General features: G+C 45.5%; 1 protein-coding gene across 1 annotated transcript; it reads left to right on the top strand.

Annotated features, from left to right (window-relative positions):
• The first annotated feature begins 44,286 nt into the window (after nt 1–44,286).
• Nucleotides 44,287–139,307, top strand: TFAP2E (transcription factor AP-2 epsilon). The gene is made up of 7 exons (XM_085647984.1): nt 44,287–44,944; nt 48,450–48,893; nt 52,677–52,731; nt 116,071–116,299; nt 116,923–117,041; nt 134,165–134,306; nt 136,806–139,307. Exons 1-7 carry the CDS (start codon nt 44,918–44,920, stop codon nt 137,086–137,088), a joined length of 1,299 nt encoding a protein of 432 aa, XP_085504110.1. The 5' UTR covers nt 44,287–44,917; the 3' UTR covers nt 137,089–139,307.
• The last annotated feature ends 4,872 nt before the right edge of the window (nt 139,308–144,179 follow it).

Raw genomic sequence — 144,179 nt, 5'->3', positions numbered from 1 at the left:
CAGTAATGCATCTAGTATTATTACAATATTTCCCTCTACCTATATAGGCCATAGTTTCTAACTGTCCTGTGGGCAGTTCTAATTCTTCCTCGTCTTCTGCTTGTTCAGGTTCGTCTACTGCTAATCTTTCCTCGTGTATTCGTTCTATTTCTTTGCGGATCTTTCGGCACATAGCTACTATACATGATCGTTTATCATGTCTCCCCTCTGATATATTCTGACTCCATGTGGTAAGAATTTGCATTTCTTTCGGATTTACCCCTGGTCGGTCTTGATTTCTGATCACACAATTTATGAGGAAACGTAACAGTTCCCCCTGTATCTCCACTTTCTGGTACTCCAAGGCTCTATTAATACTTTCGGAATCTCGTCCTGACTGGACAAAGTGATATATATTTTCTAAGTGCGTAGTCATTCCTGGTAGCTTCCCTAAATATATAGCAGCTCGTCGGATACGTAATGATGCTAGCATCATTTCGTCCCCTTTTCCGGGCACCGGATCATATCTACAATCTATTAGAAGTTCCTTGAGCGTGTTGGGAGTTACTAGTTTGGGCGTACGTTGGTGAGCTAATTCTTGAAAGGAAAGTTTATTTACTCTGGGTGGCGTGGAAAAAATGTTTGATGCACCTCCGGTAGCCCCACCTGGGGTGCTGGATGTGAAAGGATTCGTCGAACGTGATATGGCAACTATAGGTGTGGATACAGATGTCGAAGCAGATGTGCTTGCCTGAACTTGTGTCGGAGTTTGCTGTTGCGGAGGTACAGACGGAAGAGGGTCTTGGCGTTGAACCCCCTCTGCAGGCGGTCTATGTGGCGCAGCATTAGCATACTCGGGAGCTGCGTCGTCTAAATAAGAGGAAAGAAAAACATCTTCTGCGGTTCTGGGATGCCCTTTGGGATGTACCTTTATCGGAAACAATGGGGGTGGCAGGTCTTTTGGTATCTCCGGAGTAGCCTTAGGTAATCCTTCGGCTAGGAGAGGATACATACCATTCATAAGAGTATTTCGTTGTCTGTCTACTTGTTCTGATTTTACTCGAATACCTTCTTCAATTAATATATTTTCTCGAACTTTATTTGAATTCTCCTTACTCTTCTCTTCCTGTCTACGTGCTTTTTCTGTACGTCTATACGATTCTTTACGCCATAATTCAATGGCGTCTTTCTGTGATTGTCTAGCTTTCTTTTTCCATAATTCTTCCTCTACTTTCACGATGCACTCTGCATCCCAGGTCCCAGCTGCGGGCCACCTCTGACTTTCTGGTAATTCCTTGGTGTAGTCTACCCATAAATCAAGAAATAATATGGCGTCTAGGCCATGTTTATGATACATAAAGTACCCTGGAGTGTCCCTAGGAGGAATGGGAACGGCTTCTTCGAGTAACCCTTTTCTAGTTTTGATCTGTCTTAATTTTGAAAAAAGCGGCATTTTGAGAACTGATCTGATCTGATACCTAATTTTGAACACGTTTAATACAACGAAACACAATAATGAACAGTCATTCATACCACAATATGCAGAACGTATTTAAAACATTTAACATTTAACATTTAACGAACAACAATGATGGCCGTTCACTAAGCATAATACTCGATATTTAACTAGATAATTCTGACTTCATATACTAGACATACTTGATATACTGCTAAACAGTACAGATACACTGCTGAAACAGTGCAGACCGGATTTGTGTACCCAAACCCGTCTTGACCGGCACAACCTATGTGCACGTCAGAACGCCTCCCCGACAATGGTACTCACCGGGTAGCTCGGAACGGAAGGCCTCGGAACTGAACTGAACTGGACTCGGACCGGACTCGACTCGACTCGATACTTCGGAACTTCGGAACTTCGGAACTGGTGGGCCTCTGTATACCTCGGATCTTGCTCTCTCAGCTAGGCTCTGGTCAGGATACTTCGCACTTCTCACCGCCTCGTCTGGGTGTTGATCGCAGCCTCAGTTACCCCCGCTCGGCAGGAGGGAGATACAGGAAATCCTGTGGGTACGCGTTGTTGTCCGTCCCGCTGTGACAGGAGACCGGGCCTGCAACGCACCTCCGGCGCGTGAGATGAGAAAGTGTCCCTGTTCGGGCGCCATTTATGTGGTAAATAATTTAATTACCGGGACTTAATTTGATGCGGAAAATCTATAACAATAGCTCAGTAAAATAAGAGGCAGAATCCGTGGTATTAGAGGTTCGGAACGGGCTTTATTCCAGAATCAATTTAAATTGAGGAGCTCCACATTCCATCACCACGAAGGTTCAGGAAGTGAAGGGCCCCCTTTATTGACAGATAATCATTTTTTATACAATATGCATTACAGTGAAACAAATGCAGGAGGCGTAACAGTTGATAGTAAAGATAAGAACATACATGCGTCACTAAAGTAGGTGTAACTGGGCGTAGCTTAAAGAACGTCATTGGATATGACGTCATAAATGGGTGGTTCCATGAAAGAATTTCGCAATGTCAGCAGAAATACTTGGCAGAGATGCGCGCGCAGCAGTATGACGTGTGATTGACGTGTAACTAGGGGTTGAAGGGGACTTGACATTTAGCTCTACATGTGGAGACAGAAGTCTGGGGTTATGTCAACCTAATCCCAAATCATATCTAACATCCTATGTTTAAAGAACTGTGTTATCCAAAAAGAAAGGTCTTCTTAGGATAGAATCTTATTCTATACTGACTATACTGACTGTTAGTGCGTGTACAAGCGTCTAAGTGTCTACACTAGATGCGAGGGCAAAAATCTTCCATAGTAATAGGGCTATGAATTACTTGCATAAAGACAGAGAAGCCGGGCCTTTTGCTCGGTAGCTGAAAGAATGTTTACTTAAACTACTAGACAGGAATGCATTGGATAGGGAGCGGAGCAAAGCAGATAATCTTGAAGGTGAAATACAGTTTTTGGCAGGCAACAGGCTGGAGTCAGGCACCGTTAGCCGCGCAGGGAGTAGGACAAAGTTCATGGATACAGATGCGAGCTCAGACTGGAGCTTTCAGAGGCAGAAGGCAGAAAAGACTTGATGGCAGAATCAGGGCCTACTCGCCTGAACTGTAAAATGGGATAAGTGAACCATATAAAGGCCGGTGGCCTTTCATACTTAGAAATAGAATATCCGGCCCATTCATGGCGGATCTGAAAGAGGACATGTTGACGGTGGACGCACATGTGTTTGCGTCTTCATAACTGGAACTGGAGGGAACATACATGTACTTGTGATTTATACATGAAACCGTTGGGGTCCAAGATAGGGGACATAACTGACCAGAAAAATCTATATTTCCACACATGGACTGACATATTTTGTCTGCTTAACAATGACACAGCAATCAGACTGCGGACTGTACTCTTCCTCTTCCAATGTACCTGTCAATCCGTAAATGACTCTGGCTGGCCCTCCACTGGGCTACAATGTAATGTGGGGTTTGCATGGCCATGTACTGCTCCTGCTCTGACACTCCACCAAATGTGAATAAAAAAAATTCAAAAACACATAGATGTGTCATGTCCATAATCGATCAAGTATGAAAGTAAAGATGAATGTGAGGACATTGGTTGCAAAAAAAGGTACACCCTGGGGAATGAAAGCAGTGCGCATTTGTGACCGTGACGCACAGAGGCAGTGAGATGATTGGGAATGTGTGCACTAGCTGTGACCTCAGTGCTCTGATACAACAATCATGCAATTTCACAACTTTGCCCCATGCAATGTTAGAAATAGTGCTGTGTGTGGAATGTCAAAGTAGTTGGCAGGCCTACAGTAGTGTTCCCATCACATTTTACAACAGAACATTTCTTTGCATACCTACACACACCCAACTGGGTGGACACAGCCTGTAGTGATGGATCACATTGATCCACATGGCAAGATGTTGGACACCATACTCACATTGCTGAAGACACGTAAGAGCACAGGTCTATCAGCAACTATCCCAACCACTATGTCTGGCTCACAGAGGTGGGGTTGGCAATAGGGACCCACCCCTCAGTGAAATGCATCAGTCAGTCCCTCACTGTGTACTGACAATGCTCATTGAGGCACACGATTTTTCATTCTAATCAACACTCTTCACAGTTGAACACTAGTGAAGTTGCGTAGACTTAATTAGCATGTGTGTGTCAGTAAGGGCAAGACAAGGGCCACAACATGCAGACCAATGCATCAGAAACTAACTGGCAGCATTCGGACACGGTACAGTTCCACGTGACAGGTGTTGTGCATGTGCCTGGGATGTTCTGCCCTTGCGTTGGTGGCTCACGTAGAAAAGGCATTCTTCTGACCTGCGGCAGTTATGTGGATGATATGCCACAGCTTAGACCAATGAGTCGTATGTGTGTGCAACGTCTGTATGTGTGTGGGGTGTGGATACTTTGGTCTTTCATTAGCGCTGTGCGTGGTGTGGGAGTCGTGTGGGAATCATCTGCCATAGTTTCTCTCTCAGGGGATACCTGCCGCATGCAAGACCAAGGTCGGAGGTGCAGATGTCCTACCACCTTGTGTTTTGAGACAAAGGTGCTTTAATCCCTAATGTTAGTCTGACTACTGCTTGCTTTCTGGAAATGTGATGTGGCTTTCGCGCTGCAATTGAGCTAGGCCTTAGGCTTATGGTGCACCAATAGCGATACCCACACAACAGTTGGCATGTATGAGCCAAGACTCTGAGCAGTCTTGCGCTCCCTGTACAGCCCCTTCGTGCGCGGCCGCCCTCCGTGTGCATGCGACATTGTCGATTACGGGCCATGTGGCGCCGACACTGCGACAGGGACACACGCATCAGTTGGTTTCCTGTCCAGCCCAGAAATGAACCACGCCCAGGGATAATTATTCACAGCCTTAAGCTGGCCTGGCATATGCCGAGCCAGCCCACTCAGCTTACGTATAAAGGGGTGTGGGGGGTGACGCTACGTATGCCTGTTCTTCCCCAATGCCGGAGGTGACATGGCTGCGTCCGCCTGGCATATCACGAGACTCAATCATAGAGGGTCCATGACTTGCGTTGCACAGACTTGGTGGCAACGGATACACTGCGGCCGGCAGGGGCCTACCGCCACAGGACAGTGACTTTCTGTGCACTGAGTTAGGGGCACCTTAAGTGCTGAGTGGGTGTGCAGCCTGCGATGATGTGCCGTCCGGGCGGCCCGGACTGGTGAGGATTAGTGTGAGCCCTGCTGGACTGCAGTGTAGGCCTGAGCCAGCGGGCAGTGTGGGCCTACCGCCACGTGGTGTTGCCTCGCGGTTCACAGAGTTAGTGGCACCTTAAGAGCTGGGCGTGCAGCCTGTGATGATGCCGTGTGCACTGATATGATCTCTGCCTTTGCCCAGAATCACGTGTGTGACCTTGTGGCCCGCGGTGCGGGGCTGCATGATGTGGAGGCTGCCATGGTCGGGGGCCCCGGGCTTGGAGCTTGCACCGGCACGTGGTGGGCCCTCTTGGAGACACGCCAGTGGTGGAAGGTTAGCAGTGAGGCATGGGTGCGCAGGGGCGGGGAATCACCGCTGGGCGGCGGGAGGGGCTGGGGTGCAGCAGCCTGTGTGCGCAGGGGCGGGCAAGCGATGATGGCGTATGCAATGATATGAACTCAACTGCCATTTATTAATCTGGACTCTGTTGCAGATAAGGGACCTGGTGGACTGCAGTGTATACCGGCACGTGGGTGGAGACTCGTGAAGGGAGGTCTGTACGAAGATCGTATGGAGCAGCGGGAAGCACCATACCACATGATTCACAATATAGTGTTTTGACGAAACGAACTGATATTGCCAGAGAGACCTGGGGTCCAGGACATCTTACATACTATCGGGAAAAAAAACATTATCTATATCAAAGAAAAGAAAAGCAATAAGATTGCAGTTCCTGCTTGCCCCCACGTCGGAATGATCGGAACTTATCGCGCTGATGTGTGAAATCAGAACCCTACAAACACAATAAAAATTATGCGCACAGAGATTAAAATTTGTTTGTGACTGCAGATACCCCAAGTAACTTTCAAGGGCTTAGGGGCTGTTATTTCCGGCTGGAGTGTAACTATAATACAGCAAGAAGCAACAGAATCCCCACGGTTCACCAGCAAAAGAAAAAATATTAATATAAAAAACAATAGGTCCTGATGAAGATGGAGACAAAGTGTCATGTCCATTGAAACGTATGTTGCCCCAGCCATCAGCATAGCAACTGAGGGTTGATGTTTTCGCCCCAAGTTGTTTTCATCTGTGTATGCAATGCTGTACTGGGGAGTATGGATGTGTGTGGTATGTGTCAGTTATATGAGTGTTGAATATGTGAATGAGGTGTAAGTGTGGGATAGATAATTTTGTCTAGTAAAGTTTATGTTAGTTTCTTGAGGAGAAAGACCTAAAGAATTTGTGTACGGATTATGAAATTTCTGCACAGATTATGATATTTATAAGAAAATGTACTATTGAAACTTGTTGATACATTGTAAAGAAATAACAGTGTTAAAAAATAATGTGACAATATAAACTAAGATTGTTATGTGATTGCTTTTAAATAAGTGAACAATGAAGTGAAATAAAAAAAGTTTTTAACGAAACTTAAATCCTTGTGTGGAGAAATCATGAGTCAATGACCCGTTGCTATGCTACATATTAGCAAGTATTAAAGTATTTAAGGTCACGTGGGAGGTTGCTCATTATAAACTGGAGACACACCGGTGGTAGCAGGTGAGCAGTGAGGCCTGGGTGTGCAGTGTCGGCAATCTCTCTCCCTCTCCCTCCCTTCCTTTCACTGTCTCTCTCTCTCTCTCCCTCTCTCTCCCTCTCTCTCTCTTTCTATCTCTCTCTCTTTCTCTCTCTCTCTTTCTCTCTCTCTCACTCCCTCTCTCTCTCTCTCTTTCTCTCTCTCTCTTTCTCTCTTTCTCTCTCTCTCTCTCTCTCTCTCTTTCTCTCTCATACCAACTCTCTCCCTCTCTTCCTTTCCCTCTCTCTCTCTCTCTCTCTCTCTCCCTTCCCTCTCTCTCTCTCTCTCTCTCTCTCTCCCTTTCTTGCTCTCTCTCTTTCTCTCTCTCTCTCCCTGTCCTTTGATGAGCGCATGACACACCTTCTTACTTTGAATTTTGTCTTGCAGGCTGTGACTTACAGATTGTCCAGAGAAAACCTGCCGTGAGTTTAATTTGAATAAAGATTTGTTTGAAAATCCAAAGATGAATGGACGATTCTCTTTTTTCTGACCACATATGAATCTTAATTGTTGTAATTGTGTGACATCGGGCAAATTATTTTGTTCATGATTTCATCAATTTGATGTGAAATGTCTTTGTCTGGGGGGATGGGGCCCGGGGTGGGGCTGGCGGGCCTGGGGGGGAGAGGGGGTGGCGGTGGGTGTTTTGGCCCTCTTGGATGTCCGAGCTACATGATCAGTAGCTCCATGGCATCTGTTGTTCTTCAGGTGTGGCTCAGGGCTGGGCTCCCGTTCATACTGCAGGTAGTTGTCCGACTTAACACCAGGTTGGAGCAGGTGTGAAATCTCTGCTGCTAATGCACATTATCGCATGTTTTGTGATCTTATCGCCGATCTGGCTGGTCGTTGAGAATGTTGCGAAGTGGTGTTGTCGTGGCTTTTTGCACGGGAACGCCTACTCTGCATCTCATTAGCGTTAGCTGCCGGTGTCATCTGTGGCAATGTTTTTTGTGGCTTCTATCGCAAGAAAACTTGTGATATGGGCTGTTAGCACCAGCTTGTGAATAGAACGATAAATTTAGCGCCACTTTGGCTGCGATAAAGTGCTGATAACTCAGCAATAAGTCCTCGAGAATATGCCCCTTTAGTTTTATTTAATGAAGTTTAAATGAGATATGTGATATTTGAAGCCCCGGCTTCAGAATACCTGAATTTTCCTTTCCACATCCTTTCAGCTCTCAACCACCACTATTCAAATACAAGCATTATCCAGGAGTGGCACATTGTAGTGTACTCCAACACCCAGACAGGCACACAAAACAGCCACGCACACACAGCATTTGAGACAATTTTTTAATGTAATACTTGGTATATCGTCCTAATTTCTGTCTGGGTCACCTCAGCCGGGATTTTCAGCATGTGCAGAACAAGGCTGGGCAGGCGTAGTGTCACACCAATGTTATTGTCCCTGCGCTGTCAATCACAGTGTGATGAGGGGTCTCCAACCTGGGTGGCTCTGATGGAATCTTAACACAGAAAGACAGTGCTGCTGGGATCTCAGAGTGGTGGCAGCCTCATTCTCAGCAAAACCCATGTTTTCAGCTCTTTTGTTCAAAGCCCGTGAGTATCAGTACTCTCCTGGTCAAGGAAAAGTGCAGGGATGCTACGGAAACAAAATAAGAAGCGTCAGTACTTAGTACCGTTGAGTATATTACCTTGGGGACTGTGGTACTTAGTAATTTGAACAATATTGTTATTTAATTCTAATGAGTGATGTCAGTAATGATGCCATTTATCATGTCATGAGTGATGTACTATGAGAGGTCATATGCATTAAATGACGGGGCACAAGTTGTAGTTAATTGACTAAATTATAACTGGTGTTTTTCAGTGTTTTTTTTAGGTTTTTAAACATTAGTTCTTGTCTTATTTCTACACCTAATTATAAATGTCAGTTTAACTTTTGTTTTTTCCAGTGAATTCCTGGGGCTTTGTGAATCTTATTCTAAATTGGCCTGTGTGTAAACCCACACTGCATTGTGTAAACCCACACTGCACATGCCTTTGGCCATGTGCAGCGATGGGTTGGCCATATGCAGGGTCTGACCTCACGGTCAGGCACTGTGCTCAACCCTCTGCTGGCACGAACCTGTGCTGCGCATGGCATTTTATCATACAAGGCGGAGGCTGGCATCATGGCCAGGCCATGCACCCAATTGTCAGCAGGCAGACAACCCCCGCAGAGCACTGCCTCTGACCATGCGCAGCAACGGTTCGCATCTGGTCCTGCACCCAGCCCTATGCGAACACCCACACACCATTGTGGGAAAGGGATGCTGTACGTGTGCAGACATCTCCCTCTTTAACTGTTTGTAGCCCATTTAAAAATACATATCCCTCAAATTACTACCCTCACACATACCTCCCCTCACATTTTCACCCTTGGTTTCACGCCTGCATTAACATTTCAGTGCTCATTTACTTCAACCTGCTCCTGAGAAAAGGCTTTAAATTCAACAGCTCCTATTCCAACAAATGGAACGGGGGAGTACTTCATTTTTGTCTTAAATACAAAATGTTAGCACTCTAGCTGTTCTTTAGAACTGTATGTGGATGTTGCAGTTGATCACTAGGGAGTTAACTGACTGACTGCTGCTGGTTGTGGAAGTACATGTTTCACTATGCATAGCAGAATGCTTTACTGGCATTGATGAGGAAAATAGTTGAGAAAACATAGAAAAGTATCTTGATTTTAGCTTTCTACAACACTAACTATAATTTATATGACAAAAAGTGTCATACAGTTCCTAAGAATTAAGTGGGACTGTGTTCCTGGGCAAGCCTACATCAGGCCCTATGTCTCCTAAAGAAGGCTTTCAAAGAGACCCCCAGGGATAGAGATAGGGTGATTGATTGTTGAACCAACTACAAGGTGGTCCTTAAGGACCGGAGGCGAACACTACAGGGGCAGGCATGTGAAAGATTAATCCAAGCGAGTGATCAGCGGGATAGCACTTTATATTGGCAAGTAATAAACAGACCCTGTTTTTCTGACCCACTGAAACCTGCCTTATGCCAACACATCACCCCGGAAGAATGGATTGGCCATTGTGAAGGGGTATATAATTATGGACAATGCAACGGATTTGACCTTGAGATAGGGTCATCCCAGTCGGACATTCCTATAATTTTCACCCTGGATTAGGTACGGGTGGGTATTGAGGGACTGGCCCGGAGTAAGGCCCCAGGTCCTGACGGAGTTCCCCCAGATCTTTTCCGGTATAATTCTGATGTATGGGCCCCGGTTTTGACGAGAGTGTAAAATGCTGCGGTAAGGAACAGGTTGCCACCATCATGCTCTACTGCCACGAGTGTGCCGATCTTTATGAAGGGGATAAGAATAATCTCCATCGTTACCGCCCTATCTCTCTCATTGACTCTACAGTCAAGGTCCTGGGGCGGGTCTTACTTAATAGGCTTTCTGATTGGGCCGAGTTCAATAATTTCATCTCTGATGCGCAGTATGGCTTCTGAATGGGAAAATCAACCACGCTGCAATGCTTGAATCTTTATTTAATAATTGCTAAATTTACGGTTGCTCAACCTGGTGCTCTCTTAGTGGGTTTCACTGATCTCATCATGGCCTTCGACCTGCTGAACCGCAAATAAATTATGGGCCCTACTTGATTCCCTTGGGGGGGTCAAGCCTGCTATTGTAAATCTATTAAGGACTCTCAATGCCCACACTACAGCCGCAGTTAGACACTCACAGGGGGCGGACCTACTGATCATTTTAATTGTACAAGGGGGTACGCCAGGGGTGCATTTAAGCCCCTTTTTTACTTACCTTATATATTAACGGCCTCGAGGAGGTCTTGACATCTTTGCAGACAGACTGTCCACGAGTGCGTAGGAAAGCAATTCCAGTTCTTTTATATGCCGATGACGCGGTGATTGATGGATTTGTTGCCTTTATGAGCAGGTTGGACCTGTCGGCCAACTTCACAAAGTCATAGGTTTTGGAAGTTGGCCATCGGGGACCCGCTCTAAGACACTCAAAGCAGGTGCCCATACTTTAGCTAAGGTCCCAGCTTTCTATTATTTGGGGATCTTATTCGATGAAGAATTGAATTGGAAATAGTTGCTAGAGGGGAAGGTAGGCGATATGAACACATCAATGGGAGCCATTGCTAGCTATGCCCATAGACTAGGTACATGGACCCCGGGTGTGATTATAAAGCTTTACCAGTCATTTAGTATTTCCAAGGTTCTGTACGGAAGCGAGGTTTGGGGCTATATTGCAACCAATAAACTTCAGATCACAGAAAATAAGGTCCTGAAATGTATTTTGAAGGTCCCACAGGGTACTCCATCGTTCTCCATGCATGAGGAACAAGGGTTAAATTATATAGCGGACATGGTGGCAGTAAAACCCCTGACCTGCTGGGTGAAAATCTGGTCTAATAATGAGCTGGCTCTTAACCGTCCAATTGTTTCAGATTGTTTATCACTAGATCATGCGCTGAAAATCCCCTGGCTACGTTTTATCAAAGAGACGTTTTTTGCTTTGGGCAGGGTAGATATTTTCTTAAAGCCTGACTCAGTGAAGCCTCGGGACCTGAGCATAGAGAAGGAGCTATTTTTTAAACATACCACGGCCTCCCCTAGACAATACCGAGCTAACTAAGCCAGCGATTAGAGGACATGTTCTTTTAAAATCAGCACAGGGCATGGAGAACTTTCTATGCAGTTTAAAAATGCCTCGGATAGCTTTTTAATAGCTCGTTTTAGATTTAATCAGCTCCACCACCTTTTAGCCTGGCCGGCTGGTTTTGTTTTACACAATGAGACGAGAGGCCCCTGTGGCTGCGACAATAGGTCTTCACAGGATGCATTTTGTACTTTCATGTAAATATTTTACTCACCCTAGGAGAATATATCTTAAACCCCTTTTAAAGGTGATGAGTTTTAGTCAAGACTGTGTTTCCTTAACCCCTTGAGTGCCCCGCCCTTTCCACGCCCTGTGCCGGGCGTTTCATTAGCGGGCGGGGCTCATGACGAGATAGTCTCGTCATGGGCACAGCGCAACCGCGGCCCATGACGAGACTATCTCGTCATGGGCACTCAAGGGGTTAATATATCTGCAGCTGCTGCCTAATGATTATACGCTCTTTGCAGTTTTGAATTTTTTAAGAGCAGCACTTAGATCTAGAAATACCAGATGTATCAATGGTTGAATGGATTTTGCGTTTTTTGCACATTACCTAGACTGTTTCTCAGCTGTATTGATGATGTGTATCTTTTATGGATGTGACTACCTCCGAATAAAGATTATTATTATTATTTATTATTACAACAAGAGAAACCCATCATTTGTGATCTTTTACTTCAGTGACCTTTGTGGGAAATGCTTTCAATTTTAAAGCTTTATTTCCATCAAGAGGGTGTTCTGGAGTGCCACACTTTTGTCATAAATACAGATGTTAGTGCTCTAGTTCTTCATTGGAACACCATGGTAAAGCTGCGGTAGAACACTGGGAATCAAATAATGTGCTGCTGCTGCTCTTGGAAGTACTTTTTACTCAGAATATCAGACTTCTCACATCGCTGAGGAAGATAATTTAGAGGCATATCTACAAGGCGGCGATAAAAAATTATCGCCGCTTTTGCGGCCGTTTTCTGCCAAAAACCGGCGATAATTTTATCGCTATATCAGCACGGTCACGCTATCGCGTGAATCCTTGCCTAAGCGCCTATTTACTGACCGCCCAGCTTTACATCTCTAATGAGATGCAAAGTGGGCGTTCCTTCCCGAAATAACTGGAGAAATGTCGCTAACCGACATTTCTCCAATTATCAAGGGAATCGCTAACAAGCATAGCGATAAGAAAAGTAGCGCTAACCATGGTTATCGCTACTTTCCTTATGCCTGCTTTAGTTCTGACTTAGCCATGTAATCCAATGGGAGGTGGATTACATGGATAAGACCACCCTGCCCTAGCAGTAAGGTATCGCCAGTCACAGTGCGATTATCGCTGGATTTCCAGTGATAATCACAGTGTGTTCCAGCTAACGCTTGCATTTCTATCACTTTGGAGATAAGCGTTGCTGATAGCACGCTATCGCCAGGATAGAAAGCAGCGATAGCCGGCGATAATTATCCTAGGGCTAAGTGCGCTTAGCGATAATTATCGCCGGTCCTTGCTGATACGCCCCTTGGTCTTGTAGAAAATGTGTTCTCATTTTTGCTTCTGGAACACGCTCCATAACACCTATGAGAAAATCATGAGAAAAAGCTGTTTTCTACATTGTTCGTAACACTCCAGCAGAGGATTAGCATTTTTGCAAGTGTAAGACCACCTTAGAACACACCCTAATTCCTAAAATTAATAAAGTACAACCAACAAACAATTTACATTGTGACATTGTGTGATCACGCTTCCTAAGTGTTTCCTATTGTGACTCTCAAATTCAGTTTTCACTATAAAGCATTTCAGTTGGGCTTATGTCCTCAAGTCCTGTAATGGCTGCAACAACATGATGTCTATGTTGTGGCCAGACAATCAGGATTGACCAATCCCTTTTAAATTGACCAGTCACAGCATATTTAGACACCAAAGGTCCTGATAGCCCTGATACCAATCCCACACTGTATAGGGCCTAAGGCTGTGCACAACGGTGGGTTGGCTGGCTGCTCTGGTTGGAGAGAGGACCTGGTTGGCCTAAGGCTGTGCACAACAGTGGGTTGGCTGGCTGCTGAGGTTGGAGAGAGGTCCTGATTGTTCATATGTAAGATAATAAAATATTTCAAAAAGCCCTAGAAATTCAGGGGGAAAACAAAGGTTAAAGTGATGTTATAGTTAGGTGAAAATGTCAGTTTAAATGTAACATTTTAAACTAAATAAAAATGTAATTCAATGGTTATAGTTATTTCAAGCAACTATAACTCATGCGCTTGTCAAGCTCTACTTATGGGCTCACATATTACAACACATATGCCAAACACTCATGACGTTCTGTGACATCATTGATAACATTACTGATGACTTCAGAACTGACATCATTGACGACAACACTGCATTGTGGGGGCAGGAGTTATAGTTACCTGAAATAACTATAAATGTTCACTTTTTGTGTTTTTTTTGTTTAAAAAGTTACGTTTAACTTTAAACTTACATTTTCCACTAACTGTGATGTCACTATAACCTTTGTTTTTTTCACTGAATTTCTAGGGTTTTTTGTCATATTTTGTTTTCATATGTATATGAATATATATATATATATGTATATTCACTCAAAAAACCATAGGTTTCAGGGGCGTTATAGTTAGTTGGACTTTTCACTTGTACAAAACCATTGAAATTCCCCCGTTATAGTTAGTTCAGCTAACTATAACTCGCGCGCCCGCAATGCACTGCTGATGACGTCACATATTACATCACTCATGACATGGTCAGTGACATCACTCATGACATCACTGATGACATCTCAAATGATATCACTGATGACATCACTGATGACATCACTGATGACATCATCCAGTGAATGTTTGTTTTTCTGAAAATTACATATGTTTTATATATGTATATCTCGAGGTCGATGGAAGAATAAATGGGTATATAAGTGTCTAAATGGATGATTTGTTTTTGAAAAATTGATTGTATAACTGACTGATTAAGTGTATCTTAGTGAATACATGGCTTAGTGAGTAATGTTTAAATATGTAAATATCTGTATCAGTCTCTCACTTTGTGTATAAGTGCCTGCATGGGTTGGTGAGTAGCTACATGAGTGTCTATATAGGTTATTAGTTGGTTTTTTGAGTATCAGTATGAGTGTCTGTATGGTTCAGTGGGGGGTATTACATAGTGCATAGGTGCATGAATGAGTGACTCACTGTTTGTATGTGTTGAAGACAGCATGTGTACAGGACTGTATGGGTGGATGAGTGTGTGCATGGGTGTGTTAGTGAGTGAATGACTGTCTCAATGGTGTCTTTATGAGTAACTACATATGTTTTAAACTAGTATATGTGACTATTGGTGTATATAAGTGAGTATATGTGAGAGTGAGAGATTGGAAGAGTTCCTGTATGAATAAGTATGTGTTTCTGTAAGTGATTGTTTAAAAGACTAAGTATGTGTAAGTTTCTGTAGAAGTAAGTGTGGTGGTGTGTGTATAACTGTATATGCAAGTAAATGGATGTTTGATTCTTTATTAGCATGAGTGACTATATGTGTGAGTAACTCTATGGGTGAGTGGCGTTGTATAACAGGATGTATAGGTGTATGAGTACATATAATGAGTGAGTACATGTATGAGTGACTGTATAGGACTGTTGGTGAATGAGTGGATGTGTATGTGGATCTTAGAATTACTGAATAGGTTGTTGTAACTGGTATTGGTATGTCCATTGTTTTGAAAATGTTAGTTTCTATTTTTGAATGTGTGTATCAAAGGTTATATTAGGGGGAGAGGAGGTCTGCCACTCTATCACAAGGATGATGTCATCAGTGATGTCATTTGAGATGTCACTGACCATGTCATGAGTGATGTAATATGTGATGTCATCAGCAGTGCATTGCGGGCGCGCGAGTTATAGTTAGCTGAACTAACTATAACGGGGGAATTTCAATTGTTTTGTACAAGTGAAAAGTCCAGCTAACTATAACGCCCCTGAAACCTATGGTTTTTTCAGTGAATTTTTAAGGTTTTTTAAATGCTAATTTCTATCTATGCCTACAGAGATAGGACATGTGAAGAAAGAAGAAAAAACGCACAGAAAGAAAAAGAAGAAATGTAGAAAGAAGCAACAGAAGTCCTCAAAGATGAAGAAAAGTGCAGGAAGAAGGATAACGTGCAGAAAGAACAAAAAGAAGAGCAGAAAGAAGCCTTGTTGCAAAATCATCCTGTACCCTCAACTTTTTCAGACGGCTACTGGTGGTAACTGAGTCTGACTAACCAGTCCTAGAGCCAGTGCTATGGTAAAAGACACTCAGAATACAGTGCAAACACCTACATACACTAGGGAACACTATGCATTGGGGTCCCCCTGTGATTAGCATGACCTCCTCTGTAAGCCCCTAGTATATAATAGGGCAGGGGATTAAAACTACCTCTTAAAACGCGCCACAGGGCGTGTTTGCACACGTCACCTCAGGCCCCGTCCTCTCCCTTCCCCACTGTGTAAACACGCCCTGTGGCCATTTTAAGTTGGGAGATTAAGTCCCTTTGAATCCTGAGGGTCCCTAGGGTCCAACTAGACCACTAGGTACCTCCAGTAAGCGCCACAGAGCTGCGTTGCAGAGAGATGTAAAAAGGGGCTCGGCCTAGACCACCTTTCTGCAACGCAGCGCAGTGGAGCTTACTGGAAGCACCTGGTGGGCTAGTTGGCCCCCAGGGTCCCTCAGGATTGAAGGGGAATTATTTCCCCAACTTAAAACGCGCCACAAGGCGTGTTTGCACACGTTAACTCAGGCCCCGTCCCCTCCCTTCACCACTGTTTAAACGCGCCTGTGGCCGTTTTAAGTTGGGAGATTAAGTCCCCTTGAATCCTGAGGGTCCCTAGGGGCAAAAGAGCCCACTAGGTACGTCCAGTGAGCGCCATTGCAGAGAGGTGTAAAAAGGGGCACGGCCTGCACCACCTCTCTGCAACGCAGAGCAGTGGCGCTTACTGGAAGCACCTGGTGGGCTAGTTGGCCCCCAGGGTCCCTCAGGATTGAAAGGGAATTATTTCCCCAACTTAAAACGCGCCACAGGGCTTGTTTGCACACGTCACCTCAGGCCCCGTCCCCTCCCTTCACCACTGTTTAAACGCGCCCTGTGGCCGTTCTAAATTGAGAGATTAAGTCCCCTTGAATCCTAAGGGTCCCTAGGGTCAAACTAGCCCACTAGGTACCTCCAGTAAGCGCCACAGAGCTGCGTTGCATAGAGGTGTAAAAAGGGGTGTGGCCTCAGAACACCTGTCTGCAACGCAGCTCCCTGGCGCATGGAGATACCTGTTGGGCTAGTTGGCCCTCAGGGACCCTCAGTATTGAAGGGGAATTAATTCCCCAACTTACAACTGGCCAGGGGGCGCGTTTGCAGAGTGCTACAAGGAGGGGGCGTGGCCTCCGGCGCGATGCCAGTCTTTTATCTATTTTATTTTTTTAAGAAGGAGGGCTGTGTGACCCCCCTTCTTTTTCTAATTTATTGGCCCTGGGGACCCCATCCCCCAGGGCCTGCACCCTAATTTTTTGTTGTTGAAAAAAATACATTTGGAAGGGGGCCACGTGGCCCCCCTCCCAAGGCCGTAATCGGCCCTGGGGACCCCAACCCCTGGGTCATGGCCTTTTTTTTTTTATTATTCTTTAGGAGGGGGGCTGCGTTGCCCCTCTCCTCAGGCCACTTATGGCCCCAGGGACCCCATCCCCCGGAGCCGGCCTTTGTTTTTTATTTTTATTTTTTTTAATATATTTATAGAAACACCTAGGACATGCTGGACAAACCGTATGTACCTATCACCATGACGATTTGCGTGATATTCATTAAAAGGCGACTATGCATACAATGAATCCACGTGGAATGTATTTACACCGCTAGTGAAGCTCTGACGTGTCTGACGCCCTACCGTGCCTAATCCCGGTGCCCCCGCCGGTGGGTACTCTCCAAGTAGACACCCTTGTTGTTTATTTATATAAACATGGGTAGCTATTGACGGGCACATTTAATACACACGCACACCAAGCCATTCAAAGGGGATTCGACAAAAATTCAACCAAATTCAACCAAACTATGCAAGAAACCCCCCTCACGGTTAATAAAACACACATCCACCGCCGGATGTGTAATACTTTTTATTTTACTCTCTGGAAAGGAGACGAACCTCACTTGAGAGTCACAGCATGCTCCTGGCTGAGCCCAATGCTGTGTTACACCCACCAGTGCCCGCCGAGTGCCACACACCTCTGTGTTGTATTCCACCAGCTAGTGCGTATGCTATGACACTCTCTAGCCCATGTGCACTGTAACACCACCCCGTGAATATGTCATGCCACACTTGCCTTCGCACGGGTTATATTGCCCCATCTAACGTGCCTTCCTCGATGCCTATGTTATAATGCACAGCGCTATGCCATACATATTACAATCTGGGATCCATATCTTTGTCACAGTGCATATGCAACGTTACACTCCCCAGCACATATTTTATATTACAACTTTAGAGACTAGTTAGGTTACACAACACTGCCCTGTGCATATTACACTCCAAGGCGCATATCGCATAGCACGCGCTAGTGCCTGTCCTATTTCACGCTCTCCAATGAATCTGTCATTGCGCACAATGTATTGCAAATTATATTTCATGCCCCAGTTCATTTTATATCACACTTTTTGGTGCATAGTTTATACCATATACTATATCTAGTTTTCATTTTCAATCGTGCTCTCAGGACTATGTTCTATATAACACTGCGTCCACCTACCCTTTTCACGGGAATTACATTTTGCGATGGGGGTGGAGGGTCAGGGGGTGTTTCTGCCAAGTGAGCCTGGAGTCACAGTTACAAACGTCTTCTTCTTCCTGAATAAAAGTGAGATTATGCTGCATACTTGTTCATATTTTAAGTACTTCGCACAGACACACATTTTAAAAACAATAAAGTTCCTAATACCCACCTTCTCTGAACAGTTAGCTTGCTGCCCCATCCACCTCCTCCCTATCCTCTGTTGTCTGAATCCATGGACTAGCCCCCTCCCTCCTGCCATGCATGTTCTGATGTGCTGCCACTGCCCTACATTTTTTTTTTAACACTTTATTTTTCCAATAGCGCATGAGAGTTACATAGCATTGCAAAGAAGTACCAAATAGGACATCCAAGCAGTTCCTGACAGTGATAATACAATGAAAGAAAATTATGATCCAAACGGCCAAGTCATTGTGCACATCCAATAAGAGAGTCAGCACCCAAAAGTTGCCGTGCTTAGACAGCGAATACGAATAAGCATGCCAGTTTTTCCTGAGAATGATAATACAATGAAAGGAATAGTGCTCCGAACAGTCAGAACAGTTGTGGCATTCAGCACACCCGCCTACCCCACGGCCCGTCCACTCCCGCCCGCTCTCCCCACATCCCACCACTGGATTATCCTGCCGACAGTGCCCCACCCCGACCGCCCGACCCCCCACCTCACTCCCCCCATCTGGAATGTCTATAAACGAAAGTTAGTTTCAATTGAAATATCCCTTGTGTACTAGTACAAGAAACAATCTTATCTACACATATTATGCTATACTTTATTAAAAAATTCTTATTCGCACAACCAACAATTAGATCGTATATATTTTATTGAATTTTTTCTGTTAAAAAACTAATCACATTGAACATGTGATACAGTTCTCTTTAAAACAAAAATTAATTTTTTGTTAAAACATTACATCAATAGTATAAAAACAATACAACATTATATTATAACACAATTTTAACAGAGAGAAAAAAACCTATATCTAAAGACATTACAATTTGTCATCAATTTGACAGATCGCACGGAAAGGTATGTACACTAAACCTGGATGAGTTCTATTATTTCATCTGCAGGACAAAGTGTTTCCACAGATTCTGCCACACAGAAACAAAGGGCGTCGACGCGTTTCGATGGTATTGAATTATTATTCCATCTTTATCAAGACTAGCAATTCGGATCTCTCTGTTAGTCACTTGATAGATTATTACAGCTAACCTGTATTTAAAGTTGTAGCTTTTGTTTCTCTATTATAATCAACCTTAGTATATTCTTGATTCCTACTATAAGCAACCTTTCAATAATAATCCTGGATCGTCGGTTGTTATGGAAGGAATCTCTTGGTCATGCGTCTACTTAAATGTCTTTTAGTAAACGCACTGATTATACGCTCAGGTATGCCTTTATGTTTAGGATATGATGAAAGAAAGAATTTTTTTCTATAAACGAAAGTTAGCCTCAAGAGGCCCGAACGTGTCCCCTCAACCCACACCCTCAGGCACTATTCCATTATCTGGCTGAGTGTTGGGGGCCTGTCTAATCTTCTCCAAATAGGCTCTCAAGGGACCCCATATATCTTTGGGCCGTGACGTCAGAGGCATCAATCTGGAATATACCTCCGAGTTTGTATTGCAGTATACTAAACTTTTCAACCAATCCTGCAGCTTAGGAACTGTTCTCCTGCCCCAGTGGATGGCGACCTCCCTTTTCGCTAGGAGGAGACCCAATGCAGCAAATCTCCTAACCTTCAGGGGGATCTGGACTGTGTACACCACTGCCCTACATTTAGCATGATGTACCAGTCCACTCCTCCTGCCCTCCATTGCCCAATTCTATGGCCCATCATTGACCTCCTGCTTAGCCTCTGTGCTTAGCTTGCTGCCCCTATTGTCCTTCCCCCTGCTCTCCGATGTCTTTGTGCATGCCCCTGCTCCATCCTTTTTGCCCACCATGTTCCATGGACCTGCCACTCCTATCTACTCTGAGTGTTCTGTTGAGCTGCCACTCCCCTCCCACCTGCCTTGCATTGTCAGATGACTGTAACCTGTCCCTGCCACCTCCACCCTACCTGTCCACATGCCATGCCCCTATCCCCTACCTCCTGTCCTCCATGGTCCCTTTTACTGCCACACCCTTCTGCCCTCCCTGGTCTGTTGTGCTGCAACTGCTCCTCCTGCCTGCCCCGAGCGGTCTGTTGTGAGGCCCCTTCCCCTGAACTCTCTTGTCTGTGCCCAGGTCCTGACCTTCCCTTCTATCCTCCATGGTCCTTTGTGCATGCCCCTGCACCCTCCTTCTTGCCCATCATAGCCATTGTGCTGCCACTAACCCTCCCGCTTGCCATGCATGGTCTTCTGTGCTGCCATGGCCCCTCCCGCCTTCCCTGTGTGGTCAGCTAGCTGCCCCTGACCCCCTCCCACCTTCTCTCCATGGTCTGTGTGTATGTCATCATAGTCTCACTGTTGCTCTCCATGGTGTGTCTTGTTTCTTGTGCACATCCTGCCTGACCTCCATGGTCATCTTGCTGCTCCTGCCCTGCCCCCTTGCCCTCAGCCCTCTGTTTCCATGTGCAGACCCCTATTCCCTCCCTCCTGGCTTGTCTGTTCCATTGTAATGCCCCTGATCCATCCCTCCTGCCCTTTACGGTCTGTTATGCTGCAGCTTTCTCTCCTGTCTGTCCATTATGGTCAGCTAGCTACCATTGCCTCTTTCCCCTCTGTTCTCTGTTGTCCATGTGCATGGTGCTGTCCCCTCCCTATTGCTTTCTATGGATTGTTGTGCTGCACTCCCGTCCCGCATGCCCTGTGTGGTGTATTGTGCTGCTGCAAACCCTGATGCCTGCCCTGTAGGGTCAGTTTGGTGCACCTCTCCATGTCCCTCCTGTCCTCTGTTATCCGAGTCCATGTCCCTACCCCAATTCCTCCTGTCTACCATGATTCAATGTACCATACTTGCAAACATTTTGAACTTGGTAAGAGGGAGATTTTGTAAAAAAGTGGGGTATTGATTTTCCCCTTTGAGTTACATTGAAAAAGAGGAGATTGTAGACAGGAGACAGATCAAATAAAGCCCATTTGAGCTTAAAAACATTGGACGTTTCCTGGCTGAAACTGGTCTGTTGGCATGTATGGTTGTACTGCCACTGCCTCTTCCTTCTGCCCACAATGGTCTATTATATTGCCACAGCCTCTCTTACCAGCCCTATATTGTTGGTTTGTTGCCCCTTCCCCCCTTTCCACTGCCCTCCATAGTCTGTTGTGCTGCCACTGCCCTTCCTGCCTGCCCAGTGTGGTCAAATTGTTGCCTCTGCACTCTCCTACCTGCCTTCAATTTTCAGAGTCCGTGCCCCTGGCCTCTGCCTCTCAACAGTATCCCAATGAACAACTAGATTGCTAACATTCTATATTTATTACAAAAGTGTGGAACGCCTGACATCATCTTGATGTAATCAAAACTTTAATACCTAGAGCATTTCCTTTAGAAATTACATATATGAGAGGGTCTTATTTGAAATCAAAATTATGGTTAGTGCTCTAAAAAACTAAAATGAGGACATATTTTCTGAGTTTTCAAATAGCGGCAAAGAACTTTTAGATTCTTTGTAATCTTTATGTTTTTTTTATCCAGTTGACCACTTGATTAAATGTTGCACTTAGGGGAGAGGATGTGGTGTTACTTTCAGAGCTGCAGACTTTGCAACTGGGGAACCAGGTTGGAGTTTCTGCTTCAGCTCAACATTCTGTGATTCTGGTCAAATCACTTAATCTCCCCATATCTACAACCAAAATGAATTTGATCTTGTGTGATGTAACCAATGCTCATGTAAAGCACTCCAATACCTGACAAGTCTGCACTATATAAAACTGCAAATACACAACAAATAAGTGTTTTGTACACTTCTGTCATTGGGCTCCATGTGGGCTACATCTGGGTTATATGTGTGCTGCATTTGGGCTCTTTTGTCTCTGGTGGCCATCTTGGGAGATTTATTTGTTATGAAGTTTCCTAATTTCCTCATTTACTGCAGTCTCCTCAGTAGGAAATGCTTTCAGTTTTTTACTTTGATTCCATCAAGAAGGTATTCAGATATGTCACACATTTGCCATAAATTCTGAATGTTAGCACTCTAGTTGCTCATTAGATCACTGTAGTAAAGCTACTGCTCACCACAGAAGTCTGCTGCTGGTATTAAAAGTGCATGTTTCAGTCTGCATATCAGAAATTTTTAATGAAATAGAAGAGGATTTGAGAAGTCACTCAAAATGTGCCCTAATTTTTCTTTCTTCAGCACTAATCATAATTTCTATGGCAAAATGTACCCCCTCATTGTGTTCCTTTTTAAATTAAGTGTTTTAAGTGTTACTAGTTTATTCCAATCAAGATGGCTTCAGGTGTGCCATACTTTTGTCATACGTATGACAGTAAGCGCTCTAGTTGTTCTTAAGAACACTCTGGGACATTCTGTCATTGGGCTATACTTGGGCTACTGGTGGCCATCTTGGGAGATTTATTTGTTATGAAGTTTCCTAATTTCCTCATTTGCTGCAGTCTCCTCAGTAGGAAATACTTTCAGTGTTTTACTTTGGTTCCATCAAGAAGGCATTCAGATGTGTCACAAATTTGCCATAAATTCTGAATGTTAGAACTCTAGTTGCTCATTAGATCACTGTAGTAAAGCTACTGCTCACCAGGGAAGTCTGCTGCTCGTATTGAAAGTGCATGAAATAGAAGAGGATTTGAGAAGTCACTCAAAATGTGCCCTAATTTTTCTTTCTGCAGCACTAATCATACTTTCTATGGCAAAATGAACCCCCTCATTTTGTTCCTTTTTAAATTAAATGTTTTAAGTGTTACCACTTTGTTCCAATCAAGATGGCTTCAGGTGTGCCATACTTTTGTCATAAGTAGGACTGTTAGCACTCTAGTTGTTCGTTAGAACACTCTGGGACATTTTGTAATTGGGCTATACTTGGGCTATACTTTGGGAGACTTATTTGTTATGAAGTTTCCTAATTTCCTCATTTACTACAGTCTCCTCAGTAGGAAATACTTTCAGTTTTTTACTTTGATTCCATCAAGAAGGCATTCAGATGTGTCACACATTTGCCATAAATTCAGAATGTTAGCACTCTAGCTGCTTATTAGATCACTGTAGTAAAGCTACTGCTCACCAGGGAAGTCTGCTGCTGGTATTGAAAGTGCATGAAATAGAAGAGGATTTGAGAAGTCACTAAAAATGTGCCCTAATTTTTCTTTCTGCAGCACTAATCATACTTTCTATGGCAAAATGAACCCCCTCATGTTGTTCCTTTTTAAATTAAATGTTTAGAGTTACCACTTTATTCCAATCAAGATGGCTTCAGGTGTGCAATACGTTTGTCATGAGTAGGACTGTTAGCGCTCTAGTTGTTCTTTAGAACACTCTGGGAAGCTGCAGTAGAACACAAAGGAATCAACTGACAGTCTCTTCCCTTGTTGGATGTACATGTTTCACTGAGAATGTCAGACTTCATTCTCAAATGACTGAGAAAGATAATGTGAACTTACAGAAAATATGCTCTCAGTTTAGCTTATACATCACCTTCCAAACCTCTGTATGAAAAGCATGAGAAAATAGTTTTGTCTCAAACATGATTCATGATATCACAGCAGAAGGCTTTTTCACATGGTAAAATCACCTTAGAACACACCACAATTCCTAAAATGAGTATGGTACCATCAACAAATGATTTATAATGTAACTAAAGTCTTAAAACCTTCTATTAACTGCAATGCTTTTTAATGAGGTGCTATCATGTATATTGGTTCCAAGATGGCTGCCAACACTTCTTGGATGAAGTACTGACAGCCAATCAGATCTCACGCCCAGATATATCTATCTTTTGAACTCTAATTTTCTCAGGAACTACTGAACGGATTTACACCATTTAAGCAAAAGGCACGAGTCTGAACTGAGGACTACCTCTTTGCCAAATTTGGTGTAATTCCGTTCAGCAGTTCGGGCTGTAGCTGCGTCAACAGGTCCTATGGGAAAATGCATGGGGAAAACGCGTTTTGGGACCCCCCTTTTTTCTCGGCCCCCGCTTGAGATAGGAGCGGACCAGAGCTGGCCAAAAGTTTGTAAAATTTCACGAAGATTCGTCAATCTGCGCCAATGTTATTCCAAATAGAATGTTGCGGATTTCCTATGGAAAATAAATCCTAACTATAACTACCTACTGGCGACTGCCAGTAGGTAAAATATATATATACTGGGGTAAGAATTTTTCATGGGGTTTACGGCAGCCGCATTCAACAAGGCAAATGCAAATTAAGGAACTCAATATACCAGCATGCACTATGCAAAGTATGTCCACCACGGAACAGAGAATGCTGGGTATAAGAGATGCGGCAATCTGCCTGTCCTCATTGTCGACACCTGTGAGCAAGGGCGCGAGGACGCCCGAAACGCGTAAGGACTTGTTGACGAGACATTTGCTGTACGTATGAAGTTTGTTCAGCAAGGCTGCCTCACAGAATAAAGATTGACACTACATACGTTGGCTCTCCAAGCTGGGTGTTCTTTTTTGGACATATTAATTGCGGCCTTTCCCGGGTTGCGGAGAGCCCTCCCGCGAATGTGCGGGTCCGAGCGCAGGTATTTCACAGCGCAACACGGAACGTTGTGTCTTCTGTTTTGGACATTCCAGTCTTGCAGCAAGCCCCATCTGGTACAGCAACCCACTGGGGTAAGAATTTTTCATGGGGTTTACGGCAGCCGCATTCAACAAGGCAAATGCAAATTAAGGAACTCAATATACCAGCATGCACTATGCAAAGTATGTCCACCATGGAACAGAGAATGCTGGGTATAAGAGATGCGGCAATCTGCCTGTCCTCATTGTCGACACCTGTGAGTAAGGGCGCGAGGACGCCCGAAACGCGTAAGGACTTGTTGACGAGACATTTGCTGTACGTATGAAGTTTGTTCAGCAAGGCTGCCTCACAGAATAAAGATTGACACTACGTACGTTGGCTCTCCAAGCTGGGTGTTCTTTTTTAAACATATTAATTGCGGCCTTTCCCGGGTCACGGAGAGCCCTCCCGCGCATGTGCAGGTCGGAGCGCAGGTATTTCACAGCGCAACACGGAACATTGTGTCTTCTGTTTTGGACATTCCAGTCTTGCAGCAAGCCCCATCTAGTACAGCAACCCACTGGGGTAAGAATTTTTCATGGGGTTTACGGCAGCCGCATTCAACAAGGCAAATGCAAATTAAGGAACTCAATATACCAGCATGCACTATGCAAAGTATGTCCACCACGGAACAGAGAATGCTGGGTATAAGAAATGCGGCAATCTGCTTGTCCTCATTGTCGACACCTGTGAGCAAGGGCGCGAGGACGCCCGAAACGCGTAAGGACTTGTTGACGAGACATTTGCTGTACGTATGAAGTTTGTTCAGCAAGGCTGCCTCACAGAATAAAGATTGACACTACGTACGTTGGCTCTCCAAGCTGGGTGTTCTTTTTTGGAAATATTAATTGCGGCGTTTCCCGGGTCGCGGAGAGCCCTCCCGCGGATGTGTGGGTCCGAGCGCAGGTATTTCACAGCGCAACACGGAACGTTGTGTCTTCTGTTTTGGACATTCCAGTCTTGCAGCAAGCCCCATCTGGTACAGCAACCCACTGGGGTAAGAATTTTTCATGGGGTTTACGGCAGCCGCATTCAACAAGGCAAATGCAAATTAAGGAACTCAATATACCAGCATGCACTATGCAAAGTATGTCCACCACGGAACAGAGAATGCTGGGTATAAGAAATGCGGCAATCTGCTTGTCCTCATTGTCGACACCTGTGAGCAAGGGCGCGAGGACGCCCGAAACGCGTAAGGACTTGTTGACGAGACATTTGCTGTACGTATGAAGTTTGTTCAGCAAGGCTGCCTCACAGAATAAAGATTGACACTACGTACGTTGGCTCTCCAAGCTGGGTGTTCTTTTTTGGAAATATTAATTGCGGCCTTTCCCGGGTCGCGGAGAGCCCTCCCGCGGATGTGTGGGTCCGAGCGCAGGTATTTCACAGCGCAACACGGAACGTTGTGTCTTCTGTTTTGGACATTCCAGTCTTGCAGCAAGCCCCATCTGGTACAGCAACGCACTGGGGTAAGAATTTTTCATGGGGTTTACGGCAGCCGCATTCAACAAGGCAAATGCAAATTAAGGAACTCAATATACCAGCATGCACTATGCAAAGTATGTCCACCACGGAACAGAGAATGCTGGGTATAAGAGATGCGGCAATCTGCCTGTCCTCATTGTCGACACCTGTGAGCAAGGGCGCGAGGACGCCCGAAACGCGTAAGGACTTGTTGACGAGACATTTGCCGTACGTATGAAGTTTGTTCATCAAGGCTGCCTCACAGAATAAAGATTGACACTACGTACGTTGGCTCTCCAAGCTGGGTGTTCTTTTTTGGAAATATATATATATATATATATATATATATATATATATATATATATATATATGTATCCGGCTCAAACTTCCTTTGTGGAACAAAAGAATAGACCGCACTCTTAATGAAGGTGGATTATACGTTTTGTTATTTCCGCATACAGGCAACCAGGACAAACAGGACGCGTTTCGGCTGTGCGCCTTTTTCGTACTGCATAACACTCACAGGGATAGTCGCCATTTTTAATCAGTTCAACCAAGGAATGCTTCCGGGGGAAATTACATAATTTCCGGCCAGCATGTGAGTAACCATAACAAACGCTGCACATAATGTTAGAGCTTACTCTGGGTTAATGGCGGCCATCTTAAGTTGGTAAATGGTTATATGTCTGTCATTTAAGGTCAATTTTACACGTATATGTACACGCAACAATAACCACATATCACTGCGTGTAACGATGGCACATCACCCAGGAGGCCTGGTCCGTGCTTCACAAAAAACTATGTAAATAAATATGTACCCAAAGGCTCTAGGCACAAGCACCATAGGTTGAAATGCGTATTGGCATAATAAAATACAATGGTATCCAGATACTGCTCAGACGAAGTCTATGCTTCTAGGCGCTGTGGCAGTGGAGGAGAGGAGAGGGTACATACAGTATCCAACGAGAGCAAAGGGGAAATCAGACCGCTTTGAGGATGAGTTGTCTAAGTCCAGGGTCCCTGCAGTGCGTGAAGTTCCGTTATGCTATATTATATTCATATTTTATGTTATATTTGTATGTTGTACTATTAGCATGTTAAGTCTATATGGCAGCTATGATATTCAAATGTTTATAAATAGAATTGAATACATCTAATTTGTGGCAATACAATATACGCCAAATATGTAAAGACAATGCAAGTGCCACATAAAACCACCAGGTGTCACCCTTAGGCTGAATAAAGATCAAAAAGACCCTTCTTTCCTTCCAACTTTTCGAAGTCAGTTTTGCCAACAAAAAAGCGACGTTGCTCAGTGCGGTTGTGTCAGAGTGAATGGGTGTGAGTCTGTAATTAACAGAAGTAGTTGGGATAATCTGACATTGATGCAGACGCGTTGTAACGTAAGCAGTTATTGCAAGGAAAGCAAGCGTCCAGCCAATCTCGGGTTGCTGGTGTGTGTGTGTCGAGATCAATATCGAGTCAATTCCACAAATCACTGTGTGTAGAAAACATCAGGAAGTGGATGTAAACAACACGGCTTCTGGTGGAAGGGGTGGGGTTGGGGGGAGCAGACAGAGCTGCGATGGAGGAGGGGTGGGGGGAGGGGCGGGGAGAAAGAGTTCAGAAAATAAGTATATATTACTGAAAGCATCCCGTCTCTTTTCCCAAAAAGCACATATCAACTCAAGAATTGGTAATAGGAAACCCCAAAAGGTATGCATACTATAGAGGATTTTTATGGCATAATAATAATTCTAGGATGAAACCGAGTATATTGCAAATTACTTCAGAATCCCGAGAGTATTATTTACATGTGTATTGAGCGCAGTCCCACGAGTAGTGTAATATACTGTAACTGCACTAACGCTCATACATCCCATGGGTTGAAGTCCATAATTCACTTAGATGATATCATTTCTGCGAATTACAAAAAGTAACTAGGGCTTGGCAGAACTCAGAATTTGAGTCTGCATAATTTCGCGGATTTACATAAAAATTCTGTGAGAGTCCACAAAGTTCTGCCAATTGGCGGAAATAGGCACTTTGCACTTCTCGCAGTGATTTAGCTCCAATAGTGTCGTTCGCAGTGTGCCAGAGGGCGCACCTACTCGAGTTGCTTTTGCTGCAGCTTGTGTAGATTTTCATCTTGCGTGGCAACCTTCTGACCGTAAACGGTGGCGACCGCCATTGTTAGAATCATCTCACTGGATGTGCACCTAGCTACGGGAACTGGGCCGGGTCTCACGGGGTCTGACGTCACCGGCAGTTTTTTAAAGGGGGGCCTCGAAACGGGTCTCTGTTGGGCTCTGTTTTTTGCACAGGCACAGGCGTCCGTTTTTTCCGGACTGCAGTGACAGCAGGCACATTGATGTACGCCTCCTCACACTGCTTACTTCTTTACTAGTGGAGAAGTTATGACATGACGTCATGCCAGGTGAGGGTTGTAGGGGGAAGGGAATCCTTTAAAGAGCGTCATTTTCTCTCTGGATTTCCCTGCTCCTTTTGGAACTCAGGGGCAGCAACATTGTCCTGGTGTCATCAGGGCATTAAGTGGAAGCTTTTTTCAACATCATATCCAAGCCATAGTTGCTGCTTATTTATCTTATGCAACTAACAACCATTGACAAAGCCAATAGGCCTGACTAGTTGTAGGTATAATGTTACTTGTTGTATCATATATCCGGATACAATGACAGAAATAGGAAAATACAAGTCCGGCGGAACACCATGCTAAGCAAAGATTTTGAGCTTGTTTGTTTTGAGACCACGCCCTTCATTGCATTGCCCATGTCCCTTTGAGAGTGTTGTATGTCATTACAACGCATTCCGTTGCAACGCATGCCTTTACTACGCATTCGTTACAACGCGAATGCCGTTACCACGAATAACATTTACCACGAAAATGCATTTACCACGCATATCGATAAAGTCATTTTCGTGGTAAATGTTCTTTTTTTTTTTAATAATACCCCTGTGCGACCCCCTGCCCCTTTTTCTTTTAATAAATTCCCCTCCCCATAACTTTAAAAATGTTTCCCTGTGCGATTCCCCCATCCACAAACCCTTAAATGTATCCCTTCGCTACACCTCATTAATTCCTTAAACTAAATTCCCCCTTTCCTCGCTACGTCCTATCCTCTGGAAGCTCTTCCGATCTGCGTCACACGTCGTAAAGAGGAAGCGGAGGTGTCTTTCCGTTTCCTCTAACGACGGTACGACGCCGATTGCCTCCACATCGATGGAATCAGGTTTGGGGTTTTTTGTGGGGAGGAGACCCCCCAACCACCCTTTTTTTATATTACCTTTAGCACACATGCCTTTACTACGTATCTTGTAGTAAAGGTATGCGTCGTAAAGGCAATCGTGGTAACCACGCATGCGTTGTAATGCATGCGTGGTTACTGTTATGCGTGGAGACGGCCGCGTTGTAGTGACCGTTTCCCCTTTGAGAGACCCCACCATTTTTTTCATCCCACTTAAAGCCCGGCGCTAAGGGATGCCAAATCTCGATCACGCTCACCAATTCTATGTCAGGACCGGAGGCTCCGATTATGCTTCTCAATTTTCTTTACTGAAAATTCTCAGCAGCCAATCATGTAAAGTAAAACAAATAAATACACTACAATACCCATAAACACCAGTGGGTATCACGTGACAACCATAGAGAGGACCCCTATATAAGGCATACAAGAGAATACCATATCCTCTTTCTTTGCTGCTCCGCAGCCAGTTAAGTGCATTACTTCCTTATTTACGTTACTTGCGCTATGTTACTTTGTGATTGTATGCGCTTGCTGTTACAGTTCTAAGTGTTACGCTTTATTGCCATTTCATATGCGCCACGCGCGCTTCTTCATTTTCAGGTTGTTTGCCAATTTAAAGGCTTCATGTGCATTTCCCTGACGCGCTCTTACCGCTGCTTCTTTGCCTTCTTGATGCATTGGGAGCGCGTGTCGCCTCCCGGACCGGGCGCCGTGCGCCCGAGTTCTATTTGTGGAGCGGGAGATGGAGGTGGGGACGCGCGTCCTTAGGACGCGTAGTCCTCTTTCTGGCGCAATTCTCGGGCCGTTCCGCGCATGCGCGGTGGCCATTTGGATCCGATAACGGCAATTTTTGCCGCTTTTCTCACACGAATCTCGGATTCATTCAGAGCGCAGGGGCAGCGCTGTCATTGCCCTTCACCCACCAATTGTTTCCAGACCTCCAATGACGCTCAGGCTTATAGTGTTGTGCCTTGGGCTGTATACTTACGCATAGGCTCTGCCTAGAGTGGGTTACTAGGCAAGCCCTCCCTCCACATTCAATCAGTTACTGTACACAGTGTTTTCCAACATTTTTGTACTGCTGTGGCTTGCTTAGGGTTCACCACTCCCCCTTAATAATTCACTGTCTGCGCCTCGTTCTTTCGGGCTCCTCTTTTTTTGCGCAAGACAGTGGTTATTTGCTCCATAATTATCCTCCAGTGGGTATATCTGTTGCTACTCCAGTGACATAATGTCTGAATATTATTATGAAGAGGAATATTATGAGGACGACCCTTCGGGGTCATTGGAGCATGAGCTCGTAGAGGCTCTTGATGCGGGAGTCCAGTACTCTGTCAATAAGGCCATGGTCAAGGCTATTGAGCCTTTAAAGCGCCATTTATGTAATTATGCCCTAAAACAAGGATGGCTTCCTGGTTCTTCGTCACATTCTTCTGCAAGCAAAAGTTCAAAGAATCCACATTCCTCAGATTTTGCCAAATTGGCTAAAAACCTTTCCACTGACCATTCTTATGGTTGTTCTTCAAAGGACGCTTCTTCTAGTTCGCCCCTCAGAGATGATGGCAATTCCTCCTCTGATATACCCTCTGAGCCGGAGGCTTCTCCTCCACCAGCTAAAAAGAAACGCAAAGAGCGTTTTGTGGATGCTCCCACCCATCCGCATTTACTTACCTTTGAGCCCACTGCAATTGTCCATCCAAACTCCTCGTCTTGGCTTCCCTCTACGGAGGTTGCTGAGTACGTGCAGTCCCATCTGCGTCAATCTTTTCCACAGGATGTCCGGGCACGCTTGCATTCCGAATGCCTCAGACCTGATTTGGCGGACAAGGTCGCGGACACTCCGGAAGTGGACCCCTCTATGCTCACCTATTTGAAGAAATATACCAAGGATCCCAAAAAGGGAATCGACCGGGCATGGCGTTCCTGCCAAGACAAACTTCTTGATTTAACTAGTCCCCTTACTAAAATTTTGGATTTAGGATTTAAGTCTAAGGCATCCGGGCAAATTATTGATCCTGACGACCTGATCGGCAGGGCTCAACGAGCCATCTGTCAGTTGGGCAATGCTAATTGTGCCATGTCTTGTGAGCGCCGTCGCTCTATTCTATTGAAACTTGACCCAAAGTTGGCGGAGTTGTCTACCTCTGAGGCTGGTCCTTTAGCTCAAGGTCTCCTTTTTGGACAACCATTTTTGAAAGAACTTACTAAGTTTGTCGCTACATTTAGCGGCCTTGATAAGGCACAGGGTTCACTAAAGCGGGCTTTTCGCCCGGTTTTTGGCCGGGCTGGACGACATCGGGGGCGGTCTTTCGGCCACGGTTATCAACAAAGCGCCCAGCGGGAGTATAATACCGCCCGTGGCAAATTTCAAGACTCCTCCAATTTCTACCCCACGCGTGGTTCCCGCAACAATAACCGGAAAGGTCGCTATGGAGGCAACCAAGGAGGTCAACGTGACGCCCCACCTCAGGTGAGCTTACTTCCTTTTTCCGATGTTCAATTGGGGGGCAGGATTCCATTTTTTCTCCACAATTGGCAAAACATCTCGCAGGATGCGTGGATCCTGGAATCAGTTCAGGGTTACAAGATAGAGTTCTTTCTTCCCCCCTCTCAATCCCTCCCTCCTCGCCCACTGATTTTTTTCCTTCAAGATCAAGATTTCATTTCCAGCGAAACCGAGTCTCTTCTTCAAAAAGGGGCCATAGAGCGGACGGCCCACCATCCTCAGGGTTTTGTCAGCAACGTCTTCCTCGTTCAGAAGAAGGGGGGTGGATCCAGGCTTGTTTTAAATCTCACGGATTTCAATGGAGGGGTTGTATATCGTCACTTCAAGATGGAGGGAATCCATCTTCTCCGCGATCTTCTTCAGGAAGGGGACTGGATGGTCCGCTTGGATCTAAAAGATGCCTATCTGTCAGTGCCCATTTACAGTCCTCATCGTCGATTTCTTCAATTCCAATGGCAGGGAACTTGGTACGAGTACAAAGTCCTTCCTTTCGGCCTCTCGTCAGCACCCTGGTGCTTCACGAAACTTCTGAGGCCTGTAGTCGAGTTTCTTCGAGCCCGGGGGGTTCGCCTCATCATTTATTTGGACGATATTCTCATCCTGGGTCGGACTCCTCCTCTAGTCATGGAACATCTTGCTTGGACGATAGATCTATTACAGAACCTGGGCTTCTTGGTCAATCCTCAGAAATCGGTGTTGATTCCGTCTCAGTCTGTCGAGTTCCTGGGATTTCTTGTAGACTCTCTTACTTGTCAACTCCTCTTGCCCAATCAGAAGATCAGATCAATCAAGAGAGAATTGAGGTTGATTTTGCACAAGCAGATTGTGTCCTTGAGATCGGTAGCCCGGATCGTCGGCTTGTTAGCTTCCTCTATCCAAGCGATCTTCCCGGGTCCCCTTCATTACCAAGCGCTTCAACGACTCAAGATCCGTCATCTCCAGAAAGGCCTCAAGTATTCCGATCAGATTCCTCTCACAGAGGAGGCGAGGTGGGAGATGGTATGGTGGCTAGAGCACATGGAGTCTTGGAACGGTCGAGCCCTATTTGGAACAACTCCGGAAGTGGTGATCGAATCCGATGCCAGTGGGTGGGGTTGGGGAGCCCATTGCGGCCCGGTGTCCACGGGCGGTCGGTGGTCTCCGGAAGAATTAAATCTCCACATAAATTGTCTGGAACTCCTGGCGGGTTCCTTTGCAATTCGCTACCTTTCTCCTCGTCAGACGAATTGTTGCATTCTTCTCCGCATGGACAATGTGTCAGCGGTTCGTTATGTGAACAAGTTGGGCGGGACTCGGTCCCGACTTCTGGCGGAGATTGCCAAGGATTTTTGGCACTTTTGCCTTCAACACAAACTGTTTGTGGTGGCGGAGTATTTTCCCGGGTGCAGCAACTAAGTTGCCGATTGGAATTCCCGACATCTGAGGGATTTTAGCGATTGGAGGCTTCATCCTCGAGTGTTCCGGTTGTTGATACGCACATGGGGTCCTTGTCAGATCGATCTTTTTGCCTCTCGACTCAACACGCAACTTCCAGCATTCTTCAGCTGGCGTCCCGACCCGGAGGCTCTGGCGACGGATGCTTTTCTTCAGGTGTGGTCTCAGTCTCTATGTTATGCGTTTCCTCCGTTTGTCATGATTCCCAGGGTTTTGGCCCGAACCAAGTGTTATCAGTCGGAGTTGATTCTAGTCACTCCCCTTTGGCGGGCTCGGCCGTAGTTCCCAGTACTTCTGGAAATGTTGTGTGCGGTCCCCCTTCTTCTTCCCCTTCGATGGAATCTGTTGTTGGACACCCTCCAGTCCCCTCACCCTCTGATAACATTCGGCCAACTCTTGCTGGTCGCGTGGCGAATTTCGGGGATCGCTGGAAAGTCCCAGGCCTTTCGCGAGACGCTGCCCGATTTATCAATGAAGCTTGGTCACCCAACACACACAAGCATTATGCCTCAGCCTGGAAACGATGGTGTGATTGGTGCTCTCAACGGGAGATGGATCCCGCTTTCGCGGATGTCTCCCTCGTGGTGAATTTTCTTGCATCCCTTGCTGCTTCCGGCCTCGCCTATCGCACGGTCAATAATTTCCGGTCAGCCATTTCTGCGGGTCGTGTACCAATTGATGGCAAACCGATTGGTGAACACCCTTTATTGGGTAAACTTCTCAGGGGTATTCGATTGGTGAAACCACCTTCCTCTAAGTATTCGGAGCTTTGGGATGTTTCCACTGTCTTACGTTTTTTGGACGCCTGGCCGGATAATCAGTTTCTGTCTCGTAAACAACTTTCTGCTAAATTAACTATGTTACTTTGTCTAGTATCCTGCAAGCGAGTGTCCGATATCCGCGCTCTTGACCTCGCGGGTCGTAGTTTTCCTCCGGAGGGTGTCACTTTCTCGATCACCAGACGCACTAAATGTAACACCTCCTCTGTCACCTATCCCGTTTTTCCTGCTAATCCTAAACTTTGTGTGGTACAATGTATCCGGGATTATGAAGTAAGTACTGCAGGTTTTCGTCCTGATGTGGGGGGTCAATTGTTGATAGCTTTACAGAAACCTATTCACCCAGTGACCCCAGCTACCCTAGCAAGATGGGTGCGTTGGCTCATGGGTGAAGCTGGTATTGATGTTTCCAAATTTGGTGCTCATTCGGCTCGTGGTGCTATGGCATCTAAAGCTTTTTCTGTAGGTGTCAGTTTGTTAGATATTATGAAGGCAGCAGATTGGTCATCTGATTCTACATTTAAGACTTTTTATTATAAACCAATTGTAAATATTGCTTCTGTTGTGGTGGCACAGCTTTGAACAAGCATAATCGGAGCCTCCGGTCCTGACATAGAATTCAAAATTTGCGAACATACGTGACAAGAATTTTCAATTCTATTAAGGACACGGAGGCGAGGATTATCCCACCCTTGACTTTGTACTGTATTATATTATATTTCTGCCTTTTTTGATGTATATATTGCATTCGATGCTCCTATTTTTTTTGCTACCCTTCCCATTGTTATTATACGTCCCTCTTACTGGGAGTGTGGTATTACGGCTTGTCTTTTCCTTTCAGGTTCTGATCTCAAATGAGTTGGTTTTCGTCCTCGCTCCTGGATTTGTTTTGCGTCTCTTCAGGAGAAGCTGTCCAATTGAAGCTGCCTTCAAGTCTCGTTCCTGCCCGTTGGCTGATGGATTTCCTTCCATATTTGGTTCTGCCTTTCAACTGTTTCCGGACTTCACCATGTGTTTTGATTTTTCTTGGACTTAACTGTTTATTTTTCCTACAAAGAAAGAGGATATGGTATTCTCTTGTATGCCTTATATAGGGGTCCTCTCTATGGTTGTCACGTGATACCCACTGGTGTTTATGGGTATTGTAGTGTATTTATTTGTTTTACTCTACATGATTGGCTGCTGAGAATTTTCAGTAAAGAAAATTGAGAAGCATAATCCTCGCCTGCGTGTCCTCAATAGAATTGAAAATTCTTGTCACATATGTTCGCAAATTTTGAACTTACTATTCTAACTCCATACGCAAGAGAAAATTTCACCACTCAGCGATTGGCGGAATTTGGCCAGAACTCGCGGAATCGCCAACATTCCACCAATTCCACAGGCGGAACTGAATATTCTGCCCATCCCTAAATATAACTCCTTCGTATGACATTGACAATGCAGTCATGATAGGTAGGTTTTGAGGCCACCTTGCAATTAGAATGGCCGGACATGTACTACAGCATCTGATATAGTAATACATATGTGTATCCTGCCCCCTCTGCTGTAACGCGGCCTACTGTGGGCAGCAGATACCAGCACACAGGGCCCACTTCACGTTTAATTTCAGCTCCGCCTGCAGCTACTGCCGGCTCCTTTTCATATTCTACCAATTCCCCCAGCTCCGAGCTCTTTGATATCCAGATTTAATTAGTACCGCTCATTAAATGCACTTCCAGTCCTCCCCCCTTTAATATTGTGCTTCCACCTGTCTGCCCTGCTATTTATTCTAAATATCCCCGTGTACTATGAAGCAAGGGGCTGAGAGCGCGCCCCACGGGGGTCAGGCAGACCTGCCCTGCGGTCCTCGTGTCCTCAAACTCGCATATCCTCCGAGGCGCACATAGGAGTGCGCACCGGAAGTTCAGCGACCCTCAGATATACACACGGGGCACTACACCGGAAGTAAACAGGCCCTCAAAGGCGCATACACCCTCAAAGGTGCAGACCACCACAGTGCGCGCGCGTGAGATGGAGCGTAAGTGGTGTATGGATGGGGCTTCAAAGCCTGCAGACCCTCAGAGGTGCTAGTGCGGGCAGAGCACAGGAAGTACATCGAGTTTCGGAAACGCATGGGACAGTACACCGGAAGTAAACAGACCCTCAATTAAATCTATATCCTCCAGGGTGCAGACTTTGAGAAAACTTTGAGGGGCAGGCTATAAAAGGTGAACAGGCCCTCAAATGTGTAGACCCTCGGAGGGGCACATACGAGGAAGCCTCGAAAGTACTTATATAGGCCCTCAAAGGTACAAACCCCCTCAGAGATGCGGACCTTCAGGGGTGCACTTTGGGTGGAGCCTGAGAGGGGCACTGGCCGTAAAGGGTGCTGACCGTCAGAGGTACACATGGGTCAAGGCCTCTGCAGTAAACAGACCCCAAAGACAGGGCACGAGCAGTGGTGGCTCGCCCAGGGAGTGCTGTGGAGCAGTGGGGCGGGGAAGGGGCAGGGTGGGGGGGGGGGGGTAGTGGAGTCCCAAATACGATGGACAGGAGTAAGGTAAGTAATTAAATAAATAAAACATTTATCTAGCGCGCGCTGCATCGCCAACTCGGCGAGTGCAAGGTTAATTGTTTTATGTATTTAATTACTTACCTTACTCCTGTTCATCGTATGTCGGACTCCACTACCTCCACCCTCCCCCGCCCCGCAGCACTACCTCGGTGAGCCGCAACTGGGCACAAGTCCTAAAAAAAGAAGTGGGGGGACTAACCTAGTTAGGCAGTATGCAAGTGACATCACGGCGCACGACATCACGTCACGCGACTTCACAGCACATGACATCACGGAGCACAACATCACACATGGCATCAGATTAACTGACATCATAGAAAGTGGCATCACAAGCCACGACTTTACAGGAAGAGGCATCACAAGAAGGAACATCAGATCTAAAGCCTTCACATATATGTTTAGCAGGTCTATCATGTGTACGTTTGAGCGCATTGTGAGGATAATAGCACAGTGAGCTATTTTTTGTGTAAATACTGGGAAAGACCAACACATCTGACATTCTTACAGTGCATGCATATCTTCTACACAGGGACTGAACTCAGTTAAAAGCTGCCTCTCTTAAGTATGTGTGAAGAGCTAACAAGGTTTGAGCCTTTGTTTCCCCTCCCTTCATTTGCATCAGGTGTGAGGCTCCTGACTGCTCCCAGCCAGGAGACTGGAATAAAAGGAGGCCTGATGACCCCTCAAATTCAGCCTTTGTTATGGGCCCAGCAGGAGTCTTAAATAAGAAAGCCCCGTCCCCGCCTGCACCTTGTTGCTTGGTTCAGATGGAAAGCAGACAATGTGCAGGCGCTGCTGAAAGTGTCCCCATGTTTGGAAATTACACGGGTCGAGTTCAGCACATTATTCAGTGGGGCCCAAATTCTTGGCAGGGTGGACGGGTTCAACATGTGAAAATAGTGGGTGGACACCGTCCACCCGCGTGTACCCCCGACTCGTGCCTTGCCCTAAGGGACATATATCCCATTTATCCCAGACAGATTCCAGGGGGTACACTCCCTCAAAGGCGACGACTCTCAGAGGTGCAGATGGACAGAACCTAGAAAGTACACAGAGGTCAAAGATACAGACTCTAAAGAGTGCAGACCCTCAGAGCCTCACATGCGACACAGCCTCAGAAATGCAAGGACCCTCAAATGTACATATTCCCCCGAGCGGTGCAGACCAGAGCTTCAGAAATGCACACGCATTAACTCACAAAAGTGCAGAACCGCGAGATGCAAAGCTGAGCATGTGCAGATTCAAAGGTGCAAACCCCCAAATGTATGACACTGGAAGATTCAGACCATCGGAGGGACACAGACCCTCAGATTTACAGACCCCGAGGGGTGCGGCTCCTTTAAGGTGCAGACCCACAGGGGAACACCCGGCGCAGCGACGATAGATGCACAGACCCTAAATGGTGCAAAAAACTCTATAGGCGCGAACTCTCAAAGGGGCATCATGCCACCACAGACCACCTTCGTCTCCCGGGCGCCTCCCAGTGTTGATGGAGCGCGTGGTTCAAGTAATTCTATTATAGGTATTTATTTTATACCGACGCTAGGATGCCTGGTGTTGTCTCTGAGTCATTTCTGCATTCTAAACTTCCCTTTCACATTTTTTTTCTGTTTGTGGGGACATGTGATTGTTTTAAAACTTTTTACTATATTTTTGAAAGGCAATGCGTTTTTATACCATTTTATACGTCGGTTCAACGGTAGGTACAGGTGTACACGTCCGCCGGGCGACATCACATTTCACTTTTTTTCTGTTTACATTTCACTATTTTCTGTTTCTGTTTGAAACGCTCCGCAGGGTTAGAGAAAGGAGGCGGCCTGGTGCGGCGAGAGGACGAGACACAAACACGCTCCGCTTCCCCGCTCGCGGCGCTACTCGTGAGGAAGTCACTCAGGTATTTACCATTGAAAAGGGATTTAAGGCAGGGGGCGGCAGGTCACAAAAGCCAGAGAGCGGCTGGCGGGACGGTCAGACTGCGCGCGCTTTCAGGGACAGAGGTTTCAGTCGGGAGATTAGCACTGGTCACCAACACCTGGCTGCTGGTGACTTATGCCAGGTTTATTATGCTTCCCTATGCTTTATCACGACCTGTCCAGGCATTGAATGAAGGAGTGGGGGGACTCTCGACCCCACAGCGCTGATGAGCCAACGGTAAGAGAAATCTGTCTCCAGCCTGGGACAGTATCCTTGAGACCAGGGCGCCAAGGCACCGAGCCCGACAGCGCCGCGAGGCCTTACTGCGCAGCGCTATGCAAATGTCTGTCAACTGGCATAACGTGTACAGAGCACCAATACAAAGAGAAATATACAGCCTCCTGTAATGCCAAGTCCAGGAACACATTGCGTGAAGGAGGAAGTTGTATTCTGTCCGGCTGCATCGACTTTTGAGGGACAGAGCAGCACAACGTAAAATATGGATATAACGTAGTGTGCCACTAGTGTTGAGCGCGTGCACTAACTCAAAATATCTGTGTTAATGTACGTTTTTTTCCTAACAGCAGAGCTCTAAAATTTGAAAAAAAATAGTGGGGCATATTTACAAGCCCCTTGCGCCGCCAGTGCGTCACTTTTAATATGGGTAAAAGTGACGCACTGGCGGCGCAAGGGTCTTGTAAATAAGCCCTTAGTGTTTCCTCGTTGTGACCCAGGACAGACATGTTCCAGTGACAGCGGAGCTCGGAAACCCAAAGAGGAATGACCGTCCTGTGTTTAGAGCTTTGCTGTCTGCAAAACATGCATTAACCCTGAGATGTTTCTAGTGAATGTTTGCGTTCAGAGCGCCAAAAGAAGCGCAAGGGCCCTTTGCGCAGAAAAGGCTTCTTTCATCACTGAGTCAATAAAGCACGAAGTAAGGCGGTGGGGGTTACAGTTTTCAGCATTTGGTTCTCCTGTTCCCACCTGTCAGCGCCTGCAGGTGAAAGCTGCGTTGTGTCCTCCCAGTTCGCAGAGTTTGCGGGAGCGGGTCGAGCGGGGCGTTGTGTCTTTAAAGCCGCCCCTCCCTTTCAGAGAGAGTCGGCCCTGGCTGGGGCAATGCACCCCGGGCAGGATAAAGCCCCGGATGTGTGCACGTGCATTAATAGTGTTTGTCCTGTCACTGGTGTTACCGAACGCAGAGTTCTAGGGACTGCAGGGCACAGAGTGGTGAGGTGCCCGGCTGTGTGTGTGAGGGGGAGGGGTGTGGGGTGTCTGCAAGACTTTCTCTTTCAGGAAGATTCACTACACGGCCGCGACCTTTCACCCCAGGCTGACAGAGAGCCCCGGGTGTGTACACAGGTATTGATATTGTGAGCTCTCCTCTTCCCCTGGTCTTACTGTACTGAGAGTCTGAGGCACCAGCCCTGGTGGGAAGGGGTCTCCCCCCCCCCCCACACACACACACATTTCAGGGAGAGGCAGCCCTGGCTGCTACCTTCCACCCGCGGCAGAGAGCCCCGGGTGAGTGCATGTGTGTGAATATTACTATTGTGTGCTCTGTCCATGAGACTACTGGAGTGAGGGCACGGTGTGGTTAAACAACGGCCAGTGCTGTGTGTGTGTGTGGGGGGGGGGGCTGTTAGGGGCGCCTGGACCTGCCCTGGGGCACACGGGGTGTTTTATGGAAATGCTCAGATTAGCCCCGGATAAAGTGTGGGCAGCCCCTGGCAGGGCGGTATTGGCACCACCGAGCTGGGCGCAGCACTGGAGGCGCTCTCCAGTGACTCACCACAGGGCTCTGCCCCCCCCCCCCCCCCCCACCCCTTCGGTGGTTCCCTCCCTCCCTCCTCGGGACACGAGACTGTGATTTACCGTCAGCGTTTCAGCGACACTTCCCAGGACGACCGGGTTAAAACACCACATTGAGTGAGTAGAAATAGAACGTTGTTATTTTTTTAATGTGTGTTTTTATATATTCAGTGTTAACATATCTTTGCATATTTTAGATCAGTCTGCTGATAATGCAATAATTGGGGTTTAATTCTGGTAAGTTCGTTCCTGACTGTGTATATATAGCAGTTGATCTATCTATCTATCTATCTATCTATCTATCTATCTATCTATCTATCTGCCTGCCTGCCTGCCTGCCTGCCTGCCTGCCTGCCTGCCTGCCTGCCTGCCTGCCTGCCTGCCTGCCTGCCTGCCTGCCTGCCTGCCTGCCTGCCTGCCTGCCTGCCTGCCTGCCTGCCTGCCTGCCTGCCTGCCTGCCTGCCTGCCTGCCTGCCTGCCTGCCTGCCTGTCTGTCTGTCTGTCTGTCTGTCTGTCTGTCTGTCTGTCTGTCTGTCTGTCTGTCTGTCTGTCTGTCTGTCTGTCTGTCTGTCTGTCTGTCTGTCTGTCTGTCTCTCTCTGTCTGTCTGTCTGTCTGTCTGTCTGTCTGTCTGTCTGTCTGTCTGTCTGTCTCTCTCTCTGTCTGTTTGTCTGTCTGTCTGTGTGTGCCTGGACATTGGGGATCTCCGTGGGAAACTTGTGAGGTGAGGAAGAGTGTGTCCCCACAACTGTACCCGTAAGCTGCCCTCTCATGGGGGAAGTGGGATTGTGGACCCCAAAGCGCCCTCTCTACCCCTTCCCCCTCCAGGGCTCACTGCCCCCGTACTCACCAGCATCGCCGCGCGCACCTTGGGTTTCATCTTAAGGCTGCCCTGGCTCCGAGAGGTAAGAGGGTGTATGGGGGTGATAGGGAGGGGCGACCAGCTCCCCTCCCTTTCCTAGCCTCCCTGCCCTACCGAAGGAGCTTCTAAGCACTCTCTTGCGAGCTCCTCCCTGTCCGGACCAGAGGGTCTCTCTGGCAGCAGGTCGCGAGACCAGATCAAGGGGATCGCCCTGTGTCTCTGTGCGCCTCTAAAGGCGGACGCTGCCTAGGAAAACGAACCAGGGAAGTGGACATAAAATCCGCATTTGAACTATTTACTGATGTTCAATGTGCAGAAGAGACGCGCACTTTTCCTTACAAAGGAGGCACGTCTGACTGGAAATGACAAGTTACGCCTTCAACCTGGCACTTCAAGCCTGGACCCAAAATACACCTTTCATCCTTGCACTGTATGCATCGCCCAAAAACACACCTTTCATCCTTGCACTGCATGCATCGCCCAAAAACACACCTTTCATCCTTGCACTGCATGCATCGCCCAAAAACACACCTTTCATCCTTGCACTGACATGCATCGCCCAAAAACACACATTTCATCCTTGCACTGACATGCATCGCACAAAAACACACCTTTCATCCTTGCACTGCATGCATCGCCCAAAAACACACCTTTCATCCTTGCACTGACATGCATCGCACAAAAACACACCTTTCATCCTTGCACTGCATGCATCGCCCAAAAACACACCTTTCATCCTTGCACTGACATGCATCGCACATAAACACACCTTCCTACTGTAAAAATCCCAGTTTCTCTCAAAAATGCGCTTTTTCCATTGGGGGAATGCACACGCATTGTTTCAAAATACAATTCATGGCTTTGAAAATGCGCATGTTCCCTTCAAAAAAGCACATTTTTTATTTCAAAATACACACTGGAAGCTTTATATTTAGAATCAATATTTTTAAATATATTTAAAGGGTCGTCCGTGATCTGTTTTTAACATTACAATTAGGAAATTTACTTTTTGAGTTGAGTTTCTTTCGGTGTTATACCATTTTATACTGTTATTGATTTTCTTTGGGGGGGGGGGGGGGGGGGAACTTTTTCAAAAGCTGTTTCCGTCCGGTGTCCCAGCATAGTAATTATTCGCCATGCTCTGGGGTGCGCCTCGAAGTGCCCCTCACTATGCAGTGCATGAGCACGTGTCTTTTTTATTGTGCCGTTTCCTCTCTTCTGTTATTTTTATAAACATTGCCTTTCTTATTTTAAGTGTTTTCCCCGCGGCTTTACAGAGAGCTTCTAAGTGAATTTACGATCTACGGAGCTGGAGGCGAAATTCCATTTTTTTCCCCGTATCCAGGAGACACGTAAACTTTGTCTGAATGCAATTACTCCTTTGTTTTCAAGACGCATTTTAAAAAGTGTGTCTCGACAAACATTTAAAAATAAGAATTATTTGAAAAATGTCGTGCACGGGAGGCTGTGAATTGAAAAAGGGTTGTAAGTGTGAAATGAAAAGAGATCTTGCTAACATGCCCGTGCCGCGTGGACAATTCTGTATCTCATGGGTGGGGTGTGACAAAGTGTGTGTGGGGGAGGGGGGGAGTGTGTCCTCTCTTGGCCGACCTCATGTTCTTTTTTTTAACGTGTTTTGTGGACGAGTGGAAACCATTGGGGTGCTGGGAAATTCTCAACATTTACAGAAAGGAAGTCCCAAGACAGACTTTGCCTTCTGTTTTTTGTCACCCCCGCTCTTCAGCAGAGGGCTTCTCTGGGGTTCGCGGTTCTCCGCGACGCCGGGGCAGTCGGTTTCAGGTGCTGCCTGCACTTGTCTGTTCAGGCTGCCGCAAAGACACACAAGAAGTATATTTCTCCCCAAAAATATTACCTGGCTCCAACAATGAAGGGAAAAGCGCCGTATGACAGCCTGCTTTTATGAAATAAAAATGTTTTCTTTAGTTATAGAGATAAACAGTCGAAAATGCTTAGGTTATGGGCGTTTACACACACATATGTTTATGTAGATATTTCATAGGTAAATATGTGTGCATGTATACATAGAGGTAAGTATGTGCATACATACACACGTAGTATGTATGTGCAATGATGTGTGTTTGCACACGTACATCTAAACTGTGTGTATAAACGTGTGCATGTGTGTGATTACATCCCACTCATCTCAAGCCAGAAAGGTGTCGCATTCGAAGAATGAGTGACTCACAGGTCACTCACCTCGTCCCGTCGGACTCAACCACCGCTTCCTTTTACCCAGTACTATTTGTTTTCAATTTGTTGGGCGCTTTGGAGTAACCGAAAAGCGCTACCTAGTGCTACATAATAAAATTAATATATGTGTATCGGTACCGGTATATGTAAGGTGGGGGGGGGGGCTGAATATACGTGTATGGCCGTATGCATTCTGTATGTAGATGTGAGTGTCTATATATACGCACACACACACACAGACGTATAAATGCATCTACTGTTTATAAACACACATGTGTGTATCCAGATATGTATTTGTATACTTGAATGTGGGAATGTATGAAAACCAACATGAGATCATACATGTAAACATATACCATACGTGAATATATTCGTGTGTTTATATATGCATGGTTTTGCATATGTGTAAATATTTAAAGGGTACTATTCCTCCTTATTGTGTACTTAAAGAGGTGCCTATTGCCAATAAATACAATCTTCTCCTGTGCCCCCCTTCTACCCCCGCCCGACACCCTACCCACCCCCAACAACCCCTCCAACTATATAGTTCACAAAGGGCTGGAAGTCAGCCAGGCGTGCGCTGTCTCTTTAAGGCGCGCTCACGCGCCTCCTGCGCGTCCCCGGCGCTATAAGTGGAGTGCATGGAGGCGGAGTGTCCTCAGAGGCTGACGGCTGTGGCAAAGGCACCGTCTGTAGCCCTCGGAGCACAAGCAGGGTCTGCGAGTCTGGCACCGAGATCCCTGGAGCGACGACCCCCGGGCACTACTCCCTGGCACTGAGACCCCTGGCACCGAGACCCCAGGAACCCCCTCCGGCACTGGCCCGTGGCACAGAAACCAACTGGGGCAGAATTACCTGGGGTTTATATTCACCTCCCCTGCAACCTCCTGGCACATCCCTGTAGCAAAGACCCCCACGACCCCCTGCCTCCCTGGCACACCTCCTCCCCCGGGCACTGGAGCATTCTTCTGAAGTCCTGACCCAGTCCCCTGTCCCCCACCGCCCCCCGAAGAGCAACCTCGGGGCCCTGAGCTCCTTCCCAAGGAACTCTTGTCTCTGCGCACTGCCACTGACTGCCACCCTCCTGCACTTCCAGCCCTGGCACTGACCCTGGGCTAGCACTGACTCTCTGCCCTGGACCCCTCCTCCGCCCCCGCACTGAGCACCCACGGATCTGCATTTCGGCACTGCATGGACCGGGGCTTTTGGGGGCAGAACTGAGATTTTTCGCTCGCTGGTTTGGTGTATTTTTGTTTTTTGCACTGCTCCTGCCGACCTGTACTCTGCACAGATGCTGGTGCACACGTACTCTGCCATGGTGAGTGGGAGCGGGGTGTGCTGTGGTGAGGGCACGGCGGTGCGTGTGTCTGCGGTGGTGGACGGGTCCTTCGCTGGTTAATGTTTGCACGTACTTTTTGGGAGTGACAGTTGACGGGGAGTGGTCCAGGAGATGCCGCCACGTTCTGCAGATATGTGTGTTTGCGAGGGGAGGTGGGGGCTACAGTGGTGTGGGGTGTTTGGGGGTCGACGATCCTTGTTCTTAGGTCGTGTAGGGGCGCGCTGCCTTGATTTGTGGGTGTCGGGTAAATCTCTTTGTCGCCATAGCCCGGGGGAGGGGTGCAGAGAGAGTACTGCAGTCAGAAGTTGATGACCCTAACTCCAGAGCACCCGAAAACTGCCTGGAGCGAGAAAGGGGGTGCAGGTCACTGCACGCCCCCCCCCCCCATGCACACACACGCGCATAGCACGTCTCCTGGGGCGAAGGTACCTGCCTGTTGCGTGTCTCCCGAGATCCGTGAAGCGATCTCTTCACCTCCATCTGGCTGTGTGCGTCTTTTCTCTCTTCCTGTATGTGCCTCTTAGGTAACAGCCCGCCTCAATCCGCTATGTGCACTGCTACTTGCCCTGCATGCGGCCCCGATACGCCTTGTGCCCTGCGTCATCCCCGTGCAATGCACTTTGCCTGCTCTGTGCCCCATTTCTGCCTGCTCTGTGCAGTGCTCTATGCGCCCCACTCGCTGCCTTCCCTAAATACTATCATTTGCAATGCTGGTGTCCCGAACTGCCGTGCTTCCAGTGCCCTCTATGCGCCCTAGGGCTGCAGTGGGCACGACTGGCCAGGCTCTAGTGGGCACAGGCTGATGGTGACTTCTCACTGCTAATTGCAGGTGAATGGTGGTTACTGGGGCTTGGGGAGTTGGGGGGGGGGGTCACGGTGTAATGCAGATGTCTGCTCAACACTTCTTACACAGATGTAGGGGGTTGTGAGCTCAGTGCTATACAGGCGCTTAAAGCGGGCGTGCATGTGTTGCACGAGTGTACAGGCACCGGAGTTCGTGAACTGCTTGCAGTTGCACTAGTGCTTGTGCATAATGTGGTCCTTTAGGCGCTGAGCGTCCTCCACCTGTACGTCTTCAAATCATGTTTCTACTTGCAAGAGAGGTGTGCTTTACACGAGGTGCTTATCTGCCATTTTACTCCTTCCCCACAGGGGGTTTTATGTGACTCTTGTTCTGTGTCAGCTATCCACGCATACGCTGACAGGCATGGGGGGGGGGGGGGGGGGAGGGTTCTATTGCGTCTGAGCGCCCACGGCCACTTCAAGGCGCTGAAATGGAAGACGCCTTGTGGATGAGGTGATTGCAGACGCGTGCCCCCAGGTGTGTGTTTACGGTGGAGAACGCTGTTTATTGGTGATCTGGATGGGTGTCTGTAGACTGCATGCGATGTACAGAGGACACCTGTGGTTTTGAAAGTACAAGTGGGTATCGCTGGCCGGTGACACAACCTGCACACGGCGCGTTTACAATTACAGTGCAGCGCCTTACCCGTGTTTACAGGCGCTATGGCCCTTTAATTGTGGCCCGTAGGTATGGAAACTGATTAAGGGTGACATTACCTCTACGCATGTTTGCGGGCCATGAAAAGCACACTGGTGGTATGTTCCAGTACAGACAGTATGAATCTGTAGGGCTGCCCTGTAATTGTGGATAGATTATCCGCAGCTGTGTATGGGTGGATACTAGATATGGGCCGTTTCCACCACTAGGCAAGACTAGGCGGCCGCCTAGGGCAGCGAAAAACATGAGTTTGGGCAGATCTAATGCATTAATTCTTCTAGCCTGGATGAAAGGGGGAGAGAGTGATGGTAGTAAAAGGGAGGGGGCGGCATCTTTCCACTCTTGCCTAGGGCACGGCCCTCCTGTAGATATATTGATCCTGTGTGCCTATGTGGATGGTGTGAGAACTATTCGTGACCCAGAGGGGGGTGCCCAGAGCGTATAAGGTTTCACATGTAACACACGCACGAATACATCACTCAAAACCCACACAACGCTCATACACCACACATAACACACAAAGCTCACCCAAAACATACATATCACAGACACGCACAACACGTCCACGCGACACACACGGCGTTTATGGAGGCTGTGATGAATATTACTCATCTATACGCGCGTTTAGCGCTTTGATCTGACTGGATTTCAGGCCTTCGAGGCGCGGAGTAGTGACTCCCTTCCAGATAACCAACGGAGCCATTGTATATTGTGGAAAGCACAGGGTCGCATGTATTACACACGGGCTTGAAAGGCAGCAGGCCGTATCCCACCCATGTATAATCGCAGCGGCTCACGTCGACTGCCAACAACTTGTGAGACCCCTTCGAACACTAGTGTGTGCGACTATTGATTGCCCGCGCCTGTCTGAGTGAGCGCTGACGACCCCGTGTGTCTGAATGGATTGCCACGAACCTGTTAATAGATGGGAAAGGGGAATATTGATTCTCTACGTTTGCCTGGGAAGTTATCGGTGATCTTTACATGTCTTTGTTTGATGCTCACCCCTGCACCGAGTCTGTGGAATTACTGAGAATATAGGACCGTTTGATTGGCTATTGATGCTCTGTACCTGTTTGAGAAAGTATTGATCATCTATTCCATAATATAGGCCCCGATACCGGTGATTAATGGTGATATGCACTGGCGCTAGTTTATCAATAACCCCCGATAGCAGTGATTATGTACGATATACACCTGCGCGAGTTAATCGATAAGCACCTGATACGGGTGATTATTGATGTCTGTACCTGTCTTAGTGGGTATTGATCATCTAGATCCCATGTATATAAAAGGATTATTGAGAATCTATACCTATGGTTGTTTATCGATAAGCTCCTGATATGAATGATTATTGGTGATCTGCTCCTGTGTTAGTTTATTGATAAGCCCCTGATGCGAGTTCATTGTTGATGGCCCAGGCCTGAGTCACTGCATGGCTGAGGCACCGGTACGAGCGGCTGTGATCATCTACACCTGCGCTAGTTTATCGATAGCCCCCCAATACTAGTGGATATTGATGACATGTAACTAACTTAGATTATCGATAGCCCCCCAATACTAGTGGATATTGATGACGTGTACTTAACTTAGATTATCGATAGCCCCCCAATACTAGTGGTTATTGATGACGTGTACCTACCTTAGTTTATCAATAGGCGCCATATTATTGGTTATTGATGAGTGTAGCTACTTCTGTTTATCAATAGGCCCCATACTAGTGGTTATTGATGGCGTGTACCTGCCCCAGGTTATCGATAGGCCCCCTACCAGGGATTATTGATGATGCACACATGCGTTACTATGTCTCCAGGCCTCATACTAGTGGTTATTGATGACGTGTGCCTGCCTGATGCTCCACACCTGCCTGGGTGTGTCGATAGGCCCCTGATGCGAGTGGTTGCCGGTGGTCTCCACCTGTCTGTATGTCTCGCTGCTCCAGAGTGTTGTTACCTGCTTCTGACTGTGCTCTCCCCCCTCCAGGACCGCCCTGATGGACTGAACAGCTCTTCCTCCGGGAGCCGGCTCTCCCAGCTCTCCTCCCTGAACCAGGCGGGCTACTCGACGGCGCCCCCGCTCTGCCACACCCCGGCCTCGGACTTCCAGCCGCCGTACTTCCCGCCCCCTTACCCGCAGCCCTCCTTGTCCTACTCCCAGAGCCAGGAGTCCGGCTACCCCCACCTCACAGACCCCTACTCGGGCCTGGGGCCCCTGCACCAGCAGCAGCAGGCCTGGCACTCCCAGCGCGCCCGCCAGGAAGAGGGGGTGCTGCTCTCCCAGACCCACCGCGCCCTGGGACTGGACCCCCGCCGGGACTACGGCGGGGTGCCCCGCCTGCTGCACGGCCTGGGGGACGGGGGCCACGGCCTGTCGGAGGGGCACCTGAGTCTGCACGGCCTGGGCCACCACAGCATCGAGGACATCCAGGTGGGTCTCAGCGCTGCGAGCCTTGTTTAGGCGCTACAAGTGTACAGAACGCGCTCACCCGGCCGAGTGGCAATAGTCTTTAGCGTCTCCAACTCATGCTAACAGAGCCTGCTTGTGCATAGCGCTACCAGCCTCTTCTGCGCGCTGCATGTGCATAGCGCTACCAGCCTCTTCTGCGCGCTAAAAGTGCTTGAAGTAGTCCCCACTGTTTTAGGATCACACTAGGCGTCACTGCCACGTGCCTTTGAGCCGAATCTCCATGAACCGTCTAGCTCGTACCCTTACAGAGAAGAGGCCCGCAGGGCCCAACTGCCACGGTTCTGCGGTATGCATGAAACGCTTCTGGGCTCTGCGTTTATAAAAGACAAGATCACACTGCGCGTCTATTGAGAGCCAGGAATCTGACGCATGTTTGCTGAATCTGACTGCGTTATTCACCCTCCGCTTCCTCCTACTGCCCTCCCATTCCGGAAGTGGAGGTAATTACCCTACCCTTACCCCCAACCCACTGTGGTACATGCATATGCAGAATGTTTGCAGCGTGAGCGGACAGGGCCAAGCCCGACAAATGCACGCGGCACTTCGAAGCAAACAATGCTTCATTCCTCCTACTAGAACTCTAGATAATAATGAAAGCATAGGATGTGCCCCGCAGATGCGAAAATACATAACGTAAGGCAACGTAACGTATTGTGATGTGGGACAATACACTTTAAAATACTCCGACATAATAGTAACCCTTTAATAGCGCCTTTAAAGCGACAACAATGGTCACCCGCCCTCCTACATAGCAACCAGTCACGACTTGCAGCCAAGATGATATCAACAAGTAACGACAATCGCGGCGCTGGCCCCGGCCGGCCGCTGCTGGCGGAACACGGCCCCGGCCCGCGGCGGTCGCACTTATCGCGACCGCAATGACAGGTAATCCTGAGGTCTGCTGCGATCAGAAACCAAAAAGGCAACAACGTCTCTTAACACTTACACGCGACCACGGTGCGCTTTAAAAATAATAATAATAATAATAATATGTTAAAAACTCCCCTTGTTTGTGGTGTCGTGTTTGTCCACGGACGAAAAATCCAACGGCAAATTTAACTGCTAATTCTTTCCAAAATATTTTTCATTTTTTGTGTTTAGATCTGCAAGGCGGGAGACGCGTGATGCCTCTTTGTTAAATACATATTCCTACTTTCGTCTCCTTAATGCTCACAATGCTATCACTTTTAATTGCGTTTTAAAGGTTTTAAAAACTAAAAGATAAAAAAAATCTCTCACTTGATCTGTACCTTTGAGAGCTCGCGTGTGCTTTTCATTCCTTTTTAGTAGACTTGTGTTACTTTTTTTGCACGGGTGTCTTATTCAAACGGGTCCTTGTTAAATGAAATATAAACCCAAAAGTCAGCACGTCCAAGAAATGGAAACGGGGAAGATTTTTAAAATAATCTGGAGGACCCAATTCAACTACCCGCTGTTCAAAAACTTTTGCGTGTTCTTTATTAAATGACTTGAAACGCGTCATTACCTACAAATACAGTTTCCTAAATAAAGACAATTTTGTGCGACTCTGATACATGCCTACACAGATATTTATGACTCTTTGATATTTATGTAGGGAGTTGGTTTCGTTGTCGCTTAAATACCCGTTTAATATTTATATTTTCTCATTGCAATTACTTCACAATCCATGCACAACGGAATATAATTAAAATAATTCTTCAAAATTAGAATTCAACGCAGGACTGGGCAGGTCCCAACAAGCAGCATTCCCAAAAAACCCGATTTTATGCCTCGTCTTATCCAGACATGCGCGCCCGATAGTGAATTCCTTATTTTACAGAACCGGCGACGGGGAACACGCCTCCAGTTCTTAGGAAATGCTATTTTTTTTTGTAAATATATTTTAACTAATTTTGTCGTAGACGTACATTGTACCAATATCATACGCCCCCCCCCCCCCTTCGACCCCGTCGCATCTGTAAATATGATTTTCCATTTTATTCTTCGCTTTTGAGATTTTGGCGCGTTCCTTTGCAAGTTGTCGGCCTGTAATCCACACCGTGGTTTCCAAGTAGAATTTGTGAACATCTCTTACTGTTAATTTTTTTTTTACTATTTCTTGTTCTTTTCTGTGTAAAAACGTAAATCGTAGCAACAGTTATAACAAGGATATTTTCTGAATATATGTTCTTGGCGTGTTTGTGCGCGTTCCTGAGTGGTAGCACGTGTGAACTCGTGCTTGCGCGTTAGAGTTAGTATATATGTATACAGTAAACATTTCTATAGCTTTAGTGTGTGCGTGCTGTATACATGTTTTGTGGATGGGCTTGTATTATTTGCATATGTGTGCGTTTAGCGTATGTCTGCGCGGTATGCATGCTGCGTGCGTATTCGCACATGTGTGAGTCGAATGGGTGAGTTCTGCGTATTTCTAGACGTGAGCATCTATTTATGTGCGTTTGTCTGCTTGATTTGTGCGTGCGCATACGTTTGCTATTGTCGTCTAAGGTGTGTTTGGAGCCATGCCACCGCCTTAGGGTGGTGTGCCTGTCTTTTGCATAGCTTTGGGAGCAGAGGGCCTGTTTCCCTAAACACCCCCCGCACATCTATTACGCAAGTCTGAAATGCGACTCACGAGAGCCCGTTTAGCCTCACAGCGCGCTCCAAATCTATTGTTAAACCGCAGCCAGATACAAACTGTTACCAGACAAGCATTCGACATACTGCCACCTAGCAACTCCCATGTTACCACACAAACATGGCGCAAAATTACCGCTTTACAGACAGACCACGTATTACCGCATTACACAATTACCAGCGAGCGCAGGTCAGGTGGAACCCGAGCAGAGAGCCCATTCCAGCACCCGGAGTTCGCACTTCGAGAAGCTAGAACCAGGGCTGAGCATCTGGGGTACACGACAGCGCATGCGTAAACAGAGAACCCGGAGTGGGAGGGCAGTTGCAGCCGGCGAACCCAGAACATAGCGCCTTGATTGAGAGCACCTTGAGGCAAAACAAAGGCAGGGCTGAGCATTTGTGCCAGAGCGCAAACGCACAGCACCCGAATAGAGGATCACACAGACCAAAAAGCTTAACAACAAGACGTCTAGAACTCGAACACAGTACTGTGGAGCAGGGTGTCTAGACCCGAGAGCACAGTAGTTAAAAAAGAACAGAACAGCAGAGGAAGCACAAACTCAAAACTCAGAGTACCCAGAAACACGGCTTGGAAACGGATTAGGGCACCCAAGCACCATACCATATAGGAAAACTAGAGCTAATAATAGCGAAAGATCAGAGCATCGCGACACACAAGAAACATAGACCACACATAGCTTAAGATCGAAGCGCTTAGAGTCAGAGCACACATGGCGCCTGGAGCCCATAACAGATCAAAAGATCAGGGCGTGAGAGCGGAGCATTCTGAAACAAGGACGCAGAGCCAAGAAGCAGGGCATCTGACAATACCTAGAACAAGAGGCACCAGACCTCCAGAGCAGTCACCTAGAAGCCGACTTTCTTGTGTGTGCCATGTTTTCTGTGGGCGTGGGTCTGTGTGCGTAGTACCTTTTAGTATTTGTGTATTGTGTCTTTGCATCCTTTTACGTTTCTTTTGTTTGGACGTGTGTTTGTGATTGAAAGTGTGTGTTTTGATGCTTTGTGTTTTCATACAGGCCTGTTTGTGTTTCTGGTTGTGTATGCGTGCATTAGCTGCTGCAGGCCCCTCCCCGTGTGTTCCCAGCGCCCTGTTCTAAAGCGCCTTTGTTCCTGGTGCCCCTGCAGGTGGTGGAGGACAGCTCGGGGATGAGCCTTCTGGACCAGTCAGTCATCAAGAAAGGTAAGGATCTGCGGTGCCTCTCTAGACTGTGCTAATGTGTACCTCCCCGTCAGCGCAATGACGTGCGTGACCCTGCCAGCGTACGGGACTCCGCAAGCGCTGTGCGTGACCCCGCCAGCGCTGGGCTGTGCGTGACCCCGCCGAGACCACGCAGGCGCTGTGTTGTACTTGACCCGTCAGTGCCGCGCTGTACGTGACCCTTCAGTGTTGTGCTATATGTTATTGTGTCAGTGCTGCGCTGTATGCGACCTACTTAATGCCGTGGTACATGTGACTAGTCCAGTGTATGTCCGCAGCATATGCTGCGCTGTATATGACCGGGTCACTCTAGTTCTGTGCTATAATAGTGACCTTGTGTGAGCAGTGTTGTGCAGAACTTGAACACACCAGTGCGGTGTCAGACTCATACCGGACCCCCGCCCACCGCCTGTAGCTACGCACCTCTATTAGCATAGATGACCTCTTGTACTGACGATATCACGCACAGGCCTGCCCTATACCCGCCCTGCCTTCATTAGCTCTTCAGTTCAGTCAGTAAAGATGGAGGCGTGTTTACATTTGGAGGGATCACCGGTGTATCTGTGAGTGTTCCAGTGCCCCGCAGGACCGGTCTGTAGAGCGATATTTTTCACAGCAGCTCGGTGTAGTGCCTGACGCTGCCTGACTGCCCTCTCAGCGAGGTAGGCCTGTTAGAAATCTCCCACTGACCACTTCACAGCCCTGGCTGACTCCACAGGCCTTTAGCCCGTCACAGACAAACCTGCAGTCCTGCGATATATAATGTCAGGGCCTAGGTGGCTTCTCTGAACGTCGCTTATACATCTGTGTATGCGCAGAAGAACACACATACATACATACACGCGCGTGTGATTTATCTACAGAGATGCAAGAGTGCAGCGGTGGATAGAAAATGTCTGTGTGAGTGACTTCTATAGCACAAACTTAGGTGAGAAAAACAAAGCCTTCTTTCGGCTGGGAGCCTCGTCAAGAATATGTACAGTTCTGGACGTTTTAGTAACTCGAACAAAGTCTCCTCTTGGCCCCCATCTTTGGTTTTCTGGTAATGAGAGGAGGTCCCAATTTTCTTAAGTCTATGCACAGGTATAATTATCCCTCAAATTCGCAGAATTTCCTCCTGAGTGCTAATATTTCATCGCAAGTGGAAGCATTGCTTTAGGAATGCCAATATTTCCTTCTATAATTAACCCGACACGTATACGCTGTAAGTGACTCTCAAGTCTCATGCCAATATTTTCTCGCACATGACAACTTTCCTTCGTAAAATCCAACATATTCATCACAAGTGCCAATATTTCTGTACGAGTGCCTATATGTCTATGCACATGCCAATATTTCCTCGTGGGAATTTAACCTGAAAACGGTTCTGATTTTTTTTCTCTTCTGTTTACTTTAAATCAGTTTTCTTTGTGACTTTGAAACTGGATGAATGTTCGTGGCCATTTTTCTCTCAAATGTAAAATGGGGCATGAGCTCTGCTTTTAATGTGAAAAGCCACGAGCAGAAAGTTTTGTAGAACTGTGGGTGGCGCGTGAAGTGTGGGGGCGGATCAGTTGGCAACAATCTTCCCATTCTTTTTTGATTTTACACAAACGCTTGCCATACTTTTTGTTAAAACAAACCAGGGTTCCTGAACGATTAATGCCGACAATGAGGTGCCTGTGATTGAAAGGGAATTCGGAGTCTTTCCTGTGTTGGGAAGACAAGGGAGAGGCAGACAGAGAAAGAAGTAACCCTGCTGCCTGTGGCCTGAAAGAAGTGTTAATGTGTGTAATTGGTTAATCAGCAAATTTGAAGGTTGCTTCAGTTGAATCCAGTACATAGCTTCAGTGGAGTCTTTTGAGGCTTCATGGTGACAAATATTTTTTCTTTGAGAGGTAATGCATTGGTGTTACCAGCCCAGACCTGGAGTGTGTCTTCCTAATGAACACGCATACAAAATATTTGCACTAGATGCATTCTGGTTGTGTGTTACTAACATTATATATTTGGAAAGGACTTGCTTTTTCTCAAACAGGAAATCTCTTTGCACGTATTGCAGCCTATTTTACATTATGTGTAATTGTAGTGTTCCTTCACTTTGAAGGCACCTAGTAGGGGTGATTCTCTCCAGCTGCAGATACCAGAGGCAGGAAAACACAGTGCGTGTTAGATACAGAACCATACACAAAAGGGCTTGTGCACAAGTGTCCTGGGAGTTGCATCACTTTGACAACTGTATAACCATTGTGGCAGAAACAGTGGGTGAAGGAGGAAGAGAACAATGCGTAATAAGTGATTGAGACATAGAAAGAGCGTAGCATCAGCTCTCAGCGCCCTTCCTGGCCTGCATGGATGAGAGTGTAGATGGAGGAAAGAGAAGGATGCCTCCTAGACAGACAACTGAATTCCAAGGAAAGAACTACAACTTTGCAGTGTAGAGACAATCAAACACACAGGCCCTGATAACAAGTTGGTCAATACATTCTGACCCGTGCATATACCTCTGTTTATGCACGGGTCAGAATTACGAGTTGGTAGGTATTTAACGCATCCTATAATTACCAGATGTGTTAAATACCTCAATCTACGTTAACATTTGGCAGGTCAAACGTGATGAAATGTAATGGGAGAAAAAAAAGCATACAGTATTTACTGTATCATCCAGATTTGGGTGAAACAATCTGCATGTTATTCCCCACCAACTCGTAATAGGTGTTATTTATCACACCCAATAAATAATGTGCTCCGTGGTACCATTATGTATCACATGCGATAAATGGAACCTACGCTCATAATCAGAACCACAAAATCTGCCACAACACATTGTTTCTCCATGTAAATTACTAGGTTGTATATTTGAAGGTGGACATATGTTCTTCTTGTACCCATTACTGGCATACCTTGCTTTGCGTAGTGATGCGTGCACCCTGGGGAAGGCCCATATTTAGACTCTAAATTAATTTAAGGGGTACCCCTGCTAGTGTGACCGATATAAGACAACATACATTTATAGCATTCTTACCATTGGTCAAGGTTCCCTCACCTTCATATGAAAGCCCTCACTATGTACAACGGTGAGTACTGTAGTGTGGACTTTTTGGATGGCATGCATTTGTGGACAGAATGATGAGTTGTTTTTAAGTGTACATCTTTGCGAAAGTTTCAGTGCAAGGGCATGGTGGTCAGATCAGGCCGCGGGCAGAGGTTTGTGGCTGATATTTCTGCCTGGGTAGAGGTGAAACCATATATATATATATACACACACACACACACACACACACACACATATGTATACATTTACACTGAAAATCGTACCTAGAGAATCATTACGGTTCCAACCACTTAAAAGTAATTCAATTACCATATAAGATAACTAGGCAACATTAATTTTGTCACCCATAGCCCTATACCCAATGGCATACCTGTGCATACATGGAGGCTGGTTGTGGTGGAAAATTGTGATGAACTGCTGGGAAGTGAAATTTACTTCATTAACTTAGCAGGTGAATTTCAAGACTTTTGATAGTTTGCACCCTTGGTGTCACTTTATATTAGTAAATCTGAAGCACTTTAACCTGCTATACCCTCATTCTTTTTTTTGGAGAACTGTGGCCTTCTTTTGTTTTTAGTTCCTATGACTAACTACCAAGATACCTGATACGGGTGTTATTTGATGTGGACAAGTTGAAAACTGCAGAGCAGGATTCAATTTTATCACTTAATGGTCATAAATAGGAGCCTATTTCTGCTTTCAGAATCCGGCTAAATTCAGTCGAGTCGATTCTGAGTCATGAATAATTGAGCAATCAAGTCTTATATGTGATTTCATTAAAAAAATTGAAAAGGACATTTGAGGCACCATCCCCGCACAACGTTTGATCCTAGAAAGTTTAATGTAGATGAATTGATTTGTTGTCAATGGCATATTTATTAAGAAATATACTGATAATCAGGACTTTATCAGCAGATGAAATATTAATAGCACTTATGGTATTGTTAATAGAGTTGTAAATTGTAAATGCAATATTCTTGCTTATTGTTATTATGGATAGAATAATAATATCCGTTACAAATTATTAGCTGTAGTTTTTGTGTAACAGTATATTTATCTTCATTTCGTGCTTCTTCGATTTTGTTTTCTTCCTGCTCAAGACTTTCTTCTACCAACTTGTTCTTTAACTTTCTCTTTATTTGCTCTTTGTCCCATGGGACAGCGATCACAAAAGACACATTTTTTTTACATTCAGCTTACTCAAACATATTTCACTAAAATGCATTCAGTTGTGAGTCAATTCACTCCTTCTCAATTTAAGTTTAAAATTGAAGAAAATCAATATTTGAAGCTTCAAATATGCCTGTTCGCCTTATTTGAAAAATTAAGAAAGAAACAATACAGAATACAATCCTGAATGATTGGATTATCTGAAACAGAAGTCTTTCGTTTGAACAAATAAAATAATAATTTGGACTTATTAATCTATATTGATTTTCTTCACTTTTAAACTTAATTGAGAAGGAGTGAATTGACTCACAACTGAATGCATGTACTCTTTTGAGACCATAGAGGTCCAGTGTCTTGAGTCAACCTCCACAAGAAATAAGTCACATATAAATTGGGCAATTTCCTCCAGAATTGGGATCCCTGGACCTTGGTATTTCTGCATTAATATTTCACTAAAATGTATATCTTTGAAAAAGTAGTCAGTCCTGAAACAAAGTCACAAGATGGGTGCGTCTTGTTGTTCTCCAAATTTACACTTGTCTCCTTTGGAAAAATATAAGATTTTTCTTTATTTAAAAGAACTTTCAGGGAAATTCATTCTATGTCTTCATGAGCTAGAATAGAGGACTGTTGGGATTTTTCTATATTGGGCCTCGAAACTGAATCTAAGATGTACTTAGGAAGACAGACCTATGCATGTGATTATTACGTACCGGGCAACACACGCCCAAATATGCTTAGCTTTCATTGTGTTAAAAAATTCAAAACATATTTCAAAAGTCTAACTCTCCCTCTCACCTGGTCGAGGATGAGATAGAAAACAACTCTTAGTTGGGTGATGCTATTTAGAGTACACACAGATCAGTTCATGTTACTCGATCCCTGTTAATGCTATTATTATTGTAATGATCATATCTTAAGCTAAATAAAAAAAAACAGTGCTCTTAGTCAGGTCAGAAAAAGTAAACTTTACATAAATATTCCACAGTTACTTATTTATTTTAATATTTTAACTATTTTTGTTACTTTAGCTCCGAGTGTAATAACATTTATTTTTACATTTCATTTTTCAGAAGCAGGAGCTTTTGTTTGGAGATTTTTCCAAAAGATTCCTCTCTGACTGTAAAATTACAGAAGCGTTTTGTCTCTTTTTCTTCAAAACCACTGCTCTGTTTCATAAAAAAATAATAACAAAAAGAATGGACGTTTTTCTGTCGTTTAAAATTTAGCACCCTAAGTGTGCTCTTCAACAGTTTCCCCCAATTTTTGAAGCCTTCCTGTGTATTCTATGACAACACATCTTTATTTCAAACATCCAAATATATTTTGATGTGTTTAGCGCATCCGGCTTCGCTTTACTCGGTATACAGCCCATAGGCTAACCACCAGCAGGCTATAAACTCATCTATGCTGGGTTACAACTTTCCACAACAGTACATCGTACATATTTCTCAAACATTGGTTTCCTGAGCTCACTGAAGACCCCCTTGCCCCCCGAGCCTTTGAACAGGAACCCCCCCCAACCATCTTGCTCCTATGACGTGCCTGCCTCAGGCCTGGGGACATCCTGCATGTGGGAATCATATTTTAGGGAGTCCTGGGCACTAAATATTTCAGGAGGGAGCCGACGTTTTGCCATTTAAGTTATGCATGATGCATTGTAAACAGTGGCTGCCATACTTCAGCTGTTGCTTTTCTTCTTCACTGTTGACCTAACGCCTAATAGGATCCATGCATTTGTTCACCAGGCCCTGTTGAGAAGCCTGAGGGGGCAATTGTATTGATTTATGGACAGCTTTAAAACACATGATGTATTTATGCAAATACATCTCTGGATGTATCTGCCGGAGCATCAACTGAACAGCCATATCCTTTCTCAGGCTTTTTTTTTCTTTTACATTCAAGTCATGGCTTTCTCATGCATAAAATCCGCAGCTAGGAGAATAAAAGCTTATACATTCAGCAGGCACAGGCCCATACCTTCTCTTTAAAAAAATCTATGTTTTTTAAATAAACAGACGTAAGTAATATGCACAAAACAAAAGTGTATCCACTCATCTTTTCACCTCAAATGTGTAGCAACAAACATCAGTTTATCACAATCGTACCTTCTCGTTTTGCAAGTCCACCTTGTTACAAATGTTTACTTGTGTGTTACTAAAGCGCAGTGCAAACTTGAGCAATACTTCTGTTTGACACACTCAAGCTATCCCACCCCAAAACAAAGGGGCACATGCATCAAGGTAGGCTTTAGCGAGTCCTTAATTGCAATTACTAAGGAATCGCAATTAAGGACTCGCAAAAGCCTATGCATGTAGGAATTGCTATTAAAATAGCGATTCCTTTACATTCCTTAATTGCAACTCGAAAATTGCAATTAAGGAATGGCTTCCCATTCACTCCTATGGGCCTATAGGTACTCGCAAATTGCGCATGCAATTTCAAGCATGCAAGGGTGTCAAAAGTACACTCTATTGCACCCCCTGAAACTGTGATGTGCTCCCATGTTGCGCACACCCAGTGCATGTTGCGCACACCTTACTGCGTTTTTCAAAGTTTTTGCTAAATACCATCAGGTTGAAATAATCGGTATTTGGCGATCCATAATAGCGAAATCACTTTTTTAAATGCAATCTTGCATTGCATTTAAATACAATCGCAAATTGCAATTTTTGCATTTGAGATGATGCATCCCAGATGCAAAAATTGCGGTCGCAAAGGGGCAGAATCTGCAAATCTGCCCCTTTGCGAGCGCAATTTCCAATGATGTATGTGCCCCAAAATTCTCAAAAACCTACTGACGTATTTGATTTGAGTCAAACCCTTTGTCAGCTCGGGGGTCTCAAAAGCAGCTCTTAACCTCATAGTGTAGAGATGAATTTTATGTGTCGGTAGTGCCTAAACGTTTTTGGGCCCTTGGGGAGTCCTACGTAAGGATGAACATTCTTTCAAAGCCTCCTGTTGCTTTTACCACAGTTTTAAAGTGTCAGTACTTCATGACGAGAGAGAGTGCGTTAAATGATGGACAGGCAGGCGGAATTAAAGATGTATTTCCAAATTTGATTCCTTTTTACTCCAAAATGTTAGTTTTTTTAAGACTTAGAATTCAATGTAACATCTAGGCAAAGCAGTCACTTATCAGGGTCAGCACGCATACTCTGTTCTGTGCAGATGGAAACCATGCAAATTAAAACCTCTTATAGTGAATGTAAAATTATAATGTTTTCCATGCTAGGAGGAAGGAAAGAAGTCTGGTGTCATTTTCCATGTAAAAAAACCTAATATAAATATTTTGGTGATAGGGAGAGCCTGTGTTATGTGTTTAAAGGGTAGTTGGCAAAAGTATTGTTAGTAAAAAGTATGAAAATATAAGAAATACTTTTTTATATAGCTCGTAATACCATTCCTATACATTTCTAAACACTATAAATAGGCGGAGTTCCTACTAATTGCTGTTTTCAATATATCGACCTTGAAAGGATTAAAGACTGAGTTCACTTTGCCCAGGTATTGCATTTGTTCCCTGCAAACCACTCTGCCATCTTGGAAGGATTGAAGAATTGCTAATGTTATAGGTGCTTCTTGTAAAGTGTTAGCTATCACTGCAAACAGCCTTCTGGCACTGACAATGTCCACATATATGTAACACAAATGCAGGGTTGAAGATTGAACAGGAAATGAGGTTGTGATGATTGGTGGAGGTTAAAAGGGGTTTTCTTACCTAATCGGCATGTTTCACCAGGACGGGCACAGAAATTGTGACAAAAATATGCTTCTTTGTATTGTGAAAGTTTTAAGGATTTACTATATTTTATAGGAATATTTTGGGCATTAAGGCAGCTTTCGAGAGTCTTAAGCAAGTGCACTTCCTGGAATCTTAAAATGATTAGTTCGAGGGAACCAAAAGTGTTCTGTTTAGTTGTGAATCTTCCACCAGAAGAGCTCTGCCTGGTCGTTAGGGCTGTAATAAGGATGGCAGGCTCTTGCATTTTAAAAATATGAATTTATGACATTTACTTTATTACAGATTACCAGTAGAAGTGAAAACATATATAGTTAAAGCACCTGTGTCCTAGTAAAAATACTTCCCCTAGAGACGTGCACCACCAGTGAGACATATTTCAGTACACTCTGCTTTGTCAGACTGGTTTATGTCCATAAATTGAAACCTAAATCTCTCTTGAAAGTTCTTTCTACAGCATCAGCTCCAAGTTTAAATGCTCAAACAAAATCACTAGAAAATTTACTCACTTGCAATGCAAGCAGAATAAAACTGTGACACGAGTTGTTTTTCTTCAATTTGATATAATCCTGTGGTATACTTTATTTTAAGTTGCTTATATCTTCTCTTAGATGATTGTAAATAAGGTATAATAATATGTTATTATGTACTGGCCTGACGAGGCCTAAATATATAAACACATACACCAGGTAAGACCACTTTGACATAATAGCTAAAGCATACATATATCCCTTTTACAAAAAAAAGTTTCTTGTAAAACCAATTAAACACAGTTAAACCTCCCCATGTCTGCAAGCATTCAATCAGTAGCTAGCTTGGAATTTGATAAAAGCATGCATTTTCAAGACTTTAAGGGTTTGAAAGTCAATTTTTGATGGCAGACATTCTGGGCCATATGATGAAAGGTTGTCCCAGGCGTAAGATATTCTTAAAAAACTTGTCTTGGGAAAAGGGAGCCCATTGTAAATCGGACCCATCTTTCGTGGCTCAAGAGAAACTTAACATTTCTTAAGCCAGGAACAATCCTTCATAAACCAGCCCCCCTCTTTAGGCTACAATCCTTACTTGAGGCCAATTTTAAAGGGAAATATTTAGGGCCTGATCACCAGTTCGGCACTCATTGTGGAGGTGTGGCGGCGATCGGGGACCACTGTACCAGTGGTCTGACCGCCGTTTTACGAGTACGGCAGTCGAACGTACGGTGGTCCCCGATCGCCGCCACACCTCCACAATGGGTGCCGAACTCGTGATCAGGCCCTAAATATTTTCCTTTAAAATTGGTAGGCAATTAATAGCTGTTACTGTCGAAATGGCGGGTGACAGTGTTTAATTATCATTTGACTAGTAGAGCAAGCTATGGGTGCTATAAGGAAAGGAGGCATATCAGATGTTCTAATTCTCTTGGCCAGTGGGTGTGCATGCTCCTGCCAAGCGTTTCCTATCTCTATATTTCTCTCTCAGTCTCTTGCTACATTTCTCACGGTCTCTATCACTCTGCCTCTTTACTTTTTCCCACTCTGTTTTTACCTCTCTCATTCTTTCTCTGTATTTCTGTCTCCCTCCATGTTATCTGGCTTCCTTTCTGAGTCTATTTCCAATGATCTCCCCATTTCTGTTCTTTCTATCCCTCACTCTCCCGTATCAACTAGAACTAGATCTGTAGGGCGGGCTTTCTCCTACATCGCTCCTAAAGTGGGGAGGACCTCCTACTTCACAGAGGAGCCCCCTCCTCGCTTCTTGAATTCCTCAAGAAGCAGAAGGCCTGGCTCTTCAACTAACACACACCCGCTCGGTGCCAAGATACCCTCCCCGGTGATAGTGTGATCTACAACTAATGTAACATAACATAACATAACATCCCTCCTTTAAGGCTAGTGTACAAACTCCCAGATTGTAATGTAAATATCCCTTTGCATTTCCTTCAGTCTTTCTTTTCTTTCTTTGGTCTTGGCCGAGAGAAGCCGCATTCCACGTGAGAAGTGCACAGACACAAGGGGAGGGCGCCAGCAGGAAGCGCTGTTTTATGTTGAATATGCATCTCATTTTCCGGCCTATAATCTCTTTTTATAGATGTGAAACTCTATTGCTCATCTTTAAGAGCGACACTCAAAGATGCTTGACCCATAAATAGTGGAAACAATTTATCTGGAGGCATCCCATAATATTCTCATGTGTTCCATGCCTGTAACAAACGTCTGCCCTGGAAGGCAAGCCCCAGCCCTTAGCACAGCTCAAGGATGTAAAATATTTTCCCAATAAACCGTTCAGAGCGACATTATTAGATCATTTGTAACTAGGCAGATTTATTCGGCTGCAGAAGAACCTCCATGAATATTTAAACTTCGCCCTCAGCTCTTCGGTGTTTACTACAAAGAAGGCGGCACATTTTTTCTGAATATATTTGTATGAGATTATGTGGCAAACCACCCAGACCCATGCATGTGTGTACATAACCAGTCCTGTTTTCAACAGTAAATATGTGAAATTGGTTGTCTTGGGCAGGGACATATCTGCTTTTTTCTGATGCTGCCATTGATAAACTCACCTGATGTCCACTGGCATGCCTCTTGGCACACTTGAGTGGCAGCGAGGGCACGATGGACCTAACTCAGTGCCACTCGTTTGATACACCTTGGAAGAATGGGCTGGGTTGGCCATGCCAGGATGTGACCCTCTGCCCCTTTAGGTAACTCTCAGATCTCTCCAGGGAGCACTCACCTCACTGAGCTATTTTACTAAGTACCGGAATGAGATGTTTCTATCATTTCAGTTGTGCTTCTAGCACACCCTGTCTCTTGTGTGCATGACTGAAGAGACATCCCTAGTTATTGCAGCATCTCGGGTGGCATCCTCGGGTTCTGCTCGTCGTTGGGTATCCTGGCAAGCAGAAGTGTATTGTTGGCTATTATGGGCTCCGATCTGTAGGGCACCGGTGAGAGAACGGACTGTGGGGGGCCCTGCCCCTGAGCACTCCCGCGCTTTCCAAGTGTCCGCTCACGGGTTTCTGTCCTGTTATTTCCCAGTGCGGTGGCGGGGGTCGGCGTCGGCGATATATGTTGTTGACAACGGCCTGTTTGTAGCTTTCGGCAGAGGTTTCACCGTGGTAGGTGCACAGAGATCCAGACACACAGGGCACATTTAGGGAACAACTGAGTACAACTAATGGTCCTGCGGTGGACACGGTGTTCCCGGCGCAGTGTTGACTGACATCTGGTGGACATCCCTGCCTTATGTGAGGTCTAGCGACAGTGGGGCCAGCCCCCCCGAAAGTGACATATTGCTGCTGCCGGCTGCTGCTCCCCCATAAATCCCAGCCTGATCGGCAGAGTTCTGTGCCCGTCGTCCTGTGACATGTCCCTGGCATGCCTCCAGTCTGTCCCCAGGCCTCGTAGGGCTGAGCCCTTGCTGGACCCAAACAACAGCACCCTAGCATTGGGATGACTGGCAGCCTAGGACCAGGTGTAGAGCCCTGGCAGTCCAGGATCAGGTCTAGAGCCCTGGCAGCCTTGGACCAGGGGAAGAAGAGCCCTGGCAGCCTAGGACCAGGTGCAGAGCCCTGGCAGCCTAGGACCAGGTGCAGAGCCCTAGCACCAGCTGTAGAGCCCTGGCAGCCTAGGACCAGTTGCAGAGCCCTGACAGCCTAGGACCAGGTGCAGAGCCCTGGCAGCCTAGGACCAGGTCGAGAGCTCTGGCAGCCTAGGATCAGGTGCAGTGCCCTGGCAGCCTAGGATCAGGCGTACAGCCCTGGCAGCCTAGGACTGGTCTACAGCCCTGGCAGCCTAGGACTGGTCTACAGCCCTGGCAGCCTAGGACCAGGTCTAGAGCCCTGGCAATCTAGGATCAGGTATAGAGCCCTGGCTGTATAGGACTAGGTGCAGAACCCTGTCTGCCTAGGACCAGGAGCAGAGCCCTGGCAGCCTAGGACCAGGTGCAAAGCCCTGGCAGCCTAGGACCAGGTGCAGAGCCCTGCCTGCCTAGGACCAGCTGCAGAGCACTGCCTGCCTCGGACCAGGTGCAGAGCCCTGCCTGCCTCGGACCAGGTGCAGAGCCCTGGCAGCCTAGGACCAGGTGCAGAGCCCTGCCTGCCTAGGACCAGGTGCAGAGCCCTGCCTGCCTCGGACCAAGTGCAGAGCCCTGCCTGCCTCGGACCAGGTGCAGAGCCCTGTCTGCCTAGGACCAGGTCAAGAGCCCTGGCAGCCTAGGATCAGGTGCAGTGCCCTGGCAGCCTAGGATCAGGCATACAGCCCTGGCAGCCTAGGACTGGTCTACAGCCCTGGCAGCCTAGGACCAGGTCTAGAGCCCTGGCAATCTAGGATCAGGTATAGAGCCCTGGCTGCCTAGGACTAGGTGCAGAGCCCTGTCTGCCTAGGACTAGGTGCAGAGCCCTGTCTGCCTAGGACTAGGTGCAGAGCCCTGTCTGCCTAGGACCAGGTGCAGAGCCCTGGAAGCCTAGGACCAGGTGCAGAGCCCTGGCAGCGTAGGACCAGGTCTAGAGCCCTGGCAGCCCATGACCAGGTGCAGAGCCCTGGCAGTCTAGGATGAGGTATAAAGCCCTGGCAGCCTAGGGCCAGGTGTGCAGAGCCCTGGCAACCTAGGACCAGGTCCAGAGTCCTGGCAGCCTAGGACTGGTCTACAGCCCTGGCAGCCTAGGACCAGGTCTAGAGCCTAGGCAGCCTAGGATCAGGTGTAGAGTCTTGGCAGCCTAGGACCAGGTCTAGAGCCCTGGCTGCCTAGGATCAGATGTAGAGCCCTGCCTGCCTAGGACCAGGTGCAGAGCCCTGGCAGCCTAGGACGAGGTCTAGGGTCCTGGCAGCCTAGGACTGGTCTAGAGCCCTGGCAGCCTAGGACTGGTCTAGAGCCCTGGCATCCTAGGACCAGGCGTAGAGTCTTGGCAGCCTTGGACCAGGTTTGGAGCCCTGGCAGCCTAGGATCAGGTGTAGAGACCTGCCTGCCTAGCACCAGCTGCAGAGCCCTGGCAGTCTAGGACCAGATGCAGAGTCCTGCCTGCCTGCCTAGGACCAGGTGCAGAGCCCTGGCAGCCTAGGACCAGGTGCAAAGCCCTGGCAGCCTAGGACTAGGTGCAGAGCCCTGCCTGCCTAGGACCAGGTGCAGAGTCCTGCCTGCCTAGGACCAGCTGCAGAACCCTGCCTGCCTCGGACCAGGTGCAGAGCCCTGCCTGCCTCGGACCAGGTGCAGAGCCCTGCCTGCCTCGGACCAGGTGCAGAGCCCTGGCAGCCTAGGACCAGGTGCAGAGCCCTGCCTGCCTAGGACCAGGTGCAGAGCCCTGCCTGCCTAGGACCAGGTGCAGAGCCCTGCCTGCCTAGGACCAGGTGCAGAGCCCTGTCTGGCTAGGACCAGATGCAGAGCCCTGTCTGGCTAGGACCAGATGCAGAGCCCTGGCAGTCTAGGACCAGATGCAGAGCCCTGGCAGTCTAGGACCAGATGCAGAGCCCTGCCTGCCTAGGACCAGGTGCATAGCCCTGCCTGCCTAGGACCAGCTGCAGAACCCTGGCAGTCTAGGACCAGGTGCAGAGCCCTGCCTGCCTCTGACCAGGTGCAGAGCCCTGCCTGCCTAGGACCAGGTGCAGAGCCCTGCCTGCCTAGGACCAGGTGTAGAGCCCTGGCAGCCTAGGACCAGGTGCATAGCCCTGCCTGCCTAGGACCAGCTGCAGAACCCTGGCAGTCTAGGACCAGGTGCTGAGCCCTGCCTGCCTCTGACCAGGTGCAGAGCCCAGGCAACCTAGGACCAGGTGCAGAGCCCTGCCTGCCTAGGACCAGATGCAGAGCCCTGGCAGCCTAGGACCAGGTGTAGAGCCCTGCCTGCTTAGGACCAGGTGTAGAGCCCTGGCAGCGTAGGACCAAGTCTAGAGCCCTGGCAACCTAGGGTCACATGTGAGGCACTAATAGGCAAGGTAATGACCTCCCGGGATAAGAGTGTGCCTGAGCTATTCCCTTGAAACCCTCTTGTAGGGGGCTCCCGCAAGCCCCAACGTCCCAATTGTCCCAAAAGCCTCACCACGTAAGAGAATGTGAGGGGTTTGCTCCTGAGTGTCCCCTAATTTCACCTCCTTGTGGTTATCTCACCCCAACGCCTGGCTTGGCAGATAAATGTATCGATTTGGGACAGGGAGCAGGGATGGTCGAGATGACCTTCCAGCCTGCCTGTGCTTATTACTGTGAACACATAATGCTGGGGCAGGGAGCAGACTGACAGCAGGACACAGGTACAGAGGGCCAGTCACACATTACATATTTGCAGTGACAATGAGAGCACAAATGGAGCATCAGAAGATCCAGCAAGAAGGTGTGGTTACAGGGTACACGGTGCTATCCAAAAATACGGTATCGCATAGCATATGAATCCGTATGTGTGGGTACTGCCTTGATGCCAATATGTGCTAGTGTCTGGCTGCCTAATAGCCTTGTTAAATACAATAAGGCAACGGGGAGGAGCACCGAGGTCGAATCTCACATGGCACATCTGCACTCTTGATGCCCACAGCTTGGCCTGTAGAGAAGAATTTCACATGGTTAATGAATTATTAGGACATTGGGATGTTGGGAGCTCCATTGAAAACAAGAGTGCTCCGGGCTTCTAATGTCCGGTAGAAGCCCGGAGCTCCAACATTCCAACAAACAAAGCTGCAAACAAAGGCCTCACAAGCCCGAAGGGATTCCAATCCCATCGGTCTCCATGAGGCCTTTGTTTTGCAAATTAAAACATTCTTACCCTGTAGGGGCATTATGTTCTAATAGCCTTAGAACCCTCCGTAGTGGGTTCTAATGGCCATTGAAGGCCTGCTCTCTTCTTAAATGCCGGAGCTGGCTGTTAATGGCCGGTAGAGACCCCTACAGAGAGCTCTAAGGCTTAGACCTTCAAGTACCAGATCATGAGAGCAAACTGTGCCACAAGAACCTCAAAATCATGTAAAGTTAGTCAGATCCCATCGTACATGTAGAGACACTGACCAGCTTACCACACCCCAATGACAAAGACAGCAGCACAACATGCATCTCCGCTTACTCATGCGCAGAGGTAAATCACAAGATCAGTCCTCTATTGAGGCTTTCATGATGATAAACCACAACTACAAGTCAGCAGTCGAGATGAAGGAACGAGAAAACACAACCACGAAAGCCTCCACTTATAACAGCAAGAAGTGTCCACTGGACTAAAAGACTCTGGATCAGACAGCATAGTTTAACTAGGGGTACAAACCCACAGAGATAGAGAGACATTGAGGGTTATGAGACCTAATGCCGGGAGGAGAACCCTCCATTTTGGCTCAACCCATCACCAGGCTACCAAAGAGCCATTGGAAATATGTCATATAAAACATTTTATAACATGACATAACATAATGTAACATAGACTGGCTGGCAAGGGTGGTGTAGAGTGCCAGCATGATGAGTGGGATGTCCTCAGACTGCCTGTGGCCAATGATGTGGCATGTGACCATGTTTCAGGTGCTTTGTGTGACTTTGATGGACCATTTCCGGGGTCGGGTTTTACAGGAACACACTCCGTACTTCCGGTGTAGAATAGTCTGGAGCAGATGCTACTGTTCAAAATATGGTAAAAATTCAGCAGTCTGTCAGCAGGTTTGTCACTGGGTGGCAGACCCACTTCCATGCCTAATTCAATCCTACTTTGTGAAGGCACTGGTGATTTGCAGTGGGTCGGGTGCATGTCGGGTGCATGTAGGATACCTTTAATCGAAGCAAAGATTAGTGATCATTTAATGCAGGCTATAGTTTGTTCACTCGCCCAAGCGACCTTCTGACTTTGGCAGTCGGTGCGTCACTTTCATAGGAGTCAATTGCTATACCTAAAAGGACAAATACAGGTATTGCGGTTCTTAAGATTTTTGCTGTTTGATTTTCGGGATTGCACAATGCTTCTGACATTCTATTTTCAAACCACTAGGTGGGTTTTTCATCTGACCCCGGTACAGTTTAACCCTCCTTACCTTGTACCTTTGTTCTAGCGCCCTAAGCATAACTTAGCCACACTGGAAACAATTATGGACCTTTAGTGTTCATTAAGGCCCGAAATCTCTAACACGGCTAATCGGTGATATCAAGACTCAATATATGGTATTGCTTTCATTGACCTTTGTTGGATGAAATGTGACTCTGTTCCATATGGCTTTGGACCAGTAATCTGCAGCATGGGAAATTTAGTCTGCAGCATGTACATTGACTCACTGGGCTATCTTATTGAATCAGAACAGAATCAGCTACAGTTAAAACCCATAGATTTTACTTGGTTGTCCATGAACTTAGAATTATGTTGGCTGCTAAATGGTATTTTCCACGTCCGCTGTGTTTTGTGCTATTATCGGCTTCCCTTTACCACGGGCATTGAATAAAGCTTTGATATGTACTGCAAGCGAGGGATTTAACATTGGCATGTGTACTGTGCCTTTGTTATAGTATAGTATGTTAGTTTAGCATGTTTACTGAATGGAGTGACTACCAAGCACCCTGCCCATCATTCCTTTTGATACAGAGCCACCGATAGGCACCGGATAAACACAAAAAGAACAGGACTCTGTTCCTCACAAACAATGTCATGCATAGCACACTGAGCACAGAAGACAGCCCATTCCACCGCACTCCCATGGAGTGATGTACTGCCTGTATGCACATGAGCTTCAGTGCATGGGGACAAAGGGCTCCGCAATACTACATCATACTTACTTCAAGGAGTGAATATAGCAGTGGTGCAGCCGAGTCAGGGAGTGAATATTGCATTCTTATGGTTATTCAGGGGAATCAATACAAAATGGATATGTTTACTACAGGGAGCGAGCATAACATGGGAACGCTTACTTATGGAATGCATACTAGATTGGTATGTTTACTCCTGGGGGTGAAAATAACATTTGCATGCGTTTCTTAAGGACTTTATCTGAAATTACCATGTATACTTCATGGAATGAATGTAAAATTGCCTTTCTTACTACATGGAATGATATGATATTGCCATGCTTAGTACAAGCAAGGAATATAACATAGAGCTAGTTAAAAACACTCTAATGTAAATATTAAATGGACACATTTACCACAGGAATCTCACCGGTATATGTCCAAAAGGCAGGGATTACTAGAGGAAGCAATTGTTGTGCTGGGAACACTGTAACAAGTGATTACATGCATAGCAGAGAGCGTGTACGTAACATTAATATTTTTTTCTATAGGTGGGATGTATACCATAGCATGTGAACATGAATATATTTTTATTGCAGTCTTGGAGTATAGCATATTGATGGCAGGGAATTAACACAGTATTGTGATAATCGCAATAGCCCGTGAGTATAACATTGGTTAATTCACTGCTGGAAGTAATAAAGTTATGTTCTGTGTGATTTTCAGGCACCTGCCCAGCACAGGTGTCAGCAGCAGAGGAGGGTGAACATGGGTGTCCCCAGGTCAATGCAATGGAAAGCCCAGAAGGAGGAGTAGGGGTTAAGGGAGGCCTGTAAATCATGGATTGTGCCTGGAAAGTATTGTAAACTTCCCAAATCTCACACTACGCAATGGTTGGCAAGTTTTCTAAATGTTGCAAAACGCTGCTTGCAAGAGAATTCACTGCAGTGAGCATAACGTATTCACTAAAATCAGTGAGTGCATCCTTTTAATATTGAAAACAGTGGATGATGGAAACTTTGTTGCATTCACTGAAATGACTGAGTACACCACTGTTATATTCACCGGAAGGACGGGGAGTAACATTGCTAGTCCCTGACGTGGGTGAAGCAGTCACCATCCACCTGCAAATCACTGCAACAGCAGTCATCGGCTGCATGACGCCAGACCTGGCATACACACAGACGCCCTGCAGCAGGCGGCGCATCCAAGCAAGAGCGGACGGTGCTCTACCTGTTAATGCACCAGTGGCCCTTGTCCTGCCCGACTTCTCCATTCCCTTCGATACTGCTGACCATCACTCCAAACATCCCAGCAGAGCGCATGGGTTTTACATGCACAACCGCTTGATTCTTACGTCTACGATCGCTGGTCGACACAAGCCCATCCAGATCGCGACAGGTACCATTCCCTAGTGGTGTCTCAGAAAGGTCCATCCTCTCCCCGTGTCTGCATTCTGTACATGCAGCCCCTTGGAATCCACTTCTCAACCACAGCACCCAGAGGAGCCAATAGGCCACTGACATCAGCCTCTACCTGAACTACCAGTGGCACCCACTGACTCCAAGACTCCCTCCGAATCATCCAACCGCCAGGAGAATACCACATTCTGAACCCGACCACAACAAAATCCCATCTCATTGTCAATGACCAAGTCCTAATCTAGGAACAGCTTCACAACACGTCATGGATTTTGAACCGTCGGTGCCTTTCTTCAACAGTGACCTCAACGTCGGGACTCGAAAAACCAAGAAAACCCAAATAGCAATGTACCAACTATGGTTCACCTATGGAACCAAACCCCACATCATGGATTAGGATTTCAGATCCACAGTCCAAGTCTTAGCCAACATCCTAGTCGGCGAGTCCGCTGATTCCACACTGGCCCAAAAAATCATTAGACACGTCTCGCTACCCCCCCGATATACATAGTTGGATTTAGACCTGGATCACCTTCAAAATCTACTACTTCACGTGCAACAAGTCAGTAAGAACCAGCACACAGCTGCCCACCGGATCTAACAAATCAGCATCTCAGGAGGCCAATGCAATGCAAGAAGTCACTATAGAACGAGGCGTGAAAACAAGAAATCTATAGAAGCAAAAACCAGGAAACACACGTTTGCCTCGAACAGACAGTCCAGTGTGGACAGGTTTAACAACAACTTTATTGGGAAGAGTCCAGCAGATTACAAGGAGAAACGTGATTCTGAGGCAGCAGGACCAATTGAAGCCAACCAGCTGTCACCGTTCAGCTATAGGATAGGATATAGGTTTTTAAAGCGCTTGAATGCCGTAGCGTCTTGGCGCTATAAACACACACATGCTCGTTCTCTCTCTCTCTCTCTCACTTCAGTCGTGTACACACAGTGCACTTTGGCACCGTGCTGTTCATGTGTACATCCTCGGGGGTAGGCTAAGGAAAAAGGGAATGTGAGTCACTACTGTGAGAGGTCAGATGAAATGTTGTGTCCTCTTCTGTGAGATACACATTGAGTACTACTGATGGTGACGTTTATATTGTAGTTAAGAGCTTACCATCTCTTTACTGTAAATGATAAATATTGTATCACACGAGTAACTCCACCTCTACTACTACACATGGAGTGCCATATTCTATTGTCAGAAACAAGCCTGTAGATAATTTGCCAAGTTTATTACCATTGTTCGAGCGAGGATCCCGCCCTGCTACTAAGTAAGGTGATCAGGCGTCACTGGTCCCCATCTCATGGCCCTGAGCGGCCACCAGCTCTGGAGGACTCCACTGGAACGATTTGTCAATTTCTTGGAGCACATCTGGACTGCTGTGTTCTGCTCTTGCAGAGGGGGAAGGAAAAGATAGGTAGCAGTGATGCAATAATCACACATGTAAGAAAGGAGAGAGGATGTGAGCGACCCTGAAGGCTGTACCCACCCAGGTTGCGAGGCAGCATTCTTGCTGTAGCGTACCTGAAACACGGAAGTTGTGATATATGACTTAGTGGCTGGAGGCCTAGGTCTTGTTAGAACAGTGGCAGCTGGCATCTATGGGGAGAGGGCAAATGGGTGGTGGACAGTAGCGGCACGTGGCGGGAGTTCCGTGGGGTGGTGAGGCGGGGCGGGGGAGTGGCAGGGTGGGGGGTAGTAAACACCGGAATATGGATGAACGGAGGTAGGTAAACATTTAAATAAATAAAACGAATTTCGTTGCATGCGCTGCATCGCATTTTGCGATGCATCGCGTGCAACAACATTTGTTTTATTTATTTAAATGTTTACCTACCTCCGTTCATCCATATTCCATTGATTACTACCCCACACCGTGCCCCTCCCCCACCCCGCCACCCCACGGAACTCCCTCCACAGGCCGCCACTGGTGGTGAGTAAAAAAATAAAAAACACTTACCTGCGACACGTCCGAATCCGAACCATTCCTCACTGCACATCTTCCTCTTGCAGTGAGAGCCCTTGAGAAATGCCTTAACCAATCTTGGCCCTGAGAGCAGCACCCTGATTTGAGGGAGCGGCCTCACTAACCGCTCCCAAGTACACTGGAGCCTTGCACTTGCACTAACCCAGCTGTTTTACTTCAGCTGGGTTAGAGGTTTCAAAGTGTGCATGTGTGGCTGGCCGCCGCAAGATGGCCAGCCAAAAAGACATGTGCACTTTGAAAAGTGTTGCGGCACCCCACCCTCCTCCCTGCTGCTGTCATGCAGCAGCGGCCCCGCAGGACGGGGTTATTTCGAAAAATAAAATGGTAATAAACCAACTTTATTACCATTTTATTTTTCATTTCAGGAGCATGGAGGGACATTTTAACCAGTGGGGTGACGCTCCTTCGCTCAAACGGAGGAGCCTCTCTTTTGATAGAAAACATTCTAACAGAAAGTGCATGAATGAACAGATCACAACGCTTATGCTTAGAAACAAACACCATGAGTGAATTGAGACATGATCACACAAAGAGAATTGGGGACCGGGAGCGATTTGGAAAAGAAGAAGGTCCAGTACCCGTGCTCCCAAAGAACAACGTGGTATACACTGGTGCGTAGCTGTTCCTAAAGTCTCAGGCAAGTAGCAACCAAACTTTGGTTGGCAGAGAGGAATGGTAACAAGTGGTCAGTCTCAAAGAGGGTTGGGTTATAAATAGTGACGGGGGAATCCCTCCATTTGGATATGGTGCCCTCACACACCCTTGCGAGTGTCATGCTTCATCATCGGGCGTTGCTCCTCGTGGGGGTGGCACTGCAGTCCCCCACGGGCCCCGCGAGAGGGCTCTTTAGCGGAGATCTTTTAAGGAGACGCCGCAGTTGTGCATGTGGGTGTGTGGGCCTGGGGAGGTAAGTGAGTGGGTAAATTTCGATTCCGGCACCCTGTGGATGCTTTAAATCCACACGGCAATGTTTTACTGGCATGACCGTGGTCCTGTAAACATTTGGGCAGTGCAACTTCTTGCATAATAATGGTAGTGCACATACAATGGCAAAGTGGCAGTTGGCAGGACCATTGTGCTTTATATAACCCCACAAGGCGGTTTGTTGTAGAGCAAGAGAGTTTCCCATACTGGGGAAATGTAGAAAATGTGTCAATGGCAACGTGTAGATCCTGGGCAATAGCCCTTAATCTAACCCAAAGGATAACTCCAATGCAAGAGTGTCCAACATACATCAGAAAGGGTGGGTCAGTTCCATGTCAGATTTTAAGGGTAGTCACATAAGATACATTTACATTGAATTGAGCTCAACGGAACTCATTTACATAGTCACTGGTATCCAAGTAATGCAGCATGGATTCCTCCTCCTGGACCTACACTTACATGCCTACTATAGGGCGTGCATGTCAAGTGTAAGCCGGGAAAGGGAGAAACCAGATAGATCTAAAAATTCATCTCTGCTGCTGTGTTTTGCATTTATTCTTAGGAATCACACAATTCAATGTATTTACCATATGAAGTTCTTTATAATTTTGTTTATGGGCAGCATAAATGTATTTATTTGCTTCCTGACATGATTGGTTTGTGCAAACGTTCAAAAATGTATCAAACTAAAAAAGAGAGTTTGGAAGCGGTCTACCCGGGTCATCTGGGGTGCTCTTCTGATGATCCTGCAGAAAGTTGTCCAGATTCGCACGAGCACTCACGGCTGCATCAGGCATTACGTGTTTGGCGACAACAATTTGTTTGACTGATGTGGCATATAGGGATTGATCTTGAAAAAATATTCAATAAAATTCATAAAGATGACCTATTATTCCATTTCAATGTAGTTTTGTTATTATTGAATTAACACCAAAAAAAAGAACCAAGCCTAGGAGTACAATGACTGTGTTCCGTGTCCTAGACGTTCCATACGTAACAGAACTTGGGTCCTGTTTGTGTCAAGTTGGACCCACAAAGATCCCATTAGAATTATTTAATAATTAACTCAGAAAGTAAGAAAGCTCTGGTGGGCTTCCACGGCCCTAATGCATACTTACCCGTAACATCATCAGACAAGCCCTGGGGCTGAGTAAATGAGGTTCTAAGGCATTGACAAAGTCCCCCAACTTCTAAAGGCCCCAGGGAAAGTGAGCTTTTTTCCCTCTTCTATCTATTCCTCTATCTCAACCTCTAACATATAATTCAACATTGTATGCAGGGCCACTGGATTTATGCAATTGTGCGGCCAGTGACGATTTTTACATAATAGTAGATTTGCCAAATAATCCATCGTCTGCCGCATAATCTGCAAATTTTAACAAAAAAAATAGTTTCTAGCTCAAACGGTTAAAAAAAAAAAACGTAGTGATACATGTTGACGAGCAGTTGGACGCCCATTGCAAAGGATGACTGGCCACCTTTCTGTAGCTTATTGCTATATTTAGGTGTTAAATTGGTACTAATGAAGTACAACTATTGCCCAGACAGTATTTACAAGTTAAAATATTACAAAAAATGAAATAATACGATAGCAAAATGTGCCTCTTGAACTACCTATTCTTTCCACATAGTTTATTAAACCCCGCCGCATAATTTTGGCCCTCCCCTGCCGCATAATTCCAGGGGCCCTAACTGTATGGTATCAAGGTTCTAGAATGAGCGTGAAATGGGTAAAATAAATTTAAACTTGTTGCAGGGCCCCTAAAAGACCCTAAGACAATACTGACCACATACAAATGCTTGTTTTGAATCCTAAATTTAGTAATGTGTGTAAGTATGTGCATGGTATTTCTACAGCTCAAAACACAGCCAAAAGGCAGCAGAACATTAACATATCCACACAGTGGCGGCTCCCCCATTAGGGCGTTGGGGCGTTGCCCCACTGCTTTCTCGCGGTGCGAGAAAGGCAGAAACATACATGGTAAAAAAACGGCCATTTATGTTTCTGCCTTCTCGCATTGCGAGAAACCAGAAGTGCCTCTGTGCTTGGTTGGGGGCGGGAGGGTGGGCGGGTCCTGCTCGAGGGCAGGGGGGAGTGGCTTACCCACTGTTGTAGGTACTGACTGTTTGGCCGTCGGCCCTGAGCCTACCAAACAGTCAATACCCACAACAGTGGGTAAGCCACTCCCCCCCCTGCCCTCTAGCACGACCGCCCACTCTCCTTTTTCCCTATGCGGGAGAAAATGGCGCGGCTGGGGCGCTCTCCCCAGCGCCTCACCAGCATTGAGATTGGTGGAGGGAGGGAGGGAGGCGGCCTTTCCAGTTGACGAGGAGCGAGGCGGCCTTTTCAGTTGACGAGGAGCTGCAGGAATTAGCGCAGGACCGGACGGCGGGAGTCGGAAGTCGTCGGACCCATCCAGAAGCTCAGTAAGTTAAAAGTTTTATTTATATTTTGAAGTAAGTTAATAATTATTAAACCCCTCCCGCCTCCCCCCATACCCCACCTGACGACCCCGTTTCCACCCCCCCGCCCATAATGCTGGCCGCGACTGTGCAGTACCACCCTTTGAGGAGTCCAATGTCAAAGTGGGTGCCGACCAAACTCGCAGTTCCAAAACCCGATAGATTTCGTTTCACACACCCGCCCCCTCTTCTTCTCAGTTCATACATAGTGCGTCACGAAGGTAGTTAGGAGTCTTGGTGCCTCTAGTACTTTGAGCCTGAAGGGTTTGCAGTGGCAAAGTCAGTGATTAGGGGGACCGAATGCTTCGTGATTGCAACCCCCTTGGGTACGTCTGCTCCGAGGACTTGGGAACGGAGCGGGTGCCCTAAGAATGACAGTCCAGAGCCGTGTGTGCGTGGGTACATTGTATGTGTGGCGTGCGTGGATGCATGGTTCTGCCTGTTGTGCATGTGTGCCTGTGAGGGGTGTGTCTATAAATGTGGCAACAGAGAAAGGTGGAGAAAGAGTGGGTTAGAGACAGACAGTGTCCGCTAGTTAATTAGATAGATAGAGGAGAAATGAGTCAGGTGCTGGGGGCTCGAGAGAGACCGGCTGAGTCAGACCGAACGAAAGACAAAGTGAGGGTGAAATTAAATGATAAATCAATCGATTCGTTCGGTAGGTGAGGTGAACGGACACGCACTTGATCCGTTATCAGACTAACCCCTTTCAACCGATCCCTCTCGTGGTTTATATGGCTCTCTTGTTCTCCTAAAGTTTGTTATTATACACACTTGCTGTCGCCGATGTCTTAAATATTCTGTTGTTGCTGTAATGTTGTTTGTAACCTGCCATTACGATCAGTAACTAAGCAATTTTAATTGTAAATATGGAGTATTTTTAATAGTTCAATATTCCAAATCTACACTGTCACAATTGCTTCATAAACCATCTTGCTTCATCAAATGTACTTTCAAATGCACTATTTTCCCACTTATTTTCAAAATTCTCGCAACACGACACTCATCAACAACTTTTACGCCCTACCACTTCCAAATGTCACCAGCCGCCACTGTATCCACAGGTTTTCACAACACAAGTCTGCGGCCTTCTCCAGAGTACCAAGGGAATGTGGAGTGTTTCCTTTTGATCAAGGCACAGCAATGTTCATGTGCCTCATAAAATATTTATTGTCGGTGGCGAGGAGTGGGTAAAGTGGGAGGGATGTTTTGGGGGGTCATAATGAAGCTCTCAGACACTTTTCTCCCCCTACACAACAGTAGTCATTTCACGAAAAAAGAATGGAGCATGCCACACTGTCTCTGCGGAAAAATGTTTTTTTTCTAGTATTAAAATGAATCACAGAACCAGGCCTGGCCACAATTATTTTGGCTGCTTTAATTAGCAGACAGCAGGCATTTCTGAAAGGCCGCAGAGTTGGACATGCCTGTAAAAACCCGTCTGTCGTCCCATTACACGGCAAATTTGCTATTTTTTGTGATTTTAAGTAATTTTGCAAGTAAATGGGGCAACTATTTATGAGGGTAACTGCAGCACATGCTCTTTTCAAAGTGGGGGGAAGCTGTGAAGCACGGGGTCCACTTATGGCAGAGTTTTAATTTTTTCTCCAAAGTTATAGTTGTGTGGAAAATATAGATCCTGCTTACAGCTGGCCTAAATTTATAGCACTGGAAAAGACGCATTCTTACCGACAGACTTGTCTGCGAAACCATTATAAAGTGTAAAATGCTCTCATACATCTTTCTTGGGAATCTATAAACACGGTATTAGGGCCCAGGATTAAAGGTGCGTACCTTTTATTTGCTTCTTTTTCTAACAATATGCAGGATGGGGCGAAGAACTCAAAATAGAGTCAGGGAAAACAGGCTAGTGCCTTTACTTTATTTGTGCCAGGAGTGGTGTTCACCGGCACTCACTTTTCGAGACATATTTCTCATTAACAGACCCACAGCAAAAGACAGAAATTACCGAAAAATGAGAAAGGAGGGAAAGAAAGATAGGGATACAGTTTCGAAAGGGAACAAGAAGTGATGAGAAAGAACCCGCTAGAGGGAAACAGGAAGTGTAGGTGGCAGAAGAAAGAGGCAAGAGGTAGAATCAAGACTAGGCAACCCGATTGTGGCCAGGTTCGGAATGGTAAGGTGGGCAGTTGGGAAATGGGTAGTCCCTGAGTTGCAGCTGTGGGCTTTTTTTGGGCAGTTTGTTGGCTAATTTGTGATCTATCTGTATTGTTCAGCGGCCGCCAGCAGCCCATGGGGGCCTGAGCTGCCTTTCTGGAGGGCTGTTGCTGGGGTAGATGCAGTGGCGGCTCGCAGAGAGAGTGCTGCGGGCGGTGGGTCGGGGGAGGGGCTGGGTGATGGGTAGTGGAGTCCGACATACGACGGCCAGGAGTAAAATAAGTAAATACATAAATAATACTATTAACCTTGCGCTCGCTGCATAGCCGAGTTGGCGATGCATGCAATAAGCGCAATATAAATAGTTGTATTTATTTATTCACGCACTGGCCAGGAAAACTAGAGGGGAAGTGCCACCCAGAAGTGGGATGCTCTCTCTCTTGGTCTCGACCAATAGAAGCGTGTGGTGCTGCAGTAACTCTTGGCTGATATTTATGTGTGGTTCACTAGTGTGAACTAATCAATGCAGAAGGGTGAGTGTTGGCAACGTTTGCGTTATTTTTTTTATCTCAGTGAAGTTAAGAAAACAAAAGTTAAAAAAAAAAAAGGTTAAATGGAGCGTCTATTACTTCTCCCTCCCTGATGATAGTTCCCCTAATTGAAATGTTTTTCACGTTTTTCTGCTCATTTTCTAATGGTGAATTTGGAAGCACAGGCTGCAGTAATGGAAAACTCAGAGCGAGCTACCCAAATACTGGTCAGGCCGAGGAAGTAGGTTCGCGTGTTTTAAGCCACATCCTTAATTACATAGACAATGCGTCTTGAAAATGATTCTGTAACACTTTTGTTGGCCATGCCACTTTTGTAAGACCCTCCGGCTCCATCTTTTCATACCACTTAAAACACTGAAGCATCGTTTTGCAAAAAAGGCACAATCTGTGAGTATGGGACTTTTTTTTGGGTGCCCAGGCCAATTTGTGATCCCAATCTAACTCTGATCATGGCTGGGAATATCAAATCCAAGAGAACAATATTATTCTTAACTCCATATCTCAGTACCTTGAGTGAATCTCTCTCTACATATATATATGTGTGTGTGTGTATATATATATATTTATATATTACCTACTGGCGGTCGCCAGTAGGTAGTTATAGTTAGGACCACGTTTCCATAGGAAAACCTCAACATTCTATTTTGAATAACTTTGGCGCCGGTCGACGAATCCTCGCGAATTTCTCAAAATAGGTGGGGCGCTACGCTCCGCTCCTACCCTGAAAGTCTCGGGGGATCCGTCAAGCGGGGGCTGAGATAAAAGGGGGGTCCCAAAACGCGTTTTTCCCATGCATTTTTCCATAGGACCTTTAGAACGAGCTACAGCCCGAACGGCTGAACAGAATTACTCAAAATTTGGCAGAGAGGTAGTCCCTAGGTCAAGGAAGTGCCTTTTGTAGGTTTGGTGTAAATCTGTTCAGTAGATTCTGAGAAAATAGCCTTTAAATCAATATATATATCTGAGCCCGCTTACGGTACGCTTACCGTACGCTTACAATAAGCGTACGGTGGCGTGCGCGAGCGCGATTCTGATTGGCTCTTAGATCTTAGTAAACATTCGAATCGGCCGAAACCAGGAAGCGGCGGCCGCCATTTTGTGTATTTCACTCTGAAAAAAAAGAGTGAAAACAAGGAAAGGGGGCAATGAGGAGAGTTACAGACCCCCTAACATTTGTAAGGGGGTCAAAGAAAACATTTATTGATTTTAAAAAAAAATCACGGGGTACGCGTACGGTAAGCTTACGGTAAGCGTACGGTAGGAAAAAAAAAATTGAAAATCAGATTTAAGTGTTTAGATATTAGGGGGCTCTAAAAAGAGCCGTTGTGTTTATGAAATGATTTTTTAGTGGTACCTACAAGTAAGTACCGATGCAGAGTCTAAGGTTCAAGAGGAAGACTCTGTTCCCTTCATCATTGAAGTGCACACCATCTCCTCTATAAATGTCTTGCATGTCATAACGCAAGTTGTTGTGGTAAATGGCACCCATACCATAGTCACGGAGGAAAGCAGAAACAGATTTGTTGACGTGCTTTCTTGCTTTGTCATCGCACCGCGTGCCCACCGTGCGTGCACGGCACTAACTGCGTAAAGTGGGCGCGCGGTGCGCGAAGCGCACCGCGTGCTCACTGTGCGCGCACGGTGCGCGAAGCGCACCGTGCGCGCACGGAACGAACTGCGTTAAGTGGGCGCGCACGCCACGAATGGCGTAAAGTAACTTAGCATTTAAAAAACCGTACAAATTCACTGAAAAAACCATAGGTTTCACACACGTTATAGTTAGGAATTAGCATTTAAAAAACCTTGCAAATTCACTGAAAAAACCATAGGTTTCACACATGTTATAGTTAGCGGAAATTTTACTGATAAAAAACCAATGAAATTCCCCCGTTATAGTTAGTGCAGGCAACTATAACTCACGCGACCGCAATCTTCTGCTGATGACATATGTGTCTTTATGAAAAAAAAATATTTGTAATATATGTATAGCTAAAAATGTATGGAAGAAGACATGGGCAAATAAGTGTCTAAATACAGTATTAGCATCAGCAGAAGATTGCGGTCGCGTGAGTTATAGTTGCCTGCACTAACTATAACGGGGGAATTTCATTGGTTTTTTATCAGTAAAATTTCCGCTAACTATAACATGTGTGAAACCTATGGTTTTTTCAGTGAATATATATATATATATATATATATATATATATATATATATATATATATATATATATATATATATATCCAAATCCTTGCCACTTCTGTCTCCTGCAAGGAGAATAACGAGAGCAGACCCAGTTCTCGTGCTGATTATTTTTGTTGCTCACATCTCTCTGCCATATGTATACATATATGTATATGTATGTATCTTTGGAGTTAGGTATGGAAAAAATATAGAAACCTACTTTTTGATGTTTTGATCTATATTGTTGTAACAATATTATGTTCCGTGGATGTTCAGGATTTCGATATTCAGCGTCTACACCAGGCAGCATTTGTTATGTGTCACCCTCAGCATTTAGTAGCGGCAGTGGTGGGCTCCGACAAATAAATGTGGGCACCTGCATTTCTTTATTTATTTTTTAGAAATCTAGCCTTTTTTAGCGCTACGAATGGAGCCGCTGCGCTTTGCGACATTCTTTTGGTGTTGCAGCCACATTAGAGTGCTTCAAACAATAAGTGCATGTAACACGGTGTAGCAAAAAGTATTGCTTTCTGAGGAGCCAAGGCCGCAGAGTTGCCTCTCTGTCTGACACCCTCTGTTCCCATTAATGTTCTCTGTCGAAGAAAAAATACTCCTTTAATGGAAAACACTCTTTGGCGTCCTGACATGGAAATTGGAGTCCTGCTGGTGTTTGTTTACCAATTCATTTTAATAAATTGTACCTAGAGGACACACGCATGAGGTACATTAGGAACAGCGTCATTCCTGTGAATTATCGGTTGAATCCTCAGGCCTTTTCCCAGATGCTGAAGTTGTAGGTGGTCAACAAGCTGTACGAGAGCTGTTTCCTCATGACCAGGATGCTGGGTCTGAGGACACAGCTCTTGACTCTCCAGGAGAGCTGGTTGGGGCACTTGAGCTGTGCTTAAGGAATGTGGGTCGCAGATTGACTAAATGCTGAGCTGAGCAGCACTGTGTGAAAATACACTGGGCTGCGTTGTGCTAATGGGAGGAGATTGTGCAGCACTGTATTTATGGAAAGTCGGTGTCTTTGATCTCATTGGCCGGACTCATGCCGAAAAAGCTCTACTAAACAGTTGCACCATGGTGTAGAGCAACTGCATATCTATCCATCTATCCATCCATCCATCCATCCATCCATCCATCCATCCATCTATACACATATATATACAGCTTGCATGAGATTTATTTTTCAGGTACATTCTCCAGTACAAATTTCTACACTCAAACAACCCCCTAAGGGAAAGCGAGTAAAATGTGCATTTTTGCTAAAGTTAGACATTACGCATGGAAATATTACTCGATATCCAACTTCCCCGTTGTTTGTGCCTAGTTTTATTTGATGCAAGGATTGCACGCAAAGCCAGCTCACGTTATTTAGAGTGATCTGGCTTTGCAAGCAATCTTAGGTTTTTTTGGCGTTTCCATTCAGTTCCGCCCGCTTTGCATAGATTATGGGAGATTTTGTATTAGGCGATTCAATGCTGCTTCATCACAGCACTTATTTGTTAGACCTGTCAGCCCTTTGGGTGGTCCCTCCTCATCATTATTTATTTTGTCCCACTTCTGCCTCAAACCCTGTTCGAATTTTTCCTTTTTGGGAACCACCAGACTTTTTAGTGTTGATGCAGGGTCGGGGAGCCATTTTCCCTACCCCTGGAACTTCTGTCTGAGGGCCTGAGACACAAAATGGTGGCCACCCATTGTCACCTGAGAAATAGCCAGAACACACTAGAGGTTTCTAGAACCTTCTGCAACATTCTAGAATCCTGGGATAGAGGGAGGCAGTTTAGAATGTTGAGAAGCTATCTCAGGGAGGCAGTTGGCAGTTGGCACCTGACTGGAGAGGAGAGAGGACAGAGATTCAGAAGGAGGAAGGAGTGAGGCAGCAGGGGTGGAAACCAGTGCTTGGAGTGGGGTCCAGAAACCCACCCTTGATGCTAGTCCCTACTGACCAAGCCCAGCCTAGAGCCCTGTGTGGGACCAAGACCAGAAAAACCATCTTAAGGACCTGAACATTTGGAACAGGCCTTACAAAGGAAGAACAGCAAGTTCCTGACCTGTACAGCAGTGTCCTCCTGGAGTCCGGACGTCGAGAAGCCTGGAGACCGGGAGCCCGAGGTGGAGAAGCGGCGCTGACAGAAAGCAGACGTCGTACCCGGAGCCGCCAGAGGTCGAGAGAGGGCGCCGACGGAGGTCGTGGAGAGTCACCGGAGGTCGAGTAGGAAGTCACCTGAGGTCGAGGTGAGGCATCGACGGGGGAGTGAAGTCCGCCCTCCGGAGTCGCCGGAAACCAAGGTGAAGCGCGCAAGAGGTCGGGAGTGGAAATCGCACTCCGGAGTCGCCGGAAACCAAAGTGAAGCGCGCAGGAGGTCGGGAGTGGAGGTCGCACTCCGGAGTCGCCTGAGGTCGAGGTGAAGCGCGCAGGAGGTCGGGAGTGGAGATCGCACTCCGGAGTCGCCGGAACCCGAGGTGGAGCCGACGGAGGTCGGCAGTGGAGGTCGCACTCCGGAGACACCCGGAAGCGGGGAGACCGTGACCCTGTGACGCCGGAACACGACATCGAGCCAAGGCCGCCCAGCGACATCGATCCGGAGCCGCCTCACGGCACCGACCCGGCGTCAGGTAAAGCAGATCGACGCGACATCGAACCGAGGCCGCCCAGCGACATCGAACCGGAACCGCCAGACGGCATCGACACGGCGTCAAGTGGAACAGATCGACGCGACATCGAACCGGAACCGTCTCACGGCGTCGACTCGGCGCCAGCGGAGCCGATATTCGCAGAAGGGACAGTAAGTGGTAGAAAGGGCATCTGAGGCCCTGTGGAGCCCTAAAAGACCATTCTAGGGGCTAGAGGGGTGTTAGGACCAGCCTGGGAGTGCTAGGGGGTGAACTGAGACTGGTGCAGGGACCTGTGTGAGGGACTGTGTAGTTGGGAGAGCCAGAACCTTAGGTTACCCTCATTCTACCTCAGCTTAGGCCCCAGCCTTGACCACTCTAGGTGGGACATCCCCAGGCCACCCCAGTGACCACAAGCTGTACTTGGGCATAGTAAAACCAAACTACCTCATAAATGTGATCTGATTTGCAATTGTTATTGATTGCTTATATTATTTATTGAAGGCGTTTTATTTATTGTCTGACTGTATTTATTCCTGCATTGTATTTATTGTCTGACAGTATTTATTTGCCCTCTGTATTTATTGCACCCCTATTTATTCCTTGTTTATTTATGACCTGATCCTATTTATTGAAACCCCACTGTGGTATTATTTATTTGACCTGCTATTTTCAAGAAAAGTCTTATGGTATTGTATGTATGTTTTGAAACCTGCAACTAAGAGAAAATAAGATAAAGACAAACTACTTTCTTTCATAATTTTTACGGTGTAGTGTCGTTTTTGGAACGGATGAACGCATGGTTATTGTGAGGGTGTGACGTACGCTTAACACGGTGCCTGACCCCCGACCGCTCGAGCCAAGCTACCATTGTGCTGGGAACCTGGTGACTGCTAACCCGGTTGCCCGGTTTCCAACATTGTTAATTTGGTAAAAAACTAAATCGTTTTGCATGGAAAATGAGATCCATACTGCTGTTCACTCTGCTTTGCTTCATGTACCACCCCTATGGTGTCTAAGTTGAGCAAGAGATAGTACAACCAATTCATTTTCACACACAAAATCCATTTCAAGGACCAACCAAGTTTATTACTTTGAGCAGGTCTAACTCTAGAATATAGGTGCAGTAAGAATGATAAGCCAAGTCAAGTTAAAGAATTCTTTATTTCGGCCTGTAAGGCCATAAAAGCACAGATAAAACGGTCAGCACAATTCATACTTTTAAATTTACCAGAATTAAAAAGATTAATGGCAGATGAAGGCCTCTAGGCCTCACTGATCTAGAGATTGTCATAGAAATATCTTTAAGGGTAGGCCATCTATTTGCGAGGTGGCCCACGGTACAATTTGTTTAAACGGTTCTTCCAGACTAAAATGGGCCTCTGCTGTCCCATCGGAGGCTGCACCAAGGCAGGCTGCAGAGCATCCTGGGTGCTGCGCCTTTTTATCATCTCAGGGGTTGCGACGTTCAAGGCTGTGGAGAAGGTCCGTCCTGCTGTCTTTGTGCTTCCTTTTGAAGTTCATTCTGAAGTCAATCATAGTGGCATTTTTTACAATCAAACCGAATAAAATTTGGTCTGATTGGGTAATAGAGGCACCCAGGACCTTACAGTTAGAGTCAGCGACCACTGTTCCTGACCAGGATCAATATGGTATGATCCACTGGTCACGCACGTAAAATTCACTCTCTCCTAGATGCTGGTGGAGCTGGTCGTACTTTGACTAGGTTTTGGGTATATCAAAATGTTAAATCAGTATCTCTCTCTTTCTCTTTTTCTCTCTCTCTCTCTCTCTTTCTCTTTCTCTTTCTCTCTCTCTCTCTCTCTCTCTCTCTCTCTCCTTTCTTCAGGGTCCAAGGTGAATGGACTGCAAAACAAAGTCCAAGGTCATAAGAAGTTTGTTCTTTGAAATCAAAGCCCATGGATTTCCTAGGTCACCATATTACAGAGGGCCAGCCTGTCACTTACAGCACTGCTTTGGGCCTGTGTGAGTGTACTACTCCAAATCCCACAAAGTAATTGACAAAACCTAGGCCAAGGGGACTCTTATGGTCAGCACAACAATCTCATAGTTAAAATCTAAGGCAAGTAAGCCTGCATTTGGAAGTTGTCACGAGAAGTGGTGGTGACCATAACTGAATGTGTGTTCCGGTGTTTTAGTCTTTGGTAGTTTCCAAGTGAAACGTGTGAAATGCCAAGATGTCTTCAAGCATTGGCCTGATTGCAATTTACATATGTATTTTATAGAGCGGGCAATTACCCCAAGGTGCCATGACGCTGAATATAACAGTAAATCATCAAGCGGCTCTGGCCAAGATGAATAACTGATAATGCAAAAAGAGCGTGGTTTTTATCTGTTCCCTAATCTAAACAGATTGGCCTCAGATTGAAGCAAAAGCAAAAGCTCATTCCATGTAGTCAGGTATGCACAGGAGCGACGGGAATGCACAGGAGCGACTGCCCGCCATATCTTAGGTACTCTAGGAACTGGAAGGTAAAATGCTGAGCCAGAGCGTAGCAAGCTAGATGGACAGTGTTGATGAAAGAGCCGATGGATGAACAAAGGGACTAGATTGTTGAAAGTCTTGAAAGAAATACATCGCTCTTAAACAGCTGCAAATAGTTTTTCACTAGCAACTAGCCAAGCTGCACTGTTATGGATGATCTAAACAGTGGCGGCCGGCACAGCTAAGCGTGGTGTGGCGGGGCAGGGTGCGGCAGGGGGGAAGCCGACAGACGACGGAATAGGTATTATTTATTTATTTATTTAATTATACCTATTCCATCGTCTGTCGGCTTCCCTCCTTACCACCCCACCGGCCCCAATGCGTTGGCCGCTGCTGGATCTAAAGACATTGGACAGAGTAGGCCCGACGACCCTGATAAAGGGCATCAAAGTAGTTCAGACAAGGTACTACTATGCCTTGAATATTAGGAAAGTGGGATGAGTTTGGTTGCTAAGGAAGAATGTTCCTTCAATTGAAAAGAACAAGGAAATATAAGTGTGTCCGCCTGAGTTTCACAAGAGAGGGTGAAGTCAAACACCACAAGATGTGTCATTATCGGGGCGTCCTGGGGCTTGACAAAGGGAATCTGGCCATCAGTCAGAGAGCCAAGAGGAGGTAGATCCGCCCAGAAACAAAACCTCAGTCTTATCTGAATTCATCCTCAGTTATTAGACATCAGCGTCAGACGCAGCCCGGTTTAATCTGAGGATGACCTGGGTGTCTACAATGCACATGAAGACACTTGAGGTTTTTTAAAGGTGCAGCATACAGACTGAATAAAGAGAGGCTGAGGGATGATCCCTGTGGAACTCCACGTTGGAGTAAGTGAGATGAAGAGTGATCAGCAGGCGAAAGCTGATTGACTACGCCCAGTTACGGATAATAGGACCACGTCAGTACTTGGTTCTTTACTTCAACCAATTCAATGCAATGACATGCTGAGTCAAAAGCCATAGATAGATTCAATAAAAATAAAATTGCAGTCCCACCTTGATCTAATATCATTTGTAGTTCATTCCGGCCTGCGACCAGCGATACTTCTGTGCCTTGTTTAGAGTTGAAACCAGCCTGTGTCAGTTCCGAATGAGAATTAGAAGCTGTATTAGAACACTGGAATATTGAGCACTCAATTGAAAACAATGGAGTGCTCTGGGTTTTTAAAGGCCGGTAGAAGCCCAGAGCATCACCATTCCAATGTTTAACAAGAATATGCCTCGTTATCCCGCAGTCTTTTTTCCCGCAGGGAATTACAACGCAGTCGTTACAACGACCGCGTTGTAATTCCGCATACCATTACCCCGCAAGTCGTTGTTGGGGGCGCTGGATGTTGGAATAGTCTAATTTACTATTCCAACTCCAGTCTGCGCGGACATTAGGGAAGGTGTTGGATTTTACATCCAACACCTTCTCCCACCTCCGCAAGCCATTGTTCCGATTAGCGGAGTAATGGTATGCGGAATTAAAACGCGGTCGTTGTAACGACCGCGCTGTAATTCCCTGCGGGAAAAAAGTTTTATGGTAAACGTTGTTTACCGCTTAACAAAGGTCTTACGGAGCCCGAAGGAATTTCAACCCCCTTGGGCTTCATGAGGCCTTTGTTTTACAAATTAGAACATTCTGCCCTCTAGGGGTGGAATGTTCTAATAGCCTGCGAGCCCTCCGTAGCAGGCTTTACCGGCCATTAAATCCCTGATTCCTTGTTAAAGGCCAGAGTCGAAGACTATATGCTCATACTGCTGAATAGTTACAAATGGTGGCCTCCAGAGCTGGGATCAGCGCCGGTCCCTGTTCTGGAACTCAGGAATCTCGGAGTCTGGCTTGACCATACGCTTAGCTTTGTGACTCACACAAAGAGAGTGGCGGCCTGCTGTTTTGGAGTACTACGCGGGCTAAGACCCCTGCTGCGTTTCTTCGATGCCCCTACAAGACAGCTGGTCATTCAAGCAATGATCATCTCGCGGTTGGACTATGCCAGCTCTCTCCTATTAGGAGCAAACCAGGCCGAGATTCTTCGTTTACAACGAGTCCAGAATGCGGCGGCTAGGGCGGTGGTTGGTCTGCCTCGATCCTGCCCTACTTCTAACACCCTGCGGTCCTTGCACTGGCTCCCGATATGCAAGCGTATCCAATTCAAGGCTCTCTGCCTGGTTTTTAAAATTTTGAGAGAGTTGGCACCCGGAATACTTAATTCATTGATCTCTCCTTACGTTCCCACTCGTTCACTACGATCCCTTGGACAGTCCTTGGTGGTCGTCCCCCGTTTCAGACTTAGTCGGATGGGGGGTCGCTCCTTCCGTGTGAAAGCCGCAACCCTCTGGAACGCTCTCCCCTTGGAAATTCGTCTCTCGAACGACCTATTGTCTTTCCGCAGAGCTTTGAAAACCCTCTTGTTTTAATTATTTCCAGTTTTTATTGTCTGTTTCGTGTCACCGGATCCAGTGTTATGTGGTGTTTTCCTTTCCCTGCGCCAGGACGCTCCTTCGCTGGAGCAGCTGTGCGCATTAAAATGTAACTAACATAACATAACATAACAAATCTCTCTGTAGTTTTTGCACAAAATGGCAGCAGGGCAATGGGGCGATAGTTACTTAAAACTGTAGACTCTAGTTATGTTATGTTATGTTATTTATACTTATAGAGCGCACGGTTACCCTGGAGTGTCCTGGCACTAAGTACTGGTTACCTGGAGGGGCTGATCGCATGCTACTGGGAAAAGAGCCATGTCTTCAAGCCCCTACGGAAATAGAGGAGATCCGGGGCATTTCTAAGCTGAAAAGGTAGCTCCTTCCAAGCTCTAGAAGCACAAAGAATAAAACTTCTACCTCCCCAGTTGTTTTTTTTTTTAATGAGGCAACTTGCACTTGTTTGGCACCAGTTGACCGTAGCATTCTGCCTGGAACATACCATTGGAGTTTGCGTCTGAAAACTCAGGACCTGTTCCATTAACAGCTTTAAGGACAATACACAATGCCTTAATGCGTGTTCTTAGCTTTACTGGTAGCCAGTGCAGTTTTCTAAGTTCTCCCTTGACAGAGACGAACTTCGGTGTTCCAGACAGCATTCTAGCCGCTGCGTTCTGGACCAATTGAAGCCTGTTCATATGTTGTTTTTGAACATTAAGGTATAAGCTACAATAGTCCAGACGCGACATTATAAGGGCCGTCACCACTGTCTTAAGATTGCTCTCAGTAAGGAAGATCTTAATTTTCCTAATTATTCTGAGAACCATAAAGCAGGCTGAGGTCACCGTACTTACTTGGTCCGCCATAGTAAGTTTGTTATCCTCCAAAATTCCAAGGTTTTTGGCTTTTCTTGTAGGTTCTGGACATAGACCAAGGTCCTCTGGCCACCACCCCAGTGTCCACACCCGAGGATTGTTGCCAAATTTTAGGACCTCGTCTTGGAGGAGTTGAGTTTTAAACAATTAGAGGACATCCAGACCGAAATAGCACTCATACAGTCATGAAAGCGATCCCCGGCCTCCTTTTCAGCTCCCTCTGTCAGCAATAATACAATTTGTGTGTCGTCAGCGTAAGAGGTGAGCTGGAAGCCAAAGGACCTAATGACTCCAGCCAGTGGTGCCACGTATATATATTAAAAAGCGTTGGGCTGAGAGACGAGCCCTGCTGCACCCCACAAGGGAGTGAAAAAGGTTCCGAGGTATTGCCATCTAGGTCTACAGTTTGCGACCTATCTGATAGGAAAGATTGTAAAAGTTTCCAAGTGGAACCCTTTACACCAATTTCAGACAACCGGTCCATCAATACTTTGTGATGGACCGTGTCAAAGGCTGCAGATAGGTCTAGTAGAATTAGTACCGCATTTCGTCCCCTGTCAACGGCCTCTCTAATTTCCTCTGTGGATTTTAACAAAGCCAGCTCAGTACTATGATAGGCTCTGAACCCATATTGCGATGAGTCCAGAAAATTATTAAGATGAAGAAAAGCACTGAGTTGGTTGTTCATTTCCTTTTGCAATATTTTGGCAGGAAAAGGAAGCCTAGAGATCGGTCTATAGCTATTAGGATCCTTAGGGTCGAGAGTATGCTTCTTCAACAGAGGAAGAACAGAAGCTCTTTTCCACATCTTGGGAAATATGTCAGCTGACAAAACAGCATTCAGCAAAGGGGTGAGTGCTGTTCCAATTACTTCAGGGATTTGTTTAATGATCCATACCGGGCAAGGGTCATTAGGAGCTCCTGATTTGATCGTATTCAGCACTTTGAGCGTATCTGATCTCTCCAGGGGTGAGAAGTGGTCAAATGAAAATGAGGAGCCAGCCTCGTCCCCTTCCTTCATGTTGGAACTGATCTGATCTGATCCTTTTTAATCATACTGGTGAATGAAGAAAATATAATTTCTATTTTATGTCTAAAAAAGTCTGCAATTTTATTGCAGAATTCAGGGTGACCTAGACTCTTCGGAATGTTCGGGGTAGACAGTTTAGAAATAGTTTTTAAAAGTTATTTTGAGTTGGATTTAGCTAATGCTATTTGTGTTGGAAAAAACTATTTTTTTGCTTCTAGAAGTGAACGCTTATAGCTAGTAATACAAATTCTGTATCTTTCCTTATCTGCTTCAGCATAGTGTTTACGCAATGTCCTCTCTGATTGCTTACAAACCAATTTTTTGGCTTTAAGCTCGTCAGAGTACCAAGGAGCAGCGGGTGAAGCTCGTTTTTAGAATCAATTTGTTCCTGAGAGCTAACTGATCACAGCCATGGCCTCTTCCACATCCAACGGAAGATGACACAGTGAGCTCCATAAGAGAGTTTTCAAATTTCTTTACATCCAGTTCTCCCCAAGCTCTGGTTACGATCTCCTGGGCCTGTTTAGTGCTAGCTGAATGAGCCGAATAGCTATTCAGTTCAAACTGGATGGCACAGTGATCAGACCACGAGATCGGGAGAACTGATATGCCGACTAAATAACTGCTATTAGAGTATATACCATCCAAGGTATGACCTCTTTCATGAGTTGAGGTCTTCACCAGTTGTTTGAGGCTTCCGGCACCCATGATTTGTTCCAACCGATTAGTGTCGGGATCACTGAGGTTTTCTAGCTGAAAGTTAAAATCGCTCAACACAGAGTAGGACTCTAAGCATAGCCCTTCTTCGAGTAAGGTGCCCACTGTATCTAGGAACCCACTTTTTGATCCCGGTGGACGATATAATAGTATACCTTTAAAGGTTTTGTGATTTACTGAATACATATTAAAAGCTAGAGCCTCACATGTCGTGTGTGCTAAATAGGCCAGCGTGTAAGCCACTAGACTGCTAACCGGTAAAGTGGCTCCCTTCCCTCCTTCAAATTCCCCCAGACCGAAGAAAAGAGTAACTGTGCAAAATACGGGCAACTAAAATGTTAAAAAGTATCACAGTATCACAGTTTTAAAAACAATTTAAACAAAATTTAGACAATATTGCATTCAAGTTTAAGGAATGGTCTCACCTGGCGAGCATTGCACACAGCTTCGCCCAGGGAACCTGCGCTGCACGTGCGCGTCAGCGTGCGTGTTAAATAGGCCAGCATGTAAGCCACTAGACCGCTAACCGGTAAAGTGGCTCCCTTCCCTCCTTCAAATTCCCCCGGACCGAAGAAAAGAGTATCTGTGCAAAATACGGGCAACTAAAATGTTAAAAAGTATCACAGTATCACAGTTTTAAAAACAATTTAAACAAAATTTAGACAATATTGCATTCAAGTTTAAGGAATAGTCTCACCTGGCGAGCATTGCACACAGCTTCGCCCAGGGAACCAGCGCTAGTGTGGGATTTTTTTAATTAAAGGATCAACACTAGCCTTTTTTCCAACCAATAGGCACTGTAAAGACTGAAGAGCTGCACTCACCAGGGGATATACCATTGAACTAATCAGAGACATCACCAGCTGTTATAAGAGTGCTGGGCTCTGACTGCCTGAAGAGCTGGACTTAACTGAATTTACCGCTTTCGAAACTGAATCAGGATTCATACATGAGAACTCCAAAAAATGAGTATCAAGTGATTGTTTCTTAAACATTAAAGTGAGGGGTGGGTCCACAAAGGAAGGAGAAAATTCGTAAATATCCTAGAATTTCTAAGGAAATACTTGGCCAGTGACTCACAAAGTTCAGATGATGGCAAGTTCTTGTTGTGAGAGCTGGATGGCTTAGAGAACTCATGAAGAATTTTAAACATTTCCATTGGTATATTTTTGTTGAAGAACATTGAGAGCACAGTCGCTTAAATTGTGACTCATAACTCTTAGCGGCCTCCTTTTATTTAATTTTATCTTACGAAAGATATTTTTCTCGCCAGGGTCTTTCCGGGACTGTGCAGGCCCTTTAAGTTTCTCTGGTCTCTGCATTGTAAGCAGGAGCAGTAAGTACTTTACAATCAAATATAGAAGTTGTGAGAGGTGCAGAGCTGCTGTAATCACTTTTTTAAAATTAGAATTTATATCCTGGGCCTCAACATAGAAGATCATATTTTAGATTATTGGGCAGGGCGTCCAGATTATCCACATTCACGAATCACTCCAGAAAATGTCAATTTCAGTAAGGGTTGGTTTCTGAGTTGTGACTGCCCAAACTTCTGGCCTACGTTTATAGGAATCCTGGAGTAACATTTGATGAATACCTCTGAATTTGCAGCCTATAAAAAAACAGTATTCACCTGATGCCATGTGCCTTAATTTTGGCCGACAGGTTGAAAATGTCCTTAAGAAGGTGTTTTCAATAGTGATTATACCTTAACTTGTAATATCGTGCATCCTGCATACCGCCCACTGTTGAGCACTCTAACTAGGAGATGTTTCTGTCCCTCAGTCTAATTGCACCTAGTTTACCCATCTCTGGATTATGAAATGCTCAGTATATCTTCCCGAGATTTGAATTTCTGATTTTCATGCCACTGCAGATGTCAGCAGCAAATATGAACCCTTTGAGCATTGTACTCCTAATCTGCTATTTGGGAAATTGCAGGTAATATATAACCTTGCTAGGTGTCTGTAACGCTACATCCATTTCTGCTTAAACGCTCACTGACATTTAGTAGCGCAGGGACAGTGGCACAGATCACACCCTGCTCATGCGCTGCCAAAGCCGTGACGTAAATTCTAGGCCTCCCAGTCGACCAATAGGTCTTTGACAGCGCTTTGTGAATTAAATAACAAATCCACCTTTCATTCGCAACAAGTGCCGACACGGCCTTGTTTTGCAGCCTGTTGTCGCAGCTCTGCCAGCAGTCAGAAGATGTGAGTTAATAACGGCCCCGAAGGGACCCTAACTGGCGCACTGGGCCAGGGGTAATTAACCCGCGTCCTGTTCATCTCGTGCCCGTCCTTGCATCAGTCTTTTACCGCTGTGCGTGCAGCGACGTCAACATGGCTGCCTGCAGACAGCACGTAAGGACGCACGGGACGACAACGAGTTTCTTCACCACCAAGATAAATCGCCCTGTTTAGAATGATAAACGTAACTACGATATCTTGTTTGGTTGAATGCCCCTAAGAGCTACCTTAAATGTATTTTGCTACAATCCAGAGTGACACTGCCTACTTCTGAGTAATCAGCTATGTGAAACAGACTAATGCGGCATGTGGCGCTATGTAACCACTAAGTGCGAGGAACTTAAGGCATGGACCACTGGGCATATGGGCAGACAATGTGAGAAGCTTGGGGCACATATTGAATGTGATGAGTTTAGGGCACAGTGTGAGGTGTGTGGGATATATACAGCGCAAGGAAGGTTCGAGGACAGATATACACTGTGATGAGCCTGGACTACTCGGAGTGGGTTCTTATGATAAGTCTGGGGCACACACAGACACCGTAAGCAGCTTGTGGCACATATACTTAGGGTGACCAGATTCCCAAAACAAAAAAACGGGACAGGTCATAAACATAAAGGTAGGACTACAGTTTGGACACCCTGTTGCCCCGAAGGCTGGCATAATGACATTCTTGCTGCACTGTAGAAAGAGAAGGGAAATCCTGAGAAAAAATGTCTCTCTTTAAAGGATTTCTCTTCCCACAACGGCCTTATCTGGAGTGACGTCACGCCGTAACATCTCCAGTAGTGAGCAGTGAGCATGCGCACATTTTTTTGACACCAGTGCGTACTCAGCCACTACTCAAAAACTGGGACATTTCTGTGCTCATCCCAGGCAATATCCAAAAACCGGGACATTTATTCAGTTTGGAGGAAAGTGTCGGGAAACCAGGACACTTCACAAAAAACTGGGACCTTCCGGGGAAAACCGGGACGTCTGGTCACCCTACATATACTGCCAGGAGCTTGGCCACATGGGCAGTGTGGATAACTCGGAGCTATGGGGCAGGCACTGCAAACAGCTTGGGCACACAGCCAGGCAGTTTCAGGAGCATAGGATACATGGGCAGACATAGTGCAGAGCTTGGGGCAAAAAAGAATGGAGCTCAGGATCATGGGCATTGTGAGGAGTTTAGGGTGCAGACCAGGGGCATAGCTTCTGGGGGGTGTTTAGGGCGTTACCCCCCCCTTAATAAATGTATTTGGGGATAAATAGTTGGGTACATGTGCTCTCAGTTTTGTATGGTTTACAAGGAATTGTTAGAAACACAGGATAAAATGCACAAATACTCTCTCCGTTTGGAAAGACCTAAAAAATCTTGGTTATTTCACAAAATAATGTGCTTTCTCTCACTTAGTGCCCTACCAATCTGCATTTCTTTCCCTTTCTGCTGGCCCATAAGCCCCTCTTGTGCGCCCTGCTTGTCATATAATGTGGTTTAACATTATGATTGTTGGGAAAACTGAAGCTCACCCCCCCAATCCTCAATTTTATTAACCAAGTTTCACCCCTGGTGCAGACATTGTGAGGAACAAGGGTTATATGGGCAAAGAGTGTCATAAGCACAAGTAAAGACAATGTGAGGGTCTTAAAGTGCACAGACCGCTGGTAAGGTTTAACGGCTCAATATTTGAGCAGATTGAGGCACCTACGTAGATGCTTTGAGGAGTTTGGGCCAATTAAATAGAATGCGAAGAGGATGGAGTGCATGGACAGACAGTGTGGTGAGCATGACCAACATGGATAGACAGAGTGCGATCTTGGTGTGATTAGCTGAAACACATGTACAGAGTGTGAGGGGCTGGGACACGTGAAAAAACGGTGTCAGACATTGTAATGTGGTCACAGGGCCATGGAGGAGTTCCGCCTCCAGCCCTCAGCATTCACAGACATTGAGGCCCAATCGCCTGAAAGTACAAGTTCATGTAATAGTAACAGAAACAAATGTGCAATTAAAACCATCCTGTTATAGCCCCCACACTAATGCTGACGCAAAAGTGGAATCTGGTACTCCCACAAAAAATATGATAATTTGTGGATTGCTCTGCAGAACTCTGCTTTCCAAAAATATTTACATTTTTTAAGACAAGCACTTTAAAAAAAAGTACATGGTTGTATTGTTCTCGCATGGGAGGCTTAAAAAGCTAGGGGTGCAGGCATATTGTGTAGCTCCGTGGGTTGAGCAAGCACAGCTGACATGTTTCCATAACCTGTAGGCCGCAGGTTTGAATACCGTCCTTCTGAAATTGATAAAACTAATGCTGATGAGTAATATATTAATACTTCTCACAGAAGCAACCAGAGACAATTGACAATTCTGTTTGTTGGAGCATGAATTTAAGTGTCATAATTGAAAATATTACGGCTGGTACCCTGATGTAACAGAATCATAGATGACAAAGGGTGTTATCTAGGGTTTGGCCCCCACCATCCCACCAGGGGGGTGGAGATGATGTCCTCTGCCACCCTGGCAGATGAACACCTGCCATATTTACAGATCTCTGACTGCCTGGCAACACCATCAGAGAAGCCATGGCCACAGTGTCTTATCTGAAGCACTATAGGCTGGCCACTGAAATTATACGATTGTGCGGCTGCAGCGATTTTCACATAATTATAGATTTGCCACATAATCTATCATCTGCTGCATAGTGTGCAGATTTTAACAACAACAAATTATTTCTAGCTCAAACATTTCAAAAGTTACTAAAAAAGCAGTCACAAGTGCCGCAGCACCCTAGAAGGCACTTTGCAAAACTGGACTGGTCACCTTTCTGTTGCTTATTACAGTATTTGAGTGTTAAACTGGTACTAATGAATACTAATGAGGTGCAACCAATGCCCAGACAGTGTTACAAGTGTCAAAATAACGAAATAATGAAGTAATACTATTACAAAACAATACATAATTTGGCCCTGACTATAGCTTTACTAACTGTCTATCATATTTCCATGCTGCTGTTCAGCAAACCTAATGCAGGAGTTTATTTGTGAAAATCAAAAAACATAATCGTCCTACCACCCTGGCATGTCCTTGGGGCCATCAGAGGCAGCGGAGGGCCGCTGCAGACACATGATGGTTCACCCAACTCTATATAGAGCAGGTTCACTGACAGCGCGGCAGGCGGGGTGCTCCGCCATGTTAGTGGCAGTGTTCCCTGTTCAACACACTCTAAATAAGGCCATAAGTCTACAAAAATATTTTCCCGTTGGAAAGAGGAGGGGCACAAAATGTTCTGTCGCGGGGACTCAAACTTTACATTCGCACGATGATTACAAACCAAATCATTTTAGTACTTTACAAAAATCAGTTTCACCTGGTAAACTCAGAAATATATGATTTCTAAAATGAAAAACTCGCTCGATTTTTAGGTGACTAAAATAAACACACTTTGCCGCCTTCGAATTCAAGAAGCTGATGAAACTAATTGTTCTCAAAATTAGAACAGTTGCATTTTTTTGTACTCCTGCAAATGTAACACATTTTTCACCCGCCTACATAACTTTTCTAACTTAAAAACATGCTGTCCTCTGTCTTCAAGATATCATACTATGCCTTTTAAACTTTCTTTTAAAAGTTACATTTTTTTTCTAGATATGTTTTTTTCTTTAAATCATTTCATTGTCTTTTGCGGGCATTATCCCTCTTAATTTCATTTCTTGGTGGAAATTTCATTGCACATTTTAGTTCAAGTTAGACGTTTTTCTCCAACAGAACCAGCTACAACATTTTTGAATATTCTTTATATTCACAAAACTACAGACATTGTAAACCTTGTGCAAGTCTTAACAAAAAAAATACACTTTGTGAATTCGTTCTATTAGCCAAATGTGTCAAACGGGGTGCTAGGCATGGCAAAATGGTGGATTTTGTAACAACACAAGGTTGTGTCGCCTGTAAACGGTAGCTTTGCCTGAATGGCCTGTCGCCCCTGCGGTTCCCGGGGGTGCCCCCAGACAGGCCGCTATAGAACTGCCTGGCGCTCGTCCAATATTCTCATTGCACAAACTGATACTAACGCTGAGTGACACAAATTGTTCCAAGATGGCGGCGTATAGGCCCAATTAGAGCCCCCGACAAGACTCAACAAGGTGCGGAGGCATCCAGCACACAGCCTGTGGCAGACACAGAACACGCTGAAGTTCAGAGAAGGTGCTGCTGCCGAGAGCTCTTCATTGCTGTCTCCTTACGGCACACAAGTGAGCCAAGCTCGTGGAGATTCGGGGAAACCGGTTTTCCCAGGAATTAACATGCGTGTTAAAATGTTTCATACCTTGAACATTTCAATAAGGTTCATATTATGCCATTTCGGTACTAAATTAATTTACCCTGTGTAAGGAAAGCCCCTCCGGCAACAGTGGGCGTGAGGGGTTGGGGAGGCGGTTGATATGTTATAACCTCAGACAGAATATGGCCTAGTGATTAGGATTGCAGCGGTGGAACACAACAAGACCTATATTCTAATCCCGGCTTTCCCATTTGACCGATTGTGTGATTCTGGTTAAATCTCATATAGAGAGACTAGTAATGGTCAGAGGACTGACTAAAGTTTTTATTGAAGGGGAGATTTAAAAATATATATATATTTTTCATGTGGTATAGTAGTAATTGGATATTATTCATAATATAATGAAGCGGTGCTTTGCAGTCATAATTCCCCATTACACACTGAACTCATATATGTTACATTATAAGCATCACCTGGCTCCTCCTATTTACCTATTTTTCTACCTCCTAACCCTTTTTAGGTCGAGCCTGGGCAGCGCATGCGCTGCTGCGAGGCATACAGTATTGGAGTATGACTGTGAAGCTCCGCCCATATTTTTAATTGGCTTGTGTCATTGTCCTTCATAAACACTGGCTTCCATGTTGTTATTAGGCTTGTTAGTCCCTCCTTGGTACTGCCTTGTCTGCATTTGTTACCTCCCATGAGGACTGGACCTTTTACTTGTCTTGTTACACCGTCTGCTTTATGTTGGCTGTGAGCACTATTTTGTACAATGATTTGTCCCTATTCCAGCCACTAAATCTCAGCATGCCGCCCGCATTCATTTGACTTACTAATGGTGGTCCACTTTAACTATAGCAGCCACATTTATTTATTTATTTAAGCAGCGCGGTCTGCTTTTTGTAAAGTGGCCACGCTTATTTTTGTTTTGCTTACTAGCGCCCATGCAGCCCTTGCACATTCATGGAGGCCGCACACCTTTCTTTCGACAAGCCGTATCTAAAGACGAGTATGCAGCCGCTATTAAAGTGAAAGCGCGGCATGGACGCTTTTACAAAAAAAACCATCTGTTTGTCAACTTGACAAACAGAAGCTTTTTTTGGTCAAAGCGCCCTATGCTGCGGTTTCACTTTAATGTCACCCACAGCCCTTTTTTTTTAGACACGGCTTGTCTAAAGAAAGGGCGTGGCCTCCATAAATGTAGAAGCGCCCCATGGGCGCTAGTAAACAAACATTTTTTTGCAATGCAATAGGTCTTGCATTTGCAAGAGTTTAAGCTATTGCATTGCCAATAGCTCAAACTCTCGGAAATGTGAGACCTATTGCATTGCAAATGGTTGTTTGGAATGTTTTTACTGTTTTACTTCTATCTGGTGGTTTACCATCCAATGCACTGCCTGCTGTTTACATCATGTGTTCTTAGAAGAGCCGCTTGAAGTTCCTTCTCTACAGTCTCAGACTGTGAGCTCAAATCTAGCTCCACTTTTCTGCTTAATGTTGCAGCCTCAATACTTTCTAAGGAGAGTGAATGTCTTCCTAAGAGGCTTTCATCCTCCCTCAAGTGTGCATACGTTTGTCTTTCCTCTTAGCACCTTTGGAGTGACGCATGCACAGTATTGGTTGGCTTTGTGTACATGGCCCTGGTCTATTTTTCTATGGACATGTTACTTCACACAGGCACTAGATACAGGGCCAGGGTCATCAGATTTTCAGAACCAATAACCAGGACGTGCACAGACATAGAAATAGGACTAAATGTTGACACATCATTCAGCTATATGTATATATATGGTAAAAGATAAACAATCCCCCACCCTCCCCGCCCCATTGCTGGCAAGAGCTCCAGGGTCAGACAGTTGATGGTCCCGGCCCGGCTTATGGGCTCTGCAGACCTCATTCTCCCCTCGGTAAATCCAGCTGTGCTGCTTGAATGGGGTAAGGCAGCACAGCAGGTGACTCTGTGAAAGTTAAATTGTGTTTCTGGTGTGATAAGAGGGCTGGATGAAACATGTGCCTGCACAACTCTGTGATTAATGTGAACGTTCATCCGACCTTCTCTCAAAACCGGGGCATGTCTTTGGTTTTTTTTGGGGGGGGAGGGAGATTTATATAGCGCAAACTCAACAAAAAGGTATCAGAGCGCTTTACAAGAGTACCAGTTGTGTTAAAGCCGTACACATTCGGTTTTGTAGAAAGTGTCGGGACACCAGGACAGTCCTCAAAAAACCAGGACTGTACGGGCAAAACTGGGACGTCCAAGCACCCTACACGGGGCTGGAGTGCCACTTTACTCCATGTGTTCTGCAAACCATGATTCCAGTCCTGGACCTTTCTCTCACATAGCACTGTTAGCGGGCGTGATAGTTCAATGAAAGCAAATCAAGACTGCAATTCTCAGAATGCATTGTTTGTAGATGCTGTATTCCATCCACCTGCCTGTAGGTATATTGTCTGTTGTTATAAGAAAAGATCAGAAATGTCGATAGTAATGCCAGGGTCTCCCAGAGTCAAAACTCCCATTGCAGCCATGGCTCCAAGAGTAAATCTTTTAGTTAGAGGCAATATTTAAGCATTGACTGCAAACAGTAAGGGGAGGGGGAAACATTGTGCTTCCTCAACATACTCTCAAGCTTGCCACAGTATATCTCTTGGGCTCTGAGCATCTTTAGCAGTATTTCCTTATCAGGACATGTAAAACATCAGTACATGTCCTACCTCTCACATACACTGCACACTGCCCATGGGGCTACCTTGGGCCTACCTACGAGGTACCTAACATGTAGTAAAAGGGAAGATTTGGGCCTGGCAAGTGGGTGCACTTGCTAGGTCAGAATGGCAGTTTAAAACTGCACTCACAGATACTGCTGTGGCAGGTCCAAGACATGTTTGCAGGGCTACTCATGTGGGTGGCACAACCAGTGCTGCAGGCCCACTAGTAGCATTTGAATTACAGGCCCTGGGCACACACAGTGAACTGTTCTACGTACTTACTAGTAAATCAAATATGCAAATCATAGATAACCAATAGGAAACACAATTTACACAGGGAGCACTTGCACTTTAGCACTGATCAGCAGAGGTAAAGTCCCCAGAGTTCTAAAACCAGCAAAACAGGTCAGAAAAATTGGAGGAAGAAGGCAAAATGTTTGGGGATAACCCTGCAAAAGGGGCCAAGTCCAACAGCGGGCATTGGACCAACGCATTTCTTACTATTGGTTGACTTTGTTGTCACTCCTATTTGCTTCTTGTTAGTCAGTGGCTTTCCTAACTCATCTTGTGTTTGTCACTGCCCTTCTTCTGTTTGTTCCTCCCCTGAAGCATATCCTCTTTACACTCCTTTTAACTGGATGAGTTGTGTCCTGCCACTGCTCACATTTAGATAACTGCTTTTTCTTTTAGCACGCCACGAGGATGCATGTGTTCCCTCACGCACTCCTTCTGTCCCCAAACATTCGCACACCCCAACAAGCTCCACGCTGGTCCCTCAACACTCCTCTAACTTCGTCCATTTGTTTTTCTATCACTGCTTGGCTTTCTTCTTAATTTTTGGAGCCTACCCTGGCCCAGCCTCAAGTGACTCCATTGAACATTAGACCAGCCCTCTCCCCCTTGCTTCCTTCCCACCTGCTCCCTCCCTCCATTGCCCCTCCACCAGCCATCTTTTTTAATTTACATTTTTTTGGGGTGTCTGGTAGACATTACTGCCAGGTCTCTTAGCCTCAAAAAACTGTTTTTGCACTGGTCAAATTATTATTATTATTTTTGTACAGATCAATCTTGGATCTGTAAATAAAAAAATAGCACCTGCATAATTCCGTAGGTTCATGCTGACACATGCATGCACCTACGAAATGACATGGCTGCCAGAGCATTGGCAAAGTCAACGGGTCCAAAAGGACAATTGGTTTTGCCGATGCTTGTTCTTGTATTCTGACCTTCAGAACTAGAGAAAAAAGCATCTGCAAATAGAAAGTGACATTTAAGTGAAGTTATGAATGACTCCAGGGAGGGGGTGTTGCATAGTATTTAAGTTCTTGATTGTGGGACGAGGAGAACAGATTTTTAAAATCACTCCAAATTATGGAATCCTGCTCAAATCACTTCATCACCCTCAACCTCGCAGTATTCTCAACACGAATTTCTGTATGAATAACTAGAAACATACACTCACCCCAAATAGAAATATGACAATCCACAGACCCCCATTTCCTGATGCAATGAAATAAAATTAACCAATGCTGAATCTATCACCATACTTTCCTGGGGTGTTAAGCAGAAAGTGGGATCCTACAAAAAAAAATAATAATCATAAAATAAACTCTTGCATGAGTCGGTTCTGAAGTTCGCCCTAGGGGTGGATGTAGGCCATGCTGCTCCAGACTCTATTGAGATTTTGTTTAAGGATCTGATCTGAGACAGAAGATCCTGGTGTCTTATTTTGTGTGAATTGTAAATTTGGTGCTTGATAATTTGTAGATTGAATTCAACTTGATGGAAGGTAATGTTGGACTGCTATGTAACGAGTCTCTGCTTCAAGATCTCAACAAGCTGGACTACCATTGAAGATGTGGAGATCTAGAACAGGGCTGGCCGAGATATTTCCAAAAGGGCTGGATCCATTTCAGATTTTCAGGATATCCACAAAAAAAATCTTAAGTATAGTGAATCTGAATGACCTAATTTGTATTTTTAGTGAATATCTTGAAAATGTGGCGCTGATTTAGCCCTCTTGGAGCTGTGTTGGAAAAGAGCTTCAGTCCCAATGAGAAAGTTCTTCATCGCAGTAGGATATGGGAAAATGTTTTCTGCGTGGACGGCCTTATTAGTTGCGCAGCGCTAGGGACCGCGATGCGCACCGGTACCCTAATGCAAGAGTTATAAGAACTGCTCGTGGTCTGATGCATTTTGCAGTGTCAAGTCTCACATTTGCTTGTATCAGATATGAAAGCCTCAGATGCAGATAAGGCCTCAAACTCAGCCTCCCTAATCGCTGTGTTATTATAACTCTGACATATATAAACACAGGCCCTTCCAACTTCGGATCCAGCTGAAGCAACATCTCTTGTCAAAGGGTTTATTTCCAAACCGCAGCATTAGGAACTGTGCGGAAAAACCATCTTCTGTCATTCATGTAACGTGACGAATTTCACCCAGATAAATAAAGGAAGAAAGATATCATGTTAAAGCGTAAAGTGCAATATTCTCTTTTTGCAAAAGTCTCGACAGTACCTAAGTACCTCCATACAGAAGTTTCGCTGTGCACCTAACTACGCCTTACTTACTGACTAGCATGCGTGGACTGGAATTAGAATACTAAATTAAATTAATTAGTAAATTATCCCAGTCGTAGAATATAAGGGAAGTATGTTCAGGTGGTTTTAGGAATTAATTACAGGTGTTCATTTCTGCAGGGGAATATTATTTTGGCAGCCTATAGTTTGAAGTCTTGGTTTTTGCAAAAGATATTTTTGCAATCCGTTTTTATATAAAACTGGGAAACCTCCCTCGAAGTCCAAAGTCCTAACACCTGGCCTTGACAAGCTTGTAATGTTTTATTATGTTGTTTTTTTATTTGCAAAGATGTGCAATAGGAATTCAAATTTTAAATGTAACAAAAAAGTAAAAATGCAGCTGTCTAAAGGTGGTATGCATATGTTTAAAACATATAAAAATCCATCACAAAAATAAGTTTAAGAATTAATTGAAAGCAGAAATGGGGTCTCCCACCTGTGGCAATGAAGTGGGCTACTTTTTAGATGAATGTGCACATGCGCGGAAGCAAAAAGCTGTCACAGTGAAGAGAGCCAACCGCTGAAGTGGGTTGAACTATTGCCTCTTGTTGTAAGCTGTGGTTGGTGGACGTAAAATGCGAATGCCACTTGAACTGACTAGGGGTAAAGAGGACCGACCACAGTCCCTTTATGTGTATATGTATTTTTAATAGGACAGTATGGAAAAATGTGATGCTAGCAAATCAGCTAAAGCGGTTTATAGGCCAAACCTGAAAAGATCCTATATTTCAAGTAAAGGCAACCGACTGGGCACAGTGACTTTAAAAAGGTGTCCCATTCTTAGAGCTAGGTGTGCCTTCTGGTCCAGGTTTTCATTATTAAACACTGTTTTTGCATATTTTGGCACCTTGCTGGCATGTTCCTGGTAGTATAGAAGAATGGCATTATCGCCTGTCTACCTATAGAAAACTTAAAAAATTCCAAAAATTCAACACAACCCTTTTGCCTCACAATCTTAAGTGTTTAATAAAAAACAATGTTTTGGGACTTGCTACAATTTTTCCTTGGCTGTAAGACCTTTATGAAAACCAGTAACACAAATCATAGGGGGCTACATACATTTCAGGATATGTTGAATGGTCAACAAACCTTATATTTTGTACCTGTATTTTAGATGCGTTTATGTAGCGCTTCATACCCCTGGCGATGCAAGCGGACGGGTTGTACACTCGTCCGTGAGAGTGCTGTGTTTGGGAGAGTGTGTGAGTGCCTTCTAGAAAAATAAATGACTGCATATGTGTTAGGGAGCAGCAACATAACATTCCCCAGCTAGAGTAATATGGGAGGGGCTAACTCTAAGGTCTATTTAGGATGTCTCAAACGTTGGCCCCTTTGATCAATTCACACCAAATTAAGCAAATCATGTATATTTTTCAGATTTCCTGACAGGCTGTGCTCTGACACGCCAGCTGAGCTGGGGCAGAATCAGTCAATGGTCAGGTTTCCATATTTAATTTTCATGCCTACGGACATTGCTCTATGTGAAATTCTTTTTTTCCCTCTGTTGCCGGGAAATGGACTAAAACATCATCAAATAAAAAGAAATGTTATTTTTTTGTTAATGTAACATCTGTTCTTAGGGTGAGGGAAGAAAACCTGGTTTGCTTTTCCTCCTCCTCTTCCCTGGGGGCCTCGTTTTATGGGGAACGCAAATGTTTTTTTTGTGCTCCAGTGTTGTGCTGTATAATTAATTACAGGGGCTGAAATAAAGCACAGGCCGCCTCTCTGATGGAGACACCAGCTTGTGTTTAGGAAGCTGTATTCTGAGGCCTAGGATTCTAAGTAACACGCCCCCACCCCCTCATCTTCACCATCCCTCTCATCTTTGCCTCCTGGTTTACAAGCCAGGCTCTTGAGGGGGGGACTGAACCTGTCTTCTTGGCATCCCCTAGAAACATAAACCCACTGCAGAAAACACCCCAGCCAAATCCCTACACGCTCCTTATTCAGAAAACAGAGACGACCTCTACCATACTCTCTTCTGTTTTTCCCTATATCTGTACCATAGATCATTTTTTTACTTTCCCATTTCACCTTCCAACACTTGGCCTCCCGGCCATCTCGTGAACGCAGGATTGGAGCCCCCCGCCCCCACCTTATTAGCAGGTTCTGATCAAGATTGGGTATTTGTTCATGGCTTCCTCCCCTTTTTGATAAGCCAAGACAACATAAAATTACATCTCCACTGTCCAAAATGGACTCTTCCGACCCTGTAGTCGAACAGCAGGATGCCCATAGTGATGTCATCAATCATATAACAAGTAGGCCATGTAACTGGTGATGTCATCAGTGTTATTGTATGTGATTTTATCTGCGACCTCTCGTGTGAGATCGTGAGCAGTGGATTGAGTGAGATATTGTTTGCTTAGCTAGCCATAATTGGCTAATTTCAGTGTTTTTAGGTTTTGTTTCGTAACCATAACATCACTGTAACTATGTTTTTTCAGTGAATTTCCGAGGTTATTTTAAACATAGGTTAATGTTTTAAGAGCATAACATTCATTTAAATTGTACAGGGGAATAAAGGTAGACTGTAGCTGTCCTGAAGCTATCTTTAGTTGGGGTTACTGAAGCAGAGAAGAAATATGACAAACGCAACATAAATATAGGTGCATAACTAGAGGAGGTGAACAAAGTGAGGCCTAGTATAAAGGATCATGAGATAAGACTCCTTGGGATCAGGGTCTCTAGATGCACCAGGACTTCTTCCCTGTAGGGTAATCTACTTTAATACATAGAACGGTGGTTCGGCAGGAGCAGCGAGAGCAAAATCATTACAAACAAGCTTGCCTCAAAGTTAGACTTGGAAACGAATGGTCCACATGGCATATACTTTATGCCTGTAGAGTAGATCAATTCTCACTGCGAAATAGGAAATCCTAATTTAAAGGAACAAACTTTTTTCGCAATTTCTTTTTAGTGGAAAAGTAGGCCTGCCTCTAGAACTTTAGCGCTTCAGAACTTTTAGGGAAGGGGTAAGAAAAATGTAGATGTGGGTTAGGAGATGGGTGCGTGGTGTGGGGACCTGGAGGCATGCAAACGTCTTGGAATTTCCCACAAATTCAGAACTCTGTGGGATTTACAAAATATGTTGTAGGTACTCTCTCACTCTCCCACTATATAAACACTAGCACATGTACAGCCACAAAATGTGTGTGTGTGTGTGTTAAGGGTGGGGAAACGGAAGAAATCTGTTTCACATTTTTATGGTTGCTTTGCAGATAACATGATTTTCCCTGTAGACAACCCCCCACAAAATATACAGTTCAGATGCTCTGTTCTGCCTATTGTTCGACAGATGTTTACATGGTTAACAATGCAAATTGCTTAAGGTTAAGATCAGGGTTTCCAGGAGTACTCCTTGAAATCTAGGCCTTACAAACATTTTGAGAAGTTTATGCCTTGGGGAATTTGTTCCTGAAGTTCAAGGATATTTTACATTTCTAGCAGGAGTATCCGAATTTTAACTCACTTAGATTTACAATTTCCTTTATAAACCAAACCCTAAATAGACAAGACTCATGTGTCATTACTAACTATAAATGTATGTATCTTTATGTTTTGACTAGGGGTGTGCAAAGCTTTTCTTTTTCTGTGTAAGTCTCACAAATACTACAATTATTAAATGTAACTCGCAAAGTTCTTTATGATGTGGATTTTTACATGAACATTGGGACTTTCAAGCCCCTCCGAAGTTGCATGAAAAAACTTTGCAAACATCCACTCAATACTTAAAATCACGCAGAAAATCGTGTTAAAGTGAACTCGTATGAGAACAGCAGAACCATGTTCTGCACCAACTAGCAATTGTGAAGAAATATTGGAAGTTTGTGAGGAAAAAACGACATCAGGGTCTACACGCTGCAAAAGCAGGAAACTCCACGCAGTATACAGGTAGCTTCATGATAGTAATCTATGTAAGAAGTGTTTTAGATAATAAAAACTCCACAGAGCCCTAGTTTTGAAGTCAGATTCTAAGGGATTCTGCATTGGGACAATGAAGGCGTGAGCACCCATCACCTCCCTTGAATTATAGTTCACTGCTTGTTTTCCCTAAATTCACCCCATTCTCAACCTTTAATCCTTTACTATGTGCAACACAAGAGTCCCCTAAATCAATGAGCTACTTCTGAAAGTATAGAATTAGAGGGGTGTAAAGCACACTTAAAGCCCCAGCAGGTAATCACTATTTCACCCAAGAGGATAGCTGGGGCATGGGGTGTGAAAAAAACTTTTCTGTAGATTGGTCGGGCAAGGTTCACAATATACCGGCGGCTTCCTTCAGGGCTCAGTAGGGTGCGGTAATTGCATGCTGCAGTGTTAATATATATGTGGCTGATAGCTCTAGTCTTCTTTGAGGCGGTGGCTGCTGGGAGAGGATGAGGTGAGCGTTGGATAACGGGAGATTTGAGAAATCATGTGTAATTGTGGGTTCAAAGGGCAGCAGGAAAAAGCTGGGGAGAGGAGCAGAGAAGGTGAAAGAAAAAGGGTGGAAGAGGTGTGGAGAAGAGATGGTAGCAATAGGTGAATCATTTCCCTAGCTTCTGGCTATTTTTATTGGCATAGTAGTACCTACCAGACCACAAATCTGTATTCTCGGCTACGCTAGCTTCTCAATGTCGCTAACAATGATGGCAATCTCTTTGCCGTGGTAGCACTAGGATATTAATTGAAGAAGAGAGGGCACAGGGGGACTCAGCCTCCCAAATTATTTCCACCAAGCTCCTTGTGTTTTTATTTTTATTTTCAAGAGTTCAGAAATCAGCTCAAAAGCTACTTGCTCAGGCGGGCTTACTAGCTACATCTGTAGGTCTCTGCCCTCTTGCCCGTTGTTTTATGCGTAGCCCAAGTTGATGTTACCATATAGACACAAGCAAAGTAATATGGGCGCCCACATATATCTGTGGCAGGCTGGGAAAATCTGCAGAATTCACATATGTGCCAGAGCCAGCAGAAGGTGTGTAGGGACGGGGCAGGATCAGTAACTTGTGAGAGTTTGGAAGTCAGAGCTCGAAGATTCAGAAGTTCCTGAAGTTCGGGCTTTGAGCGTCTCTGGAGGCAGGAGTACCGACTACTTTTACTTTCTAGTTTTTATTATTCATTATTGGTTTGCATGCTGTACGAGACCAAGAAATCGTTCATGAGAATTTTTATCCAGACTATTGCAAAAATTCTTTCCTAACTTTCTAAAACGTTTCAAAGAAGGCGTCCCCAGCCCTTTCCGATGAAGCGTGTTTTCGGAGTGCCTGGGTTCAGCTGACGCTCTCGGCTCCCTCCATCTGCTTGGAAACATGTCCGTGAGTGCTCGCGGCCGCAGAGCCCGGGCAGCCCCGCTTGGAACAGTCGGGGCAGTGTGAGCTCTGCTGCGGGCCGGGGTAACCCTACACCGGACGGACCACGGACCTGCCTGGGCACGGCTAGCCCGAGACCTGGGTAAATGTTTGTTCTCGAAAATGAACGCGTGGAAGTGTACTGGCGGCTCGGAGCTCTGATTACAGCAAGAGGAGATTTTATCAGAATGCCGGAATCGGGGAAGGGAGAGCGGGAACGGATCAGCCACCTTTCTCAATATACTTTTTTCAAGATCTTTTTCCCTCCTTCCCTGTCTACAACTAGTATTTCCTCCCTTCTGCTCTTTATTCTGCTTTTCCCTTCTTCTGCTTATACTTTCTCTCTCGTCGTTGTTCCTTCTTTCCGCTCATCCTTCCTCCCTTCTATCCTTCCAGCTTCCCTTTGACCACTTTCTTCCTTCCTTTCTCTCCTTCCTTCTACTCCGCCCCCTTTGTCTGCTCCCCTTCCTTCTTCCCTCCTTTCTACCTAATATGAGTACACTTTTAACTTTTTCTCCCCTCAACGTTTTCTTTTCTCTTTTTTCTCGCTAATATCATTCTTTCCTTCCTTCTTCCCGTTCTACTTACCTCCATTTCTCTCTATTCCACATACAGCCTTCCTTCCCTTCTTACTCTCCTCCGTTCACCGCCCTCCTTCTCTCTTTCTTTTTGTCCTGGCTCTCATCTGAGTGAGAAAGGATCCCTTGTGCATGTGTTAGTGAGAGGAAGCGAGAGACAAGGGAAAGGTTCAGTTAAGTTTCTTCTGCGTTCTACTACCCTTTATTTTAGATCTTCGACCCTGACGTGAGACTAACTCTATCTAACCCAGCCCTACCGGCCTTTCTGATGCACTAGATGAATGAAAAGTCCCAGCTTTTTCCAAAGCCTGGTTTGCCTATGCTGTGACAGCTCTTACAGTACATTCCAGTCAGACATTATACCCAGGGCCAGTGGAATTATGCGGCAGGAGAGGACCAAATTATGCATCAGTTGGCTAAATCATATGGCAAAAAAGGCAAATTGTGCGACCTTTTGCAGCACATTTTGTGATAGTATTGCTTCATAATTTTGTCAATTTTATTTTTACATATTAACACTGTCTGGACAAAAGTTTCAGCTCATTAATACCAGTTTGACATTCAAATACAGTAATAAGCAACTGAAAGATGATCAGATAACCTTTGTATAGGGTCTTCCACTGCATGACAACAGAGGCTGCTGCGATTTTTTATAACTTTTGGTCCGTTTGAGCTACAAACAATTGTTTTTCCATTAAAATCTGCAGATTATGCAGCAGATGATGGATTATGAGGTAAATGCTGACAATCCATAGCTATGCAGAAACCACAGCAGCTGCAGAATTGCATAATTGAAGTGGTCCTGATTATACTATGCTTCCTGACTGGGCACATCCTCAAACATCAGATTGTCTCCATATTCAACCAAACTAGAACCTTTCTTACTCAACCCAATCTGTTGCATGGATTTTTGAAGCAAAAAGATATTTTGTCTTTTTGGGCACTCACTTTTCCTTGCCAACTAGGACTTTTTAATGCCATTTGTTGCAATCCGGCTCCCTCTTGTGGCGTTGTTGGTAGGCGGCTGTCTGCAGTAGCCTTAAAGTAGCACTAGCCCTATGCACACCCCTCTAAAGCTAAAATGGAATCCGAATGCAGCGTGGAGATGAATAATGTCTCTTTTCTCAAGCCTGACCTGAGCTTTGTATTATATTAAGTCTAAACTGGTGCAAAAAACAGAGCAAACCCATGTTCTGTCATTTGCGGTTGTTACATAACATGAAATAGCACAAATGTTACATAAAGATCTAAAGGACTAAAATGGAGGAAACAGTGAAAGCATTGCAAGGTACATGACACATGCATTTCTTATTTCACTAGTATATTTTGGGAATCTCTAGGAGAGATTCAAGAGGTTCAGTAGGACCTGAGAACCGAGCTCCCGAGAGGTTGAACCACCCCAGAGTCAATTAAATTCGACATAGATGCACCACAGACAGAGTGTGCAAAGTGATTGCGTTAGATGTAAACTTGGGAAGGGAGGATGTAAGGGGTCCCACAGCCATGAACTGGTAGCACCATAAAGTTTGAAGTTGAAAAACCTTGAATCACCCCAAAATTCACTTGATTCGACTGTGTTCAGTTACTTTTTGCCTACTATATATTTTTTTTACATCACTGCTTCAGTAATACATGAGTAAAAGAACATTTAAAAAATGGCATTGCCCTTGATTTCCTGTTTGTAATAAGAAGTTGAACAAACTCGTTTACTTTAACCTTAGTTCTCTCTTTTTCATTTAAAAAGTATTTTTTGCACTGGTACAAAACTTTAAAAGGGGGTGTATATTTACTACCATTTGCACTGGCACTGGTGAGGTGCAGTGCAATTTCATGCTGTACTTGTGGAGGTTTTGAACTGCAAAGTAGATAGAAGCTACAGTTTGCATAATCTTGCATCACACAAGCATCTGCACAAGACTTTAATAAATATACCCCATAATGTTCTATCACAGGTCACAATTTCCAATCCTGAGAGGGCTGACTCAGCCATTCATCGTTCAGAGGTTGATTAAATTAGAGCCGCTGAGTGAGTAAATCAGTGCCTGTGAGGGGTTATTAAGAAAAACAACAACGTTCTGATTGAGGTATCATTTAGAAATGATATTAACACTTTTGGCACAATCCATATAACCCAATGATGCGCAGCAAGCACCAAAGAGACATGTAGAGCAAAAGAATATCTACAAATAAAATTCATAGTTATGAAGGAGAAAGGGCTTATAGCCAACAAAGTGAACACACTGTACTGACATGGGAGGTGACCTGAAAAACATGTATGAGATAAATGTGCGGCAATATACAATTAATACGTTTTGCAGGAACATGTAGAATTATACATCAGAAAAAATGCAAAACCACAATTTGAACAGATATGTCTTTAGCTGGAAATTTCAATGACATTTGGGCCCAAATTCATTGAAGGGATGTCTTCAGGACAAGACAATGAATATGGCAAGAACTTCAGTTCCACAGTGTAATTCTGCATTGACTATGGGTTGGAAGGAAGGGGGCCTGGAAGTGGGAAGGACAAGAGTAGTATGACCTTAATGAAAATGTCTGGGTTCAGTGGAGGTAGACTATCCAGTCAAATAGAAACTCTCTTCGGGTATCTTAAAACCAATGGAAGTAGACCAATTCGGGGCGACAAGCTCGAAACTCGTCAGACGCTTAAATCACATGGTGTCAGGGGTAATCTGAAATTTTAGAATGCAGATGCAGACCCTTGAGACGTCCAGTGACGGTAGAAACACCAACACCAATTGGGTTTGTAGGTTCAGAGTGAATCTGACATAGTTTATTTTTTATTTATTTTTATAAATATATTTTTAGTTTATTGACATTTCATTCAAACACATAACATCTGGCGACCCTGACAAAAAGGGTTCACAATTTAACCAATTAGCCGGGCATTATAGTGGGCTGGCAAGTTGCAGACTATTGTCTTACAGCAGTCATGGACAACACCTACAGTTACATATTAGGCTGTGCACTTACTTAGCCATCGAGAAAGCACTTTATACTTTGCAAGTGGTAAGACCTCGGTGGCGGTACAATATAACACCTGTATGTTTTGTCTACTAACAGTTGTGGGGGCAGTTTTGTGTGGACTTTTTTTATTGTTGGTAAATCGACGCAGCCGTTTGCGACTCTTTGTGTCTCGCAAGCACATGCCCAAAGCCTTGGCAAGTATCCATTACGAGAGACCTGTTCCTTCCGAATCCTGAAACTGCTGTTTGCACAGAAATCCGATTTACAAGTTTTGTGGTAGTTACCACATGCCTCGCAATTTTCCCCAGGTGAAGTTCGGCAGGTTTCACCTGCCAAATTGTACTGGGGGGAAATGCTCGGCAAATACCGGTGCGTGTGAATTTTGGTGGCAAAGCACCAAAATCCACATGTTATTCCTCATTTGAAAGGGCATGACTTGTAATAGGCGATAATTATCACACCTTTTAAATTCCGAAAAGCTGCAATACTAATTGCTTTCCCAGCCAGGCCACTCATAATAAGGCCCCAAGTGTGGTGTCCCGGGGAGTCGGGTCTTGAATGTTGGAGACTGCCTCATCCACCAGGCTTCGTGCACTAGATCACATGTTGCGGGTAATAAATTCTTCCATAAAAATCCCAACAATAAATACATGAATTGTATATAGCGCACACTGCAAATGAACAATTCGTTTGGGGCTTGAATAATCAGTATTACTATTCCCCAATTCGACGGTACTCCTTTTCTCTCATATGGATGACAAAAGGCTGAGCCGACCCAGCCCAGACTTGTACCTGTAGGTTACAGACTGATTCCCACAGCTCTGTCCTCTGAGCGATCACACCGACTTGTAAACAATATTTAAATCACGGGATCCGGGCACCTCTAGAAAGGCAGAAAACATCAGCTCAGTGCACACACTCCCTCCAGGGCCCGCGAGCTTTACCACCAGCCTTTTCCTGAAAGAGAACGTGTTTTGCTGCAGTGGGAAGAAAGCTGTTACCTGCAGCAAAATGAGAATCCTCTAAGTTGCATAATTAATTTGCAAATTGCAGGTTTGCCCTTTAAAGGTGAGTACAAGACAGTGAAGAAGGAAGGGGAGGCGGGTTATCTAACCTCTAAAAGAAATTCTTGGCAGGACTCCACCGTTTTGTTTGGCTTTTGCTTGAAATGGTATTAATTCACAAAGGCTGTTTGTCATTCAGTCTTGGCCGGGGGCAGGTGTAGCGTTTTTAGTTGGCGCTTTCCCTTGGGGCGTGTCATCGCTCTTCGGTCTGTGACTCAACAGGAAGAATGTGTGCGCAGCCGCACTCCAGCTCGCGCGCAGAGGAGAGACTCGGAATGCAAAAGAGTTTCTAAAATAGACCTGGTAAAAAAAAAAAATCTTTCCTTGTATGCTGGGAGGGCCATCTTAACAGCATTAAAGGCCCCCGGGCAAAGCAGTGCACTGGGCCCTGCCTACACAACCACTCACTGGAATAACAATCTTTAACAGAATATTAGTGTTGAATTCGGTCAGCATGGGGCCCCTATGCTCAGGGCCCCCGCCCCAGGCCACTGCCCAGCGTGTCCCTGGGTTAAGACAGCGCTGTACACTGGTACCAATCACTTTTAATTTTATGGAGAGTGAAGAGCAAGAAGTGTCAATGCCAATATGCCTGGCTTTATTGTACCAACACATGTAAACACAGGCATTCAAAATGCAGCATATGTGTGCTTCATGCACAAATCATGCACAAATGCTCGTTATAACATTAAAGCCTGACGTGTTTCCTTTTCAGTGTTGGAGAATAAAATTTGGGAAAAGATTTGCTTTCTGTAGAGAATAGATAAAGAAGATAGCGTGAGGATTGAGTAGCTTTCAGGTATGAAATAGTCCCTCATCAATTCCAATGGAAGCCCTTATGGGAAGGCGGAATGATGGACCAAACGGTTGTATGACACAACCACGCATTCTTTTTCCATGTGTTCCTTAACAACGCGGGTGGAACAACTAATGCGTCTGAACCACGCATTCCATTTACAATGCAAGTCGTTACAACGACTCGCCTCAGGGTGGGTGCTGGACTTTGGAATAGTATATATTACTATTCCAGCTCCAGTCACCGTAACAGCAGGGAAAGCATTAGACTTTAAAGTCCAGCGCCCTTGACCTAATGCATGTTGTTGTAACAACTTGCATTATAAATGTAATGCGTGGTTCAGACACATTCGTTTTCCCGCCCGCGCTGCAAAGGCAACGCGTTGTACGGCAGTTGTTGTATTTGCCCTTTCCCGCACCAAACAGCCATTAGCATGAGGTGAGAGAGTTATATTTCTCTGGGTGGAGCCAAAGGCTCCTTTATGTATATTTTTGAAAATTAGTAACAATGTGTCTTACAGACAGATGCACTGTAAAGCCATACCTAAAAAGGTAGGGGACGTATCTAACGAAAATCATAGTAAAAGTAATCGCACACCACTGCGCACCCTCCTGCATACGTTGAAGTGCTTTGTCCAAAAATAAAAGCTTAAGCAGAAACTTTGGCTATGCAAATTCTCATTGTGAAATATTCGCCTTTAAGAATGAATGATTTCAGACAAGCCTGACCATAATTCACTCTGCTTGGTTCATTAATGGGAGATTGAAGGGTCCCATTTCTGATAATTTGATTGTTGCAGAAATGTATGCACACCGAGGATTCTTCCAGAAAAAGGCTGCCTAATTTTAGTCCATGAAGACAGAGATCCATGCCAGATATTCAGTAATTTTTGCAAAGGATACATTTGCAAAAAAATAATCCAAATGAGACTCATTTACTTAGTCTGTGGCATCCTGAAAAACTGGCATGGATCCAGTTATCATAAACCAAGGTTGGACACTCCTGTTGTAGGGAATGCCGCTCGCTGAGGATGAGTGTGCTTGAGATCTGGTTTCTTCACCTCCGTCTTTCCATGACAAGCACCTGGTCATTAAGATTACTGGGTTATAGGGCATCCAGTTGTGGGGGAATCCTGAGGTCCAAGACTCCTCCCAAGGGTAGTTGTTGGGAATGGAGCATGGTTGGAATGGTATTGTGTTAGTTAATACAAATGCCAAGTTGTTTGTTCAAAGGCATGGTTAATTAAGCATGGTCTACTGTGGTTGTGATCATGTGACCGGTCTTAATGGTTTGATGTTCCACCTATGATCGATAGCTTACTATCGCGGAGTATTTTTGATGTCAGATTATCAAATCTGCATCTTGTCTTGAAGAACGCTGGTGTGCTGCAGCACTGGCCTGTGTAGTTCTAGGTTGTGATCATGTGAAAAGTTCCTAGGCTGAGGCTCCACCCACAATTCACTGATGTTGAGTAAGAGTTGAGGTCTGGATACAACATCCTGGCATACCATGGATGATCCTTCTAGGCCTTGTAGGATGTTGTTTGCGTGCATGGTTGAAATCTGGTTACCACAACTCCAGTGAGACATAAGAACTTGAGTTCACGGAAGTAATTTGACAAGGCAGCTCCCCTGTTACCACAAGACGAGTCTATGTGATGTCAGGCTCCTTCCTGTAACTGGGGCTTGTTGAGTAAATCTGAGGTGTCATTAAAAACTCCAGGGATTAAAAAGAGTGGTTTTATTTTTAGAAAATTGAAACATGGTGACCCTGTTATGATCATGGGATTGGTCCCTGAGGGTTTGGGCCTCCACTCCTGAATTGATGTACTGTTACGGTATGGTCATTGGATCTCCATTGTACCACTATAAAGACAAATGTTGTGTGGTTATTATAACATAAAACCCTCAGCTGTGATCATTAAGTGAGTCCATGGGGGCGGAAAGTCCTAATACGATATACCGCTGTCGAGGTTGTGTGCACTTGAAATCTGGTTATCACACGGCTATCATGTCATGGAGAATGCTAGTTTATGGCTGTTTCTGGTGTGTGTTGTTCGATGCCAGATGCGATCATATCGACCTTGCGTAACCAGGCTCCTACGAAGATATGCTACTTGTTGAATGTGAGTACGCTTGAGGCCTTCTTCCTATGTTTATTTTTCCCATGAAAAAGGCTGCTTCATTGAGGTTACTAAAGCATGGCGGGCGTGGTTGGAATCAGGTAGAAAGACCATGGTAGATTCATGTTTGATGATAAGAATCCAGTGTGTGCTAATGCTCTGCCTAGGACCCAGCGATTGTTGTTAGTGATCATTGTACCTCTTACCCATTCCCCCTTCTCTCTTTCTCAACTAGTGCCCATCCCCTCGAAGCACAACGGCAGCTCCATCTCAGCCATGCACCTGAGCAAGGACAGTCTGATCGGAGGAGTGACCAACCCCAACGAGGTTTTCTGCTCTGTGCCCGGACGCCTCTCACTGCTCAGCTCCACCTCCAAGTACAAGGTGACCGTAGGGGAGGTCCAGAGGCGCCTGTCCCCACCCGAGTGCCTCAACGCATCGCTGCTCGGAGGAGTGCTTCGACGGTGAGGGTCCTTCCAATAAATATACCTGAAAATTGGTGAACAAAGGTAGAGCTTGGTGATGTGCATCAAACCCTTACCTCTTCCCTGCTAGAAGGCAGGGCAAAATGTACAGTTTCCTGAGGGCTTTTAACATACAATTGATATGTAATATCAAAATAATTAGCTAATGGAAATATATTGTTCGCCCAGTGCAGTTAACATAAATGTGTGAGAGGTCGGTGGGTGTTCTGGTAGTGGAAGAGCAGTGGGCGCTATGGGTGGGGGGCAGTAATAGGAGAGCTACCAGTTTTGGGTGAGCAGGTCAGGGTTAGGAGATACATGGACAGAGTTATGCTGGAGAGTAATTTTGGAATATAAAGGAGTATTACAGGCTGGGAGTACCTTGGCGGGTCTGAATGGAGGTTCCAGTAGAAAAGCAGAGTATGTTACTTGACGGAACTTTAACACAGTTGTGTGTGGGAGAGGTCTCACCGTGGTGATACCAGGGAATACCACAGGCCCGTAGGAGGCACTTGCTGGAGCTCCAACTCTGACCCAGTCATAAGCCAGCAGGGAATGTTGGCATCTATCCACAGCTTAATGTGATGATATGTTGACTCTCTTCCTTTCTTTTTCTTTTTTAGGGCAAAATCGAAAAATGGCGGCAGGTGTTTAAGAGAGCGGTTAGAAAAAATAGGGCTAAATCTACCGGCAGGACGACGCAAAGCTGCCAATGTGACGCTGCTGACCTCACTGGTTGAAGGTAAGGCTCTTCCCGTGTGTCAGTCTCAAACATAATCCCAAAAGCAATAGGAATGGTAGAGTCAATGGGTAAACAATGAGCCAAGAGAGCAATGTTACACTACTGACCACATTGGTAGTAGGTAAGGCTCTTCTTTCCCAGTCTCTCAGCGTCAACTCTACAGCGAATACCAAAAACCTCCAGGAACAGGTGCGTAAATGGAGCAGTCCAAAGGGAAGCCTGCCCCCGTGACTCTTTGGCCTCATTGGCAGGAGGTGGAGTTCTCTTCCCCGCCAACCCTGAGCATAATCCATAAAAACAAGAGATAGGGGTGGGGGAATGGGCAATGCAGAAGGCCAATCTAACCCGGAAACTTCACTTGTGATAGCTAAGGCTGTTTCCTGCTTCCTCACCCCACCCAATCCTGGAAATGGGCCTAGTTCTCAAAAGCTGTCCTGGCACCAGGGTACCCAACTTTTGCTGCTCCCAATTCACTGTTGCCGAGGGGTCTTGAGTCTTTATATGGCAATGGCTCCATAACGTCAGATACCCTGTTGTGTTGCCACCATAAAGTAGTATGAAGAAACCTACAAGCTTCAGCTGGGAAGGTCTGTTTGTTAGTTGATGCTCAATACGAGGCCTTTGGACACCAGGACAACTTTGCCAAGATCAGCGATGTTGGCATAGCTGCCTTACTCTTTCCCTCGTGAGTGGGCGGGGGGGGCTATAGTGGGTGGAAGTAGTGCTTGATGAAATCAGGTTAGCATTTTGGCTGAGGAGCTATGTGGCAATGGTAAATGTTTGGAGCTAGATTCATTGCTGGCGTAAATTGTGGAGGTTCCCTCTTTCCCAGACAGGTGTCCCCGTCTTGCAGTGTGTGGCAGGATACGTTTAAAGTCCTTGGCTGTTCAGAATTTTAACTTCAGTAAACCTAATAGGACGCTTCAGGCTTAGATCTCTCTCAAAGCCAGGGAGAGCGCTTTACAAAGCCAGGCACAGCGCTTAGAGCAGGCACGCTCCCAGCTTCCATGAGTATCCACTGTGCATCTTGAGGCCGCTTGTTCCCCTTGGGTTCTAGTTAGATCCTTCAGGCTTCTTGGCACCCTGCTGTGGTCACCAGTGGATCAATTGATCATTTCAAATAACGCCTGCTATTTAAAGATCTTCGAAATTGCAACCCTTCAGTGTCTAGCAATATGGACACATTCTTATTGTATACTGTGTCACCAAAATCAAAAAAGGGGGGGAGGTAGAGGGAAATGCTATGTCCACCCTCCTATGTCATATGTAATCAAAAAATCTGAAATCTCAGATAGAGAACCTAGCAGGAAAAAATCACTCAAATGTAGGCGAAAACAATGCAAAAAAAGAAGGAAAAATGCCCTTTCTTGAGCGTTGTCGGAGAAATCCTCTCTGGCTTGCTTGCCTAGTGTGTCCCTCGAGACCGCATATACTGTGTCACCAAAACATTCTGTGGGGTTTGTGGCTTGTCCTCCAGAATTATAGTGGAAAGTGCTGCAGTTATTATAAGCATAATAGGGCAGTAACAGATGTCAAAACCTTATAGGGTCTGAATGCCTTTTTGAAGGGGCTATATGGACTCTCCTCCAAGGAATATTTCAGGAAAGTAGCAGCAATTAGCATTACTGAAAATCTTAGACGATTTAAACACTGCTTACAAGGGACTCTGGTTTTACCATTTCTTTGACTTTCCTACACTGCAACATTCTTTGATTATCACCTGCATTTGTCACACTACTGGGAGTATTAGCTCAAATAAGCTGCCAGGAGGAACCGTAACAGAGTGTGATAAATGCTCTCGCTGCACAGGAATACTTGACTTCAGTGTACTAAATTGAAAATGATTTTGTAAGTTTGACACACGGCAGTCCGGGCCCTGGAGTTACACAAGTGGGGACCCAAATTATGCAGTAGCTTTGACTCAATGAAGCGGCAGGAAAGTCAAAGTATGCCTCACAGTGGCAATATTTCCCCACTATGTGTCATTGTAACACCCCCAGATGCAAGAGGGATCGTCATGCTATGCAAAATTCAATTGTCTTGTGTGAAAGCACAACAACACAATTTTTTGATTCTGCCCCTTCTTACTCCTCGAGTAGGTTTGTGGCAAACCATACAGTGTTGCTTGTAGTCAGCCAGAAACAGGCCTACATGGGCACTCTTCATACCATAAAAGGTGACTCTTTTAAGCTGGCTATCCCAGTTCTATTTTAGAAGAGTTATAGGGTTTAGGTTTTAGGTTTTAATCTGTGTCCACACTATGTACTTCTAGGAGCACCTATCTGTGCCAGGAAACCCCCTAATGCAGCAATATTTGACTTTAAGTCTGCATAAAGCAAGTGTCTCGATAGGGGGCACTGTAAGATTCAAGACAACAAACCTGAAAAAGAGACGTCAATGCTGACATTTGTCTGTCCCTAAATGCCCTCTCAGACTGTTTGTTGTTTTGAGAATGTTTGCAGTGTAAAATGAATTTGCACAAATAAAGAGGCAAGCCAGTTTCATGGTAAAGAAGGAATCATTCTTTCCACCCTGGTTGAATTCCATTTAAATACATTGGATACCCTATCGGGTGATTAGCCGCGCTTTACAAATCCTGATTGACGGATTGATACGTCAGCATTATTTTTAGTGCTGAAGCCCTCCCCTCTCATTCATGTGGGGGCATTAATGGAGCCGGAGGAAAGCTTGCTTCCCACAAGTACCAACATAATACCCAGGTACAGAAATCAGAACCAGAAGGTGGTCAGTTAACATGTGCGGCCTGTGCCGCACTGCTGCACCATGAGTGGTGCATTTTGTTAGCAGCTTTTAAACCCATCCAAGTGTGAAACATTTTTTCTATTGAAATCTACAAGAGGGTGGTGTGGCGTGTGCCATGAATCCATATTTAGGCACCAAACGCTGTTGTTGCAAAGTCGTACTTTTCCAGTGGCCGTGAGTACAGTTTAGTTCCTGGCTCACCGCAGTGCAGTGTTGCTTTCACAACGACGTGGACTTGGCACTGCAGAGGTACACGTTACTACAGGATTCTATGGAAATTCTCTGGCACTGTTACAATCTACTCATAAACAACAAAAGAGTGAAGCCAGTATGTCAAGGGCTAGGTATAGGAATCACTCATGTTTTTTAAAAGGTTCCTCACCCACCAACCTAGTTGGTGACATGCTTCATCATTGGACCCCCACCAGAGAGGCCGAGTGCCTCTCCGGTGTGCTTCAACGCCTGATTACAGCCGAGCAGGATTTTTTGAGTGTTGTGTGCAAGTGATGGTGCAGTAAGTGATGTTAAAGTAGTCTTTACCACTCCTCAAAAAAAAATGTAACGCTGCGACTGATTAGATTGATCAGCCACATCCAGAATTAAAACAATAGGTCGACATGTTTCAGCCTCTGTTTGCCAGTTGCGAGGCTTTCCTCAGGACCCGAGACTATGGCGGTATGCACTCTCTAAGGTGCACCCTAACCTATGGCCAACGAAGGAACCGGATTACTCACGGTTCATAAAAAATCACGCCTTCAGCACTTCTGAATGCGTAGTAAATGTTTTGAAATGAAGCGGTATTGCAGCATGGGTCCTGGCAGGGGACTGCAAGTCACACGTGCTTTTTAGCCAGCCGCCCGCGTTGCCTAGGTCGTGCCCGTCTACAGGACCCGAAGCCACTGTAATCAGGCGTTGAAGCACACCGGAGAGGCACTCGGCCTCTCTGGTGGGGATCCAATGATGAAGCATGTCACCAACTAGGTTGGTGAGTGAGGACCCTTTTAAAAAACATGAGTGATTCCTATACCCAGCCCTTGACATACTGGCTTCACTCTTTTGTTGTTTATGCGCAAACTCTTGGGGAATAAGAGTGGAGGCAAAGAAGTTCTCTTTCTCTCTCTTTGTTTTGGTGTATACTGTTACAATCTAACCTAGTATTCCTTGCTGAAAGCTACTCAATTGCCACATAATAGTTCAGTGTTGACTTACCGATTCTGTACATTGGGCAGAATGCCATGATGTTGCTTTACTAGGGCTTAGGTTATGTGGGCACTTGTGCAGCACTGAGTAAGTTTGCTCTGCACTTGCAGCAGTGCTTAATTTGTAAAACAAAGTGCCAGGGGCTGCCGTCAGGGGCCACTGCAGCTTGCACCTCACATTGCTCCCGCCATGCTGCAATGATAGTTACAACACAACTACTAACCATCACAACTAACCATCACATTCCTACAAGTGTAACAATTTGGACTATTCCAGGCCCCAAAGCTTTAAGAATGGCTTTGGCGGCAGTTAATAGTCATTTTGAAAGTATATTGCATTAATAATTAGCTGTTGTTGTGATCGTATCCCAATTAGTCAGACAGCCCCACCTTGTGGCAGGCTGTCACAAACACTGGTGCTGTCAATTAAGTGCCGGTGCCGAGCACTGAAAACCACCAGCTCAAATTAAGCACTGACTTGCGAGCTTTTATATTGGTAACTAAATCAATGCAGAGCTTTGCATTGCTTTGCACTATGTAAGTGAGCGCACAAAACCGTCGTAAATCTTTCTGGCACCGCTGCTATTCTTGTGGCACACTAAAATGCCATATTTCTTTATTTATGCTGCGGATTTGGTACCCTGCACTCCAGTATTTTCCTTCTGCTGATGTGAATTTGTGAGAATATTGTTCAGTTGTTAGGTCACTCTTGTGTGCCTGACAAAGTAAAGTGCAGTATTTGGATGCTGATTTTGAGACTTTCCCAGCAGTATAATCGGGCATTCCTTCGAGAACGCTGTGGGATGTGTAAACTGCTAGTCCCTCATCTCTGTCCTGATGCTGAGACTTTGGAACATCCATGCTACATTTCTTTGCTATATATCCAGCACCCGACCTTAGAGTGTTCATTAACAAGTTGTCTGAGCTTGCAGGATCATGGTGCACTATTGAACCGATGATCCTATAGCGTTTGGAAAACGTAACACAACATTTTGTGCACAAATCTGTGAATGTGGTTCATTGCAGTAAACCGTGCACATATGAACGGTGCAGAATTGTCACACTAGAACCGCAGTGTGCACAGTAATAATTGTGATTTTTGGCTCACTAAAGGTTAACACTTATTTAATGATGCTGTGAATGAGGCACAGTCCAGTCCAGTAAACGGAACCTTTCCTGCTAATATGGCACTATACAGCCGTAAGCAGAGTTCATCGACCGAGCATGCGAATTTGGTACACGTTATGCCGCAGTCGCATATGACTGTAGTGTGCTCGTGACACCACTGTGCAGTATTGCTGTGATAGTGTTATACAGTGGGCACACTACAACGCAGCATTACCTGTGCTGAACATGTGAATCTGCCATACTTTATTGCAGTGTGAGGATTGTAATACAGAGGGATACTGGAATTATGCGGCAGAGATGAACCATATAATGCAGTAGGGGTGACAAAATTACCCAGCAAGAAAAATAAATTATGCGACATAATGTGGCACAATTTTAGCAGTATTTTATTGTTTTGTCATTTTAAAAGCTATTCATACTGTCTAAGCAAAGTTGTACCTCATTAACACCTGAATGCATCGATAAGCAATTGAAAGGTGACTAGTAAACCTTTGCAAATAGTCTGCCATTGTGCAGAATCACGTGTGGCACTTTTTGTTTAGATACTTTTGTACGTCTTAGCTAGAAACATTTCTTGTAGAAATCAGTATATTGTGGAGCAGATGATGGATTATGTGGCAAGGGTGGTAAATCCATAATTATGTGGCAAATGCCTTGGAAGCAGCATTGTATTATTCTAGTGGCCCCGACAATACAGTTGGATTGGCGCAGTATAATGCCAATGACGTTTTAAGGCATGGGCAAAATGGGCAATTGCCTAGGGTTCCCACTTTCCAAGGGCCCCCTGGGAAAGCTAACTTTCTCTCTATTTGACCTCTTTCTATTATGGTTCTTTAGTTAAACCTCTCTTCCTCTCTGAGTATCTTAAGGGTTTTTGGGGTCCCGTGCACTGCATACTTTACCTGTTTTTTGTGACCCTGTTAAAGTTTAATGTATAATTTAATATTTAGTATTCTTTGGTATCACGTGGCTTGAACTAGCAGGAAATAGGTACAAAAACAGTAAAATATCTCCTCTTCCGGGCTCTCAAAAATATGTTTGCTTGGGCCCCCCAAACCCTCAAGATAACACCGCATAATGCAATGTAATGCTATATTTAATTTGTGAATGTTGCACACTACATTGCAGTATTCATGGCTTGTGTCGGCGAAAGGGGAAAGTATAAAGCGTGTAAGAGTTGTCGTGAATTTGGCACACAATTATAAGTTCCAATGTGGCGCTCTATGTTGTATTCAGATGACAGTCTATAGATGTGACCCTCGATTGCAGTGTGTTCCTTTCATAGCACTGCGTAGCGGCAAAATAAAAGACCTCGTTTCTTATCCTTGTTACAGTCATTTGGCATAATGTGGTACAGTGTTCCTGTCCGTTTCTGTGTAGTTGGCACACTCTGGTGCAGTTTTCCTGAAGAGGTTTTGTGAAACAAACATTATGAAACTGGGGCAGTAGAATGCAACACTCACTGTACTGAGTCTGTTGTTTGGGCCCAGTATATTCGTGTATCTATTTCTTTAGATGTGTGGTTATTTTTTTTATTATTTGACTTTGGCACACAAGTGTAGTTTTCCTGGTGTTGTGAAAGTGTCACAATGTGATGCAGATGGCCCTTAAAGAGCACTATGGGGCTGGCACAATATCATGCCCCATTCTTATATTAACACTGTGACTGTGACACAGCCTGGTATGGGATCCCTGCCCCAGTGCTGTGGTGTTTGGCGCACTGCAATGCATTATATTAACATAGCTATCCAATTACACACATCAAGCACTAGCCCCTGGTGCCAGTCTATGAAATCCTGCACCAAGAATGGGCACACTATCACACAGGGCAGTGGAGAGATGCTGTGACTTTGGCACACTGTAGCACAATATTCCTGTACAATTTCTGAGAATATAGTATATAAAACAGGCCACATTGCCTATAAATTAGGGTAGTACAGCACATTTTCATCTTATAACCTGATGGACTTGGTACAGTACAGCAACCCTGTGGTATTACTGTGGGTTCAAACTTTAGTGTAGAATCCTTACACTGTCAAGATGGGTTTTTGAGCACACAATACGTCATTATACATACGTGACAATGGTGTGTATTAGACACATGATCATGCAGTATATGTACCTGAGAATGCTGCAGGGAATTTTTCATATTATAGTCTAGTACATTTACATGGTGTTCTGGTGTTGTTCTTAATTTGAGACGGTGTCGTGCAGTATATTCACATGGTGTTATGTAGTCGCTGTTCATTTGTCACTCTACAATGCAGTGTGTTTACAGAGTGCTACACTGGTGCTGTTGATCTCACACGTCACGGTGCAGTATATTTACACAGCGATGCAGCCGTGAATTGTTCACATTATAGTGCAGCACATTCCTTGGATGGTGCTGTGGGTTTGGCACTATATTGTGGTCCATTACCATGATGATGCCATCTATTCAACATTATGAAGCTGTACACTCATATGGGGAGGCTGTTGATCTGATAGTATAGTGCAGTATATTTATGTGGTGAGGCTGTTGATTTGACTCTAGGGTGCAGTATATTTATAGCCGGTGCTGTCCATTTGACAGTCGTGCACAGTGTGCTTATGGGGTGATGCTGTTGATTGGAAACTATGCTGCAGTATATCCATATAGTTCTATTGTTGATTGAATACCATGGTAAGGTAGATCTATATGCTGAATCTGTCTATTTCACACCACAGTGCAGGTTATTTATATGATCATGCTGTGGATTTGACAAGCAGGTCCATTCTATGTATAATGTGATGCTGTTGAGCGGATACTATGGTGCAGTATATTTATACAGTTCTGGTATTTAAATGCATACGGTGGATAATATTGGATTTGTGTTGATGCTATGGTGAAGAATATTGATAGGTGATGATTTCTATGTCATACCATAGTGCAGTTTATCTATCTGATGATGCTGTTTCTGTGACAAGCGTTTATGGTGTATTTATAAAGTAACACTACCCATTGGATGCAGTGTATGTATACAGTTGCAGTGCACCTCTATAGCGATACAATCGTGCAGTATATTTATGCGGTTGCTGTGCGGTTATATGGTGATGCCGTCAATACTATTGTGCAATATCTGCATACTGTGACGTCGTTACTTGGATACTGGGGTGCAGTGTACATCTACCCTGAGGGGGATATCGCGGGATACGCCATGACGTCACGTCGCCTCTTGGTTTTGCAGGGTGCCTGTGTATGTTGGGAGGGACCCCTGGCCCCTAGAGTGTCGCCCTCACAATGCAGCGTATTCGCGGACTCCCCTCCTACAGGGAAGGGTCGTCCCCTGGGGTGTGGTGACCCCTCAGCCCCCCCTGCCTTGCCGGGTCCATTGTGCTCGTGACTGAGGCGGACCCGGCAGCTGCCGCCGTCTCAATATGAACCCACCGCCTTTGTCCGCAGTCCATGAAAAGCGGGGTGCCATAGATGGATAACCTGTACTCCGGGGAGGGGGGCACTCCGGCGCTGTCTGAGACCCCTGCTTGATGGATGGACCACCAGTGAGAGCTCAGGCCGCCCAACAATACGTCTTGTGGGTGGAGGCTGACAGGCCTACAAAGGAAACCATAACATGTCACAACACCCGCCTCCACCGAAGCCTGACATTCCACTGACGCTGCCCCAGGCCGACCGTCTACTGCTCCACTACCGCCAGCGACGTGTTGTGTATAACATATCAAACCCCACAATCTCCCCCAAAGAAAGATACCAAAGTAAAGCGTCCTTTATCTGTGTTGTCATGGGCGCAGGCGCTGGTCATTGGGGTGCAGGCGATGGTCATTGGTATGCAGTTGGTGCTCTAGGTACAATAGGGTGAGTTCATCACCAAACACTGGCAAAGCCAACAGGTCTGACTTGCATTTTGAGTTAAGACTAAAATATTGTTTAAAGGGCGGCTGCAGTGAAAAAAAAGTGCTTCCTTGCTGGATAAATTACATCTATGAGATAAAAGATGTAATTTGTGAAGAATCAATGTTGGTGTAAAATAGCCCAGTGTGCTTTGCAATGGATGATGCACCAAACAGCCAATAGCCTGCGGTGAAAGAAAGATACTCCTCTGCAGCAGCACCAATCAACGGCAGGTACTGGGGAAAGAGTGCACCAGCTGCTTATTTACGGGAGTGTCTGGGAGGTGCGGCTTGGAGTGTCCGCCGTTGCCCTTTGACCTCTTCAAGCACTATGGAACTCGACAGCAGTGTGCCTCTGCTCGGCACGTGTCCTCTGAAGCCACCAGCAGATCACGGTGTCTGCTCTGTACTTGTCCTTACAAATCCTTCCACACACTTAAGCACAGCTCCTGGTGCGGTTCACAAACCGTATCTCCGGCTGCTGGCGATAAGGATAGATGGCCGAATGTGATTGGCTCACCAATATAACGAGGAGGCGTTGATGGATAACTCCGTGTGAGAGGACAGTCCCTCATTCCCCGTAGAGCCAGGGAACCGGGCACGACCGTCATTAAAGCCTAGATTGGAAAATACCCCCACCGTGCGCAGGCGCCCGGGGGACTGCCTCCAAGGGATGCAGGAGGGTCGGGCGGGGCCACGTGCCTCTTGTGTTCTAGATATATCTCTGGGCTCTGCTTACAGCAGTTGGTGAAGGGCGCCTCCAAGCAGGCAGGGCACACATTCCAGTTTACATGGTCCTCCCTTTTGACTAATCTCCGCCACTAACTCGTCCCCAGTCTCGCTTCTGCGATTACTTAACTGCGAGTTACCGGCAATTACCGGGAAACTCCCGGTTACTGCACGTAACAAGATAAATGGGGATAATTACATAGCAACGCAGATCGCGAGCAAACACCATGACAGCTACTGTCAGAGAACAGCAACGGGGACTTGTACTATCGACTTCCTGCGCCTCGAACGAGAGAGAAGACGAGCCTGTCGAGGGCCGGCAGCGGCCCTCCTCGGGCCGGCAGCGGCCTTCCTCGGGCCGGCCATCTTGCCTCGTCGCCAGAGGGGCTGTCTGTCCGCCTTACTCAGTCCAGGCCTCCGGCTGCGGGTTCTAGCACACAAGGGACGGTTCTGTTCTGTAAGACGGGTATCAGTTCGACTGAGGCAGTTACTCAAAAGTTAAGCCTATGAAGGGGTTTTACCAGGAAAACAGACAACCGAGATACAGAACTCGCCAAAACATATATTTCTATTTACTGCATGCACAAGCTGCATGAAGGTGAACTCGGCCCAGAAAGAAATATAAAGGTGTGAATGGGAAGCATTATTGCGGATCTGTGGTGTCAGAGTCGATGTAGCTCAACACTGTATACATTTTCAAAACGTCTGCATAGGGGACTATAAAATGACGATTTAAATTTCGCCATAGGTTTTAATTAGAATTGAATAATACAGATGTTCTATCTTTGAAAATGCGGCCTATCTTCTATCATTCTGCCCCGTGAGTAATTGACAACTGCCATTTATAATGTGGACTCTCAGCAGCACAAATAAAAACGGAATTCGGGTTGAGAATTCTTAATTTTCTCGAAAGGCATAAATATTTAGGAAAAGGCCAAACGGTTAAAAATACCCAGGGGCGAGAACTCACTCCTTTCGGGGCTTCCACGTCGAAGGACACATTGTGTGAAAATAGACTAGCCAATGCCGCATATCCAGGCAAAAACGCACAATTATAAATGTGCAAGAGTTTCCCAGCAGTAAATATGCCTCTTCTTTTGGGCGGGCTGAGTCAGCGGAGGTGTCAGGGCGGCCCTCCATGTTTGTGTCTGCGTTGTGTACACTGTAAATACTGCCTTGTCTGTGCACGTGCCACGCCAGCCGTTCACCGGTCGCCAGCCTGCCTCGTGCTCGCTGTTACTGAGTAAAGATTCATGCTTTAGGGAACCTTCCCTTAGCTGAGAACGGAAAAGGGCAAGGTTTCTACAGTGTGAACGGTAACACCCTTGGCTGTGACAGGAGGACACGTAGGGACAAAGTCGTCGTCTTCCCAAGTGAGGGGGCTGTGCCTGTGCACCCCGAATACTCCAAGTCTAATCCCGGCTTTCCTACTAGAGGGAATCCTTTGATCTTGGCCAGATCCCCGCATCTCCTACCTATCTCCCATCATGTGGCACACTTATAAAAAGGTTAAACCAGTGCTTTAAAAGGGCCAGTACTGTATGGTACGGAGTACCGGCACTTTTTAGGTCTCGCCTGAGCCAGCGCTTTAGCGCTGCTCTCGCGAGAGCTTTTGTAAAAGGGGGATCTGGAAGTGCAAACCAGTGCTTTCAGGCCGCCAACTACAATGCATGTGCGCCGGGCGCGCGCACCATTTGGCAGCCTGCGTGATAATTTCGCGGCCGCTTTGATGTTCTCAGTGAGCCGCGCGGCCAATGAGAACATCAAAGCGGCCGCAAAATGATTACTTTCACTTTGCATGCGTTCTTTCGTTGTTCTGCCGTGGCTGCCTGGTGAGCACTTGTTTTTCTTGTTACGCGAGTACAGCATTGCAATAATTAGCTGCTCAGACTGTGTTATCTGCCGCAATCGCTGAAAGTCAGTGTCTCATGATCTATACACGAGTTGATAGAACGCTTAAGAAAAACATTTTAACATCCCATGAATCTGCAGACCGAATCAACCAGTGGACCATGTGATGCCTAAAATGTATTGAAGGAGTTGTGTTTTGCAAAAATAACAACTACAGAGACTTCCAGGAAAGTAAAAATATTTTATTACAAAAACTCCCAAGTTCATCTCCAGGGAAAGATGTTGCTTTACACATCGGAAGTGAAACGTTTTTCTTCTTAATGCGATCCTCTTTCAATTATTACGAAATCAGTTTCTGTTTATAGTCGGTGTGCAGCTGCTCAGTTCTTACAGGTTCAGGGCCAAATTTCAACCAGGCGCTTCATGCAGTACCAATGTGTGCGCACCCCCAGTACGATATAGAAGCATCTTTAAAACTGTCATGGAGTGAGAGGGTGTGCAACGAGCATGCGCGCAGGGCTAGAAATGATCTAAGCCCTGTCTCAGGGCGCCACAGCAAATGTCCAGCTGTACGCTGGCAGGTAAATCACAAGGGGTTCATACCCAAAGTTGGCCACAGCCAGCTCCTTCCTTTTCATATGTGCGGCACCGTCTTTTTGCCCTCTACGAGGCCCGCTGGGACACACAGAGATCGGGTGCCAGTCTACCATCCCACCGAGGATTCGGGACACATCCCTTACCCACACCATACCAGCCCCTCTCTGCATAGACAGCACTGACTGATCTTGCAAACGCACAGCACCTCTCCCCGGATCTCAATAACTGCCATTCGTGCCCTTCAATGAAAAGGTCCACATTGCACCGCAGAACATTTCATTGCAGGAATCGGTTTCACTTCCGTGCCACAGAGTAGCTATGAGGCGCAGCCGAGCATGTTTAAATAACAGCAAGTTTTTAAATACCAAAGCATGTTATGTGCAGTAATTTAAAACCGCAAACCTGTGACAGACCTACATAAAAACATGGATTGACAAAAGCAGTAGTTTGACTTTAATTAAACGTTGTGTGTTGCACTCGTAATTAATTTATTTGGTTCTCTAAATTTTTTTATAGCCAGCTCCAGTTTTGTTAGTGGCAGAGCTCTTCATTTAATCGACCTAGGTGACATTTAATTACGTCAGTGTTCCATTTAATTCATTTTTTTCCAAAAGGAAGCTTGCTTTTATACAAACCAAATCAGTGTTTTTTTAGTAAATCATTATGTATGATACAAGAATGGGAGAGGTTGTGAACTTAATGTCGGAGCTGCCGACTTTGGAGCTGGTGAACCAGCTTCGAGTCTCATCATTGGCTCAACTGCCTGTGTCCTTGTGTAACGCTCCAATATCATTGGGTCGAGTTCTCGCTATATGAAAACCCCCCCAAAACACGCATTTGCAATCCAATAGGTTTCGCAATTGCGAGAGTTGGACTTATATAGGTGTTTAGAACACCTGCAAGCGGTGCCTAAACCCGCATATTTTCTTAACACATAACTGAAATCCATTATCATTTGCAATGCCAGTATCTCAAACTCTCGCAAATGCGAGACCTATTGCATTGCAAATGCTTGTTTATTTTGAGAGGGAGAGTACCGGCACTTCTTGAGAGAAATACAATACTTTTAATTGGAGAGTACCAGCACTTCTCAGAAACAACCAGGTACTCTGTTACAGAATACATGCACTTCTATTTTTCCATTTCAAGCACTGGGTTAAACCAGTACTTATAGTGCATAAGCATTCTGGACAACTGGGTTTGCGGTTAGTAAGGCGTGTAAAGAGAGTACCTGTCACAAAATGGAACACACAAGGGCTGTGCTGTTCCCAAGACATGTACAGCTTTGTAGTACCTTCAGTTTTGTTGGTACACTTTATACTGATGAACTGTAAGAAAAAGGGATGTGGTATGTCTTGTAGGAAGGTAACCATTGTGAAATGTCCCCGGTCAGTAGCCATGAGAAGAGACATGGTCGTCTTTTGAGTACCTATGTGAAAGCAGTGGACACTTTAATTTGGGCCCAGTGGGAAAGGGCTCTCTTAAATGTGAATATGGACCTGTATTGATGGTTTAACGAAGATCTCTATTAAGACGGGAGTTCCTTGAACGGGGAATTAGGTCGTGCAGGCCTGCTCGGGTAGAGTCTATGGACCCATGCGACACAATGCTGAACATTAGACTGACTCAGTTATTTGAATATTTTTAAAAGGATGATCAACGAACAGGTTATGCAATGAGTAATCTGGCGAGGGCTCCTGAATCCATTTTTAAAATGCGATAAATCCGAAACCTTTTAGGCAAATATAACATGCACAGATAATCGGCAAGGACGGGCTGCTAGGCATTGCAATAATCAGCTGCTCCCTATCCCGCCTTGCGCAGATAACTACTTTGTCTATTCTGGTATTTTTAATGATGTTAAGTTTTGCACATCGGCACTTTTATAGCGGGACTCCTAGCCCAGCCGGCACTGTATACATACCCGCCTCAGTCCTGCTTATATGCCCCTTAATTACTTATATCAATAGACTTAAGGGAACCTGAGCCGTCTGTATGGCAATTGTGCATTTTTAGATATCAGGGAAAAGATCAACCCTTGTTTAGCCACTTTATCCAATGTAGTTTTGTATTTGGCATCTCAACTAAAATACCTAGGAAGGAAAGTTGAAGCAAGTGAAGGGCTTGTGGCGCGATGCCCAGCGGCTGTATTAGTTGTATGATCTCCTTTTATGAACTGTGTGATTTTGTTTATGGTTTTAATTGACTAATAAACAAATTCTCTCCTCCTCAAATATTGAGTTATAGACTACCATGATACTGAGTGAACCGATAAAAAAAACTGTGCTCTATTAGATCAGCTTTATCCTAGAAGACGGTACCTTACAGAACAGGGTAGACTCCATGAGTCTTGTTGGAGCTCTGTATCAGGGAAGAACAATGAACTACATGGCAGGACCCAGAGTGCACGAATCCAGGGTCAGTTGCACCCTAGTCTGCTATTACTCAACATGGAACATTACTGAACAAAACATCATTTAATAATACCAAAGATGGCCTCTATCCAACATGAATCATTATGAAAAACAGACGCACACAGCCAAACACAGAGCCCACAGACCACCTTGGCTCCAGTGACAGAGAATCTCATAACCATAAAGAGCAAAATGTTTCCAAAAAGGCTCCGGGAGCTTACAAACGGTGGAAAAGTGCTATGCAAATACCTGTACTGTAATAAATCTTTGTACTTAGGAAGAATTTAATTTAGACAAAACTAGCTGTCTTGTAGATAAATTCATCCTTGGTACAAAGCTGTCACCGAAAACATCAACCCAGCAGAAGGACTGTGCAAAGACTTGGAACTTCTTCTGCAACAAATTTGCAACCATATACCACAACTCCTCCCCACCCCCATAACCGGACCCCCTGGCCCTCCCCAGAAGTCTCCATGTGACCGAGGAAACCACAACAATCATGAAGCCCACTTCGGGATCCCCGGCAGACCTCTGCTCCCACCATGCCTTCGATAAAGGAGCAAACCCTATTAGCTAGGCCCTCACCCCTATCCTCAACACCTCCATCAGTACATCCAGCTTCACAGAACCACGGCAACACGCAGCTGTCAACACCCTCCTAAAGAAATCCTTGGGTAACCCAACCAAACTCATCAATTTCCAACCAATATCGCTACTTCTCTACCCCCTTGCGAAACACCAGCTTCTCGACACCATACAATCAAGATTCAGACCCAGTCACAGTACAGAAACTGCCCTCATAGCAGCAATGGATGACATCTGAATGATTCTCAATAGGGAAAGCCACAGCCCTCATACCTGTAGACCTATCGGCAGCTTCCGATACAGTCTCTGACCCCATCCTAATCCAACGACTCCATAAAGCAGACATCCAGGGAAACGCCCTTGAATGGATTTTCTCCTTACTCAAATAACCCAAACCATCAACATTGTCCCCTAAGCCTCTAAAGCACTATCAGGCACATGCATCAATGTAAAAACCGGTCGCAAACGGGCAGATTCTCAGAATCTGCCCCTTTGCGACCGGTATTTTTGCATTTGGGATGCATCATCCCAAATGCAAAAATCGCAATGTAAGGAATCTCTAAATTGCGATTCCTCAAATTGCGATTGCATTTAAGGAATCCCAAATTGAGATTCCTTAAATGCAATGCATGAAAGTGAAAAAATTAGCGATTTCGCTAATAGGGGGAGCAAATTACCATGAAGTTGAACTTCATGGTAATTTGCTAAAACTTTGAAAAAAGCACTTTTGTGCATTTTTCAAAGTTTCATGTTGCGCACACACATGCCCTTAGAGCATGTGTGTGTGCAACATATGTGCACAGATCAATTTCAGGGGTGCAATAGGGTGTCATTTTGACACCCTTGCACCCTTGAAAGTGCATGAGCAATTTGCGAGTACATACTGGTACTCGCAAATTGCTCTTGCAATCTCCAATTCATTCCTATGGGCCTGGAGGCCCATAGGAATGAATGGGACGGCATTCCTTAATTGCGACTCGCAATTTGCGAGTCGCAATTAAGGAATTTGTAGGAATCGCTATTTTTATAGCGATTACTACATGCATAGGCTTTTGCAAATCCTTAATTGCGATTCCTTAAAAATCGCAATTAAGGAATCGCAACAGTCTTTGTTGCTGCATGTGCCAGTATATCTTATTTGCGGAGTCCCTCAGGAGTACTCATCAGCCCAGTACTCTTCAATATTTACATGACCCCGCAGGCCGATGTCATACAAGCTCACAGAATAAACATCCTTATTTTCACTGACAACACACACGTGATACTGTCCCTCTTAGACAAAACATCCAACACCAGGCACAAGGTCACCACATGCATTACAGAAGTAGTCCTCTGGGTGAAATCATTCACTTCCACCAAACATCCAGACACCTCCACTCTGCCGGCCTCTCACTAGCATACACCCGAGCATACACAAAAGCAGAGCAGGGGGCTGCGCTTTCTTGTACCTGGCCCCTAAATCCTGGAATGACCTCTAACAACACATCAGGGTCTCTTCCTCTCTTCTTGACTTTTGCAAGACGCTGAAGACCTGAGTTTTCAAATAAACCACAAGGGACGGCCTCACACCTGCTGCAGAGCACATGGATACCCCACGGGTGATTAGCAGACTATGAAAACACACATAACGTTCTAATGCTTTTTACTAACCATGTATGTATCTATTTATTTATCCTTTTCTCCAAAATGGCCAAGGATTTAAATATAGGCATACAGCTCCTTTCTAATCCGTGAGATTTTATTTCTTTTTTTCTTAATTTGACCCATATGTGGAACTGGAGGCAGAGTGACCATCTTTGGCAAGGACACAATTCCCTCTAGGTTTGGGATTCAAAGGTGAACAGTGCATAGAAATTTTCCAAGTGGGATGCACTATGAGTTCTTACTTGGTGCCTGTTGTTGAATAGCTTGGGATAGAGCAATTGCTACCACTGGATTTCATGCAGTGGTGATGCAGTGTTCACAGTGCTTGTTGTCTTTGCTCTTTCAGGGGAAGCTGTACATCTGGCCCGGGATTTTGGTTATGTGTGTGAGACAGAGTTCCCTGCAAAGGCTGCAGCAGAATACCTGTGCCGGCAACACTCTGACCCGACGGAGCTGCACAGTCGGAAAAACATGCTTCTGGCCACCAAGTGAGTGCTAACGGGGAATCTGCAATGCATGGGGTAATGAGAAACTGACTCACTAATGTCGAACAGAGAGATGCCCAGCATCAAAACGGCTCCATCTACTTGAACCCCAAGCCTTGGCTGAGATATCTAGTCGATGTGTGAACACGTTGGCTAGACGCACACTCAAACCCAACCAGTTGTTACCAAGGCTCTGTCTGTCTGAGCCCCTTTGTGAGATAAGTTGCCGTACGCCTATTTTCAGGTCTGGGTATGCGAGCATAGTGGTCTAAACAGACCTTTTGTTTCAAATATACATATAGTGAGTTATATTTATGAAGAAAGTAATAAGGAGGACATTAAAGAATTTGTATTTTGAGTACTCATGAAGAAAGTGAAATGCATTAAACATTGGGTCTTTGTCTTGTTATGTTTTTCGTCTTGGTAATCTTTTCAGCAGTGTAGGACCAGATATGGCGTTTTGGGAAATGCTTAGGGCCCCATTAGGAAGTCCGCCCGCCACCCTAGCGGTGCTAGGACCGGCCGCCAGAGGTGCGGCGGTCCCGCACCGCCAAATAAGATGCGACCGTCACCCTGGCGGTCGCATCCCGCATCTTTAACGTTGCGGCGGGTGCTGCTGTAAGCAGCACCCACCGCAATGCCAAAGAGGCATGTTGTGCATTGCCATGCACAACTTGACATGCACCACACGGTGCCTGCCACCTTGTGCATGGCAATGAAGGGGGGTACCATAGGTACCCACCAACTGCAGCCCCTCACACCACCCACCTCCGGGGGTCCGCAACGGGCCCCCACAGCAATTCCTGCCTGCCTTTCCATGGCGGCATCGCCGCCATGTAAAGGCCAGAATCGCCAGGCATCATAATATGGATGGCGGTGCCTTCCAGGCACTGCCACCATATTGTGCCCGCGTTCCGCCCGGCCGGCAATCGTGACAATTGCCGACCGGTGGAAAAGCGGCAGATGGACTTTCCGTCCGCCGTGGTACCCCCCGCCATGGTAATATGGCGGGGGATAAATGTGGTTGTGATGGTGGGCGGATTGTCACCGGCCGCCGGTGGCGATCCGCCCGCCATTATATTTGGCCCTAAGTTTGAGGATTGGGTTAGGGTTAAGTTTGTGGTTAAAGTCAAGGTTGAAGTAGGGCATGGGGAATGATTTGGGCTGAATTAATTTAGGTTTAAGAGTTAGGTTTGCTCTACGGGTTATGGTTAGGTTTAGGACTTTGGGTGCTTTTAGGATTAAGTTTTGAGATTGGGTTATACTAAGTAGGATTACAGGGTGTTCTAAGAGCTGTGTTTATGGTCTAGCACTGGGTTGAAACCAGTGTGAGGTTTATGACTGAGTTTAGGCTAAACGTTTGGGGTAGTGTTTGTTTAAGTATAAGGGTTAACAATAGGGATGTTTTCTTCATTCTAGTGTTTTTCTTGCTGGTTTCTTCATATTAGTCCATGTAGCGGCAAATGCTTTTTTCTTAATAATTGGTACGTCATAATGTCTTGCTTTATTATACTATGAATAGAAAGTCCTTTTCAGATTTTATCAGCACTGTCATTCGATGGTGTACTCCAAGTAAATGATTTTCAGTACCATGTGATGCAAGACAGCTCACTTCAGATCCCAAGTTGGCAATAACTTCTAGTTAGGAATGTGCATAACATGTAGTTTCCTTTAGCATAATTATGTAGCATTACTGCAAAATTATGCATAATGACGCGAGGAGCATAATCCAGCATTTAGTGCTATTTTCTTAGCTCAAAATGCACCCTTGCGTCCAAAATGGACCAGAGAATGCATTTTGCACTAGTAAAATCACATAAAATCCAACAGAACTCGAATATCAGCAGCCAGCAGTCACTCACGCTCTCTAAGTTTGTTTTTCCTGTGTTCCTGTGGGAGAGTTTTTGCCCCAAATGACTCAATTACGCAAGCGAGTGTAATTGAGTCATGTGTGTAATTTTGTGTCACAAGAGTAACATGGAATTATCGAAATTGATCCGATTACTCCGGCGTAATTAAAATCTCACCCAGGCCTACTTCGAGTGTGAAGGGAAGTGAAGTGTTCGGTGTAGATGTGTATAGGACGTTCGCTACGTAGCAAGCGTTCCAATCTCACAGACCTGTCTGGGATAAAGCAGAGGCATGAATTGCTCGCTCATCATAAAATCTATATTTCACCATTTAGTTTCCCTGTCTTAGATTCTAATCACTCACATCCGCTTCACACGCTGCACACGGGTACTCATCACCCATCATATCTGCTTTCCTTCTACTCAATGGGTATCGCTGCCACACAGAGCTAGGTGACTTCTCCCTGAACATCCAGCTTGAACACTGATGTATTTTTGGCAATCTAGGAAGGTTTCTCTGTCATTCAGTGGAACCTCCTATCTTACTACTTGTACCAATTCATTTACTACCACCATAGGTAAAACTGTGTAAAAGTGACAGCTTCACACCTGGGTTTAAATTTACCACTTCTCCCCTTTCTTACATTTTCAGGCAGATTCTGAAGGAGTTTGCTGACTTGTTGGCCCAGGATCGCTCTCCGTTGGGCAACAGCCGCCCGTCACTCATCCTGGAGCCCGGCGTCCAGAGCTGTTTGACCCACTTCAGCCTCATCACACACGGCTTTGGGGGGCCAGCCCTGTGCGCTGCCCTGACCGCCTTTCAGAACTACTTGATGGAGTCGATTAAGGGGCTGGACAAAATGTTCATGAATGGCAACGGCCATGCAGGCGGGGACTCAAAACCTTCAGAGAAAGACGTAAAACACCGGAAATAAAGGGGCACATGAGAGACACACACCCCTTTTGCAGGGATCAAGGGAGAGCTGCAGCCCCATCCCAGTCCTAGCAGGAGAGGCCTGAAGCCTGCCGAGGACTGGAACAGAAATAAGATGACGCTACTAAAACTAACCGCAGAAGGCTCCTAACGCAGCGGTACAAGTTTCATGGACCATGTGGATGAAACCAAAACTATGTGGAGGAAAAGGATTTTGAAGCACCTCATTCCACCAAGAAAGTCACAGATTTAGGGTATATACAAACTTCTAAACAAGAGAAAATGGAGGACAAGGACTCTTGCGGATAAATTCTTCATCAGTTCAACCATGGAACACAAAAATGCAGAAGTCTCATTGCATCCGTCTCACCGGAGAGAAACATGTAGTGCAGGACATTTAACACCACCCCCCCCACAATAATGTACTTTAAAAATGGTGTTACATTCAGTTTTGAGAAGATTCTTGCTCGCAGAAAGACATGTCTTTTGCAGTGTCAATATGTACAAATTTGGAAGGGGAGTTACAGTTGCTGGGTAATCAACAAGCCTTGCCACGGATACTAGCCATAACAGGGACTGCTAGTTTTTGTCTCAAATTTAACTTCCTAAAATTGGAATCCATTTTGTACTTTTTTGTTATTATAAACTTACATTTCTCGATTGTTCAACATTTTTAGATTTCAGAGCCCCTTCGCAAAAGTGCAACCGAAAAATAGCAGACACTGCTTGCTCCCAAAATCTGTGATATTAAGATCGCTCTGCATTGATAATCACCAACAGAAGTATAAAAGGTTAACATTTAATGCTGAAAAAGGACAACGTCGTTCCCTGCACACTCGCTAGCTAGAGTTCCTACCTGGCCTCGAGGTATGCCCTTGCTTGCTTCTTGTGTCTCCAAACGTGGATAGTGCTGCATGTCATCTTGCTGAGCCTCAAAGGAAAATGTGTTTTGCAACTACTGAATAGGGCCCCAAAAAATGGCTCAAAAAAATAAAAATACCAAGTATTCAGATTTTACAATAAATTAAAAAACAGAGAAGTCAAAGTCAGCATATGCAATATGTCTGTACCCTAAAATATTACAAAAAAGCTACAAGATGCCCTGCTTTGCAGTGCAGTGTGGGTCTGTGCCGTAACGGCTCAGATATCAAAAATAAAAATACTTTATGATAAGTCATAACTGGGTGGAGAGAGACATACAGATTTTGAGGGCACAAATGCTTTGGGCCAGTGTACGTAGGTAGAGTGGCGTAGTGTGGGGGAGGCGAGGGGCCACAGGGGCGGTTGCCCCAGGTACAAAATTCTTAGGGAGCACCCAAAAATTGTAAACAAAAATTCATACTACAATTTTTTTATTTTAATTTTAAATTTTGCGCCAGGAAGTGCTAATGTCCACAGGTTAGGGGGCGCAATACTTGCCTTGCCCCGGGTGCTGGCATCCCACACTGCGTCGCTGCACAGGTACAAGGAAATAGAAAAAGTGATCTCAAAGCCCAGGCTTGTGAGATATCTATACCCATTGGCCCTTGATATTGATTCTTTTCAACCCGTGCGTAATATAAATTCCGTGTTAGGGGTGTATTAAGCAATCTTCCTTTTTTCTCCAAAAAAACTCTACAAATATGTCTTATTTTCTTGGCAGACTTTCAATAAATTCTCCTCCCAGCTCCAATATGGTGATAGTCTATGAGACAAGGCCATGTCACTCAGTTTTTAACATCATTTTCTCTGCCCCATGTTCAGGGTCAGAGTAAGTAACAAGGAGGGTGGTTTGGAAATCGGTTTATTTTTAAGACATTGAAGGCACTTTGCTTACAGAACATGCCCCTGGGCGCCTCGATCTGTCAAACTATAAGAAAAAAGATTGCTCTGCGAAAAGCACATCGAACTTGAACCAGGCCAGACAGAAACTGTTGAAAATTTGTATATATTTATTTATGTGTAATTAAATTGCAAACGTTTTATCATGTTCGGTGCACGTTATTTATATTGAATTAAGTTGGCTTTATTAATATTATTATTTTTTTGTTTGAAATATGTATGTTTTTCGAACTTCTACATCATTAGGGATGGGGAGCAGTCCCCAAGAGGCCCCGGTGTAAGAGGACAGGATTGACAAAGAACAGGCTTTGGGTTCCTGCCACCTTTTGCTAAACCCACTAAATGTTGTACAAACACCACACGTGTCAAACTTGTCCTAATAAATCTTTTTATTTCAAATGCACATTTTTGATGTTCTTTTCTGCAAGGTCATGACCTTTGTTTTCTACAAATCTACTGAAAGGGTCAAGGATTGTGACATAGATAAGTGTTTACTGTGATTGTATGTACCTAGCCTTTGTACGTGTACAAATACTAACACACCACCCCATTGCATGTGCTCTTTATGCCCAGGTTTCCATAGACCTACATTGTACACACATTGCATAGTGCATGTGGTTATATGCCACAGGTTTGGCCGTGCCTAGAATTGCACTTTTGCAGGAGAGTGAGGAGGCTGCACAGCATCGTAAGGAATGAAACTCAGGGACTGTTCACCCCAAGGTACAACTTTAACCTGACCACATCTGCACTGTAAACACCCACCACCAGTGACCTACTTTGACTGACTTAATTTCTCTTCTTCAGGACCTCACTGACATCGGTGGCTCTGATTAGTCAACATACGCAGCCGTTGTTGTGGGTCAAACACACCTGGCTTACCAATCCCTTTTTCAAGAAGACTATTGAAAATGATGAAAAATATTCCCATTCCAAGATGGCCGCTGTTTCTGCAACTAGCTCACAGCTTCAGTCTAAACTGGCATTTCAGTACCTGCTTTGAGAGCTGCTGATGTAAACTTCATGCATCTTCTCATTGGAGGAGGGATATATGGACATTCTGATGTAGAGGAGGAAAGAGTGGGAGGTGAACCCGGAAGCATTGAAGTTGGCCACTTGGGTGCAAGTATAGTTCATGACTCCAAAATATTAATCTGCCCTAAAGCGTTCCAAGCCATAACTGAGATCACGTGTACCACCAGTTCCATGGTAGTGGATCTTCTCGATAAAACAGACATCTTCAGTGCTAAGTAGGACGTGGAGAGAGCTGTGCTTAATTCGTGCGGGTGGTTGCAGGTACTGGGATGTAGCCCTTACATTTTGGAGATTTTGACTTATTCTTCATCTACAGAATTTGACCAAGATTAGGAGAGAGAGAGAAAGAGAGAGAGGTAAGGGAGAAAGAAGGAAGAAGAGAAATAACGCAATGAAAAAGCAAGGACTCGGGTATTGCAAGAAGCTGCAAGAGTGAAATAAAGAGGCAGGAAGTGTAGGGTGAAGAAAGAGGTAGAATCAAGACTAGGCAGTCTTGTTATTGGGCAACCAGGGCATGTGGCAGGTCGATTAACAGATTAGATGCTGGGACATAGAACTGGCACATGGAGAGGAGGGTGGTGAGACTGCAGGGGGGCGTGAGAACAAGTAATTTAATGTTCTATACGTTGGCAAATCTTTTGCTTTTCTCCCTGACTCATACATGCATGTACTGCTATGAGAATAGCACTTCTCTGCCACTCTGGGAAACATGACGTTTCAAAACTTCAGGCGTTTACCGTGGCCATGTAGCTTTGAAAACCTGTAACATTTTCCAATAGGCATTAAAAATGCTTTGCAACAGTTAGAGACAAATATTTGTAATGATATATTAGTGATGCTATTTCAAACACCGCCTCTGTGACAACAAACCTTTCAACAGCATATGCTTTGTTTTCCAAATTATGAATAAAACATTAGTGCACAACAGCTGTTTCAAGTTAGCGAAGGGCGAAATTTAAATTTCACACATGAAGTTTTGCAGCCTGAGCAAACACTACAATTCACAAAGGTTTTGAAGTTTTCAACATTTTGCAAAACTTCAACTGCATGTGAAAATTCTTGCGAAAAGGTTTGCAGACAGGTTTTTGCACCAAAACATTTTTTTTAAATAATTCTCCCACTTGCATTTTTTTTATTCTCGTTTCATAACCTTTAACAAGCTTGCTTTGCAAATAAAACTTCCCAACGCCCCATATTCAAAAGTCTGCGGTCTACTTGATAGCATTTTTAGTCAATTAAAATAAAAGATTAATGTTGACAAGGCACATCACCTTACGTGTTTTCTTCACATGTTTTCTTATTAAAATGCACAGTCGGAAATCCTGTTTGCAGCCTCAGGGGCGAGAATGCCCATTTCATATATAAAAATATTTGGTCAAACTCCCATCTTCACATTTGTGAAGAATCCCCCATCATGGCAAGTTATAGGCTCATTAAAATATTGTTGTCTCAAGGTTTGGTTGGTGTGCCGTGAGGTCAAGGCTTAACTAAAGGGAGGTGATGACTGTACAAGGATTCAATAAACTAAACAAGCATTGGAAAAACCAATAGGTCTGGCTTTCATTTAAAAAGCCTGCCTCAACGTAAAAGCCAAACAAAACATGATTGCTTTCTGTATGCAATGCATCTATGAGATAAAGTAGTTAATGTCTTATGAGTCAGTGTCATTTTAAGATTAAAACAGTCTTTCATGCACTGCTATGCAAGTACTCCATAGGGCACTGAAATATAAACCAAACAGTCAATAGCAAGAGGTGAGAAAAAAACTTCAGGTGGGTTTATTTATTTATTTAGAAGTTTTATAAAGCGCTAGCCTGACCACAGGGTATCGGAGCTCTTCTCATCAGTTACAAAGCAGAACAAAACAGAGCAAAACATAATACAATAAAGCGAGGCGTTTCGAATAAGAATATGTGTGCAGCCAAAGCCTACTGTATGTGTATTTTTAATTGGTGACAATTGGTAAAGATACAGCTGCATTGTCAAGCCAGGTTTAAAAAGCAGTACTGTGAAATGAATAAAAGGTATACGGTCCAAGCTATGTTCATAAAAAGGGGAAAATATTGATCAAGAACCTTAAAAAGTTCTAAAGAAATTAAATATGTAATCTTGGAGGAAACAAAATGTATCTGTTTCAAGTGTAGCAAGGAATGATGATTAACAAGGAAGTGTATGGAAAAAGATATTACCCAAGTGTGAAATGTCTCCAAAATGATAAAGGTGTCTAGCTGTCATTATCTGACCTCTTAAGAGGAATGGGGGTCAGAAGGGAGCCCGACATGTGATTGAATAGGACTTGGTAGTTTACCCAACTGAACAAAGTATCCTCAAGGGTGAAAACTCTTTATTGGAGTGATTTGCTCTCCACCGAGGGTGCCCCAGGTAGGATAAGTGATTCAGGAGCATGCAGTGCAGAGTTTATGCAAATGAAAAGGCTCTAATCGCATTGAAGCGCTTGCGAAGGCTGAGATGGTTGCATTTTTCTCAGGCAAGAACTGGAGCTTTGTCTGGCCGTCTTATGGGTCTCTTGAAGTTCTACTGTGAACAGGGCCACAACACCCACCAACACCACCCCCAGGACCGCCCCCTCCAGACCCCGCTCGCCCAGACCACCACAGAGGCAGCACGGACAAAGACAACGGACCCTCAGGAAATGCACCAACCTCACAGACCTAACACCAGACAATGGCATTGCCCACTACAGGCTCAAAAGGACAACCATCCTATGCATCCTGACCATCATTGCCCAACAGGCTGACTGCACCAACACAGCGGACAACCAACATCCCACCTCAGACAAAGCTGCTGGCTGTGCTGCACCTGTTGGCCCCTGGTACCTCCCAACCAACAACCGCCAGAGTCGGAGGAGTCTCACAGCCTGCCCCATCCAAGTCCCTCACACCTGTCCTGGATGCCATCATCAGCCTGGTACCCCAGTACCTATACGTCCCCCACAACGCACAGGAACAGCTGGAGACCAAGCAAGGACTATATGCCATAGCTGGATCCACGCACATTTTGGGGTCAATCGACAGCACACATGTCCTAATTGTGCCCCCTGGTGACACTGCACACAATCACCTCAATGGAAAGCACACGTATTCCATCAATGTGCAGGCAACAGTTGACTACCGGGAAATCGCCACCAACGTCGTCGCCAACTACCCAGGCAGTGTGCATGATTCCACTTCTACCGACAGTCCATCATCACACAGCGCTAGCAGGATGGCACCCATGGAAATGCACTGCTTGTTGGGAAGTACCAAATGAACACACCACACACCTCACCTCCACAACCATGCAACTCACAACACTGGGAATGCACATGTTACAAACTCACATACAACATGCCCAACAACGTGCCCACCCAAAAGGCACAACTCACTGTGGCAACCTGGGCTAGCCATGTACATGAGCCTTCAACGGCATGGCACATCAGCCACACACTAGCAGATTGTGGGGAGAGGTGGGAACCCGGCATGTGCGAAGGAGGCAAGTGACCCATGAATGAGAATGTACACAGTGCCAAGTGTGGAGTGGATATGATGACAAGACTGCAGTATGCAGACCACACCCATATCCATGTTGACATACACAGCTGGTGTATGGAGTGTAGTGGACAGTGGACTCAACCATGTCACCCCAGCCAGTGGGGAAGATCGCGGGAATGTAGCATGTTACGTCCCCCCTGTAAGCGTGAGCGGAGTGGGCTGGCCCGGCATACGCAAGGCCAGTGTAGGGGTGTGAAAAAAAAGCATGTAACCCTGGGCCTGGTTCTCTTCCGGAATGCCCAACGTCTCTGCAAGGGCGGCGCCTCTCACCCCGCCATGAGGCCAACTCCGTCGTCATGAGCGGTATTGCCTGTGATCCTGTGCGCCTGCTGTACCCCGGGCCGCTGGTCCCCGAACCCGTCTTGCCCTCCCCTGCATAGCCAGCTCTCACTGCTCACCTGCCGACACCTGCGTGTGTCAAGGAGGGCCCACTACGTGCCGATGCAACCTCCAAGCCCGAGGCCCGCGACCTTGGTAGCCTGCTCAGACCATCATGGCCTCCTCGAGCAAGGCCTGCAGTCCTCCTTTCTCGTTGACGTAATCCACCCGCATACACAGCGGACAAGTAGGTCACCCATTTGGAACAGAGTCTTGATAACACCGTGGCAGAGTACATACTTATGGCTGATTTTATGTCACTATACTTCCTTCGATGTGGCGCCACCAAGTCTGTGTATAGCATTCC

This window comes from Triturus cristatus, chromosome 3_2 (assembly GCF_964204655.1).
Source record: "Triturus cristatus chromosome 3_2, aTriCri1.1, whole genome shotgun sequence".
Classification (NCBI taxonomy): Eukaryota; Metazoa; Chordata; class Amphibia; order Caudata; family Salamandridae; genus Triturus; species Triturus cristatus.
This window is presented reverse-complemented; position numbering and strand designations above follow the sequence as displayed.

Coding starts and splice junctions, on each gene's coding strand:
- TFAP2E (XM_085647984.1), top strand. CDS start 44,918: ATGCTGGTGCACACGTACTCTGCCATG. Junction 44,945..48,449: donor TGCACACGTACTCTGCCATG/GTGAGTGGGAGC, acceptor TCCCCCCTCCAG/GACCGCCCTGATGGACTGAA. Junction 134,307..136,805: donor AACATGCTTCTGGCCACCAA/GTGAGTGCTAAC, acceptor TTACATTTTCAG/GCAGATTCTGAAGGAGTTTG.